Source organism: Mustela nivalis (genome assembly GCF_964662115.1).
Source record: "Mustela nivalis genome assembly, chromosome: 18".
In the NCBI taxonomy this organism is placed as follows: domain Eukaryota; kingdom Metazoa; phylum Chordata; class Mammalia; order Carnivora; family Mustelidae; genus Mustela; species Mustela nivalis.
Genome location: NC_139037.1, coordinates 39,653,037 through 39,797,215, shown reverse-complemented (window position 1 = coordinate 39,797,215; position 144,179 = coordinate 39,653,037). Strand labels below are relative to the sequence as shown.

Sequence of the window (144,179 nt, the reverse complement as noted above, 5' to 3'; positions counted from 1 at the left end):
AGAGGCTTTAACCCACTGAGCCACCCAGGTGCCCCAAGTTATTTTTTATTTTTAAGTATCTGCCACTTGTGGTGCCCGGATGTGGGGCTTGAACTCACAAGCCTGAGATCAAGACCCGTGCTGAGATCAAGAGTTGAATGCTTGACCGACTGTCCCCGACCCATGTGTCCCCAAATGGAATACTTTCTATTCACCAATACAAAGGAAGGGAGCATCAAGCCACACAAAACTTCGGAGGAAAAGGCACAGACTATATGATCCCAGCTGGGGGATGTTCTGAAAAAGACAAAACTGTAAGAACAGAGAGCAGGTCCATGGCTGCAGGGCTTTGAGCCAGGTTTGAACAGGCGAAGGGCAGGGGATGGTTGAGAGTGTCAGGGTGTACTGTGTGGCACTGTAATGGTGGAGGTGGGTACGGGACACTGTGCATTTGCTAAAAACCACCAGGTAAAGGTTTCTGTGTCCTTTGAAAGTTGAAAAGCACAGGTTTAGCATGACCCATTGTAAGGACCTATTTAGCCAGAGGCATCCATCCGTTAAACAAAAACCTTGTTGTTTAACCCTTAAACTGTCCCTGCTCCCCTTTTCCCAGGGGACTTACTTAAAAACAAGTCCCGGAAACCAGCCCCAGGTACCAAAGCCCAGATACGAGGGTGGGTCCGGCCAGGTGGAGACATGCATCAGTGGGGGGTTGCATACTGTCTCCCTAGCTACCAAGGAGTATGGGTCCTGCCCTTTGGGAGCCTTTTGGGCGCCAATTCTGACCAAGGTGATAGGCTGGTTCAAATGTCTACTATAGGGTAAATTGTAATTCAATTGGTCACTTATGTGTGGCCTAACATGATGGTGAAGTTTCCTCTGTGTGTTACAATCTCATTGGCCACCTGTGCGTGGCCAGGCCCAACCGCATGGCCTTTGCCCTTAAAAGCCAGTCTGTGAAACAGAGAAGGGTCGCCCTCTCTTGTAAGAGGTGCGTCCCTGAACGTTCGGTTTGATTCTTGATGCTTGGCGTGAAATAAAGTTTTGCTTGACCTTTGCTTTGTATCAGTCTTGCTACTTTAATCATGGACCTATTATTGGGGGACCTATCACCATCCCCTCAGGGCCCTTCGCTCTTCTTTTGTGGCCCCGGGACAGAGGGAGAGTGGCTCTGCTCAGCAGTCGGCTATCACGTCCCTCTGATCTCTGCCACCACCCCCCCCCAGTGTGGGTCCCAGGCACATCACTGACAAGGACCCCCTCCGTCACTCTGTGTCTAAGCCATTGCACGCTTCTTAGACCTCTGACACAGGGGAAAGCTGGTGGCCATGTAAGAAGTCCAGCAACTCAGGGACCACCTGTGGGAAAGCCCAAATCAGGCGTGTGGAGGGGGCCCTCGGAGAGAGAGGCTCCCCACCAGCTCCTCGCTGTCGCAGCCATCCTGGCCTGGGGGCCAGATGTGGGAGTGAAAAAGCTCTCACGCTGAGCCAGCTGTGGACATCCCTTCTTGCAGCAGCAGAGGCTGGAGAAACTGAGCTGAGCTCCATTGATGAAGTCCCAGAACCTAAGTCAGGTTCGGTGGGGTGAGGTTCAGAGCTGATGACTAAAGAAAGAATTCTTAAGACATCTTTGGTGCAAAATGGTGGTTTATTAAAGCACGGGGACAGGGCCCGTGGGCAGGCAGAGATGCGGCTGCCGCCCCGGGTTGTTAGGAGTGGCTGGTTATATACACAGGAGTTGGGTAGGTGAGGACAAAGGAGTGTTCAGAAGGGCTATTTGGGCAAAGAATACTATCAGGATATTGAAGGCTTAGTTGCTATCAAGTAAAGACAATTGGAAGTCTGGTGGAATGTTACATTCCTGCTATCAAGCATCCTTGTTAATGAGATTTAGGTTTAGAAGAAATTTAACTTTATTTACTTTTCCTTCTACCTCCGCCTCCTTCGGTTTTTATGGAGGGGAGGGTGACATTAGGGCTTGAGGAACTGAGTTCTGTGTCTTTGGAAATTGGGCTATTGATAAGGTAACTTCTTTGTTGTAATCTCAAGGAAATTTGCAAACCAAGGGAGACTCCTGTTTTGCAGGATTGTGATCTCAGCAAGTTAACTATTTATCATTTTATGGCAGTCAGGGGTGCCTGAGGAATGCTACACCTATGGAGGGGAGCGGATGAAGGGGGGGGTGCAAGGCGCCAGCTCTTGCTTTGTCCTCAGCCAGCCACCTGCTCCCTCATCACCATCAGCCCGCGGACTGGAAGACGTCATCATAAATTGTTGTTCTTTGCTCTTAAGCCTGCTGCAGATAACCAGGCCAGAGCTGCACGACTTTCCCTTGTTCTGGGGACTCCTGCTTCCCCCAAAGTTGCTTTGCATCTCCCAGGGAGAAAAAGGCTGAAATATTGGAGAACAGTAGCAAAGATCTGCAGGCAGCCTTCCCAAGTCAAGGCAGACGGTCCCTCCAGCCCACTTCTCGTCCCCTCACCTGCTCTCCAGCAGTGAAGGAGTGAGCAGATCGGTCCTTGTCTGGGGCCGATAGCTTGTTCTTCCCCTCTCTTTCTCAGGGAAGAATGAAAACAGTGCTCAGGTTTAAAAAGCTGAAAATTAAAAATAAAACAGTGCTCAGGTTATTGGGAAAGAATGGTGATTACGTTCTGCTTTCTCAGGCAGGTGCAGTTAGAGTCACCTGCTCAGTGAGGACCAGAAAGGAATCAGCACGCAGTTACATATTGATATTACAAAATCGGGGATGGGGAGTGCAGATTAAAAATGAATCTTTGAGGGATGCCTGGGTGGCTCAGTGGGTTAAGCCTCTGCCTTCAGCTCAGGTCATGGTCTCGGGGTCCTGGGATTGAGCCCCACATCGGGCTCTCTGCTCGGCGGGGACCCTGCTTCCCCCACCCCACTTGCCTGTCTGCCTGCTTGTGATCTCTTTCTTTCTCTCTGTCAAATAAATAAATAAAACCTTAAAAAAAAAAAAAAAGAATGCATCCTTGAGGGGCGCCTAGGTGGCTCAGTCAATGAGGCATCTGCCTTTGGCTCAGGTCATGATATCTCTCTCTCTCCACACCCCCCACCCCCTGCTCATGCTCTCTCTCTCAAAGAATAAATAAAAAGTCTTTTTTAAAAAAATTTTATTTATTTGACAGACAGATCACAAGTAGGCAGAGAGGCAGGCACAGAGAGAGAGAGGAGGAAGCAGGCTCCCTGCCGAGCAGAGAGCCCGATGCGGGACTTGATCCCAGGACCCTGAGATCATGACCTGAGCCGAAAGCAGAGGCTTAACCCGCTGAGCCACGCAGGCACCCAATAAATAAAAAGTCTTAAAGAAAAAAGATTGCACCCTTGAACAGGAATTAGATCAGACGACTGAAGAAACAATTAGATAAAACTTCCCCAGACCCTCAAGGGAATCCCACAAGGCACACATGCCCGTGAAGCACGAGTTCGAACAAGAGACAGAAAAATAGAAGAGTGTCAAACAACAGAAAGAGAAGGAAAGCGGGTGTTGGAGAATGAGTGGAGGGGAAAAAGCTTTAGAAAACGGAAACCACCTGTGAAGCATGTGGGAATTATATGAGTGTCCCTGCCCCAGAGATGTGGGGGAAACCTAGCGAGAGCTCAGGTGGAGAAAATGGGAGAGGGTGGTGGGTGTGAAGCTGGTTTGATGACGCAACACACCGCTCGTTTTCCCGAAAAGAACAGGACAGATGTGACCAAGCTACCTTGCAGATGAAATGGAAGGTCTTCTACACTACAAGGATTCTCTCCCGGTAATGAGACAAATCAGGATAAAGCCATCAGGCCCAGTACAAACACTGCAAGCATCAGGGCAGAGTAAGGTCAGCTTGGCTACAGACTTTCCTCCCAAACTCAAGTTGCCAAAAGATAATAGAACAGTTATTTGCAGAGGGTGGTGGGGGGAGGGAGGGAAGCCCCCGAGCCAGGAACTCCCAAATGCTTCTTAAATTACATGCTTGAGTTGATGGAATACATATTAGAAGAAGGATCAAAATGAAGAAGTTATGAAGATGAGGAATGAAGGTTGTTGTGAGCTCGAATAGAAATAAACAAAATTATTAGGTTAAAATGACTGACAATCATGGCCATAAACCAGCATCTACTTATTAAAATGTTGTTATTTTTACATTAGGTGGCTTATGCAAGAAATCTAAAAGATCACAGAATTCCTGGCTGGTGCCCACAGAAGTAATGGAAGGGGAGAGAATGGGAAAGAATCCTGGCTTCTTCGCTTTTCCTATAAGGGGAATGTCTTGGTCTGTTAGGCTGCTAGAGCAAAATACCACAGACTGGGTGGTTTGAAAACAACAGACATTTTTTTTTTTTTTTTTTTTTTTGGTCACAGTTCTGGGGGCTGGAAATCAAGGTGAGGGTGCCAGCAAGGTTGGGTGAAGGTTCTCTTCTCCCCATGTCCTCACATGGTGGAAGGGGCTGGGGAGCCTCGGGGAGGTTCTTTGATAAGGACCCTAATACCGCTCTTTGGGGTTCCACCTTCTTGACCTAATCACCTCCCAAAGTTCTCATCTACTAATACCATGACCCTCGGGGGTTAGGATTGCAACACAAATCCAGGAGGACATGTACCTTCATGCCTTCACAGGAAGTCAAGAGATATTAGTTGATTTTTTTGGAAAAGATTTTATTTATTTATTTGACATGGAGATAGTGGAAGCAAACACAAGCAGGGATGGGGGGCGGCAGAGGGAAAGGAAGAAGGACTGAGCAAGCAGAGGGCCCTACGTGGGGCTCGATCCCAGGACCCTGAGATCATGCCCTGAGCTGAAGGCAGAGGCTTAACCCTCTGAGCTACCCAGGCGCCCCAATAATAGTTGACTTGTAAAGCTAATAAAATGCTTTGATGCGTTTATACCAACCTCTTATTTTATTTTATTTTTTTTAAGATTTTATTTATTTATTTGAGAGAGAGACAGTGAGAGAGAGCATGAGCGAGGAGAAGGTCAGAGGGAGAAGCAGACTCCCCATGGAGCTGGGAGCCCGATGCGGGACCCAATCCTAGGACTCCGGGATCATGACCTGAGTCGAAGGCAGTCGTCCAACCAACTGAGCCACCCAGGCGTCCCCCAACCTCTTATTTTAGATGATCACAGAATTTAAGAAATCCTTTCCATGTAGGCATAAATGATGTAACATAATCACTTTCCCATCTTCATATGCATTTCTGCACGTGGACGGACTGATCTTGAGAGGGGTCAGTTGCCCCTGTCTGCTGCTGTCTCACCCTCTCTCCTGTGTTCCCTGTAGGTCTTCTTCACACATTTCAGTGCTATGTTATTTGGTGCATAAAAGCGCACGGTGGTTATCTTCACTGTGGGCTATAATCCTTATCATTGTGATTTGATCCTCTTACTCCTCTAGTGCTCTTTGCCTGTGAGTTAAATATCTGATAACCTTTTTGCCACACCTGTGCTTTCTTTTGTTTGCGTTTGCCCTGTATGTTTTCTCCCCCACTGTATGTTTTTATGTGCCCATTTGTTTTCAACTCTGTGCTATTCTTTGCTTTGGAATGTGTTTCATACAAATAGCATAGAGCTGGATTTAGTTGTTTTTTTTTTTAAACTTTAAAAACTAAAAAACTTAAAAAAAACTTTTAGAAATCTTTTTAAAAGATTTTATTTATTTATTTGACAGAGAGAGATCACAAGTAGGCACAGAGGCAGGCAGAGAGAGAGGGGGAAGCAGGCTCCCTGCAGAGCAGAGGGGCTTGATCCCGGGACCCTGAGATCACGACCTGAGCCAAAGGCAGAGGCTTTAACCCACTGAGCCACCCAGGCGCCCCTGGATTTAGTTTTTAGACCCAATTTTGGATCTGTTTCACCTACCAGACTAATTTGTTGCCTTTTCATTTATCAGAAGAATCAACAAGACCAGAGGGACAACGTAATGGTATAGAGCAGACACATAATTCGGACCAAATATACGATAAAGGTAGCTTTTCAGGGCCATGCAGTTGAAAAGCCACTGTGTATGTAAAAAAATAAGTTGGATCCTCACCTTTTTTCTTAGCCAAAATAAATTCCAGACAGATTTTTAAAAATTGTAAGAAGCACTGACGAATGGCCAATAAATATAAAAGGATGTGTAATTATAGAAGTTAAAGAAATTCAGGGACCCCTGGGTGGCTCAGTGGGTTAAGCCTCTGCCTTCTGCTCAGGTTGTGATCTCAGGGTCCTGGGATCGAGTTCCGCTTCCTGCTCTCTGCTCAGTGGGGAGCCTGCTTCCTCCTCTCTCTCTCTGCCTGCCTCTCTGCCTACTTGTAATCTCTGTCAAATAAATAAAGTCTTTTAAAAAATAAATTCAAATGAAAGCAAGGAGATCATTTATTTGTAACCAATTATCAAGGAATAAAAAGACTTATTATAGCAAGTGCTGGCAAGGACACAAGGAATTGGGGTCCTCGGGTCCTGCTGTGGGGTTTGTGCTTTGGTACTGTGCTCAAGGTTAGTATTACGATACATTTTTTTAAAGTACTGATGTATTCTATTTTTTATTTAGTTTTAAAAAAAATGATTTTATTTGGGGTGCTTGGGTGGCTCAGTGGGTTGGGGTCTCTGCCTTCGGCTCGGGTCATGGTCCCAGGGTCCTGGGATCGAGCCCTGCATTGGGCTCTCTGCTCAGCAGGGAGCCTGCTTCCTCCTCTCTCTCTCTGCCTGCCTCTCTGCCTACTTGTGATCTCTGTCTGTCAAATAAGTAAATAAATCTTTTTAAAAAAAGATTTTATTTATCAGAGGGAGAGAGAGTGAGAGCACAAGCAGGGGGAGCGGCAGGCAGAAAGAAAAGCGAGGAGCCCCACGTGGGGCTCAATCCCAGGACCCCAGGATTATAACCTGAACTGAAGGCAGACACTTAACTGACTGAGCCACCAGGTACCCCAAGTACTTAACATATTTTAAAAGCATCAGTAACTTTTTATTTTTTTTTTATTTTTATTTATTTTTTTTTAAAGATTTTATTTATTTATTTGACAGAGAGAAATCACAAGTAGATGGAGAGGCAGGCAGAGAGAGGGAGAGGAGGAAGCAGGCTCCCTGCTGAGCAGAGAGCCCGATGCGGGACTCGATCCCAGGACCCCGAGATCATGACCCAAGCCGAAGGCAGCGGCTTAACCCACTGAGCCACCCAGGTGCCCCGCATCAGTAACTTTTTAAAAGTAGAAAGCAATTTTACTTTTAGGATCATCCTCTTGACATAGTCAATCAAACTCAAAAGAACAAACTTTTCAAGCATTATCTGCACTAGCAAAAGCATTAGAAAAACAGAAAAGCATCAGTAGGGCACTGGTTAACTAGATTGTGGTATAGCTACCATTTAGATGGCAAGGGACAGAATTCCAGCTTGAAGAAACCTTAGAAGGAAAGGGTTCTCCAGCCTCTGGGCATCCTTCAGAGGGGCTGGAAATGGAGTACGAACGCTGCTAGGATTCCCTCACCCCACCTCCTCCTCGGTGCAGGCTGGCTCTGTCTTCTCTGGCTTGCTTCCCTTGGAGGAGAACGTGGGCTCAGCCAGCAACGAAGGGCTACGTGTGGGGCCATCCTCAAAAAAATACTTCCTGGTTTGCATCCAGAAGCTCCATTTCCAGGTCTACCCACGCCAGCGTGTACGACGTGTTTGCATGCATTTTCCCCTGCGGGTAGCACAGCAGTGCGGCAGGGCTCCCTGCGTGAGTGGAAGCTTTCTGACAGCCAACGGCAGGCATGTTCCAGCAGCGCCCCAGCGCCCCTCTGCCAGAGGTGCAAGGGTCCGACCGACTCATCCTGGGTGAAAACAACAGCGGGAAAAAGCAGTAGGGAATGAATGGTGATTCCAGTGACACATCTGTTCCCTCTAAAGCTAAAATGTGCTTCTCGTAATAAACATCTTCCCCCTTCTAGGTTGCAAGTTTAACTTAGAATTTTTACTGTAGGGGCACCTGGGTGACTCAGTGGTTAGGGCCTCTGCCTTTGGCTCGGGTCATGATTTCAGGGTCCTGGGATTGAGTCCCGCGTCGGGCTCTCTGCTCAGCGGGGAGCCTGCCTCCTCCTCCCGTCTCTCTGCCTGCCTCTCTGCCTACTTGTGATCTGTCTGTCAAATAAATTAAAAAAAAAATCTTAAAAAAAAAAAGAATTTTTACTGTAAATGAACCTTTAAAGGTGAAGATGTCCTGCAAAGGCCAGGCAGTATAATGGTTGGGAGAAAACTCTGGGGCCAGGCTTGATGCAGAACCCCATTCTAGCACGTACTTCCTAGGGGACCTTGAACACATGAATGGGTTGAATTTTTCTCATCTGAAAATGGGGTTTATAACAGTACCTTTGTCATAGGGGTGTAGTGAGGATTAAATCAATGACTCTGTGTACAGTGCTTTGAGGGCTTCGTGGCAGATTAATGATGCCATGTGAATGTTAAGTGCAGTAAATACACTAGAGAGGGGGAAAAGGGTCAGGGCCTGAGAGCCCTACATTTCCCCCCTGCTGGAGGGTGTGTTGGTTGCCGTGAGCCTGTGACTTTTCTATCTTTATATACTGGGAGCGAAGCAATAACTTTGCAGGTTGGATAGAGAACCTGGTGTGTAGTTCCTGATTCTCTTCATGGAGACAATGAGTACTTTGACCCAATTTAGAAATTCCCGTGCACCATGCATAGGTTCTGGTCTTTAAGCCTGGTGATGCCATGACTGGACGGAGCGTTTGGATTCTTCCCCTTGGGGGCAGTCATGTATTGCTTGTTGGGAAGAATGGCGGTCTAAATACTTAGTGACAAGAAACTGTGAGGATCTTTAAGGACATTTGCCAATATTTCCTCTTCTCCCACTTTCCAGGTTCGCTGCAAGGGTGCACTTTGGCGCCCCCTGGTGGCCGGTTGGGGCCATGCGCCTATTCTGGCCAATGAGTTGTGAGCAGAAGAAACATACATTGCTTACAGCCAGAGCATTTATTTATTAATTTTTTAAAATTTATTTATTTATTTGACAGAGGAGAGACACAGCGAGAGACGGAACACCAGCATGAGGAGGAGGAGGGGGAGAAGCAGGTTTCCTGCTGAGCTGGGTGCCCAATGCAGGGCTTGATCCTAGGACCTTGGGATCATGACCTGAGCTGAAGGCAGCCACTTAACGACTGAGCCACCCAGGTTCTCCTAGGCCAGAGCACTTAATGACGGGTGCAAACCCCTCAAAAACCATCTCAACCTTCTGCCAAAGTGACCAGACACATCCGTGCAGGCTGTGTTCCATCAATCAGTCTAGGAAGGAGGACAGCAGGATGGAAAGCCCTAGTCAACCTGCTGGTTTTGTAGCAAGAAGTGGAACTACCCATTCGTTGCTTTAAGTCCTTGAGATTGTAGAGTTGTTTGCTTCTGCAGCAGAATCAACTCTATCCTGCAGACACAGAAATTGTGAAGGGGACATTGAACTTGTATAAAATTACCTTCCTCTCCATTTCCCTGTTTTGGGGCCAAAACTCTTGCCAGAGCAGAATTAGCACCGGGCTGAATGCACCCGTGGTTACTCAGAAGGTGGGTCATGATTGATTGGTGGACATGTTTTTTTAGCATATTTTTTTTATGCTAGAGATTTGCTTCCATTAAACCTATAAGGTCTCTGCTTAGCTATTATTGGAACATAAATTTGGATAGAAGGCTTTGTGGTGTCAGGAATGTAAAAGTTGGTAACTTAGAGGCATTGCATTTTGAAGACATTTGGACAGCTCCCATTCGGGTATTCCAGCAGAAGAGTCGCAAGAAGAGCTGGGGGGAGGGCAAGGAAAGCAGGTGTGATGAGTCTAAAATGCTGCTGGTGTCTCCCCGAGGGGACACCAGCCATCTCAGTATTTACATGATCAGTGTTGGAGGGGGACAGATGCTCTTAACACATCAGTGTCCAATGACGGGTTTCTTAGAGACTAGAGAAGAAGCCCACTAAGGTCATGGTGTAGTCAGTTGTTGGGTGTGGAGCAGGCCAAGTTCAAAGTCATCAATTTTCATCATGACGCCTCTCAGTTGCTCTCCACAATGTTCCTTTGCCTGCTATGTCCTACCTTCTTAAAGGCTTCATGGTGTAAATTGATGCTCTTCTTTGATGTTGATTTTTAATAAAGATGGTGTTCCCAAGAGCAGTGAAAGTTGGGAGAAGAAGCTGGAGGGGTGGCCTGATCAGACTCATATTTAGGAATGACTCCATGTTGTGGAGGATGGATGGTGGGCCCAGGAGTAGGTGTGATAGGACTCTAGGGGAGAGGTGATAATAGCTTGGATTATTCGGTTGTGGCAAAGAGGGAGAAGTGGGAAGACACCAGAGATGCAGAGGCAGGAAAATGACTTCTGGGTGCATTGGCTCCTGGGAACAAGCATAGACATAAGGTGTCTGACTTGAGCAACAGGATGAAGGGAGGTGCTGGATGTAGTGAGTTGCATGAGACCCGTGAATGTGACCATATTTGGTCTTTGCAGTTATAATCAAGTTATGATTTTGAGACGGGATCCTCCTGGATTTTTCCAAGTCCTTCTAAGAGAAAAACAGAGGGAGATTTGAGACATGTACGGAGAAGAGCAGAAAACCATGTGACAGTGGAAGGTATGCAGAGGCAAGCCAAGAACACCTAGAGCCATGTGCAGTGGGAAGATACAAGGAAGAACTCTCTCCTGGATCTAGCCTCCAGAGGGAGGTTTGATTTCAGACTTCTGTTCTCTGAAATATGTGAGAAAATAAATTCCCATTGTTTTGACCTACCAAGTTTGTGGTAATTTAGAGAACACTGAACAAGGAACAGGTGAATAGAGGAAATAATGAACTTGGTCTTGGAAGTGTTGAACTTGAACTGCCTTCGGGACATCATGGAAGCGATGTCAAATGGGCCAGTAGGTGCACAAGTCTGGGCTGGAGAAGTCGGTTTCTGAGTCATGTGCATTTAGATGGTACTGGAAGCGGGGCTGTGGAAGATCACCAAGGGATAGGAAAACACAGAGTGAGAAGGGACATCCTGGGAGGCCCTCAAGGCCCGAAGGACTCCAACATTTAAAGCGGTGAGGAGCAGAAAATACGCCTACAGAAGAGCTAGAGAAGGGAAGGCCAGCGGAGTAAGAAGCGCCAGGCCTGCTCTGTCTTACAAAATAAGGGGAGAGGGCGTTTCAGAAAGGATGCAGTGGTACCAGTGTTTAAAATGAAGAGAACGTAGGATGAAAAGTGTTCACTAGACCCTAGGAAGTCTTGGTGACACCAGCAAGAGTTCTTTCAGTCAAGTAAGGCTGCCATCTTGGAGTGTATGGAAAGTAACAACTGGCAGCTCCTTGGGGGAGGGCATTTGGACCATTAAGTAAAGGAGTGAAATAGATAAATGTTGGCGACAGAGGATAAGGAGGGTTAACCCTGGTTTGAGTTTTGGTTAGTTTGTTTCTGTGAGACGAGTCATGAGGACACAGAAAGGCCGATAGAGAAGGTCCAGTTGAAAGGAGAGTCTGACTATGTTAGAAGAAGGGAGAACCTAGCATCCCGAGAAGAAGGATCGAGAGTGAAACCAAACTTCAGGGAAGGAAGGGCAGCTCCTGCTGCAGGAGGAGAGGACCGGAGGTTAGTGCGATGAATGAAGGGAAGATGAGAACGTTCTATTTTCTCGTTTGTGGGACCGGAAGTGGAGTGTGGGAGGCAGCCTCTAGGATGGCCCCCATGATGTCTCCTGGTGTTCATGTGCTTGTCTAATTCCTCCCTTGAGTGTGGGCTGCACCTAGTGACTTGCCCTCACCAACGACAGTACAGCGGATATCGAGGACCACTTGGGACATTAGATAATTTATGAGGCCTGGAGGCGTGGAGGACTTTGTCCCTTGCATGTGCGTTTGAGGAAAGCCAGCGGCCACGTCACCAGCTGTCCTGTGGAAAGGCTCACAAGGTGAAGAAGTGGGGGAGGTCTCTCGCCGGCAAGGAGCACAACATTGTTGACAACCACGGGGTCGAGTGTGGACGAGGACCCTACCCCAGAAGAGGTGGGCGACTGTGGACCCCAACCACTTGGCTGAAACCTAAAGAGACCTCGAGCCAGGGGCATCCAACTAATCCAGGCCTGGATTCCTGAACAGAAACTAGGAGATTATAGATGCTTTTTATGGGTTAGTCTCTCAGTTTTGGGGCAATTTGTGATACAGCCATAAATAACTAATACACGGTTTTATCTCCTGAGAGTGAGTGTAGGATGGGGGAGGGGGCTAGAAGTTTCAAAGGGGGAGATTTTGGGAGGTGCCCGGCTGGCTCAGTCAATAGAGTTTGCAACTCTTGATCTCAGGTTGTGAGTTTGAGCCCCATGTTGGGGGTGGAGTTTACTTAAAATAAAATAAAATAAAATAAAATAAAATAAAATAAAATAAAATATTTTAAAGAGGGGAGATTTGAAATGGTCATTGTGCAAGGTGAGACAGAGTGTAACACAATAGGATTTCTGGGCTGCAGCAAGAGCCCCTATGAGCTTAGCAATTACAACTGTAGGGCAGAGCCATATGGCAGATATAATGGGTTACTATTATTAAATTTTTTTAAAGATTTTATTGATTTATGTGACAGAGATCACAAGTAGGCAGAGAGGCAGACAGAGAAAGAGAGAGGGAAGTAGGCTCCCCACTGAGCAGAGAGCCCGATGCAGGGCTCGATCCCAGAACCCTGAGATCACGACCCAAGCTGAAGGCAGAGGCTTAACCCACTGAGCCACCCAAGCACCCCTATTATTTTTTTCTAATGGAAACTTTCCTTATGTGCTGGCGGGTCGTGGGAAGTATAGCCCGCCTCCCCCCCTTAATCTTTCATGACATCTTCAGGGACATTTCTTCATTCTGCACATTCGCTGAGAACCCTCTTTATCCCTCAACAAGTATGGTTGAGAGTCTAACTCTGCCAGGCATTCCAGACACGATTGCAGCACGTGGGGCACAGAAAATAAATGAGTAAACGGGATGGTAATGATGACTCAAAAGAAAAGCAAAGGGTGCTGACCCTGGGCAGGAGACCTGCGTCAGTGAGCAGGCACTGTCTGAGCAGAGCTGGGTGTGGGGTGGGAAAGAGTCGTGCAGGTGAGTGTGAAGGGTCTGGCACGTGGAAATGCTCTCAGATGGGAGTGTGCATGGAATGTTCCGGGAGTGGCCAGTGCTCGGGGAAGTCAGGTTTGCTTTGTGCTAACAGCTTCAAAGTGCTTCAGAGTGGTCATGAAGTAAGAGGGCAGGGCAGGGGGAGGGGGGAAGTGTCTATTAATAATAGTAATAATAGTAGTAATAATAATAATCATAGATGGTTCGGCCACATCAGCGGTAAACACTGTATGCCATGGTGTAAAAAGAATAATCACACGAGCCAAACTCCCTTTTAAGAAGTGTCAAAATTGAGTTAATCACAGCAATAAATATTTATTAGGTGCTTAGTCCGTGTCTGGCACTATTCTAGGAGCTTTAAATTATTAACTAATTTAATCCTTTCCAAAACCTTATGGGATGAGACTATTGATTTAATCTGTTTGCAGTGCAGGAAACTGAGACACAGATAATGGGCCAAGGTCACACTGCTGGTAAGAGATGACGCTAGGCGGAAACCTTCATCACTGCGCTGCCTTCCTCCAAATCTCTTGGAATAACATTAGAAAATATTAGCAAATAATGTGCATTATAACTTAAGTTTAATGGAGTGCATGATAGATGTGAAGGGAAAATTAATTTCAAATATCCTTATGTAACAAGTACCATTAGGTTCTTGGCAGTCAGAAAAGAAAGCAGCTTAGGTTTTATAGACAACACACTGAGTGTTTTGGGTTAGAATTCCTAACATACCACATATACCGAGTTTGCATATTAACCTAAAATATTGGGTTATTAATAGGCTAAGGATTTATGAGGAAACCTCAGCTGCTAATATGCTGAATCCTTGAAAATATTGCCAATCTGGAAGAACTCAAACGGGGCACGAGTGGTGGTAATTCTTCATGTTTTATCGTTTTTGCTGTTATCTATCAAGTTCTCTGCATCTTATTCTCTTTATTAGTTTTGAGCTCAGTCTGTTCAAGACTGATTTTCATGTAATGAACCTTTAAAAAAACAGCTCTACTTTTTATTTTTTATTTTTTTAAGGTTTTATTTATTTATCTGACAGGCAGAGATCACAAGTAGGCAGAGAGGCAGGCAGAGAGAGAGAGAGGAGGAAGCAGGCTCCCTGCCGAGCAGAGAGCCCGATGCGGGGCTCGATCCCAGGACCCCGAGATCATGACCCGAGCTGAAGGCAGCGGCTTAACCCACTGAGCCACCCAGGCACCCCCAGGCTTTACTTTTTAGAGTGGTTTTAGGTTCACGGTGAAATTGAACAGAAAGCACAGCGATTTCCCACATGTCCCCCCTCCCCCGGTGGCTCCCACCCTAGCTTCCTCCACTGTCAGCGTCCCCCACGTTTGGTACAACCGGTGAGCCCGCACCACACGTCATCGTCACCCCAAGTCCACCGTTTGTGTCAGGGTTCAGTCTTGGGGTTGCGCATCTGTGAGTTTTGACAAATGTGGGATGACAAGTAGCCACCGTAACGTGCCCGCAGAGAACATCCTCTGCGTTCTGCCTACGCACCCTTCCTTCCTGCCTACTTTCTGGCAAACACCGGTCCTTTTACTCTTTCCATAATTCCACCTTTCCCAGAATGTCATATGGCTGGAATCCTACATCGGGTGGTCTTTTCAGGCTGGCTCTCTTCCCTGAGTCAGATGCGGGGCTGTTCCTCCACGTCCCTCCATGTCTTTTGTAGACTCCACAGCCCAGTGCTTTCCAGCACTGAATAAGAGTCTGTTACCTGGGTGGACCGCGCTGTATTTCTCTTGCCTGCTTCCAGGTTTTGGCAATGCTGAATAATGCTGCTCCAGATGTCCCTGGGCAGGGTTTTGCGTGGGCATCCATGGTCAGCACATCTGGGTAACCCCCGGGGAGCATGTTCGCAGGGTCACATGGACTGTGACATAGAGAGCGAGGCCCACTTCTGAGGGACACCCCTGCTTTAGGAGCAGGATGCCGGTCTCCCCACCCTGCTTTCCCTGGTGTGGAACCTCTGCCGCTTCAGCAGGGCCTGGCGTGGTTTGCGTGCCATCCCGAGGCAGAGCCTCCGCCCTCTTGGCCTCACTTGCCTTGAACTTGGCTTTCACAGCAGGCAGCTGGGGCTAGAGGGTGAGGCTTGCTGGGGAGCTGCCCCCTTCCGGAGAGACCCTGCCACAGCTATGGGGAGCGGGGGAGCAGGAGCCCTGTGTTCTTGGCAGCACCGGCCTGCAGTGGCCTTGGCCTTCCTGACCTGGGAGGCAAAGAGTGGGGAACAGGCTGTGGCTCCAATGCCAAGTTTCAATACATTTTCTTGAAGAAATGTGCCCTTAAGATAATTTCTTTAAGATAGAGATCAGACTTTACGTGGTTGGTATTAAAAAAATAATCTTCCCAGTGATGCTTGTTTCACTGAGGAGCAGGTCTGCAGAATTTCTCATGCTGCCACTGTGGGAGTGGAACTCTCTGGAGAGGCTTTTAAAATAATAAATTCAAGTATATCAAGACATTAATTCTTGGGCCACCTGGGTGGCTCAGTTGGTTAAGTGTCTGCCTTCAGCTCAGGTCATGATTCCCAGTCTGCTTCTCTCTCTCCCTCTGCCCATCCCCCTGCTTGTGCCCTCTCTCTCTCTCTGTCAAATAAATAAATAAAATCTTAAAAAAACCCAAACCCTAATTCTTAAAGTATGGTAAATAACTATCTTTGTATCTCTATATCTATCTATCTAATCTATCAATTATCTATTGAGAGGGAAAAGAGAAATTCCTTTAAGGTTTACAATATGCATCTTTATACCTTCAAATAATACCATGTCACTTCAGGTGAACTAGAAAAACCTTACAACAGGTGGAGACATGGGTCTCCATGAAGAGAGAGAGCATGAGAAAGAGCAGGAAAGAGAACATGTTCTGACAGTGTAGGAAGACTACAACTAAAAATAACAAGAAGGGGAAGAAAAGAAAAAGTCAAATATGATCACTGATTGTTGGCCAGACGACAGGTGAGAATTAATATCTATCTTTAAAACTGAGGCACCACACAGTGAAAGTTCAATGAGTTTTTCTCATTTCTGCCTAATAAAGAGCACCAAAGGTACACATACAAAGGTAACCAGTGGAACCAAACACGAGTTTTCCTAAATATTAAAAAATAATTTTAGAGAGAAGTTGACATATCACATAACAAAACACAGTAAATATGATGCACACAGTAATTGTAACACAACAGGAGAAACAAACATCAATCAATAAATGTTAATTAGCTTAATTTGAGTAAACAGCTGTTAAAAAGAATGAATCAAATCTCTCTGAGAAGATACGGAATAACTTCTAGACTATACTGTTAAGCAAAAAAAAAGTGCAAAAGAGTATATATTCATTTTGTGTAAGGAAAAATGGACAGTAAGAAAACATACACACATCTGCTGATTTATGAGAGAAGAAGCAAAGAAAGGATAAACCAGAAACTAAAAAAGTGGCTTATGTACAGGGGAGCAGAGTGGGATGGAAGGGATAATGGAGGGACCGACCTGATTGTTTTGACTTTTAGAATCACATTAATGTTCTAAATACTGAATAATTAGAATGACAACCATAGCAAAGTGGTGGAGGTAGAATTAATTCAAGTGATATTTGAACATAGTACTTTGAGTACATACCCCCACACCAAAAAAAAAAAAAAAAAGAAAGAAAGAAAGAAAGAAGATATAATAGAAGAAATGCAAACAAATACTGAACTCTTTTGAGTAGGTTTGATTTTCACAGTGATTTAGAAGTATAGCAGTTCTGAAACTATTTTGTGTGACTTTCTTTTTAAAAAAGTTTTTTTTTTTAAAGATTTTATTTTTTTATTAACGTGACAGAGAGAGGGAGATCACAAGTAGGCAGAGAGGCAGGCAGAGAGAGGAGGGGGGAAGCAGCCTCCCCGCTGAGCAGAGAGCCCGACGTGGGACTCGATCTCAGGACCCTGAGATCATGACCTGAGCCGAAGGCAGAGGCTTAACCCACTGAGCCACTCAGGTGCCCTAAAAAAGTTTTTAAAGTAATCTCTACACCTAATGTGGGGCTCAAATTCATGACCCTGAGATCGAGAGTCGTATGCCCTCCCAACTGAGTCCCTATTTTGTGTGATTTTGAATTGATAGTAGGGAGAGCCATAGTTCTCAGTGTGGAAATAGGGTGAAATAAAGATGGACTTTTTATTGAGAGAAGGCAAGGAAGAACATTGTGGAGTTGGATTGGAATTGGCTGTATCAGCACAAACTTATGTGTGTGCATATGTGTATGTGTACATGCATGTATGTATCCATGTAGACAGATATATATAAATTTTCTTGTGCTCACATGTGTATGTGTGTATGTGTGTGTGTGAATTTCCCCCCCAAAATCCTAGAAGCCCATGACACTTAATAGCAATGAGCACATCTAGCATCCAGATTCTGGTGTCTGAATAGTATTTCCCACTAGAATGACCAGGGCTCCTTGGAGAAATGGTTGATTTCAGGGCTGCGAGGAAATAGACAAAATAAATTGGGAGGACTTGTACCAGAAATGAGGGGGCATGTAAAACACACACACACACACACACACACACACACACACACACACACACACGAGCCAGCTTGACAGACTCCCAGTATTCAAATCTGGAAGAACAGGAACATTGAAATAAAAAGATCGGTGATGGGTGGTAGATTTAGTAGGAGGACTAGGACTGATGAACAACAGGGTTTTTGATCTCAAAATACCCTTCCACACACTACTTACTACGGATCCTTTTGTAATTAATAACTATATAGTAAGCAATTGGGCAACACCTTAATTAAGTGATAAAAATCAGTATCACCTAAAAGGGAAAACATGGATTTCACACAACTCCAGATGGGATAGATAACCTGAGAAGGACAACATCGCTGTGTATTAGCAATGGATCTACCCCAAAGTATCTATCCATGACTGTATTAACATCTAAACAGACTGAACACTCCTACTAAAAGGAAAAAAAAATGGTCAGAATAGAGATTCCCTCCAACTCTATGTTTATAAGAGGCACATCGTAACTATAGGAATATAGAAAAGTTCCAAGAAGGGTAGGAATATATATACCATGCAGACTACTGGTATGGCTCTGCCATTATCAGACAAAGCAAGCGAGTGCTATAAGCACTACGAAGACATTATGTATTTATTTTTATTTATTTATTTATTAAAGAAACGAATCTCTTTAACATGGCATTTCACAATGTTAAAGAGATTCGTCTCTTTCCAAGACTCTCTAAATTCATCTCTAAAGAGATTCCTCTCTTAATGCTGTTAAGTTACAGCAATTCTAAATCTAAATGTATCCAATAGCATTTTTTCAAGACATAGAAAGCAATTGAACAGGACCAAACCAAGAAATATATGAATCCTGGAAGGGGAGGTGAACCACGAGAGACTATGGACTCTGAAAAATAATCTGAGGGGTTTGAAGGGCCTGGGGGCGGGAGGTTGGGGGAACCAGGTGATGGGTATTAGAGAGGGCACGGATTGCATGGAGCACTGGGTGTGGTGCAAAAACAATGAATACTGTTATGCTGAAAATAAATAAATAAATGAATGAATAAAAAAATAAAAGAAATATATGAATCCACAATCACAATAGAAGATTCCAATATGTTTCTCAACAACTGACAAGTCATAAAGAAATAATTATATATGTCAAAAATATGAACAAAATTAAACGTGGCTTAATTAGTAAATATTGGGGCAGTGCCCCCCAATAATGACATAGTAGATATTCTATTGATATCTATATTGATATCCACTACTATGAAGTGGATATATAGGCTGTCAGTAGCGGCTTTTTTTTCCCGTTGACTTGAATGCCTGGACAATTTTGGAGTGGAGTTTTCATGGTCCTACAACCTTCTTGGGATGTGTAGGGGGTCAGTTTCTTCAGCTGGCAGCAGGAAAGGAAAGTTAGCTTGGCAGGCATCATGGTCCATGGTCCCATCCCGTTTCTCTCTCTGGGAGGAGTCGACTGACTGTAATTCACTGAGTGTTTTTTAATCCAGTGAGCCTGATCTCAGCTGCACACTCCGACGCAATGAGCCTTTATGACACACACTGAGCATCCACTGGGAGCTTGAAGATGAAAAATAAATAGCCCCTACCCTTACGAAGGTCACAGCACAGTGAGAAGGGTAGAAACCTCGATCATTAACTAGAATTTGGGGTGACAAGTGCCATGGGAACCCTGTGGAAAAGGTGTTATGTGAATAAAGACCATTTAAAAAAATTTTTTTTAAAAGATTTTATTTATTCATTTGACAGACAGAGATCACAAGTGGGCAGAGAGGCAGGCAGAGAGAGAGGAGGAAGCAGACTCTCTGCTGAGCAGAGAGCCCGATGCGGGGCTCGATCCCAGGACCCTGGGATCATGACCTGAGCAGAAGGCAGAGGCTTTAACCCACTGAGCCACCCAGGTGCCCCTGAATAAAGACCATTTTAAAAAGATGTCTGCCGGGACGCCTGGGTGGCTCAGTTGGTTGGACGACTGCCTTTGGCTCAGATCATGATCCCGGAGTCCCGGGATGGAGTCCCGCATCGGGCTCCCAGCTCCATGGGGAGTCTGCTTCTTCCTCTGACCTTCTCCTTGCTCATGCTCTCTCTCACTGTCTCTCTCTCAAGTGAATAAATAAAATCTTTAAAAAAAAAAAAAAGATGTCTGCCTCAGGAAATCCAGACTTGGGAGAACTCCCTGCCTTCACTAGAGTGTCTTCATCAGGGATCATTTGGTTATGAAGAATGAACGCTCATGCTAGCTCAAGTCAAAGAAGTAACTTATTGGAAAGGTAACGGGGGTAACGTCATGGAAATCCAAGAAGAGTGAGTGCAGGTAGTATGTTAATACTAACTGCAGTGGAGTAGCGACGTGGGCAGAGAGGCCCACTTCCTGGACACGCCATTGATCACGCATCTCAAATTTACCATGGCCGCCCCCTGACACTGTACTCCTGTTCCTGTAAAAGGCCCGTTCCTCCTCAGTGTGTGAGGTCAGGAGAAGCGAGATTGTGGCATGACAACACACAGTCCTGAATCTCAGTGACTTAATGCAACGGAGGCTTAATTTTTCAACTGTGTGTCAGATGCAAGGCGGAGGAAGCTCGGTTCCAAGCTGCCCTTATTCAAGGACCCGGGGAGAGAGAGAATCTTCAGGATTTGGGGCTGGCAGTTAAATGATCTGACCCAGAAGGGACACATCTCATTGGCCACTAGTTAGCCATAAGGCCACACTCAACCAAAAGGAGGACAGGAGGAAGAGAGAGCCAGAAATATTTGTTGAACCCCAATAATGACTACCACACCAGTCAGTCTTCTTCATCTCAAAAAAAGGCACTACCATCATATACCCTATTACCCAAGTTTAAAAATATCTAAGTGTTACCCTTGATCTCTCTTTCCCTTATTCCAGATGTATAATCCACCAGCAAGTTCTATCAACCCTACTTCTCTTCATTCTCCACCACTACCGTTCTGCTCACCAGACCGGAACCCTTCACGGGGAGGACGAAAATACCCCTGATGCCGGTCTTCCCACCTCCGATCTTACCCTCTGCACACCCAAGTCTCATTTCCACACTGCATCGGTGGTAGGCTGCATCTAGCCCCCAACCCCAGTATCCACTTCCTAATCTCCAAAACTTGTGGATATGTCATGTTACTTGGGAGAAGGGTCTCTGCAAATCTGAGGAAGGCTACAAACCTTGAGACGGGGAGATCATCCCGTGTTGGCTGGTGGGTCCAGTCCTAATGCTGCACGCCCTTCAAAGTGGAGAATGTTTCCCAGGCGTAGTCGTGAAGGTGTGGTGGAGAGAGGTGCAGCGGGGTGGGGACTCCGTGGGCTGTCGCTGGTCTGAGATGGAGGGGGCTGTGCACAAGGATCCCAGGGACACTTCTAGGAGCTAAGGCGTTGGGGGGGGGGTGTTCCTGGCTGGGAGCCGGCAAAGACATGAGAACTTTCATTCCACAAACACATAGAACTGAATTCTGCCCGCAACCTGAATCAGGCTGGAAGTGGACTCATCCCTAGAGCCCTCGGGGCGGGGGTGGGGAGGGGAGTAGGGTGCGGGGAGGGCATGGCGTGGGGTGGGGAGGAGGGTGGCGCTGCTGGCTTTCCTCCTCCTGAGACTCTGGGCAGAGAAAGAGCTGAGCTGTGCTGACTTCTGAGTACAAGACAGCGAGACAATAATGTTTTAAGCCCGGGGGTTTTTAGTATTTGATAAGGCAGCATTAGAAAACAAACACAGGATCATTGACACATTTTTGGAAACATGACTTAGATAATGTCATTACTCTGCTCAAAATCCTCTAGTGTTTTTTTTGTTTTGTTTTGTTTTTTAAATCACATTTGGAGTAAAATTCAACCTGTTTACTGAGGCACATGTGGTCTGGCCTGTTCTTTCTCTCTCTCTCTTTTTTTTTTAAATCAACATATAATGTATTCTTTGTTTCAGGGGTATAGGCCCCGTGTTCTTATTTCTGGCCCTCAGTTACTCCAAGCTTCTCCCACCCACCAGCAGCCTCTCTTCCCTCCAATCTTGCCCCAGATGTGTCTTGTCAGTCAAATCAGAGCCTAAATGCCTTTCTGAGCACTTAAAACCGAATAGCCACGCGGTTATACTCCATCACAGCCTGTTATTTTATTTCTCTTCAAACATTCGGCATTTTCTTACATGTTGATCTGTTGTCTGAATCCTCTGCTAAAATTGTAAGTTCAATGAGACTATGGACCTTGTCTGTCAGGTACACTGATAGACCAGTGCCCATAGGTCTCAAGAGATACTGAGTGAATGGATTCAGTCGGTGGGCTGTGAGATTAAGCCTCACCCAAAGGCCTAAAAAAAAATGGTGAAATGCACTACCAGATCCTTTTATGATTTACCAGTTTGAGTTAGGTATTTTGCAACTCCCAACATGAAAATTCTTAATGGCTACATCCCTTGTTTTCTCTTATAGGAGGGTTTTTTTTTTTTTTTTTTAGCTCTAAAGCATGTCATCATAATATTTTTATTCAAGATAATGATAAATCTGTATTTATATCTGAGGTCTATATCCTTGTATTCTATCCTTAGGTGTTCAGTAAGTTATCACAGAAGGAATCACTGACCCCAGTGATGACATAGGGAAGGCTGTGGTCATAAAGTTAATCCACCAGGCTCTTACACGCTCTTACAGATACTCAGATTCTTTTTTTTTTTTTTTTAAGGCTTGCTTATTTATTTATTTGAGAGAATCTGAAGGAGTCTGTCTGTAGAGTGTGGAGCCCGACACAGAGTTCAGTCTCACCACCCTGAGATCATGACCTGAATCGAAATCGAGAGTCAGATGCTTAACAGACTGAGCCACCAGATACTCAGATTCTGAAATATACTGCATTAAAAAAACAAAAACCCTGCCCACAAAGACAGAAAAGTAACTGGGCAGCAGGTCCCCTATAATGGTCTTGTCTATTTGTACTATACCATTAATTATCAATAATCCCAAAGTACCTCCCTAGCTAGGGAGAATCTAGTGTGAGAGCAGGTGTTGCAAAAAAAAAAAAAATAATTAATGGCAGTGAATCTAAATGAGCACAATTTATGTAAATAATCTTAATAGCCATGATAAGAGAGATAATTGTTTACAGGTGTCATTTCCTGGGGAAGAAAATCCACCTTTTCTTGCAGGAGAAAGTGCTACTAGTTTCATTAAATGTATGAGCCCTAATTAGCACACTGCTGCTCTAAGTGCTGTGTTAGTCCTGAAATCATTTTCTTTATTCTTTTCTCTCTTAAGCAGATCCATACACAGTCAGATACTTCTACTTTCTGTATATGTTTATCTTGGCAAAGCTTTGACATTTATCTTCACCAACGATAATGTCTTCCAAAACACATGCAATCAGCAGCCTTTCTTAGACTGTCCACGACTTTTTGTCCTCTCTCTTATACATACGTGCAGAGAAAGACACAGCTCTCCTTGTGATGTAAATATATACCTGAAAGATTACTAAGAAGCTGGTTTCCTTATGAACTACTCTTGTTAATATCCTTCTAAGCCCATACAGGGTTTTAATCATTTTTTAAAGATCTTTTCTACAGCAAGAATAGTTCCCATAAAATTACTAAGGGCTCTTCAGTATCTGACTCATATAACTTTGCTCTTCAGAATATTCTCCTTGACATTCTAATTTTGATGATGACTGATGGCAATGATGATAATATCCTACGACTTCCACGTATTGTACTTACCATGTGCAAAGTACTGGGCCTCGTGTTTTAAATGTTCTCTTGCTTAATCCCCTCAATGGGGGGTGTCTGGGTGGCTCAGTCATTAAGCATCTGCCTTCCGCTCAGGTCATGATCCCAGGTCCTGGGATAGAGCCCTGAGTTGGGCTCCTACTCAGTGGAGAGCCTGTTTCTCCCTTTCCCTCTGCCTGCCACTCTGCTTACTTGTGCCCTCTCTGTCAAATAAATAAATAAGAAATCTTTTAAAAAATCCCCTCAGTGACTCCATAGATTATTATTGTGCTTCCATTTACAAAACAAGAAACTGAAGCTAAGTAGCTTGCCCAAAGTCATGTAGATCCATTGTCTTTCCTTCCCTTGTGGGACTTGAGTTACAATTCTAGGATAAAGGGACATGTTTCCATCTGTTCCCCCCCAGGTCTTAGTCTGGATACCTTCTTCTAACCTATCGTCCAGTTGATCAATTCTCTCTTCAGTTGTATCTAATTTGTGATTTAACCTGAGTTACTGAGTACTTCATTTATTACACTTTTTGGTTCTCGTTATTTCCGTGTTGTTCTTTTTCATAGTTTTCAGTTCACCTAAATTCTCCATCTTGTCATTTAATGTCTTAAATATAAATAAGCACAGTTACTCTAAAGTCCATGTTTTACATTCTATTATCTGATTGGACTGTGGCTATTTCTATTTCAATTCTGTTTCAGTCTTTTTTTTTTTTATTGAGTGCTATACATTATATATTTGGAAATGTAGAGATACTTTGAGGCCATGGATTAGGTTATCATCCTTCATAGCAGATTTACATTTGCTTTGGACAGGCAGTTAGGATAACAGCCTCTCCTCCTCAGATTAAGGTATAGCCTTTCTTGTGTCTCAGTTCAGTGGCTAGGGAGGTTCACCATAATCTCTCCATGTTGGCTGGACCACAACTCCAGTGTCTCCTCAGCACCGTGTAACCTCTGAAGTCCCTGTTCCGCTCTCTGCCATTTACCGGATATCCTCTGGTAAGCCACACACATGTGCTTAGTCAAAGACCCAAAGGGAACTTCTCAGGTTTCTTTCTCTGCAATACCCTCCTCTCTGGTGCCCTATCCCTCCAACTCCTACCAAATCCTAGCCACCCTAGTTATGAATTCCAACCCATTTCTTTCAGTAAGTCTGCCACTGTGTGAGCTCCATTTCCCTGTGCCATGGTTTCAAAGACTCCAAGGAGGAAGGGCAGGGTGAGATTGGGACTCTCCTTGTGTGCTTCCCTTCTCTTAAGGTTTATAGTCCTGGGTTAAGTGCTACCCAATAGTTTTGGCTAGACCCTGGTTTTCTTTTTAACCTATCAGTGGTAGGCAGTATCCTAAGATGGCCCCCAACTATCACCCCCTCGTGAACATGCTCTGTATAATCCTCTCCACTTGGGGGTCAGTGGGCCCTGTGCGTAGGATGGTTATGATCAGCATAATGTAATGATGATGTGGAAAAGGTGGACTTTTCACTCTGTGGAAAAGGTGAAGGGACTTTGTGGATGATATAATTCAGGTCCTAAGTCAGTAGGTTATTTTGAGTTAGTGAAAATGGAAAATTATCATGGAGGGGCCTGACTCACTCAAGTGAAAAGCCTTAAAAGAGGAACTGGTCCTTCCTGGAGAGATGCTCTCCTGCTGGCCTTGCAGAGGCAAACGGACATGTTGTAAAGATTGAGTGGAGATGAGTGGCTTCCAGGAGATAAGGGGCTTCTGCAGCCACAAGTAATTTGATTCTGTGACTGATTTATTGTTTGCCTCAGAATTGTGTACATTAGTTCATATAATTCTTTTACCAGTTCTGATTCTAGTATTATGTCTTCTTTTACATCCTTAAATGATGTATTTTTGCCCTAAGTCAGATTTTTCCAGGTGTTTATTTTAAAAAGAACTAGCTTTAAAACACCAGCTCTTTCTGGGATTTGTCCTTTCTACTATTTCCCTAGTTGGTTGATTTCAGTTCTTTTAAATTTTAATCTTCCTAGTTTCCTGATTTGTTGATTCTAATTTCTTTTTCATGATGAAAAATTCCAAACTAGCTTTAAACCAGAGCAACTCAATCTTGTTTGGCCTGTATGCCCCCCAAAACTCATTTTGATGTAAATAAACCCTGTCGTTATAATTCCATCTGCAAATATTTGAATAGAGGCATACCTCATTTTATTGCACTTTGCAGATATTGCCTTTTTTTTTTTTTTTTTTTAAAGATTTTATTTATTTATTTGACAGACAGAGATCACAAGTAGGCAGAGAGGCAGGCAGAGAGAGAGAGGAGGAAGCAGCAGGCTCCCTGCCGAGCAGAGAGCCCGACGCGGGGCTCGATCCCAGGACCCTGGGATCATGACCTGAGCCGAAGGCAGAGGCTTTAACCCACTGAGCCACCCAGGCGCCCCTTTTTTTTTTTTTTTTTTTTTAACAAATTGAAGGTTTGTGGCAAGCCTGCACTGAGCAATTCTTTTGGCACATTTTTTTCAACAGCATTTGCTCACTTTGTGTCTCTATGTCACATTTTGATAATTCTTGCAATATTAAACTTTCGTTACAAATATTTTTTCAAGATTTTATTTATTTGAGAAAGCAGACATGAGCGGGGGTAGGGGCAGATGGAAAAGCACACCACCCAGGCATCCCCCACCCCCACCCCAGTGAACAGGGAGCCCAACACTGGACTCCATCCCAGGACCCTGGGATCATGACCCGAGCTGAAGGCAGACACTTAGCTGACTGAGCCACCCAGTGGCTTTATTATAGTTGTTGTTGTTTTTAAGATTTTATTTATTTGACAGAGATCACACATAGGCAGAGAGGCAGAGAGAGAGGAAGGGAAGCTGGCTCCCTGCTGAGCAGAGGGCCTGACTTGGGGCTTGAACCCAGGACCCTGGGATCATGACCTGAGCTGAAGGCAGATGCTTAACTGACTGAGCCACCCAGGAGCCTTATTATATTTTTTATGATGACCTGTGATCAGTGATTAAAACTTGCTGAAAGCTCAGATGTACATTGCCTTTTTTTTTAACATAATACTTTTGCACACTTAATAGACTACAGTATGATGTAAACTTAACATTTACATGCATGAGGAAACTAACAAAATCATCTGACTTACTTTATTGCAATGTTTGCTTTATTGTGATGGCCTGGAACCCAGTCTACAATATCTCCAAGGTACGCCTATATAAATTCTAAAACAGGAGGACTTTAAAAAAATAATAAGTCTATATCACACCTAAGAATGTGTAATAATTCTTCAATATCGTCACTGTTCAAAGGGTTTACTAGAGTAGAGCTGGGGGACAGGCCAGAGCCAAGTTCAAGATGCCATCCTCCCAGAATACTCCTTGCTGTAATGGTTTGGTTTTCAAACACTAAGAAATACATTTTATGTGGCACCTCAGTTCAATCATGCCTACACGTATGACGAACTACGACTGCACAAAACAATACTTAGTTCCCCATATGGGCTGTCCCCTTCCCCTTTCCCTTTCTTTCTCCCAGTCTTCTTATGTTGGCTGCAACCCACTACACTGATTTCACATTACACTATAGTTCTATTATTTGCACTTCAAAAACCATACTATAAAGCCAACTTCTGAGTATTAAATTAGCTGAAAAAGTCTGAGATGAGTTTTGATGCCACTTTTGAAAGAAGGGGCAGAGAAACAGCATTTCGTCTTCTGTGTGCCTGGTGTCACATGCCAAACCATTCCCTGTTCAGTTCATTCCCATCCTGAGCCTTTCATTTATCTGTACTGTTTGTAACTCTTCCGATGCTAGAGACCATTTCAGCTCAAGAGCTTAAGAGCTTTCTAAGAGTCAGCACGAAATATCTGAGACCCCACAGCCAGTTTCTTCTATTTGGATGTACACTGGTCTCTCTGTTTCTGCTTGGAATTTCAGTATCTGCTTTGAACAATGTAACAGTCAAATACACTTATGTACAAGCTCTTACCAAAATGTGGACTACCACCCATCTTCCTGAATTACTGAAGACTGAGAATTAATCAACAAGTAGAAACAACTCCAAAGGTGAAAACAAATAGCATTTACCTCTTTGAGGATAAATTCTGCTGATAACAGCCTTCTCTTTAGAAATACAAACTATAATCTGAGGTTCAAGTGAAACAAGTAATGAGCTATCAAACCAAATTCCATGAAAAAATAAACTCCTATGCCATTAGCAAGTCCAGCCAAGACCTTGGCCTATCTATCTTGAAGGACTAGCCTCCACGTAGCATGTATTTAATACACTTTAGGAACTGGTTCCTTGGTTTCTGACCTTCAAAGAAAGGAAAGACACTCATCTTGTGTACTTTAAAAGAGCTTTATTTAGTATATAATCTCCGTACAGTTCAGTACAACAAACTATAAAAGCTCTTTGTAAGATTTTACCCAGAGGATGTTAAATACAGAAAGTCAATTGCCAGTTGCCACAAGAAAGCAAGCCGCTCTCACCTTGAAAGTTTTTTCCAACAACAGATAAGCACTCTCTTCTGGGCCAAAAGGTTGTCATATATAAAGCATTTGGGAGCATATTAACCAAGATACACGATCTGAGAATGTTTTAATGTCTTCCTATTAATACCAAGGTTTAAATGAAATTTTAAAAATGGAGTATTTCTATGTTAACTCAGGTAGGTTTTTGCCAAAGATTAACTAAAATTGGTACATCATCTGGAATCAGAATACACATTTTTAGTTAATTGTGAAGAAAAGATGCAGACCAGAGGAAGTATCTACATCTGCCCTTGCCCTACCTCACACACGCGCACACATGCACGTACATCCACACACACACCCCTAGCTGACCTCACAAAGTTCAAGAAAATAATCTCTAAGTGGACAACAGATGGCCTAGATAACACCTAATTATGCTCCTGGCTCATATATCTGAAATGAATCCCTATTTCTTAAGTCTGTAATAAAAGACTAACTGAAACCTTTCAACTGTAGTAGAAACTCTATTAGCCACTGTGATCACTATCAGTCATTTAATGAAATCATTTAATAAAGTAAGTAGATTCAAGTAGGGAATCATAACTTTAAATGTATAATTGTCCATTCATTTGCTAATCTTCTGCTGCGAAGCCAAGGTCTTTCCTTTGCAATGAGGGTTCAATGGTTCCAGTTCTATGCTTGCATAAATCCTACTAGTAATATGATGGTACATTTTAATACCTCTGGTCAGTCTAGATATTTTTAAAGGTGGACTGAGTAGTTCAACCTATGAAGCAATCAAAGCTCAGAAATTTTCTTGAATTTTATGTTTTTCCAGTATTTTATAATTTTCCCAACCACACCTAATTTATTTAAAAGCAATTTTTAGTAGCCACTCAACCTTTATCAAACCTGACCAAAGCATTCCAGTTAATGTTCACAGAAACCGCTTTTTGCAGCCCTATTTCCTAGGTTTGTGTTGAACTGTGTCCTCACAACAAGGAGAACTGGCACAGAGCAGTTGGCACGGGCACAGAGCACACAGGAGGGAGCCCAGGCAGGAGGTGACACAGGGAGTGGCCTGGTCAGTCAGCTCACAGGAGGGACGGAGACTGCGGGGAATGTGGTGAGTCATGTAAGCAGAGGACTGTTAAGAGCACTTATTGTACTTCGAGGTTCTTCTGAATGCTAACTCTGAAGCAAAATCAAGTGGTTATTCTAACCATAAAAAAACCCAAAACCAGCCACAACTTGAGGCTATTACCAAATATGACCACAGCCGCAGAGATCTGTGTGGTGGGGAGCAAAGGCCCCGGGTGGTGCGCTCTGGCTTGGTGGCAGGCCAGGAGTCAGTCACTCTTCCTCTTTCCTCCCGTGGACTCCAACAAGAAGGTCATAAAAGAGAAACTGATGATCACGAAGAATGTTTAACATGATTTGTTGACAGACCTGGTCATCAGAAAAGAAAAATGCTCTACATGGTCACAGTGTCTTGTAAAGAGTGTATGCATGGATTCTGTCTTGCAAGACTTTGTTTTTTTTTTTTTTTTTTTTTTGGCACTTTATATTTTTCACTGAAGACTCAACACTCAATGTCTTGGCAACAGTGGCACCTAAACTAGGAGAGAAAGACTCCTGTGTGCCATCAAGGCGGAGATGATCAGCATACAAATTTAAGTACATGTTTCTTATACTGAGGCTCCGTATACTCAAATGCTTAGACTAGTGCATCTAGAAATAGTTGAAATAAAATGGAAATCTATCAAGAAGGTAATAGAGGACTTGAAAAACAAAACTATGTGGTCTAACATGTACCTTACATGTGCTTCATTTCAACTAAGAGTAAGGCACTCGCTGAAGGATAAACTGACCCATGCTGTCAGCCACACCAGGCATGCATCATTACTGGCTTAATTACAGTTTTAGCACTGATTAAAGTGTTTTATTATTATATTATCCTAAACTGCAGTGGTCTCCAACCTTATTACAGGATACAGGAAAGACATAATTCAGGAGTTTCAGCTGCATAATCTAGTAACCTAGCCAGTGTCAATTTTTTTTTTAATTTAAATAAGTTTTGATAAAAAAGCCAAGTATCCTGGAGTCCAACATGACAGTGTAATATTTCTTTTTGAATACTGTTTATTAAATAGTAACTGAATGTGAAATAATTTGAACATGTGATATATCTATTTTGATGTCTAGGGTAATACACTTCCCTACAGCTGCAAGGAGAAACCTTTACATCATTTCCAACTGGCAAGAACAGGGGAGAAAGTTAATTTCATTAGCCATCTTGATTTAATTAAATGTGCAATATGCTTTTATCAGCAACTTTTACATGTCCCCCTCATTAGAAATTAATTATAAAAGCAATTATCAAAAAATTTTTGAACAGGTATACATGATCCTCTTTGTTGTTTACAAATAAGCATGACTTAGAGGCACTTGGTTACCTTTTAGTAAGAAAAGGAATCACACTACCCAGGTCCTCACAGTAAGATTGGAGACCACAAATCAAATTGGTATGAAAATGCTCTCTGCCAAAAATATTGTATTAGTGAATTAGTAAGATAGAACATTTTAAAAATATTCAGACTTTGCAAGGTTCTAGGCTGTAAAAAATACAAAGGTTAAAAACAAAAAGTTTAGAAAATATTGCAAACCCAGTAAATTTAAATGAGTAAGAAATGAAGAAAAATTTTCTTACTTGCAGGATAGGCTAGACAGTATCAATAGATTTTAAAATAACACTAAACAGTAACAAAATCTGCATGGCTACATCACATTTCTGCTCCTCTCATGACTTACAATAAGGAATTTGTCACACTTTTCGATATCCAGCATTAAAACATGCACCCGCATGCACGTACACACGTACACACACACACACAACACATATACTGAAGCGCTAAACTTTACATTTCAGACAGTGCACAACGAAAAGTTTTAGATATATACAAAGACCCAACATGATTTAAAAAAAAAAATTAAAAGCATGACAGTTGGAAAACATTATAAAATTTTTAGGTGAAATAGGACGATTAGGAGCTTTTTAAAAAGCCACCCACTGGCCTTCACTAGTGAAACAACACTAAAGAATTTAATTATGCATCCCCTTAATTCGATTCTACCCTGTCTGAAGTCAATTAACAGTATTTCAATCCTGAACAGCTTCTGGATTTCTACCATGATGTGTGGCTGTTCAGGCCACCGTGGCCCACTTAGTGTTCTCCCTAGCAATGAGATTCTAGACCACTCCTAGGAAGTTGAGAACGTTTAGGCTAAAGAACATTAATGAAACAAGATAAAAAAGACAGAAGCTTGTGTAAGTAACTTTCAAGGACGGTAATGCTTGTGTAAACATCTCTACAACTTACTCATATCACAGCTTTGTGGTACAGGCTACAGGCTACCTAACGACATATGAAATGTTACTGCTGAGTTTCATTAGGATGGACTTCACGTATCAAAAATAGAGGCGGAACAGAGAGCTTGGTTACTTGTTTCTCGATAGCTTGTAAACGTGGAATGTTTTGTTCTGAAACACTCTGGTGAAGTATGCTGTGTAGGACGGCAGGTTCCTCTTTATCTCTTCACAGAAGCGAGGGTGTCCTGCAAGTTTCAAATCAGGATCGTTCTCTCCTGGGCCATCCATCATCTAAAGCCAAAACAAAACCAAATACAATCTGGGGGCAAAAATCATATTTATAGGAGACAAGAGAAGTAGGAATAGGTGTCGGGTTTCTTTGAGAGTGATATGTTTGGTGAACGTAAATTCTATTATTTCAATGTCGGTGGCTACTGAAAGATCATCGGGTCCACCTCTTCCCCTTGGGAAGTATAAATCAAAGCTCAGGAGGGGAGCTGGGTATCACACGATGATCACCTTTAACGGCAAAGCTAGAAGTAGAACCTGGATCTCCTTGTTCTTAGGAACGTACCACACTGTTGCTCTCACAAAAATGAAGTACAGAGAAGAATGACTATGACCAGAAGAAGTCCTCCAACTCATTAGATGGCCTAGTTGGAAAAAAATTTATACACGGATCAAAATTTAAATGCAGGTCTTTGGTCTGTTATACTCTGAAGTGAAGATCATTAGGGACAGTTACTTTCCTTGGGCAAATATTTGAATCTCACGATCTCGTTCCTCCAGGTTTACTGAGGCGTAACTGTTGAATCAGACTGTGCACAGTTAAGGGATACAACCTGATGGTCTGACACACGTATTCATGGTGAGATGATCACCACAGTCAAGTTGAGGAACACATCGTGCTGGTCAAAGGACACACCGGCAGTTATTAGCCAACTGAGTCCCCCACGCCTCTAACGTACAGCACAGGGACGACAGGTCCCTAGAACCACACGCTTGAAACTTGCCATGAGAGTAGATCTCAGGTGTTCTGAATCTCCAATTCTGTACAATCAACTGTTTTTGTTTTTGTTTTTTTGAGATTTAGGCCAGGTATATCATTTTTTTCCCATTCACTTTTTTAAAGTATCTGTCAGCTTTTATACCAAATAGTTACAGCACACGTCACCTCGTAAAGGGAGGAAATCTTCTGCTTGTGCTAATCTGAGAGCTGGCATAGCTCCAAGAACATTTTCCTCAGGAGGAAGAGGGAGAGATAGCTTGCTCTGCTCTGGAGTGGAGGCTTGGCTACAGAAAGCCATCTTTGTGGCATTGTGCCCGTGGACAAAGGAGACAATGACAGGAGCAGCGGCTGGAAGGGAGCCCTGCTGTCCCAGTCCCACACACGTGCCAGCCAAAACGCTGCTTTGGAGTGTAGGTTTTTAAAAGGTTGAGGTTTTGGTTTTCATTTTAACAGCAAAGCCTTAAAGAATGGGCTTTCTGCAGAACCTCGGGTCACAAATCAGCTAAAGACAGAGCTGCTCTATTTGACAGGAGGTTGGAGCCTGAAGCCCCCTCATCTGTCCCCTCACCAGCCCTCACGGCCGTCACTGAAGTGCCAGAGCCTGGAGTCCCACAGGGCGCGGTGAAGCTGGGTACTCGGTTCATGACCTCGTTCTGTCATGTACAGAGGTGCGGATCGGACCTCCGTCTCCAGAAGCCCCGCCCAGGACAAGGGGACAGGCTTACATGCCCATTGGCGATGTCCAGCAGGTCCCGCAGCCGGCAGCCTCGCTGGTGCCTTCGTTCGTAGCAGATGCTGTCTTCCAGAATGACGTAGTCAGCGCCAAAGGACCTCAGGAGGGCATGCACGTCCTCTGGGGACCTCTTCGCATAAATCTGATAAACCTGCAAGACGAGACAAGAGGGGAACAGGAAGAAATACCACTCAAATGCCAGGAAGCTACTGGAGGGGGATCTGACATGGCAGCGTCCCGCAGGGGTTGAGTCGAAGACCCAGACACTCTTCCCACGCGGCACCTCACTCGTCCGCAGGCCTGCAGTGTGGGCTTGCTGGAAAAACGTGGCCATTACTCAGCCTTGCGAGAAGGAAGAGTGCGTCATGCTGAATGCATCTGGATTTAAACACTCAAGCGACAGGGATCTAGAACGTGTCACTGGGAGTTACCGATCGCAGGTGCCAACTTGAAGGCTGCTTCCCGGAGGAAAGCACGCGGTGGAGTAAGACACGCTCTCTACCTTTAAGAAGATCTTTGGACGAGAGGGGCCACTGGACATGATGGCACGGGCTGGGGTAACTACGCCTGTAAGGAGCGCCGGCCTGCGGCCACCGCAGCTGGGGAGAAGGACCACCAGAGGTCCGGGGCCAGGCTGCTCCCTGCTTGAGCAGCAGGAGGCCCCACACTTCTCTCTCTTGTCCTTCCTGGAGCGAGAGCAACTTGTGGCACACAGCGGCGGTTCAGCGGGAGCGCGTCCTTCCTGCTCATCACCAGTGTCACATCCCTCGTGCGAAGACACAGATGGCGTGCGCCCCGCGTTCTGTGACTTGGCATGGGAAGAGGCTAGGTGTCTTGCGTGTGTGAGAGGTAGGGCTGCCGACTCCCTTCCCACACACTGATTTCTAATGACATGTCTGTGACTGAGGAGACAGGGCGCCGAGGGCCAGGGAGCTGCACGGATGGGCGCTCCACCCTGCTGGGGAGGGGTCTGCCTCTGCTGCCGACATTGCGGGGCCCTCCTTGCCAGAGTTCAGCAGCGGCCTCATGCTGACAGTGTTCCTGGGACTTGAAGGTCACAGCCGCAGAAGGGCACCAGGACCTTCAGGATGTCAGTTTTGTGAGAGAACAACCCTGGGTCCCCAGACACAGGTGGGGTCCTGGAGGTGGTGGCGTGCAGGAGCCCTGTGACGTGCCCCGGCTTCTCCGCCCCTCCCCTGAGGCCCAGCCACACAGGCCACTTCCCCGCTGAACTCTGGGTCTGGGAGCCAGGGACCCTCCCTGCTTCCTCCAACTAACCTGGGGTGATCTCGAGCACTTGCACCAACTGAAAAATTCCCATTTTAGTAGGAGTCTAGGTTCAGATATTCTCATAAAATCCAGGGGATTTAGTAAAAATCACGAGCTGTTAGGCTAGCTAAATCTCAGGCCAAAATAAGACTTTTCAGCAAATTTTCAGCTACTAAGATAGAAGTGATGGATAAAAAAACATTAAAAAGTTGGAAGCCACCGCTGGGAAGACTGAGGGAAACAGGTGGCCTCCTGCAGCGCTGACTGGAACGTGACTGGTGCCGTCTGTCCAGACAGTGACTTAGGACCGTCTGCCTCACTCAGAGATGGACGCCCATGGTCTCCACCCCGGTACGTCCACCTCTGAGAACCTGATGTGCAGAGCGATACGTATGCACGTTTACCATCAGGAACATTGTTTATAAAATTGCCAAAGACAGGCAAACAACCCCAACTGTTAAATAAAACATGCTACATCTGCATAACACAATTTCTGTAGGTTTAAAAACAAGAAAGCTGTTAATATACTGATCTGGAATGAGGGTAAAATACAAGAGCCAAAAAAACCAAGATGCTGTGTGTGACTTGTCCATAAAGGGGTGGGGGAAGAATATGAATATGGAGTGTGTGTGTGTGTGTGTGTACACATTTATATACGCATAAAATCCCCATGGAAAGATATACAACAAACCGGTAACACTATAGTCTCCTGTGAGGGGAGCCAGCCACTGGCAGAGGGCTGGGGTGTAGACTTTTCACCAAGAAGACTTTGGTTTATTCTGAAGTTTGAACTGTGCGGCCGTATTACCAATTAATGCGTGCGTGCGCGCGCGCACACACACACACAAAATGGTCCAAAAAATAAGTGACCAGGGTGCCCCCACTCCTTTTCCTTCCCTCGCTGAGTCAAGAGCTGAGAGCTTTGCTCTCAAATATTCTTTCTGGTACTTTGCAAGCTGTTTTTCTTCTGTGATTCCTCTAACCAAGAGGAACGTATCTGGATGCCTCTAGTGGACATGGGGCAGGGCAAACCCTAGACTCCGGAGCCGCCAGCCCCGGGGGCTTCAGGCCCGACTCGCCCTGAGCAGCTACAAGAGAGGAAAGGCCGCCAGGCCCTCACCGCTTTGGTCCGCTCCCTCAGGCTGTTGTCTTCGTAGTGCGGGTGGTTGGTCAAGGTCCTTCCGGTGCACAGCTTGACTCCTGCCAGCAGCTGCATGCTCCCAGCAAACACGGCCTTCCGGGGAGTGTTAGAGCTGGAAGATTTCAAGAGTCTGAATTAACCTCCCGGCTAAGATCTCCTCACAACAACGAACACAACATCACACTCCCAGAACCACAGGGCTGCTGCTTCAGAAATGGCTGAGACTTCAGGGAAAATGCAGGAGGCCCCCTGGCATTTGCGCTCAAACTGTTTTACGGAACTTCTATCTGTTTTTGACAACAGTTGGGAGACTTCTCATTCACTGTTTTGCTGGCTTTACTCTTAAAACGAATGGTCTTAAGATGTGGCCATCTCCTGGCTGGAAATCTTCCAGGCTAAATCCCATAATCTTGTCCTGCTTTGGCCCGCGAGGGGCAGATTCTGACAAAAAAGAATTTAGAAGACTTCGCGTTTTGTATTAAACTTAACGAAAGGGCTGCCAAGAGTGAAACAAATCAGAAGGCCAGAAACTGCAGCTGACTGTAAGTCAATTCCAACTTGTTTTTGTTTAAGACCACAAAAAAGATCACAGATATTATGAAAAATTACTTTCCAGGAAAAAAAAATAGAATTCATAAAAAGAAAAGAACACAGAGGATTCTGAAAAAGCTAGTAATTTATTACTCAATACGGGGATATGCACAATTTCTGATGTGGAAACACAAGTATTTCCTTAGTCCCAGATGAATGCCTAAGGAATGCGGGCGCTCTCACATTATTAAATCATGACCTCGCTCGCCAAGTGCCACCGAGCTGCAGCTCTCGGCCTCCCTGTAGGATGTGAGGGACAAGGGTGGAGACTGAAGGAAAAGACTCCCTGACTACAGTAAGAGCATTTTTCCTTTCAGTCCCTTTGCAAATGAACAAGGTGTCAGTTTATTGTGAAGGACATGTGTGCCCTTCTACAGATCCTCCTCGACACGGCGTGTCCTCAGAGGCCCCCTGAGAACACCATGGGCCACATGTGTCCTTCCAGTGCTAAGAGGATCCTTGGTCTGCCAGGGAGAGTTAAAAGATGGAGAGTTTTGAGAAGGAGTCGAACTGAACTTACAAAAACTCAACATGCTCTGTAGAAAGGCCATCCTCCTCAGCATTTTTGGAGATCAGGGCAGAAACTTACTGTGGCGCTACGTTTCTAAGAGAGGCCACCATCAAATTCCCCTATGGCACAAGGATGGTCATGTACATCGGCATAATGCTAAGACTATGGTATGAATGTCATCCAGCAATGGCCTTAGGGTGCCTATGGGTAAGATACCCTACAGTTCAACTCACAAATAATATACTTGAAGACCTCAGGATCCTTTTTCTAACAATGACACTCTCAGTCAGCTGGATTTCAAGGAGCTTTCTCAATGATGACACAACTCACACCAGAGCCTAAGGTGTGGATTCTGAGAGAAAACAGTTTCCAGTGCGGTTGGCCGTGCTGGGTAGGTTGTGAGCATTCTAACTAGCAGACCCAGGTGAGCTCAAGAGCAAACGGATATTTACTCTGTCCTTTGAACTGGCAATTTACAGGGAATTCTTGACATCTGCCCCACGGATCAGGGGGACAAGAGGGTTTCAATGACAACACGTGAAAGTGTAGTGCTCCTTAGCGGGAAGTTTTACAAATACTTAATTTAACTCAACGGGCACTTCCTAAACACTTGGTCTGGGCCGCCCTCATCAGCGCATGCCAGAACTGCCAAGGAGAGTTAGCGCGGGCAAATACTAATTCAAGAAAATGTCAATGTTTTCCCTTCTCCCACCCACAGTCTTTCGTTTTGTATGCTCCTAACTGGCTTAAATGATTCCACCACAATAAATAATGCGATAATGCCACATACTAAATAATGCCCCAAAGTGGCTGTCTTTGGGGCTCACTGGCCTGAACAGATGTAGACTGCCGGAAGGAGTGAAGCCTGGTCTCCCCCGTCTGGCGGAGCATGCGGTAGCGGTGAAAGCTAACCGTGGCTGCGCTATCCTGGTTTCTACGGTCTATCTGCCTAGAGGGTCCCTCGCTGGCCTTTCTGCGCAAGTGATAAACCCGGCGGCTGAGCTGAGAGCAGCCATTCAGATCTTCAGGCTGCCTTCGCATCCCCATTTTGGATTAGAACAGGAGTCCCCATCAGGGCGATGCACAGAGCTGTTTCTAGCATTTACCTGTTTTATAACTGCGGCGGACATGGATGACTACTGTCTATTCATGGCTCAAGACCAAGGTCTCATCTTCCTCCCTGACTCTGATCATACTACTTGGATGACTCACACAGTTCACAAAGTTTTCAAATGTCCAGAGTCCTGAACTGCTTGCTGGGGAGTCACAAAGTTATTCTTTATTCAGTCAAACCATAGCACTGACAGCCTACTGTGTGCTGGCCTCACTAGTGGGGCGCCTGGGTGGCTCAGTGGGTTAAAGCCTCTGCCTTTGCCTCAGGTCATGATCCCAGGATCCTGGGATAGAGCCCCGCATCGGGCTCTCTGCTCAGCAGGGAGCCTGCTTCCTCCTCTCTCTTTCTGCCTGCCTCTCTGCCTACTTGTGATCTCTGTCTGTGAAATAAATAAATAAAATCTTAAAAAAAAAAAAAAGGCAGCTCACTAGCTAATAAGCAAGCAGAGCCTGACACAGCTCCCACTATGGGCAAGCACTTCCAAATAAAGAAGGGTTAGTCTGGCATGTATTTACTAGTGCTTTCTGTGGGCCTTTAGCTATCCTGGAAACAAGACACACCAGACAAGGTCCAACCATGGCAAATCTTGCCTCTCTCCTCTGGGAGCTCTAAGAGCACCTGAGTGTCCCCTCCCCCACAGCAGGTGCAGACCCTGGGAGAGCTGGGTGATGGGTCCCATGGCTGCTGAGAGGCCTTGAGGGAAAAATGAAATAAGCTGTACTCATTTGCGATGTGTTTTAATGTTTGGCCTCATTCAAAGAGTCAGAAAGTTTAAAAGTAATGTGATCTGTTTCAGCTGTTGGTCCAACAATCTTCTGGATTGTTACCAGTCTTTCCCTAAGGTCCTTGGTTTCATTTTAAAGTAGCAAAATACAAGTATCTTAATGCCTATAAAATGAACCAGAAAGAATACTTCTTTGAAAACTACTGACTTCCAAGCATAGCAGAGATGATGTTTATTCGCTTTCTTCTGCTGACTTCGTTTTATATGCTAGCCCCGTGCTAAATCTGGGACATTTCACTGCTACTTTAAATATTTAAGTTTACCCGTAAAGCAAATGCAAAGTAAAACAAACAAGCTAAGTGGAACAAAATGAAAAACAATCACACATTTTCTGAACTTTAAGAAAACCCTAGATACACTGTGTTTTATATTTTCTGTGGTAAACTTAGCAGGCAAAGGGGAAAGGCATCCTTTGTCCTTAACTTAAAATATGCAGTATGGCAGGTGTAATGCTGGCCAGTCTTCCTTCTCAGATACTTCCGCTCACACGGTCTGTGGTCTGTGTCTAAAATAGCTAATGTGCTTTTAACCACTGAATGACACTTCTCTATTATAGAAAAACAAAGCAATTTTTACCAATGTTTGAACAAATGATGTATAAAATGAAAAGATAATTTGTTTTTATAGCTCTCTGCCAAGCTCTATAGCAGGCTGCCCAACCTGCAAACAATTTATTCTGTAAGAAATGTCACTAAATAATGACAAGGACTCACAGGTCAAACGGATTTACATTACATAATTTAAATGTCATTCCAGGAAGACCTGATGGCATTTCGAACAAATAATCTCATTTATTTTTGAAGCTCTAAGCTTCAACAAGTTAATTACTGTTGAACTAATGGGTAAACTGAGCATTATAATATAATGTGTGAACATTTGCTTTATCTACACTTCAAAAATTTATAGAATTATGCAAATACCACAAAATGATTCATTAAATATAAAAGAGGCTTATAGGCATTTAAGGTCTGAACTTAACCTTCATCATATTTAAAATATCCGGTAATTCCTTCTGTTTTGATAAAATGCTAAGGAAGTTTGGGCCATTTTCTTTGTCCTATTGAGAAAATATTGTATATGTGGGCTTCATCACTGAAGAGGCTGCTGCTAGTGAAAAATCTTCTAAAGCAAAAAAAAAAAAAAAAAAAAATCTTCTAAAGCCCTGTAGTTAAAATGTCACATCTCAAAATATTCAAATCTGTTAGAAGTGTCTTAATTGCACAACGTCAGAGAAGAATTTCAGGAACCAAGTCTGAAACATTCAGAGGTCACAAAGGAACGAGGTATGAAGCCCGCCGTTGTGGAGTTTGGCCCCATGGCTTCCTAGTCACACAGAAAGCCCAACAAGGCTCCAGGCTCACTGAAAGTGATACCAGAACGTGAAAAAAACAAAAACAAAAACAAACCCTCAAATACCAAAAAGCCAACATACCAGGTTTTTAGTCTTTGTATTTTGGAAACATCAGCAAAAAGGAGTTAATATGAACATGGGCAATCAAATCTGGTGGGAGCAACAGGCGACCCGCCCATGGAAGGGGTGGGGGGAGTGGCCTCCCAGACCTTCCAGGGAAGGTTCTGGGGCTGGCTGAGACAACATGTCCTCACTGATTAACGAGGGACTGGATCTCAAAGTGTTCTTAATTTTATACTTAAATTTAAATCTCTACTCTAGGGGTGCCGGGGTGGCTTAGTCGGTTGAGTGTCTGACTCCTGATTTCAGCTCAGGTCATGATCTCAGGGTCAGGAGATGGAGCCCTGTGTCAGGCTCCACACCCAGCATGGAGCCTAGGATTCTCTCTCTCCTTCTGCCCCTCTTCCCACCTCTTTCTTTCCCTCTTAAAAAAAAAAAAAAGGCCACCCATTTGCATGTTCATCATCATGTCCTATATATATAGCTGGTGCTCAGTAATGAGCTGCTCAATTGTACTCATAAGTATATGAGCTCAGAGAGAACTCCATGTATCAAGGCATTCAATATTTTCACAGAAATCGAATCCCTCTGGGATGGCCCCTCTGCTGTTAAGAAGTGGTATCCGAATGCCCTTTATCTTCCACGGAGGACATCTGGTTAGCTGATAGAAGGTCATACCCGAGCCCCTCCAAAAGAAAAGAATGAAGTCTTGCTGAGATGATGGAACCTTTCAATTTACCCTCCAGCCCCGAGAAGCCCAAGTGAACAGTGGGCAAGACCTAATCACCCAATGGACGCTCAGGGTCCCTGGCGCACAAGAGCGATGTCTAAGGCAGGCGTTACAGTGGGTCTGCCCCAGTGCTAAGCACGCAAAGCAGAGGCTAGGACATGGCGGGTGAACTTCCTCCTAACGCTTCCTGAGGGAGGTGCCCTGCGCTGTCATGGACGGTCACTGGAGGTTCGCCTACAGTTTCTGCAGGTCACTGTTTCTCATCCTGACTCATCTTCAAGGGCAGCCATCCTGGGATGGAGGGTGCCTCCCTGCCCCCGTATGCGCTGGCCGAAGAGGGGCACGGCCGGTACCGCGGCGGCTGGCTGAGAACAGCAGCACACCGGGTGGAGAGGGGGAGGCACTCCTTCCTCACTGACAAGGCTGGGTCCCCACGGAAGGCCTGGGGGCTGCCCTGAGACAATGTCAGACTTTCAGACACACGCCACGTATCCTCAGGCCCGTTCTCCAGCCCAGCTCCACCCTACTCGTGTCACAGGCACATGTGACCGATAAAAGTACTAAGATGAAAGCTGAAGGTCATATTTTATATTTCAAAAGCAGAAGAAATCTGGGTGAGTAAAAAGAATATTAAATATATTCCCTTGTGTTTGGAATGGAAGGCGACAGACCAGAGCTGATTTAAATGTTGATTTAAACAAATACATTTTGTGTCTAAATAGACCCTATCCTGGCATATATTCATCATCACTTAGCTTATTTCGCGAACATGCCCAGCAGCTATATTTTGCAAAAACAATAATTTGGATTTGAAGAATTTTAAGAGGAAAACAAGCAGGAGTAGATCACAACAGAACCAACATTTTGGAACAATACAAAGCTTTCCAATTGCTGAGGATTTTTTAAAAAGTAAAAAGAAAATGTCTCCATACAGAGGGAGGACCACGTTAATGAGAGGAGAAAGCACAGAACAAAGATCGCTTTCCCAAATGAGAGAAATAGCAGACTAGCAGACAGTCTTCTTTATACCTGGGATATATCTCTCATCCACAATTTTTCAGAACCAGAAATGTCACTTTAAATAATCTTCTGTGAGGACAGGCATGGAAATAGAGGCTCTCTGGTGAGCACACCCAGGCCGACACTGTCAAACACAACCAGGGATCTGCTAGAATGTATGCTGACTGACACTACGACTCATTCCCCTACGACTGGGGAGTGGGGGTGGGCTGCTTACAGCAACGACTGAGGTTGATCTGCCAGAGCTGCCGGCTTTGGGATTCTACCAGAAAGCAGGTGCCCTGCACATTCGTATTGACAGTACAATTTCAAAAACAGAAAATATCAGCCTCACCTTCAGATGTATGTGTCATAAATTTCCAGCTGACTATAGTTAATGCAAAAGTAATTAGCTTTTCTTTATACGAATAACCCTCTTTCCTCATACACAATAAATACTGAAGGAATTATTTACTCTACAATTGTCTGCCATGATTTAAAGTTAAATAAATATATAAAGACAAAGCCTGCTTTGAAATCTCAGCACAGGAAATATATGAAAAATTATACTCCCTGCATCTAGTCAGAGCCAGTCCGACATTGGGACCAAATCCATGTATATATTTTAGACATAAATCTCTATAAAAGCCACGTATTGCACTCAAGAGACCCACGCTATCAAACATTTACCATCTCTTAATACACACGCGGTGCTAAACTGTACCGGTTAGCCAACATCAGTCACGAGCAAGTGCCAATATGGCTGCTAAAATTCTAAGGGACGGAGACGGTACAGCAGATGCCTTCGGAGTCACATAAGATCTGTGACATCTATTTACATGTGAGGAATTACACTGCTGCTTTTTGGTTATAAAGCAGGGAGTACAGTAGTACGGGGCACAGGAATACTGCTCTGGGTAGAAAAGTTTCTTTGTGCTGGTGGGAGACCGGTCTCCCTAAACAGAGTTGGTCCTGACGCCGAATGCTGAGGCAAAGCAGCAGAGCGCAGGCACCGGTAAGACCCGATACAGTTCCAAACAACCATGACGTTCTAGAGGGAAGCCTTTGTAGTTTCAGTTTCCTTTAGCTCTAGGCTTGGGTAGTATGCTTAGTTAAAATGCAAGGTACAAGGAGCTAGTAGGACTCTCACTGTGGTTTACAGTGTCATTTTTACATGATTAGCAAGGAAGGAATACTTCCTTGGGTCAGTAATCACAGAAAATCGGGATGGTATTAAAATGAAAGAAATGATCAAGGTGAAATTGGCTGAGAGTATAAAGCTTTCCTTCCATTATCCTCCAGCTGTTTTCCTCTCCGTGTGGGTTTTCCCCCTTCTTTGTGAGACTGTGGTTAGAGAGAATATTTCTTGGATGGAAAGGAATTATTTCCAAATACAGAGTTTTAAAGAAAAACTTGAAAATGAATGTATCTTCACAATTAGATTCAGAAAAAAGGAAACACCAGGTGAGGTCTACAGTGACTCTTAAAAGGCACTTTACATTTTAAAGGTTAAAAAAAATCCTCTTACTTAATCCAGTTCATCAGCTCCACTGTGTCTGGATCATAGAATTCTCTCAACTCGGAGAGTTCATCCATCATTCCTGGCCAGAACTGAAATTAAAAACAAAACAAAAACAAAAACAAAATCCACCCCCGCACCCACAACTATGGCTAAGATTCAAACGAAAGAGGAGAAACTGCGTAGAACTTGGGAGCTACATGGATAGGACGACAGCAGCAGGAGAACGACCTCATTTCCACCATCCGCCCTCCTGGCATCAGGCGAGCCAAAGTCTGACACCAGTTCCCCAAATGGTCTTGAGCCCAAGCTGATCAGGGTGGGAGGGGTCCTCAACTTTTTAAAAAGAGCTTTTATTTTACTCTAGTGAAAATGCTGTCGTATGTGACGTTCATATCTAGGCCAACGTTAATTTGGAGAGGACAGGAATGGCAGCCACCAGGAAGCTCACAGGGTATCAGACACTAACTTCGGTCGTGCCATCTACCCTCCGAGACGACGGAAAGTGCCCTCCCAAGACAGCACGGCTGTGGAGCTGCGAACATGCTCTGGAACACAGAATCTCCTTCACCCCCACAGCTACCCAGGGAGCTGCTGTTCACTTTATTTTACTCTTCTGCAGATGCTGGCTTGGAGAGATGACTTGACCAGGTCACAAAGGGGCAGAGCTACCGCTAGAAACCTGACTCCACATCCAGCTCCCTCCTCACTGGGATTACAGCATCTGCACTGGAAATTTGGACAAATGCCCTGATGTGTTTTAATGTAACTGCGGGTACAATGGGAGAGAAGAGTATTGGAAAGCAGGACTCTCCAGGAAAATCTGGTGCACCTGAATATTCTATTTATGCCACTGTGGCCTCCTACTCAACTTGAGTTAGTTAAGGTGATGCAGAGAAAGTGTAAACATCCCACTCCGAGCTCCATGGCTTTTCTAACATAACTGCCTGCTTAATTCAACAGTTAATTACATGTTCACTGCTGTATCAAATGATGATCGGCTAAGAAGCCCTGATCATCTATATACACCCTAGGGTGAACAGCAGAATTCCTATGTTGGAAGAAGGCCACTGACAATGGGTCTGTGCTTCATTAATGTGGAGAATGTAGTAACTGTACTTCAGAACCACTAAGTGGAACCAGAGTGGTACCCGACTGGCTGGGGGCTGGGCGCCAGCCCTGTCACTTTATCTTGTCATCTCATCTTCAGCCATTTTTAGTGCTCCTTCTCATCTTGTCCCCTGGGTATGTGAACAAGGAAAACTGCTGGTGACAGAAAACCAGGTATCAGCACTACCGGTTCCAAGTTTTAGAAGAGATGTAATCATAGTGATTCCATGATACCTATGTAATATTTCAGTTGTCCCTATTAATTTCGATAATCAACAGAATGCCAACTTTTTAATGATATGTCCTCATTCCTTTAGTATAAAACATATCGAAATCTATGAATTCAATGGGTATTGCATATTTTGCTAGCTTGGAAGTTGCTGCTGTTAATTCTGAAAATGTTCAAATCTAGTAACACCGTCTTGTGATAAACTTTTTAAACATGATAAACGTGAAAATAAGTGTTGGATCACTAACTGTTCCTTCTAAATGGTATTTCAGCAATGCCAATAAGTTCATCAACACGAGGGTAGTAATTTTATTAAACTCCTGGTTTTAGAGTGAAGTGCATGCTTTTCCCTTTTAAAAAGGACTGTCCTAAAGAGACATACAGCAAAACTGCTAGGAACGAGAAAATCTGAACTCCTCATTACAATTGCTCCATGAACCTCAAAGTCAGGCTTTGAAATCCAGTTTATTTTACTTATAGGTAAATCTTCAACAGCTGTTTTCCAGTTTCCTCAGTTTCAGGGTACTTCTTAATATATGTAATACCTCTATTGTCTTTGTGATTTCACATTTTGAGAGGCTGGAATATCTAGACTGCTTTGTGTAGTGAAAGCTGGACTTTCTCCTGAAGTCCAGGCCTGAGGAGGATGGAGAAGGGCTGAGAAGAGCTACGCTAATGCTAGGCTAATCTCTGGAGGGATTCTTCTGAGTTACTCTCTTACTCAAAGAATGTCTGTGTAGATTTCCTGGAAATGATGGGTTCTTTTGGTGCTATCACTTTTTTTTTTTTTTTTTTAATAGTAATGATTTTCAAGAGGGGTGGGCGGAGGGATTTGGCTCCATGCCAAGGGGAGGCTTCCCAATGTCTGGAGATTTTTGATTGTCAGGACTGGAGGGAGGTGCTGTTGGCAACAAGGGGGTAGAAAGCAGAGTTGTTGCTAAACATCCTGCAACACACAGGTCAGCTATGACAAGGAATTACCTAGCCAGAGTGTCAACAGCGCCAAGGCGGAGAAGCCCAGTTCTCTGCATTAGCCCCACCTAGAGGGCCCAGGACACACACATTTCTGGACTCGACTCCCAGAGCTTCTGATTCAGGTCTGGTTTGGAGTGGGACCCAAACATCTGTGTTTATGACAAGTTCCCAAGTGATGCTGATGCTGCTTCTCTGGGGACCACACTTTGGGAAACAGTGCTGTACCGTGTAGTTTATTTCTCCTACACTCTCCTTCCTCAATTTTACCAAGAACAAGAGACTTAAGTCCTCAAATAGCTGTAAAAAAAAAAAAATCAGTAAAATTCCAAATACATAGCTGACACTTAAGAACTCAGCCTACGCACAGAGTGACTGTAGGAAAGAGACCGTCATAGTGTGCGTACATCGTTAGCGGGAGCCAAGAAGCACAGTGAGCTCAATCTTTCCTGTGAGGAGGGTGTTTTGTCACTCAGAGCCAATGTGGAGAGGTCAAGCTACCTCCTTCGTTATTAAACATACACTCTGTTTAGTCTTTAGTCATTGCTTTCCAGAGCTTTGGAAGAAGTTTCATTTATTTACATGAGAGCTATAAAATTCCCAGAGGCCAGGTGGAAGAAATAACCTATTTCTATGTTTTCCAGTATCGGAGTTAGCACAGCGCTCTGCCTGCAACAGTAGATGCTTTGATAGATAGGAACACGATAGAGCATAAATTTTTGAAATATTTACAGTAGAATCATCCAATATAGTGATGAGCAAACATGATTTTTAGCCTAAAACGTTTGGCTTCAGATAAAATCTTATGTGAAAGTATAAGCAAATAAAACCAAACGCTGAGCTGCTCTAGCTGACCCTCTCCTTGGGTGACCCCCCGTAGCACCCCCTTCCCCCAGCCCAAGTGAGGGGCTATACACAGTAGAGTAGGACATCTATTGTTCTAACATAAAACCAAATTTGAAGGAAAAAAAATACGTCAGATTCCTTAAAAAGAGGGTAAAAGCTCAACCAGATAGCAAGAGTCTGGGCTCCCTGCCCAGGTACAGATTCAAGCCTCTAAATTTCAAAGATGTGACAAAAGGATCACGAAATAGCCTGACTGGTGACTCCTTGTCTCTTGAGGAGCATTCTCAAAACGAAGCACAGTTAAAGTTATTTCAGAAATCAGTCACCTGAGAATACGAAGTTCATGATTTCCTACTCAAACTGAAGGACAGCTCATGAGGCTAATCTGGGACCATATATACCCAGCCTCTCAAAGATGATTTTAAGCATCTAATGAAATATGTAGGTTAAAGTAAGATGCATTTTAGGATCTCTTACTCTCTATAAGGCAGGTAACAGGGAAAAATTATTTTTCTACTTTATTCACCTCAGTATAGGTCTGAAAACACCTTTCTTTTCAGAATTTGCATCAGCTTAATAGTAAGTCAGAATCAAAATTAATTAGAAAAATTAAACTGTAGTTGTTTTTGCTATAATATTTTTACTTGTTAAATACTATTTGGGAAACAGATCAGTTTTCTTATCAATGCCAAGTGCCTTCATGAGAAGCAAAGGAGATATTTGTAACCTCTGCAAATCATTCCATTTGCCAATAACAGACAGAGTACATTGAGTCAAAGCAATTATTCTGCTAGATTAATGATGGAAAGAATGAGGAAAATCAGTCTTACCTTGTAGCACAGATACAGCAGTATTAATATCGGTACTGAATATCGCATTATACATATCTATATAAGAAAGACATTATTTAGATCACAGGTATTTTTGCCTTACAGTTTTGCTTTGTAAACACATAACTTCTTTCTTTTTAAAACAACAAAAATGTCCTTTAATGGAGCATGAGTCTCCAATTTGCCCAACAACTAAGTCAATGTTAGGGTCTGATTACTCATGAGATACTCATAGCTTCTACCATATTGCCGCCTTGTGAATATTTAGGGGAGAACAACTCAAAACTACATATTGTCATAACTGTACTTATTGTCATAACTGTACACTTATATATGCTCTAAGTATAATTTATAATGATAATAATAGTGATAGCTCCGGATAATGGGGTTATTGATGAGTTTTAATTTTCCTCGTATGCTTACAGTACTTCCAAATTCAGTATAATGAGCATATCTAAGTTACGGTTTGGGAAAAAAACAAATGATTTAAAAAATAAAATTAAGATTCAGAATAAAATTATTTAAAAAATAACTCCTTACAAAATCATAAGATGTCAGGGCACCTGGATGGCTCGGTTGGTTAAGTGTCCGATTCTTGATTTCGGCTCAGGTCATGATCTCAGGGCGGTGAGCTTGAGCCCTGCGTTGGGCTCTGCCCGGGGCATGGAGTCTGCTTAAGATTCTCTCTCTCCCTCTCCTTTTGCCCCTCCCCCTTCCCCTGCTTGCACTGGGCCCCCCCAAAATATAATAAAATAAAAAATCATAATGTGTCAGTTATCTATTTTCAGCAGTCTCTGTTTCATCAGACTGGTGAACAGGCAACTACTGAAAACAATAGGAACTGGCATGAAAGAAATCCTAAAACTCATAAAAATGAAAATGAAATAGCAAAGGGACAGCACTGACCCTCTTTGGGTTATAAAGACGGATCGACCTCAGGAGTAACTCCCATATCTCGGGGCTGCATAAGCCGAACGATGCGAACACACACATGTGTGACGTCCAGAGGTACTTCATTCTGGAAAGACAGAGACAGGAGAGGTGGACCCATGCCAACTGTGGACAGACCCGCAGTGTGACGCAGCTGTGCCGTCTGTGGGAGGAAAGTCTGACTGAGGCTGTGTGGGCCCGAAGGGTTAGTTATGAATTTCATTGCCTTTTGAGAAAATCATATAAGTAAAAATGGAGGGTTATTAGTAATGAGGAAAAGACTGGTTACTAATAATATTTAATACTAGAGAAGATGGTAAACAAGGACATTTTTATGGGAACCATAATTATCAGTGAAGAGGACTGTGAGTACCTAAGCTGCATTGCTAAAGCATGTCAGGTAAAGAGTGATCGAACAAAAAAAATCAATCCAGCAAACAGGTAAAAAAAAATACCTCATTGTACTCAATGCCAAGAATCCAAACAGAATGGTATGTATTAGGTTGTAAGCGGTTTCTGGTTTCAGGAGGATCGTGCACTTCCCCATCTGACCCGGGGGTTGCTGGCTTGTAGAATCACTGAATAAAACAGCACACATACAAAACTGAAGCTGGATACATCATTTTAAGTTAGTTAAATCTTTTTTAAAGATACCAGAAACTTATGCCTTCATGTATTTAGAAATGTGTTACTGCTCTAAGATAAAATGAATCAACATATATCAAAATTCTGAATTTGTGAGGATAAAACTGTTATAATGCATTAATAACTAGAATACAACAAATTTCATTTTGAGTAAAAATTTAGAATGCTTTAACCCTTTAAATTAAAAGGAAGTAGAAAAAATTCTTTTGGGATCACTTAAATTACAAGATTTCTTTAGAGATATTTCATGAGTTACTAGCATTTTACAAGTTTTTACAAATAAGAAAAGAGAAAAACAAATCCATAAACATGGAAATCAGTTCCCTTCTGAACAAATGATCACATTTTAGCCACCCAATACCCATTAAAGATCTCTAACATGATTTTTTAAATCAAATTTGGCTACATTAGAATAATTAACCCAGAAAATGAATAATAATTCTTTATCATGTCAACACTCAATTCATATTCTATTTTCCATTAATGCCACTGCTTTTTTCAGGTGGTTTCTTTGAATTAGGACCCACGGCTTTCACGCTGCATTTCATCAATGTCTCTTTAAATTATTTTCAATCAATACAAGTGCCCTCCACTTGGAGGTCGTTTTTTGGCAGAAGGAAATGTATCATTTGTCCTTTAACTACTCCCACCTTCTGGATTTGGCTGATTGTCTCCTTGTGGAGGTGTTGAATACATTTCTCTATTCCCATGCTCCTTATAAACTTGAAATTAGATCTAGAGGTTAATTATTAGAGCCAAGTTCATTTATTGTGGCAAGAACACTGCACGGGGGATATGCTGTACTCTAAACTCATCACACCGGGGAAGAGCGCACTGTCCTATCTCATTGTCTGAACCTTAGAGACTCTGAGATGGGCGAGTGAGTTCGGCCATTGCACCTTCTGCTGTCAAGGGGATATGGAAACAGCAGGAAGGGCTGCCAGTTTAAGATAAAACCAGTACCTTTACAAGGCCCCACTTACCCTTCATAAAATCCAATAGACCTGGGTATGTATGATGCTTCCAGGCTACTAGAGAGTATTTCCTAGAAATCCTTTCACCACCCTACATTCCCATGAAAATCAAACTGATATACTCGGGGAATTTTCACCACTGGTAATAACCTTTACTTAGATGTTCTATATCACAACCCAAACTCTGGCTTCTATGTTGCTACTGAAAGAGTGCTCCAGACAAGGAGAACATATGTTCTCATCTCCCCTTGATACCTGAGAGAATTTTGCAACACCTCTCCCCATCTCCCCCGCCAAGCTGGAAAGCTCGAATCAGTCCCGTGAACACAGAGCCCCTGAGTTAATCCCCACACCGTCCTACCCTTTACACGAATGCAGATGTGTCGGGTAAACATAGTAGTATCATCCTTCCTAGTACTAAAATGATAGAAATACTCTGGATACTTGGCATTGATAAAATATCCTTCAAATGACTTAACAGTTATTTAATATTAAGATACTATAATTCTTACATCACTTTAATGAGCTTTACTTTAATGCTTTTCTTGTAATAAGGTTCTGATACCCCTACCTGGTAGATGAGGATGCTCTAAAATCTTTACCTACAATCATACAGCAAGTCGGCTTGCAGAGACGGCTCATAGATTCACACTGAGCACGGCAGACATTTTCACAAAAGACTGCAGGCCAACTGAACTTCCTGCTTTGCATGCAGTCTAGAGTCCTGTCGACACCTGGCGTGTCTGGAATAATATTAAATTACACTGTCTAGAATAATTTCCATCTATTTTCACAGGGCTAAATTTTATCTTGGGCAAGATATCGGGCTAAGAACACTTCTGAAAGATACTAAAATAGGTTATAGTCAATGAAGTATTTTCATGGTTCAATGTGGCTTCACTCTTAATAATCATAAAACATCTCAACTGATCTGGACTCGTGCTAATGCCCTTTCCCAGCACGGCTCTCTGGTGGCTGCGAATCACAGCTCACCAGCACCTTAATTGGCAAGATAACTACAGAGAAAAGGGCTTCCTTCTGAGCTTCATTAAGTTTTCACAAATGACAGTAGCTTCAATTTCTTACACTTAATTTTCTTTCAATTTAACATGGGTAGTAAATGCAAAAACCTCCATCAGCTTTGTAGGCAGGTATTCTACAAGCTTTAAAAAAGTCTTTATACTCCCTCACTCTTTCTTTTAGCAGACGAGTAGACATGTTCAGCCTTTTAGACACAGTCAATTATTACTGAAGACTTTGGCAGATGCTAACAGTTACAGTCCACTCCCCTTTTACAAGCCCCTGAGCAAGATGCAACAAAACACACAAGAGTTAACTCTTGATATTTCATGAGCAATAACAAAGGCAGCTAGAAGAAAGGTAGAAAAACAACAGGAAATTAATAACGAGAACAAAGCAGAGATTCTGAGTCAGTAACAACACCAGCGAATGACAGCTAAAATCTACAAAATATTCTAGGAGAGAGGCAGCATTCTAAGTACTATTATTTTAACTTATTTACTCCCCACAAAACCCCGCAGAGTAAGTCCCCTGGGTATCCCCATTCCATAATAAGGGCAAGAGAGAACTGCTCAAAGAGGACCTTGTTCCCAGACCAGTCTCTACTGCATTGCCTTTTTGCTGTCTCTTATCTGGTCAACCCTTAAATACTCGTGTGGGGTCCACTCTAATCTGATTATGATCCCCCTTTGAGCTGAACCATACTACCCTGTCTGAGGTCTGATATTTTGAACTTCAACTTTTTTCTGCCATTTTTCTCTAACACAGATCAAGTTCATTAAAGCATGGGAGAGGTTGCTGAAACATGCCGTACCTGAGATTATGGAAGGCGACAGCTAAGGCTGCCATCACTGTGATGGACAGAACAAATATGTAAGCATAAAAGAGGAGAGTATCTGAAAGCCTTCCGAAGGTATTGAAAGGTAAGAGGCCAAACGCTTCTTCACACAGGTATAGATTTGCATCAAAATCTCTAGGGAACAAACGAAAAGAAAGCAAAGTATTAAATTCAGTACAAGACAAGTAAACTACACTTTTTTCCTCAAAATGAACCTGGATTTTATAGTTGAAGGCATAATGATAACTTAAGTTTTAAAGTCCCTGCTGATTCAATATAAAAAAGCAAACATAAATTTTAAATTCAGTCATACCTTGTTGCTCCAAACCCAAATTTTGCCTTCAGAAATTTAAATATGTGTTCGTCTGACTTCAGATCAAGAATTTTCTATCAGGGAGGGAGAAAATGAAAATTGTTATGAGTGCCTTATGCGTGGTTTCCTGATAATTTCCCACTGAATACACATATTCAGTGTCCAGTTTCACAGGATTGTGTGCACATGTGTTTATAAAATCAGCAAATATTCTCAATAGTTGTTAGAAGTGAGGGATTCTTTTTTTTAAAGACTGTATTTATTTGACAGAGAGACATAGCAAGAGAGAGGGAACACAAGCAGGGGAGTGGAAGAGGGAGAAGCAGGCTTCTTGCTGAGCAGAGAGCTCAATGCAGGGCTCTATCCCAGGACCCTGGGATCATGACCTGAGCTGAAGGCAGAGGCCTAACCCACTGAGCCACCCAGGTGTCCCAGAAGTGAGGAATTCTAACAGGAGAACTTTCAAGCTCCCTCTGTTCCTTTTGTTCTTTTTTTTAAAGCAGAATCATTTTTTCAAACCATCTTAACGTGTTAGTTCAACATGTAAAATAGATAAAAGATGAGCTTCTTTGGTCTCAGGGAGAGGGAGAGGGCTGAAGCCTGGCAGAGTACAAATGTTTTGATCAGAAAACCAGTGATATGATGATCTAAAACCTCAAACAAATACAGAGCCCACAGGGCCTGTCTGGCTTTGGGGTTTCTGTCTGCAGACACAACTGACAGAAGACTCAGCCACACAAAGACAATGGAGGCCCCCGTGGTGGCCTCCGGGGGAACTGACAAACGCCAGTGCACATCATTAGTGATTATAACTCATATAATTTTATTTTTACTATATGGCTTATAAAAATCCATCGGCCATAGATGGATAAAGAAGTTTTTTACCCATAGATGGGTAAAGATGGGTTTAAAAAACCCATAGATGGGTTTCTTTTTTACCATAGATGGGTAAAGAAGTTTTTCCTTCTGTCAGAAGGAAAATGAAGATAGAAAAGAAAAGATGAATCTGGGAAGTGAGGTTAGTACCTAAAATATATTCGCTAGAGATGAGCCACAAATTTGGGCTTACACATTAAACTAGCAAATGCAGACGGAGATAAAAGCACAGGTTCTAAGATTAAAACAAACCAATTGCTCAAAAGAGATCCTAACACTCCTAGAACTGAGACTGAAGAGAAATTTTCCCCATGGCTACAGTAAAAACAGCAGGAGTCTCAAAGAAGATTTTTTCTAATTCCTCTCATTGTACATAGTTGGCAAGACATCAAGTACAATTCAATAGATGTTATTCTTCGGGAAGTCAAGAATCAATGGTCCGGGCAGGCAGCTCTCTCCTGACTTAATCCAGGCACAGATCACTGAGTATCTAGAGTGGGGGAATGGATGAACTGCGTATCTTTCAGCCAATCCCTCAGAAATGCTGATTGCTCTGCACAAATAAGCTTTTGATAAGTACTGAACTCTGGGGTTTAAGAACAGAGTGACAAGGACCCAGAGTGGAAGTGTTTAATGCGGCTGGATGAGTAAGAGTCTTTGATAGTCAACAGACAGGAAGAGGGACTGCCATTCTCCTATGGAAGAGAAGGAGTCTGTCATGTACATGCAGATGTCTCCTGTCCTGAAACCAGCCTTCTAGGAGGGGCAGAATCATCTTAATAAATCACTGTGCTTCGGATAGTACAGTTAGTTCATTTATCTCCTTTTTCTCAAAGTAAGCTTCACACTAAATGTGGGGCTCAAACTGACGACCCTGAGACCAAAAGTCGCATGCTTCACCAACTGAGCCAGCCAGATGCCCTGCCAGTTTATTTAATTTGACCCAATAAAAAATCACGTCATCTGTTTTTGGTACCACAGTGCAAGAAAATGCTCTCTTCAAAAGCAGAATTTTTTAAATTTAGAGAAACACTTAATGCTTTTAAAGTTGAGCTTTTACAAAAAGTTTAATAACTCAGAAAGTGAGTTCAAGCTAGGACATATTAAAAAGAGTGAATAGGGGCGCCTGTGGCTTAGTCTATTAAGCTTTGGCTCAGGACATAATCTCAAGGTCATTGGATCAAGTCCCATGTCAGGCTCTGTGCTCAGCGGGGAATATGCTTCTCCCTCTCCCTCTGCTCCTACCCACCTCCACTCATGCTCCCTCTCTTAAATAAATGGATAAAAAAAACTTTAACAAAGAGTAAACAGAAGTCAGTCACTAAAATCAAGAAAACAACAGTTACTGAAACAAAGTTAAAGCTAAGCTTGTTACAAATAAAACTGGAAATTCTGTAGTAATGTAAATTAAAGGTCATTTTATTAACCTACCTTTATAATATTGTTGAGGAAAAGTGTCAAACATAAAACTGCAAATAAATGTAACAACAGTTTCCCAAGCCTATTTAGGAAGTTTCCAGTCTTCAGATTTTTCTAGAAATTAAAACAGTTGAGTTTTAATCCTTACGTTACTTCATAAACATTTAAGATGAGATTACTTCAGGATTTAAAACATTAGATCATGCAACATAGAAAATATATGTGGAAAATAGAACCTAATTTTTATGAGGTTACAATGTCTTAATATTTGTACATTTCTAACATAAGAGTAAATGAATTCCTTAATAAAAAGCTTCCAGGAGCACCAGGGTGGCTCAGTCAGTTAAGCTGCTGCCTTTGGCCCAGGTCATGATCCCAGGGTTCTGGGACTGAGTCCCGCATGGGCTCCTTGCTCAGCCGGGAGCCCGCTTCACCCTCTCCTCTCCACTTGAGCTCTCTCTCTCCCTATCTCTGTCTTTCTGTCTCTCAAATAAATAAATAAGATCTTAAAAAAAAATAAAGTGCCTCCTTAATTATTTCACTTAAAAAAATTAATAATAATAAGCTTCCTAAGATCAGAAAACTGTCCTTGTCTTTCTTTCTCTTTTTAAGACCTTTGCAACCAGAGTATGGAGTCTGCCAGAAGGTACTCAAGATACACTGAATGAACAAATCTTGCGATCACTGACCCATTAATTCATGTAGCACAGACACAGCCATAACCCAATTAAAGACCTATCTGTATAAAAAAGGGTAAATTGTGCTCTTTGATATATAATGGTTTTCTTACAACCCTTAGATAACTTTACAGATTAAGATATTAAATATAATATCTAAAGAGTTAAATTGCATGATGTTTATTTATAATTAAAGTTAGAATGAATGAGAACTACTGTTTCAGATAATCAACTAAAGCCTGTTTAAAAGTCGTTGTGACAGCTTGGCCATGACAGCTCTCACTCCAAAGAGAAAGGATTTATTCTTCCCAAAGCAGAAAGTAAAACAGCTTCTTGATATAAAAGTGGTTATGAGAAATGTTTCTCATATGCTCATGAGAAAGAAAACAGGCTTTATGACACTATATGAAGAGAAACAACGGACTCTTAATTAAATCCCATGTAACTTTAAGAAATCTGAATTACTGAATAAAGCCAAAAGATCAGGCCAATGTTTTCAAACGTGACACCCTAGGAAAGGTCCCCATACTTCTAAATTTAAGTCCTGTGATTCTCGAGATTCTGAGTGAATTTTAATTCACTTACAAACCAACAGCATGATATGGAAGGATGGGGTGAAGAGCTGCGCGGCTCCATCACTAATACGGTGCTGCCAACTTAAAAGACACCGCGACGAACACCCCCCCCCCCAAGCAATAGCTTCTTCTTACTCTTGAATTCATACACAATAAAATTTAAAGATTTTTGCTCTTTTATTTCAACTTTCTATCAATGGCATTCAAATAAACATCTTTGGCTAATCCCTGAACTAAGATTCCAATTCTCTAAGAAAAGAAACATGTCAAAACGAAGGGATGGCACAGCAGAAAGCTACAAAGCAGAAATGCTTTCCCATGCATGTTTAAAAGACACCTAAAAAATGACCTCAGTGCTTTTCAGAGGGAATGTGGTCAGACATTTTCCTTTGTGTGCTGTATGAAAATAAGGCCCAACTACCCACAGAATTAAAAAAAAAAAAAAAAAGGACACAAATATGTCCTACCTGAAGTTTTCTTGCTATTAATACTGAAAGGTTGAAACTGATAAGCAGCGATCCGAGAATCATAGAATTAAAAAACTGGAGGATGCAGACCAGGAGCAAGCCTGTCATCTGGATGCCATACAGCCACGTCGCCTGCAACAAGGGAAGATGAGATGGTGAAATAAATACATGGGTTTTATCAAGAGACCAGCACATGCTGACACGCTGGCTGGATACATTTCGAATCACAAACAACACAGGGGGCTTCAAGCAGTTCAGTCTAAAAACAAGTCCCCCAAACCGAATCATTTACATCCTGTATTTATCTTTGAATTATACAGAACTTAAAATCTTGTAGTATTAATTAAGAAGAGAATAAACAGATAATAGGAAGTACAGGTAGCAAACAATGGCATAAACATATTCTGGAAACGGGCAAATGCAATCTGCAGCCTTCCATTTTCTCCAGAATTCTTTTATAGTTACTGTCTACAGTACTTCTTCATATTCTGTGATTTCTGAATGTTCCGCACTGCAGACCTGTGTCCTTTATTGCTGCATTTCCTGTGTGTGTGCTGACTTAGATTAGATGGACAATTCCTCCCAGAGTGAGGCCTTTGACTCCCTGCCTCCTGGGTCTGGAGCGGGCAGCACAGTGCCGAGGTCAAGAACGTAAGCCCTGAGGTCACTGGCACCTGTGCTAGCTATAGCGCTGATTCTGATGCAAACCAGCTGTGGGGCCTTGACAGGCTGGCTGGGGTTCATGCAGAACAGGGGTGATGACACCTTCTTCAGAGCTGCCGTATCGGCCTGGCATAAGGACTGGATGCAGTGATGTTTTAAAATGCCTAGCACATAATGAGCTCTCACTAAAGACCGCTCTTGGTGTAGAAGAACTGCTGACAGGTTGATATTGACAGATGCAAAACTCAACCAACTTCAACACAGAAAATATGCCACAAAGAAAAAATGACAGCCTCTAATAAACAGCTGATACATTTTTTTCTTTTTAAAAGACTTATATATTTACTCGAGAGAGAGAGAGAACACAGGAGTGTTAAGCGAGGGGTCTGGGGAGAGGGTGAGGGAGAGAGAGAATCCCAGGCAGACTCTCCACTGAGCGCGGAGCCAGAGGTGGCTCGATCTCAAGACCCCGGGACCATGACTTGAGCCAAAATCAAGCATTGGACACCTAACTGAATGAGCCACCCAGGTGCCCCAAGACTTGATACTTTCTCTCCTCTTTGAAATTGGACAATTCCATACTCTTATTCGCTTATGAAATATTCTGCTCCTATCAGCAAATCAGATTTCCTCATAGTTTTGTTTTCTTCGCCTCAAAGGAAACAAATCTCTTTCTAGCACCTAAAGGCCTGGCCTGCCACAGTTCAGTGCTTTTGGTTGGTGTTAACAGAAATTTGGAATTTAGGATTCTAAAGATACAATACTTTATTGTAGGAGACTTAGAAAATCCAGGAAAACATAAAAAGAAATAGTAATTGATGGAAAGGTGGGCTCTAAAATCAAAATCTAACACCATTACCTACAGAAATAATATTGATTTCATAGTGGTGTGTGATATTTCATGTAACATTTTACTTATTTCACATTACATTGTATCATTTTCTCACGTCAAGGACTATTCTGTGAAGACTTAATTTTAAATGGCTACGTAACATTCTACCAGATGCCATGATTTGTCTGCCAGTGGCTCATTTGTTTCCAGCTTCTTATTATTGTTGAAATTAATGTTACGAACATCTTTTTAAAAAAATTCTCAGATCATGGTATCTGGTTACACTCATCCACCCTTATCTGCCAGGGATGTGTTCCCAGAGCCCCAGTGGATGTCTGAAACCATGGAGAGTACTGAGCCCTGTACACAGCATACGTATCTATGACACAGTTTCATTTATAAATGAGGCACGGTAAGAGACTAACAACAATAACCAATAATAGAACAATTATAGCCATATACTGTACAAAGTTTATGTGAAGGTGGTCTCTCTCAAAATATCTCTTATACTGGACACCCTTCTTGTGATGATGGGACATGGTAAAAGAGCCAGGTGATGAGACGGAGGTGGGTGCGAGAGGCGTGGTGACAGTGTTGGGCTACTACCGACGGTCTGTCAGAAGGCGGATTATCTGCTGCTCACCGGGGTTGACTGCACAGAACTGGAGCCGCAGATGAGGTGAGGGTGGGGTGGGGACTACTGTCACTCCTTAACTCATTCCTTGTTGTACCCTAGCACCCACGACAACACCCACTAAAACAGTGTCACCTGATAAATATGGGAGGAACAAATGACAGATTCCTAGAAGTACAATTACTGGTTAGTGAAGACACTGCTTTTCTTTTTTAATACATTCATTGAGATATAATTCATATAGCACAAAATTTACCTATCTAAATTCATGATTTTAGTGTTAACAGAGTTGTGCAAATATCACCAGAATCTAATTTTAAGATATCTTCATCATCTCTGCAACATCCCGCCGGCTGATGGGCACTGGGCGGGTTCCACTTTCTGGCCACTATGAATCATGCTGCTACAAACATCCATGTACAAATTCTTACATGGCTATGTTTTCATTTTTCGTGGGTGTGTACGTGGCAGTGGAATTGCTGGATCACATGGTAACTCTATGTTTAACACGTGAGGAGATGCTAAATTGTTTTCCAAACTGGCTGCGCCATTCTGTAGTCCCACCAGCAATATATGAGAGCTCCAAAGTCTTCACCTCCTTGCCAACATTTGTTATCATCTGTCTTTGCCGTTGTTTTTAGAGTTTAGCCATCTGAGTTCGGGGTGGGGGGTGTGTGTGGGGGGGAGGTAATGGTATCTTATTTTGGTTTTGTGTTTCCCTAATGAGTAATGAGGCTGAGCATCTTTTCATGTGCTTGTTGGACATTTGCATTTGTTCTCTGGAGACATGCCTATCCAATCATCTGCCCATATTTTATTGTTGAGAGAGTTGTAAGAGTTCTTTATATATTCTGGAACTGCCTTATCAGATATAGGATTTGCAAATATTCTCTCCAATTTTGTGAGTTGTCTTTTCACATTGATGGTATATTTTGAAGCACAAAAGTTTTAAATTTTGATGAAGTCCAACTCATTTATTTTTAATTTAGTCATTTGTGCTTTTGGTTCTGGAACCTTATAAAAAGGATTGGTCTACTCCAAGGTCATGAAAAATTATTCCTGTCTTCTAAATGTTTTATAGTTAAAAAATTAATGTTTTATAGTTTTAGCTCTTACAACTAAATCTCTGATCTATTTTGAGTTAATTATTGTGTATGGTGAGAGAGAGGAGTCCAACTTCATTCTTTCACATGTAGATATCTAGTTATCCCAGCACCATTTGTTGAAAAGATTATTCTTTCTCCATAATTATCTTGGCACCCTTGCTGAAAATCAAATTGACTGTTTATTTCTGAAGCTTTATTTCTGGTCTCTCAATTTTATTCCATTGATTTGTGTCCATCCTTCTACTAGTATCACACTGTCTTGATTACTATAGCTTGGAAGTAAGTTCTGAAGTTGGAAAGTGTGAGTCTTCCAACTTTATTCCTCTTTTTCATGATTGTTTCAGCTATTCTGGGTCCCTTGAGTTTCCACGTGAATTTTAAGATCAGCTTGTCAAGTTCTGCAAAAAATTCACCTGGGATTCTGAGAGGAAGCGTGTTGAATCTGTACAATAATTTACCATAATTTGCCATCTTAAACAACAGTGAGTCTTCCAATCCATAAATATGCAATCTTTCCAATTTATGTGGGTCTTTAAAACTTTCAGTGTTTTGTAGTCTAGAGTGTAAACATAAGTACTTCTTTTGTTCAGTTTATTCCTAAGTGTTTGATTCTTTTTGATGTTTTTCCTTCTAGGAACTATTTTTTGCTCCCTTTCCTATTGGGTGTAAATATTTTTCTTACTGATTTGTAGGACCTCTTTAAGGATAACAAATCACTCATGAATACATCTTAAAAAGATAAAACAATTTTTTGTCTGCCTTTCTGAAGGATGGTCTTTCTTGGTGTTGCCCGTTCCTTTTATATCAAGTAGGCATAATTCTAGAGAAAAGAACAGTTAAGTCACAACAAGATCACATAGTTCTTATAAATCTAATGATATCCTAGGTTCGTAAGAAACATTGTTGGTAAACAGCCAGAATGTAAAATTGAGCAGTACTGTGTATTAGAAAGTCTAGATTATCAGTGGTAGATCTGATGTTTGACAGTAGCTCAGCTTCTTGATTCTGTAAGTTCCTATCTTTTGTGAAATCTGGGACGTCTTCAAATATTCCTTTGAAAAGTACTTTTTTTTAAATCATTTTTTAAAATTAATTTATTTTCAGAAAAACAGTATTCATTATTTTTTCACCACACCCAGTGCTCCATGCAATCCATGCCCTCCATAATACCCACCACCTGGTACCCCAACCTGCCACACACCCGCCACTTCAAACCCCTCAGAAAAGTACTTTTTCAAATACATTTTTCAGCCTCATGCTCTTTCTCTCCTTTAGGGATTCTGATTGTAAGAATATATTAGAGTTTTTGTTTAGTACCACAGGTCCCTGAGGCTCTGTCCCTCCCCGCCCCCCCACCCCCCGCCCAGCTATTTTCTCTTGTTCAAATGAGGTAATTTCTAACTTGTTCTAGCTTCCAGTTCACTGGCTCTTTTTTCTGGCCACTCCATTCTCCTGCTGAGCCCATCTACTGGGTTTTTAATTGTCATTATTAGAGATTTTCAGCTCTAAAATTTCCGTTTGCTCCTTATTTTTCTATTTTTCCTTTGTTTCAAGTGTGTCTGTAATTGCTCGATGAAAATTTGTTATGGCTGCTTTAAATACCTCTTCAGGTAATGCAAGTTCTGTGTGTGTTGGGTGTTGGCATCTGTTGACTGTCTCTTTTCACTCAAGAGAGATTTTGCTTGTTCTTAGTAAAAGAAGTAATCTTCAATTGCATTGTACTGTCATGGGACTCTGGATCTTTTAAAATCTCTGTGTCGGCAGGTCTCCTCTGAGCCCACACTAGTGCTATGCCAGTGGGGGAAGAAGGATGCTGCTTTCTTATTTCCAGATGGGGTTAGATGTCTAGGTTTTTCTCTTGGCCTCCATTGACTTTTGGGAGACAGGGGAGAAGGGGGTTCCATTGCCGGGACACAGGGAAAGTTCAGGCTCCCTACTAGGCTCTGGCTGAGAAGGGAAGGAACGCCTCATTAAACTGCACTTCCCATGGCCTTCACTGACACTGTGTGTGTGGGGGGGGGAGGGAGAGAGGGAGGCTTGTTACTTCTGAATGGTGGTTAAAAGCCCGGGTCCCCGTTGATCTCTTCTGACACCACCCTGTCCCGAAGGGGAGGGGATATCTCACGACCCCTGGATGAGGGCTGAAGGTTCTCCATGCGGCCTGCACTGATGCTTCTGGGAGAAGGCAGCCTTCGGACACAGCCCTGGCAGAAAGCGAGTGGCCTGCTGCAGCTGGTGAGGGTGGAAGTGTGGCTTCCCTGCCGGCCTTTTGCTGATGGACGTGGGAGTGAAGCTGCAGCTCTTTCTGTGCTGTTTGGCTGAAATACTGCAGTTATGACCAAACGTTTCCTTTCTTGCTAGAGAAACACTGCCTCCCTTTTCCCGATCCTTTTGGCTTTTCATGGGGCTTCTGCCTGACTTCATTGGTGTCTCCTGGTTGCTGACTTTTCCAGCACCTACTCTGGGATATTTGAGGCAGAAAGAAAATCCTAGGGCCTCGCTGCCGCATCCTTCCTGTAGCTGCCAGGGCTCTAAGCAGCCTATTTTCATTCCTTCCCCACCCCAAATCATCTTCTGTGCGTTTTATATACACTGTCCAGGGCTTTTAGTTGCACTAAGTGGGAGGAACAAGGACAAGTGCATTCCCTCCATCTGGTCTGGAACCAAATGGGGTACTCTAAAATTTCCTCTTATGTGTCTTGCTGTTTTCACAACAGGTTAATAAAACTTCATTAGCCTTCATATTCTTTAATGGAGCCAAAGTATATGACTTCTACCATCTACTATTCTCTCTATATTTAAATGGCCTAGACACATTCCTGAGTGAAACCTGAGCTTTTGATGGTAAGAGATTTTCCATTCTCCAGGAAAAGATGAAATGTACCAAAGAGGATACAGCTTCTTGTCAGCACATTGGACTCTGAATATGCATTACCTTTCTCTATACCAACTATTCTGACTTTCCCATCTGACGTGATCAGAGGTCAGTGATTCCAGCTTATGAAGAGAACAAAGGCCCCAAGAAGTTACATCACTTTAAAGACCTAGCTATTTTCATACTCAGTAGTGGCAGCTTGGTTGTACAACTCAGGATTCTTTCATTACTGTGCCACTCCTCCTCCAATTCTGATACCTACAGCTACTACCACTAACATCAACATAGTTTCAACTATGAAAGTTTAACGAAGTAAAGAACTAAATATGATGTAAATTACCTGTACTCTTCTTTAGGTTTGTGGTGTGTGTGCCAAAACAGTATCTTTTATTGTTTTCTATTTTAAAAGAAAACGGTAAAAGTAATCCATGAAAAAGTCAAAAGAGTTGAAGGACAACAGGAACTTAGAACATCAAGCTCATCAATCATGGTCAGGTGATTGCTAATATTTTGATGTCTATCTTCTCGGAAACCTTTCTCACTTTTTCTGTATGTGTTTTATTTTTATTTTTTTAAAAGATTGTATTTATTTATTTGAGAGGTAGAGAGAGAGCACAAGCAGGGAAGAAGCAGAGGGAGAAGGATAAACAGACTCCATGCTGAGGGCAGAGCCCAGTGCAAGGCATGATCCCACGACCCTGAGATCATGGCCTGAGCCGAAATCAAGAGTTGGCCACTTAACCGACAGAGCCACCCAAGTGCCTCATATGTATTTTATTTTAAAAAAGAGAGGGGGAAAATAATGGTCACATGATACTGTTATACTGCTGTACCATATTTACTTAACAATACTCCACTGCTACTGACTAAGGTTGTTTCCAGCCAGCTTTTTTTTATTACAGTAAATGAACTAAAAACTAAAATAAACCTGTTTGATTACTTCCTTAGGCTAAATTTCTAGAGATGAGAGTGTCAGTGAAAGGGAAAACACATTTCTAGGCTTTTCTGTGAAATTACACTGCAGAAAAACTTTATACAGTTGTTTTCAAAATGGCACAACATATTTATTTTTTTATGTGACAACATACAGAGTTCCTTTGAAAGTGCTTGCTAGAAAGGGGGGAAATGCGCTATTACATACAAAGAGAGAAAGGGAGACCAACTGGCTCAGGAGAGCAGGCCGTGGAGAAACGCAGCTTACACGTCACCATGACCAAAGTCCAAAGGGTTACAAAACAGGAAAAGCCAGTATGAACAGACTCCACTTCATTTGTGCATGAGGATTTCTGAGGCACCCAGAGCTCTGTTACCATTATTTAGTATTATATATATGACTGACTCTCACACACACACACACACACACACACACACACACACACACTCTTTCCTCTGCTCTATCTACTTGCTTTCCTCCCTGTATTTTACCGTCATATCCTCCCCCAACACACCATCCAAATTCTACTCTTCTCATTTGTGGCCCAGCTCAAGTCTCCCACCTTTGTGAAACCTTTCTAGCCTACAAAGAACCTTCTTTGACTTCTAGTGCTTCTTATTACTACAGATTAACCTCTCTAGACATATAGACCTTTAACTGTTAGCTGCCCAAATGTTTACTTCCCATCATAGCACACACACGACATCTCCTACAGGTGGCGAGTCTCTGTCATGCCTCTCCAGTCCCTGGGAAGAGGGACAAGGAATACTTGCTGTCAGTCTTTCCTGTTTCCTAATTCAGACTCAGCCAGTCTCTAAAGATTGCTGCATCTCTCTCTCTTTTTTTAATAAAGATTTTTATTTATTTATTTGACAGATAGAGATCACAAGTAGGCAGAGAGGCAGGCAGAGAGAGAGGCAGGGAAGAAGGCTCCCTGCTGAGCAGAGAGCCCGATGCGGGGCTCGATCCCAGGACCCTGGGATCATGACCTGAGCCAAAGGCAGAGGCTTTAACCCACTGAGTCACCCAGGCGCCCTTGCTGCATCAATTTTGACAAGGAATAAATGTATGCAACTCTTCAATATTACACTATCTTGCCCCCTTAGAATTAGAAATAATATTTTATGATATTGGGAAATACTTAAGTTACTGTTACTTTAGAATAGTAACGATGAAGAACTTTTAAAACATCCACAATACATTAAAAAACATTTCCTCACATGAGAAACACCTTGCCATAAAGTGACAGCAGCACACACGGGTGTCACACACTGTGAGACAAACAACAGCTTCCTTAAAATGGCACCGTCCCATGTGTGGCCTCTGGACAAGCAATAGGGATTCCCATCTCAAGCCTGATAGATGTTATTATGAAAATTTTATGAAGTACCAAAGAAAGGTGTTCTATACCCATTGATTTCCTTGAAGGACAAAGGCAGTACACAGTAAGACATTTTACAAGAGCTAGCTTGTATTTTAAAATTTAAGACAGCTCTGTAAAGGACAACTGATCTAAGACATTTCTGTTTAAGATAAACCCATCTTTTAATGTAGAATAAACAGAATAAAAGTTAAGATGGCCAAACTAGGCTGCACAGGTTACTCCACTTCAATTGACCCCAGTGTATGTACACTGTAACTCAGAAGCAGCTTCGACCTGACTGTTAAGCACGTGCACATTCTGAACCCCCTGCCCCACCGTGTGACGGAAACCGCTAAAGAGCGCTGCCTTGAACAAGAGAAAAGGGCGCGGCTTACCTTCATGGCTGGCAGCATGTCCAAGGAGTCCAGCGTGAACAGCACTAATGCCTGCATCAGCATCATAAATTGATTAAATTGCCATGTCAGACTAAAGAGAAAAGTTGATATGAAAATGGCAAGAAGTGTCAGCCTCTGTAAAAAGAAAACCTTCATGTAATTTCCATGTCTCTAGTCGTAAAGAGCCCTGCAGACAAGTTCCCTCAAGGGCAGCTAATATCTCTACAAACCAAACAGAGAGACTATGAACTGCTGCTCTGAAAACCCCTGCATTTGTTATTGAAGCTCTAACTATCCTAAGGTGACACCGGGCACATAAATATGCACGTAAGGTGTGTCTACTCTGCAGCACCTGGGAGCTGAGGATGCGCCAAGTCACATCTCCAGGGCCGTGGCTTAAGGATTCTGACAGTTCTGCAGAAATTGTGTGTGGCTTCACTGCAACTATTTGAGGACAGGTAATGTAGAGTACGTTTTTAACATCAAAATGAAAACATTTTCTTTGCAAAGTAGGAAAGAGCTCAGAAAAGGAAAACTTCATTTAACTCAAGTTTAAAAAACTGGTCATGGAGTAAGAATGACTCACATGCGACGGGACACCACGCACATCACATTCTCTGAAGCTTCTTCAACAAAACTGGAGAAATTAAAAAAATATATAAAGTACCATAAAAACTTACCTCAGAGAGAGGCTGTAAGTTTGGTCGCAGAAAATACGTGATTGCCGCTATCTGAATTGCAAAGAATGGCAGAGCCCAATTCTCCCTCAGCGGGATGGTAAACTCGACTCTTGTGGTATCTATTCTGCACAGAGAAAACACAAATGGCCACAGGAATAATTTTTACTGTAATTACCTAAAAAGATTTCCTAGAGTGAAAGACGTAGGGCATTAAACACTTACGATTCTGGTTGTTACTTCTCAGCTGTTATGATTTGTCCTTACCGTCAGCGTCCCTGTACCGTCAAGTGGCACTAAGAAAATTTAAGAACACCGTTCACAGGAACACAGCTAGCTAAGGGGTAGAACTGGGCTCCAAGCCATGGCAGGGTGACGCCAAAACCCAGAAATATACACTCATGCCTCACTGCTTTGAACTTTTATTTCCCTCGAAGTTCGTTAGTGCAAATTTGGCGGCGTGTCTCATTCTCCCTCTATTTCTTTGGTGTTTAAATCTGAATCTTAAATTTGTCAGTGGGAATAATTTGTAAAAGCTTCTTGTCCCTCTGGAATGTGAACCACCAGATGGTAAGTATAGCTAAGTTTCCACCTTTGTACACCCAGAACCAAGAAGCATCCCTGCACGGACTAGGCATACAGCAAATGTCTTCTCTCTCCTCCTGATAGAACAACAAATTTGACTTTCAATTACCCTTAGCAAGAATACTACGTTAAAATGTTAAGAGGTAGCATAACAGTGTTTTCAAGCTGTGTTTGAATTCTGATGGAGAATAATCTGGAGCGTGTGTGTGTGTGTATAACGTATGTGTGTGTATAACGTATGTGTGTGTATGTATATATGTGTATATACACGTATATATATACATGTGTATATACATACACATATACACATACACAACTTAACCTATTAAGCTTTAATTTCCTCATCTCTCTGGAGCACCTGGGTGGCTCAGTGGGTTAAGCTCAGGTCATGATCTCTGGGTCCTGGGATGGAGCCCCTCAGCGGGATCCCTGCTCAGCGAGGAGTCTGTTTCTCCCTTTCCCCTTGCCCCTCCCTGCTGTTTACATTTGCTTTCTCTCAAATAAATAAATAAAATCTTGTATTAAAAAAAATTTATCATCTCTAAAATGATCATAGTATCTGTCCTGTAGGATGGTTAAAAGAATATAGATAAAGCATTTTGTAAAGTGGTTAACATAAAATAAGCACTCAATAAGGTTATAAAAAGAAGTAATTTGCTTAGGATTATAAAATAAAATCAATATTAGAACTTGGTGCTGAAGTTTGAAGACTCCTACTGAATACTGGTGTTGCTACTGCAGGTCAAGCAATAACTTGTGTATCTTGACTATGTTTTTTTTAAAAAATGCTACTTCGGGTGTCTGGGTGGTTCAGTTGGTTAAACATCTGCCTTTGGCTCAGGTCACAATCCCAGGGTTCTGGGTTCAAGCCCTGTGTTGAGCTCTTTGTTCAGTGGGCAGCCTGTTTCTCCTCCCTCTGCCCTTCCCCCTCTTGTGCTCTCTCTCTCTCTCAAATAAATCAATAAAATCTTTTTAAAAAATGCTTTCATGGGGCGCCTGGGTGGCTCAGTGGGTTGAGGCCTCTACCTCTGGCTCAGGTCGTGGTCTCAGGGTCCTGGGATCAAGCCCGGAGTCAGGTTCTCTGCTGGGCAGGGAGCCTGCTTCCCCCTTCTCTCTCTCTGCCTGCCTCTCTGCCTTCTTGTGATCTCTATCTGTCAAATAAATAAATTTTTTAAAAATCTTAAAAAAAAAACAAAAATAAAAAATGCTTTCATGCTCTGGTATCTAGAATAACAGATATTAACTAAATAATATAAGAACTTGCTTACATTTGTACAGTGCTTAATGCTTTGCTAGTTATAAGCCACTAAAACCCTATCAAGATTGATAGTAAAGATACTATTAAACGTCTTTAAGAGAGGAGGTAGGTGGCCAGAGAAATAATGATCACACATCCAACTGGTAATAGAACTAGACTTATCACGATGATTCTCTTGACCTGTCATTTAATGTTCTCTTCCTCAGCTGGAAATATATATCTAAGTAGGACTTTCTACCTTGCTAGATAAGACAAGTAAACACCACTAGGGAAACCAAAGAGAAAATACTCCCATACAAACCAGTGTGGCTGAGTAACTTCCTCTGACCTGGAAATCAAGTACCTTTTGTTTTCACTTCCATCTTAGGAAGGGAGAAGGGATACTGATTGCAACTTACCTATTGGTGACGTACCAGAATGCTGCTAGAAGCCCCGACAGCCACGTCCCACTAAGGAGCCAGCTGGTTGTGTACAGGGCCGTGACATAGATTGCCTGCAGTCCAAACAAGGTGTAAATATAAAAATAAACTGGCTCTAAATATTTCTGGAAAAAGGAACAATAAAAAATATTTGTTATGGAACCCTCATTAGATTTTCATTGTCACTTAAAAAATATGACAGCTGGCTGGCTCAGTCACTAAGAAGGTGTGACTCTTAACCCAGGGTCGAGAGTTAAAGCCCCACCTTGGATGTGGGGCCTACTTACCCAAACAAACAAACAAACAAACAAAACAAAACCAAAAATTATGAGAGTGGAAATTTAATATTCAGCAACTGGATATTAATTACAAGCACTAAGCCTACATCAGTCCTTTCTGGGCAAAAGTGTGCTGGCGGCCTTTCTTCTCACTAGCAGAGTGGGAGAGGGAAGGAAGGCCTGGAGGACTCTGGCTTCATTCTTTAGACAAGCTACACATCTAACTGTGTCCACATGAAGTGGTCACTGTGATTGGCTAATTTCCAATTTTTTAATTTAAAGATAAGGGACAAGTGATTACATGCTTCTCAATGAAAATATATATCAGCTTCTAGACTGCATGCATGATTATTAGCCAGCGTGCATCTATATGTAAAAAAAAAAATCTTATAAAAACATATATGAAGAGCAAAGTTCATACCATATCTGGAGAAAATTAGGATTTTTGTTGCTTTCCTACCATGCCAGTGGAAAATCAGAATAACATATGTGAAAGTCGCAACTTAAAACAGCAGATTTTGACTTTTGTGTGGTATCAACAATTCAATGTCACAGAACACAACATACCTGTATTGGTAGGACTCTATATAAAATACTGAGAAAAACTTCTTGGTAAATATTCATTCGTTGAAGAAGGTTAATTGTCCTCATAGACTCAGTTTTGTTATCATATATTAAGCCATGAAAACCTAAGGTTGGTATTTGAAAGATCAGGAAAAAAGAATTACAATCATAAATTATAAATTACTCAAGACTTTTCCTAGATTCTTTAGTGTGTGTGTGTGCCAGAGAATGTGCTAGGTGTTGGGGATGTGATAGCAAACAAAAACCACCCTCCCACCCTCAAGCAGCTTGCTGTATATTAGAGGGACATTCACATGTTTACATGAATACAGGTAAACTATAACTTGTGTGAGGACAATAACAGCAAAAAAACCCCATACGTTCTTTTACAGAAATTTAGGCCAGGAGGATTTTATACCCTCACTCTGCCCTTCCTGCCATGAGACCTGTAGTACTTCTTTGGGGACTATAAGCAGCCTATGGGTTTGGCCATTGACTTGCTCTGACCAATGCCATGTGAGAGGATGTGACATCTTTTCAGAAAAGATGACACGTGTCTCCACCAGCAATGTGGCTATTTACCTTTGTCATGACAACAGCAGGTTCCAAATAGGGGCGGGATAATAAAAGTAAGAAATAAACCTGTTGTTATAGAGTTTCGTGGCTACGCTGAGGTTATTTGCTGCTGTAACCAAGCTAATTGATTCACAGAATGTTCGAAGAGATGGTTCACAGAAGAGAACATGCATACAGTCCCAATACTTATGAAAAGATGCTCAACCTTGCGCCTACAGAAAGTGCAAATTAGAACTATGCTGAGATACCATTTCTCACCTACCAGCTTGGAAGAAAATTAAGAAGTCTGACAACATCCTCTATTTTATAGTCCTTATGGAATTAACAGATTCAGGTAATGCTCACCGATGGTGCTAACCCATTAGGTGCAAGGCTAACTGAGAACTTATTAACAGACCAGTCTCGACCCTACAAGAGATCGTACCCGTCAAGTGCCCCCACCTCTGTCGGACAAATGAATTGCGTTTTCAACAAAAAAATTACAAGAAAAGAAGATAGAAGAAAATCTATAGATTAAAAGAAACAGAGAGAGGGCTTTGGCTGGCTCAGTCAGTACAGCAAGCAACTCTTGATCTTGGAGTTGGGAGTTCGAGCCCCATGTGGGTGTAGAAATTACTTAAAAATAAAATCTAAAAAAAAAAGAGAGAGAGACAGAGCAAATGATTGCAATGCTTGGACTTTATCTGAATCTCAAAAACTATATTAAAACTCTGGAAGACAATCATAAAAATGAGGAACACTGACTAGATATTTGACAGTAAGAGATCTCCTAATTGTGCTTTAAATGTGATAATAGCAATGTGGTTATATTTAGAAAAGGGGTTGCCATCCTTTACATAAATGGTATGTCTACAAATGCAGAAATATGCTGTCTTGGGAGTTTCTCCAAAATCATTCGGTTTGAAAACGGGGTATAGAGAGGGGACAGGATAGGTTATAAGTTGGTAAACTGTGGAAGCTGGTGAGAGACATATGAAAATGTCCAGAGAATTCTCTACCCTTTTATATGTCTGAAATTTTCTAGAAGGAAGATCTTAACAAACAACTTAGAGGAAATGAAACAGATGAAGCACTGAGATAATAATGGTGATAATTCGAAAGAAAATACCCGAATGAGATTTCTCATCTTTAAGAGCAGTGTTTCTCAACTTTAACACTACTTGTATTTTGACATTTGAGGCTTGATAATTCCTTGTTGCTGAGACATTGTAGGATGGTTAGCAACATCCCTCCCCATTCCAGTAGCACAATCGTCCCCAACCCACCCCAGCTGGGATGACCCACAACGCATCTCGATGTTTCGGGTGTCCCCGAGAGAGACAACTGTTCCTCAGTAAGACCCACTGCTTTAGAGGATGCTAAAGAAGCAAATCACAATTTTGAGAACTCACGGACTCACTGTTCTCAGTAGTTATGTTCCATAAAGTTGCAGTGAACACTGAATTAGCAGGGTTATGTTCTTATGAGCCTCTGGTCATGCATTTTCATCAACTGATCAACACATGGCCTTGATTTATGTGTTTCTGTTTAAAGACACCTTCTTCAATATATATGAGCGATTCATTAACACTGAACACATGCCAATAACACTAATGCATGCCTGAACAGAGCTTATCTAACATGCATGTTTTCTCTGTATGCCCTCTTCACGGCCTGCTGCTGTACTTGGGAACTCCAGACAGCACGTTAGCACTATGCCAGGGGCCATTTCAAACCACAGAATCACCAAAAAAACCCCAGAAAAATGCAAAAAGCATGGCCCTAAGTAGACTGTGAAAAGGACACTGCAGAAGGAGAGCTGAAAGGAGACAGCAGTCATCACCTCATTCCACCTCGGCTGGGAACATGCAAGCCAGGTGACTAAGTGTTCTCGCTGCTCTGCACATGCCCGTGAATGCCTGCCAGAGCCCCATAAGTGCGGATTCTGGGGTTACAAAGAGGTTCGAGTAAGTGAATTTGCAAATATGGACTCCATGAATAACAAGGATCAACTGCATAGGGAAAGAAAATCAACACCTAACCTGCCTTTGTTGTATAAACTGGACCTCAGGGTCATCAAACAGTTGATGAGAAAAAGGCTTCTTAAATAACAGAGTTCCAGCTAACAAACACAAGGGGAATGCAGAAGGTCACATTTGTAACTACTGAAATGACAGATATAGGCAATAAGCATCAATGGCTGCTAAAACCATTAAGTGAAAGGCTGATGGGTAATAACCTTATTATGGGGGAACCTGGCTATCTACACAGGAACCAACTGACTGATACTTCGGGCGCAAAAAGAAAGACAACCAACATTTCATACATCACCCATGAAGGATTCTTGCCAAAAATGTATCCAAATCCAAGCAAAGCCCAGCAAAGGACACGGTGAGTAGGAGAGTTCCCTTCTGGGGCTTCAATGAGTAATAGTGGCTGAGCTGTAAACCACTCACCAACAGCGAAAATGTAGAAAAATGGTAATTGCAAAATAAAGGACCGAATGGGGACACCAGGGACAAGAAGGACCCCTGTACTTCTTGTCTTCTCACCAAAATGCCTCCTGTTTTTAGACAATACTCCTTTCACTTGCAAAGACCTCTTCCAAAACGACTATGGGAAAAAAAAAACCCAGGAGCAAAACCAAGAAATTGCAAACAGATGAGTTTTGGGACGGAGTAGAGCTGAGCAGAGGAGAGTTATGTTAGGTATTACAGAACTCCTTCCAGAGCCAAACACTGGTTACTTGAGCAGGGAAAAAGTACACGAGTTTAAGTTTAAAAAAAAAAAAAAAGCACACAAGTTCTAGAAAGCATTTATAAAATGCTTTAGTGCACAAGTAGGTTTGGCTGAAATACTGCAAAGGAAGGAGGAGATCCCCGTAAAGCTATTAGTTGTAATTACCTTGCATGAGGGTTGGAGCCTGTAGCATTTGCTTGTAGTAGGAGTAATACAGCCCACATTCTGTTCTGAATGAGATTTCTCGCTCCACTTCCTGAAATAAAGTTAGGTCTACTGGGTTTACATGACCTAGTTTTTTGTTTTTTGTTTAAATATCTATTGTTATGGCAGAAACAGGATCCAAAACTACAACTTAAAAGGAAAAAAAATACACCTTTCAAAATATAGTCTTAAGAAATCTTGGCAAACCAAAACAATAGAAGACTGGTAAATGTTGAAGCTGGGTGGGAGTTACAGGAGTTTATTATATGAGTCTTTCTACTTTTGTGAATGTTTAAAACTTTCCATTAACAAACCATTTTACAAAATAGAGATAACTAGTTCCATTTACACTGACGTGTCACAGTTACCATTTTTCTTTTATTTCACACAAATTAAAACTTAAAAAACAAACGACCAATCTTATGGAATACTAGGGAGAATCAAAATAGGCACAGTATAAAAAAACCTCCCAAATGAAAAGAACTATAATTTCATTAGACACCTACCTAAAAGCTAACAATATTATATAATATTAATAACTTCCTATTTATTCTCAGAATATAAGCCTGAATAAAAAGGGGCAGACCTTTTACATGTGAATTTTAGTTTGCCAAGTGTCACCCTGGTGGGAAGATGCTCATGTAGGCAAATAGATACAATAGTAAACTGCTTTTAAATGAGTATTCAATTTTAGAAGAACTGAAAATTGAAAGTGACAGCTATTAGTCAATTTGGTTGTAAGATGCTTTTATAAAATGTGAAATTTAAATCATTAACAAACTCTGGAGGCAACTGGTGGTGAGGATGGGATGGGGAAGACATTCTGGAAAAATCATATTAATATTCTTAGATACTGTATTTCACATACTTACATATATATCTAGATCTCTCTCTCTCCACCATAATAGTATAAACGAAAGAAAATGGTAATTTGTCATTACAGACCCTTTTACACCAGTGTCTAAGAAGTCAGGTCCTAGAATCTGGCACACATGGTCTAAAGCGTATTTCCATCTCTGTTTTTCCTACCATAGCAGATCCCGATTCCACAAACCCAACCTTAACAGTGGAGGATGCTAAACATGAAACATGGCGTGTTCTAACGAATCAGCTTCTTTGAACACACCTTTGGTTTTCTTCCCCTACCTCCGACGACTTTTCAACTGTAATAAACATTTCATGAAAAGAACCACTCATGCTACTTATCTTTAGGCCTGAAATTATTTCATGTATCTCTTCTACCCTTTAAATATTTCTCCTGTTGTCTGAAAAACTATTATAAATTGATTCATGAATAAAGCATTGAAGAAGTACTCAGTTACCTGAGTACATCCAATTACTGACCTTGAGAAACAAACTTATGTTTTACCCTTGTTCACTCTTTTTTAAAAAACTGGGAGGGAGGGGCAGAGTAGCAAATCTTATATAATGAGCTTCCTTCCACAGAAAACAGGTTCATCTCGGGGAAAGCAAACATGGAAAAAAGGCCCAGTCAGATTCTGAAATTTACTTTCATTAGCACACTTGCTCTATAAAAAGGACAATATACAATGATGGCGCTCTCTTAGCTTTTGCCTATGCTACTGATTTGTATCTCTTTCACAGCAGTAAAGGCAATTCTTAGCAGTCATATCAACATTCATCTTTAATTTTTGAGAAAAACTGTTCTATTGCTTTTCTTAACAGAAAACTAGACTGGTATCACTTGTTTCTATAATATTCACACTCCTACTTGGTCAAGGAGCCACCGAGGCTGTGAATTAATGTTAACTGAGCAAATGTTAGCTTTTGTTCATGCAAGTAAGGGAAAAACAAAAAACAAAAAACCATTAAGTCTAATTACATTCCTTTTCTTCTCCCCAGCTGCTTCATGTGTTCAGAGTACGGCTGTCTTCAATGGAATATTCTAATGTCAAACCTATATCCCCAAATCAAACTGGAGAGGCAGATCAATCATTTACATGAAGGGGGCTTCATAGCCAACACAGTTCTAAGGATAAAAGAAGACTGACCTTATAAAGATGGGGCGGAAAAAAAGAAAAAACCCCACTGCTCACAGTACAAAGGTAGAAAGCTTTTGTGCTCCACCCCTCTCTTTATATATACCCAGAATGTATAAAGAACTGAGGGGGTCCTAATTAGTAAAAAAGCATTCAAACATGATTAATTGGTAATCTTGGCACCAGCTGTATGGAACCAAATGCTAGACTTTATTAGACAGACACTTGCAAGTTTTACATCTGCTTCATGCTAAGAGAACATCTGCTTTACTCATTCAAACACTTTTCCAGTTTTACAGCAATTTATACTTTGCCTGCCGGATTGTGCTAGTGAAAATGTACACCAAGAGAAGCTACCCTCTGAAGAATGCAAAATGAACAAATACTTCATATTTTAATTTGCATCGGTTCCACAGGGAAAGCAATGTCGGGAGAATGAAAGGATCTTTTCTGAAGACAATGACAGAAAGAAATAGAAAGATGAAAGCACTGTATTTTTAAGGAACCGTATAGCTAACACCATTTAAGTAGTAGTTTATATTGTAATTTAACAAAAGTACTCAAAGGAAAAGCATTAAAAAATGTTCATACTTAATCTGAATCCCCTAGAAATACTCGAAATGTAACAACCCCTTTTAGACAAATGACACCAAATCTGCCAAAGGAAACCTCTCGTTAGTTTTTTAAAAATCTCGTGAAAGTAACTTTTGTTTACAGAAACTGCACCCAAAATGACGAGGCCGCTGGTAGTGGGGAAGCCAGGGAAAGATGAACTTCATACATGTCATCTGTTTCAGAATTAGATAACAAATCATCTCACCAAGAAATAGTAGCTCACGATAAAGACAGCTGTTCTTGAAGTTTTGCACTGGGAATCATGCCCTTAGCAAATATATTTATGGCACATACATGGTTGATGGTCTGGTTCGATTCCTGTCCATCTGTTGGAATGGAACAATTCCTGCCCTGGAATTGATGAATGCCTTGATGTGTGATAGTTGCCAAGCAGGGTGTGGGAGGTTAGATGGCTGCTGTGTGGACCGGCACCCGCGGGGCTCGCACAGAAGCCACCTCCAAGTCCTCGGGAGCACCTGAAGTCACCGCTTCGCGGACTTGCCCTGTTTAGTCTAAAGAGCCCTTGCTGAGCAGGTGCGTTCATTCAGTGGGAAGAGAAGCAAATTCTGTAGTATCAAGCCAATATGACAGTAAGAGTGGAAAATACCAGTCTAAGAAAGGATTGTACAAACTTGGTAAAAATTGAGTGACAGGAGTGCTTTTTTAGCCGAATGAGAATGATCTTTCCTTATCACTCAACATTTATTTGCTGGGGGAAACCAAGGTATAAAACCTCAGTCCTTGATCCCGAGAGGTTTATGTCTCCATGAGGAAAGAATAATGCATATTTTAAAAAGGAAAATGACAGCTCAAGGAAAAGTATCAATTAGAGAGAAGGAAGAGCCTTTTGCCTGAACTATTAACCCAGCCCCCATCACATTCTGTGTTTCTCATCAGTCTCTTTTTTGCTCTATCTTCCTCATTCATTCATTCATTCATTCAACAGCTACTGACCAACAAGTGACAAGCATTCACCTGCTGAGAAATTCAGCTGGGAACAAAAGGGGACACAAATATCTGTCTTCACAGGATTTTTAATCTAGAGCAGAGGGAAGCATTTCCTTGCTTAGTAAACAAGTCCAGTATAAGAAGTAAAGCAGAGAAGGGGGTGGCTAGGGCGGGGCGGTGCTGTGGTCCTGCAGATGCATGAGGAAGGCCGCACCCGTGAAGGGACAATTGCAGAGATGAGGTGAGGCGGTGAGCCATGTGCAGAAGACCCTGCCAACCAGGCAGGACAGCCAAATACACCTTGAAGAAGGCAGTGTGGTCTGAGTGAGAGGGAGGAAGGAAGGTCAGGGGCGGCAGTGCAGAGCGGTCTGAGAGGTGACGTGGGGTCAAACACCCGGTCCTGGCAGGTGACAAGGACTCTAAGCTTGCACTCTGAGCTAGGTGTGTGTGAGGGGAGCTGGGAGGGGGGAGGTCAGGAGGGGAGTGTCAGACATGCTGAGCTGGACTGCGAAGGATTCTGAGTAGGGAGGGAGCTGCTGTAATAAATCCAGGTGGGGATAAAGGTTGTGGGAGGTGATTACATTCTAGATAGATACTGTCAAAGGAAACCTGATAGGACTTCCTGAGGCTGTAAGGTGGGACTTGAGAACCAGGACTGTGCGAGGGCAGAAGCCCAAGCTCCTGAGGGAGGAAGCTGCAAATTACAGAGATGGAGATACCAGGAGAAACACGTGAGGGCAGGGACGGTCAGGTGGCTGATGTTGCACCTGTTGAGTCTGAAACGCCCCCCGGACATCCAAACTCAGGTGGCCAAGTCAGAAGCTGTACATGCAAGTCTGGAGTTGAGGAGAGAGGTCTGAGCAGGGACAGACGTTTGGGAGCCATCAGCACAGAGATGTATGTAAAGCTATGGATAAGACTGTTCTTAGAAATGAGAGCGGACGGAAAAACAGAGCCAAGTCCTGGGTTCCCTGCCAACAAGAAGTCAGAAGGCTGAGGAGGAGCCTGTCAAGGAGCCAAACGATCAGCTGGAGAGGTAGGAGGAGATCCGGGAGAACCCGTGTCCCAGAGCCAGGAAAACTGCTGAAAGCCCAAGGAAAACGAGGACTGAGACAGGATCACTAAACCGAACAGCCTGGAGGGCCACAGTGGCTTGAACCAGAATCTTTCAAGAGCAGGGCCAAGGCCGAAGCCTGACTGGAGTGGGTTCAAGAGAGACAGTGGGAGGAGAGGAACAGAGACCACGGGCTCACAGACTTGTGGGGGAGGCTGGGTGTGAAGATGAGCAGGAACGGTGGGGCAGCAGCTGGAAGAGAAAGTGGGGCTCCAACAGCCTCCCTCACTCCCCGCATGGGAGAAGGCAGGAGAGACCTGACAGCTGGAGTGAGGGAATCCAGGAGAGGCGAGGGAGAGGGCCTCACACCTGTGTGGGGACAAGTCCGCATCCAGGGACGACATCCGGGCAGAGGCGGGGTGGAAGCATGTGGAAGGTCTTTTCAGCTCGCCTCTCCTTTCTCAGCTGGGAACATGCTACCTCCGAACATGCAGGCCGGCATACTGGGTGTTTGCGGCTGAAGGACTCCCTGACCTCCCCCTTGTCTCTTGTGAAAGCGGTACCCCTTGTCCCTGGAGGAAAGAACATCCTTATCTCCAGAGATGGAGGGACATGGCAGGCGTCTGAACCAACAGGCCTTCCTATAAGTTCGCCTTGGTTCACTACCCCTATCTCAGACCTTTTGGTCCTATTATATCTTTTCCATGACTTCCTACTCTTAGTCAAATCGAGCATAAAAATGCTCAGGTTTAACCCTTTCTTCAGGTCTTCATTTCCTTATGAAGGTGCTAGCGTCACGTAGAACTTGTATTAAGTGAATCTGGCTGCTCTTCTCTTGTTAGTCTGTCTTTTGTCAGTTCATTGAACAGGACCCCAGCCAGAGTACCTAGGAGGGCAGGGGGCCCCCCTCGACAGTGAAACAGGAAGCAATGCAACAGCTGACAGTCAAGTACTGGGGGAGAAAGGAGGGAAGAAAAAGTTCATCATCCCAGGAGAGCTTGGGGGTGGGGAGTACATGGACAAAGGAAGTGGAAGAGGACCGCCAGGGAACTTTTAAAAAAGGCACATTTGAGGTTTTCCTTCCTTATTGATTTCAATTTGAGAAATTTAAAAAATATTTTGGTATCTCTATATTTAATTTCGGATTCAGTCCCAGCTACTTACTGAGTTTTCCTACTGCTCGTAGTAATTTTTCAGATTGGGGCGCCTGCGTGGCTCAGTGGGTTAAAGCCTCTGCCTTCGGCTCTCCTCATGATCCCAGGGTCCTGGGATCGAGCCCCGCATCGGGCTCTCTGCTCGGCAGGGAGCCTGCCCCCCCAACCTCTCTGCCTGCTTCTCTGCCTACTTGTGATCTCTGTCTGTCAAATAAATAAATAAAATCTTTAAAAATTTTTTTTCAAGATTATTCTCTTGTGGTTTCCAGGTATATAATGACACAATCTGCAAATAATGTCACCTTCTTCCCACCTGTTGGTATTTTTTATTTCTCATGTTTCTGTTGCTGGCCCCTCCAAAGAAATGTTAAACAGTATGAACAGATCGCTTTGGCTTGGAATATGCTTCAATGTCATGATGCCACCAGACACACGTGCTGACTTAATTAAAATGAAAAATTTCGTTTCTCAGTTCCTCAACACACTTGGCTAATGGCTAGAGTATTGATTCAGCACGAAGAACTTTTCATTATTATATGAAATATATATCTACTAGATAGCACTGTTCTAGTGTTTCCCTAATGGGTAAGGTCTTAGCATTTGGTCTGAGATGTACGCATGCTATATTAAAAAAAAAATGCATCTATTTTCTTAAGTTTTACTGAGCTAGAATTCAAATACTATATACTTCACCCATTTACAGTATACAATTCAATGGCTTTGACTGTATTCACAAAGTTATACATGCATCCCTAGCATCAATTTTAGACTATTTCACTGCCCCTAAAAAGAAACACCAAATCCCTGGCTGTCACTCTGCAAATCCCTCACGCCTTCCTAATCTAATTTCTGTCTCTTTAGATTGGTTATCCTGGACATTTCGTTTTAATGAAATGATACAATACGTGCCTTGTGCCTGATTTCTTTCATTTAGCATGTTTTCAAGGCTCCTCTACTGTATTATTAATTCACTAAAAAATTGCCAAACAATATTCCATTCCATGAATATGCCACATTTTACTTATCCATTCATGCATTAGTGGACATTAGATTTGTGTCCTCTTTTTGGCTATTATGAAAAATGCTGCCATGAATATTCATGTACCAGTTTTTGTGGGGACATATTTTCATTTTTCTTGGGTATTTTCTTTGGAGTGGAATTGCTAAGATCGTACAATAACTACGTTTCACTGTCTGAGGGCCTGCCAGACCCTTTACGAAAGCGTTTGCACCGTTATACATTCCCCCCAGCATTGTAGAAGGGTTCCAATTTCTCCACGCCCTTGTCAACACTTATTACATGTCTTCTTATTAAAGCCCTGCTAGTGGATGTGAGGTGTTACCTCATTGTGGCTTTGATTAGAATTTTCCTGACAGGCTAATGATGTTGAGAATCTTTTCATGAGCTTTTTGCCCATTTGTAGATCATCTCTGGAAAAATGTCTATTTCAAGTTCTATGCTCATTAAAAAAATTGAACTCTATTTTTATTATTGAGTTATTATGGTTCTTTGTAGATTGCAGACTCAAATCTCTTACCAGGAATATGATTTGTAAATATTTTCTCCTATTCTAAGTGGAGTCTTTTTGTTTTCTTGACCATATGCCTGGAGCACAAAACTTTCTAATTTTGAAGAGGTCCAATATAACTATTTTTCCTCTAGCACAAGCTTTGGGTGTTGTATCCAGGACAGGATGGCTTAGCCTAACCCAAGGCCATGATAATTTATTCATGCCCCCCCCCTTTTTTTTTTTTTTAGAAGTTTCATAGTTACTTTTAAGTCTCTGATCCACTTTGAGTTAATCTGTGTGTATGTAGGAGGAAGGGGCCCAATTTCCTTGTTTTGCTCATGAATATCTAATTGTCCCCAGGTCATTTGTTGCAGACTATTCTTTCTTCATTTAATTATCTTGGTATCTTTGTTGAAAATCAACTGACCAGAAATGTAAGGGTTTATTTCTGGACTCTCAATTCTGTTTCATCTCTCTTCCTGCTAAGTGCTCACTGTCCCGATTACTGTACTCTTAGAATAAGTTTTGAAATCAGGGAGTGTGAGTCCTTCAACTTTGTTCTTCTTTTTCAAAACTGCTTTGGCTATTCTGGGTCCTTTCAGTTTCCATATAAATTTTAGGATCAGCTTGTCAATTTCTGCAAAAACATCCACCTGGGATTTTGAGAGCAATCATTTTGAATCTGGACACCAACTCCATCTTAACCAGACTGTCTTCCAATTCATGAACATGATTTTAGCTTTAGACTTGTTTTGCTCAATTTATTCTTAAGTACCTTATTCTTTAGTTGCTATTGTAAAATGAAGCTATTTTCTTAATTTCATTTTTGGCCTGCTCATTGCTACTGCATACGAATACAATCAGTTTTTGTGTATCAATCTTGTATCCTGCAACCCTGATAAACCGACTTATTAGTTCTAATAGTTCTTTTTGGTGAATTCTATGTAGAAGATAATATTATTATAAACAGAGACAGTTTTACTTCTTCCTTTCCAATTTGGAGGCCTTTTGTTTTATTTTATTGCCTAATTTCCCTGACTAGGACCTCTAGTATAATGTTGAATAGAAGTAGCTAGAACAGACATCTTTGTCTTGTTCCTAATATGAGGGGAAAGCTTTCAATTTATCACCAGTGCGATTTTTGGCAGATGCCCTTTAGGAGGCTGAAGTTCTCTTCTATTTCCAGTCTGCTATGGAGAGTTGTTGAATTCTACCAAATGCTTTTTCTGTGTTTTTTGAGACAATCATATGATTTTTGTCTTTTATTCCAGTGATGTAATGGGCTCATCTGGTCTATTCTTAATTTGAAGTTACATATGTTACAAGGAAATAATAGATTTTTTCAAATACCTTTTTTTTTTTTTTTGCATCTTGTCAAGTTCTGAGATAGCAAACAAGTATATTACTAGATTTCCAAACAATTTCCTTTAGTTTCTTGGCATAAAAATGACTTTTTCGTGGTGCATTATATTTCTGATATGCAACTAGATTCTCTTGATATTAATTAGGATTTTTGGTTCAAGATATGTAAGTGGGATTAGTCTCTGAGCTTTGTTTTTTTAATTATTATCTAGATTATATACAATTGATTCTCACTATTTGCAGATTTCTGGTTCGCCCATCTGCCTACTAGCTAAAATTTGTAACCACCAAATTGACAGCATTAACACTTGCTGTGTTTTTGCAGTAAGGTGCAGACCAGTGAAAGTGTGCTCTGCCTCTTGCTCCAGCTCTCAGACAGAAACGATCAGAAGAGGAATACAGTAAGGGGCAGTGAGTGCAAACAGTGACCGCAGCTCTGAGCCCTCATGGATGGAGCTGGAATCCAGCTCTGGTACCTGTTAGTGGGGTAGCCCTGGCAAGTCATTTGACCCTCCAGAACCTCATTCTCTCTTTTATAAAATAAAGAAAATAGAAACTACCAGGAAGTGCTTTTAGAATTTAAGACCTATGTGTGTGTCTCACACACACACACACACACACACACACACACACACACACACACATTTCCCCAGGAGCAATGGTTCAGTATTCTCTTACTCAGCATTCTCAGTGACTCTTAGAACGGAACTGCTGGGGATTAAGGAAAGCTGACTGTGGTTATATTCTGATCCTCAGTCTCAGTGTGTTACATCTGATTCATAAAAATAATTTGGAAGTTTTCTTTCTCTTTGGTGTTCTAAAATGGCTGAAATAGTGCTGGAATATTTTATTTGGTAAAACTCCTCCATAAAATCAACGGGGTTGGCTGTTTGGGGAGGTGTAGGACGGGTAGCTCATTACCAAGTTTTCTCTGCTACACCTGTAAAAATAATAATATGTTTTGGGGCCCGTTTTGGTAATTTATATTCCAGAAAATCATGTTTCATCCATTCATCTAATTTGCACTGAATCAAAAAGAACAGACTTTTGGTGCTTTCCTATTTCATGGTCTACGGTTATTTCTCTGCTGCCACATTTCATGATCTCTGTAATTACTTGTCTGTTATTTCTTAATTTGGGTACTTGTACTTCCTACCTCATCCTTACCCTTATTTTTCACTCCCCAAATAACCATTCATTATTTTCCTATTTCCCAATTGATCAATTTCTCCTTTTACTTTTATCCTTCCTTCTATTTCTAGATTTTTACTTTCCAACTTCATAAGCGGAATACTTTTGTTTGTTTATTCATTTTTATTTCCTAATATAATACTTAAAGCTACAAATTCTTCTGAATACTGCTTTAGCTGTATTCCCTAGTCCTGACATACGGTTTTTATCACCTTCTAGATTTCATTTATAATTTCTGTAAATTCAGTTTTAATTTCCTGTGACCAAAATGTTAGGAAATATTTTTAGATTTCTAGAAAGAGACTTTTTCTTTTTAGTTATCTTGTTTTTATTTAAATGAATGAATGAATGAAAAGAGTATAATGTTGAATCTGTGACCATTATCCCCAGAGTCAAGAAGAAGCCAAGACTATGCACTATCATACTGCGATAAGGAAATAACGCCTGTAGTTTTGGATCTGAGATTTTCTCTATGGCTTAACATATCAACATTTTAGTTAATGCTCTGTGGATATTTGAAAAAAAAAATACATTCTGTCTTTAGATATTTATAGATTAAAACCCTTATTATTGGGGCACCTGGGTGGCTCAGTGGGTTAAGCCACTGCCTTCGGCTCGGGTCATAATCTCAGGGTCCTGGGATCGAGTCCCGCATCAGGCTCTCTGCTCAGCGGGGAGCCTGCTTCCCTTTCTCTCTCTCTCTCTCTCTCTGCCTGCCTCTCTGCCTACTGTGATCTCTCTCTGTCAAATAAATAAATAAAATCTTTAAAAAAAACCAAAACCCTTATTATTTTCCCTAGGCCTTCTATATTCTTATTTTTGACCACTTGATTTTTATGAACTGAGAAAGAATTAAAACCCAGCATTAATGTGTTTCTCTGTTTCTTCTTGTATTTCCGGTGCTTTTTGCTTTATAAATATTGGTAAGTTATCTGATACATGGATAGTCCTATCTGTGGCTGGCATCTTCATCACCGAAAAACTGCCCTTCTTCACTTCATTTAACACTTTCTGTCTAAGACTTTCTTTCCCCCTTATGGGGAAATAGTTCAACAAATCCTTATCTACCTTTGGTCTAATCCTTCTAAGGAACTCTGTTCTGTGAGAATCTTATGCATATAGTAAGTGATTTGGATTTTGCTTTATGATACAGTTTTTATCAAGTGAATAAAGCAGACAGACTTATTTATACAAAAATATTTTGGCATATTTGTGTTAATACATGTTGTATCAGATTTTTTTGTTACTCTTTAGAACAAATCCTTTATGATATGGTCTGTGTCTGAGGGGTGTGTGTGTGTGTGTGTGTGTGTCTTTTAATATGGAAGGTTTGTTTTTGTTCTAGGAGCTACCTTTATAACTTTGAAGGATCACTTAATTCTCTATTTCTACGGATAGTATCTATTGTTTTCCTATATAACAAGTAATGATAATCTGATGAAATTTATAGTTCTTCCCTGCCCCATTTTACTTGATATTTTTCTTAGAATTTTCTTTTACAAAAACACTATACATCTATCTCTTGACTATTTAAAGTAGGCTCCACACCCAGTATGGAGCCCAACATGGGGCTTGAACTCGCCACCCTGAGATCAGGACCCGAGATGAGATCAAGAGCTGAACATTTAGCTGCTTGAGCCACCCACGTGCTTCTGGACTTCTCATTTTGAAATGAAACCTGACTTCTGTCTATTAAAAAAAAAAAAAAAGATGGATTCCTCCACCATCTTCTACCTTTTCTTTTCTTTCCTCTTCTAACTCATTATTACATTGTTATTCTGTTACTGTTTCATAGTTATAACACTGCTAGGTGTTACACGTTGTTTCCATCATATTATTTTGTTCTACAACTATTTAGTGCTAGTTCCACAGTTAAATATGTTTGCACCTCAAGGCAGTCTTTCTGCCATGGTTTTTGCCTTTTCTCTCTCAGCTGGATAAAGTTTTCTCTCTACCAGTTTCTTCAGGTGTTCTTAAAAAAATATATTTCTCAGAATCAGGGCAATTTGTATAATGCTTTTATACATGATAGAATGACTGGATTAAAATATATAAAGCATGGGGCGCCTTGGTGGCTCACTGGGTTGGGACCTCTGCCTTCGGCTAGGGTCATGGTCCCGGGGTCCTGGGATCAAGCCCCGCATCGGGCTCTCTGCTCGGAGGGGAGTCTGCTTCCCCCTCTCTCTGTCTCTGCCTGCTTCGCTGCCCGCTTGTGATCTCTCTCTGTCAAATAAATAAAATCTTAAAAAAAAAAAAAGGGATAAACAATACGGAGTTTTCTCAAAAAATTTAAAAAATATATATATAAATAAAGCACATTCGCTTATGTGAGTCTTGTGCGGGATCATTCCAGGCCTTTAAGCATTAAACGTTACCATGGAAAAGTTGGAAGCCACACTGACTTCTCTTGCAGGTAAAGGGATCTTTTGTTAGGATGTCCAGGGGTTTCTTACTATTGAAGCCCAGCAATTTCACAGAACTATATCCTGCTAATGACTTTTCTAGGCCAAGTTTTCCTGGGGCCCATTGTGCCCTGTCAATTTGTAGATTCAAATCATCTTTCATTTTTCAAAGGTTTTCTTGAATTACGTCTTTAAACATGATTCTCCCTTGTTTCACTGCTTTGGTTCTCTTCTGTTGGGACAAATTATGCATGTTTGCTGTTGTCTTACTCAGATTCTCTCCACTATTTTAACTGTATTAATTTCATTTTGTTTTCTTTTCTTTCTTTTTTTTTTTTTTTAAGATTTTATTTATTTATTTGACAGAAAGATCACAAGTAGGCAGAGAGGCAGGCGAGAGAGAGAAGGAAGCAGGCTCCAGGCTGAGCAGAGAGCCCGATGCGGGGCTAAATTCCAGGACCCAGAGATCATGACCTGCACCAAAGGCAGAGGCTTAACCCACTGAGCCACCCAGGCGTCCCCATTTTGTTTTCTTTTATCAGGGCAACCACTTCCTATTCTGTGCCTTCTGCAGACTCTAATCTTGTGTGTTTTGCTTCCAAGATTGTTGTGATTTCTGTTATGGTTTTATCTTTTAATTCGACTTCTTGCCTAAGTTCTGCCAGCTCATCTTTCATTTCCTCTTGTTACCTTCCTGTAAGTCCTTGAGGACGGTCTATACCTTCTTACAGTCCTGCTTTGAATTCATCTTCCACGGTGGTAAATGCTTATTATGTTAGTTTTTAATGTGAGTACGTTTTTTAGTTTGGTCAGTTTTCAGGCCTTTGCTAGGAATTGTTTCTGGTGACTATTCTTCATCTTATCATCTGTTCCTGTTTTTCTCTTCCTTCTCTTCTTGCAGCTTCACTGTACAGATCCTGTGCTAGTTCCTTTCTGGTTGTGAGCCATTTCTTAACTTGGCCAGTTCTTATCAAACCAGCAGGAAGTTTATGTGGGGGACAGGCCGGGGCCACCGGTCAGGCCAGCAAGAATTCTCCTTGTGATACGGCGTTGTTTACAAGAGCGAGCCCTTTATTCTTTTCCTCATTTTAGCCAACCAAGATTGGCAGCCTCAGAGCTATTCAACACACAGTTTTCTCTCCTTATCCTGGTCTTCTTAAACAGTACTTTTACAAAAATGGCTTGTCCCTGTGATCACTGCCTTTGGCCTGCCTAGCTTACTTCTCTTTCATACCGGAAGATCTCCAGGAAAGCTCCCACCATTACCGCTCGCATCCGGCCCCATGGTTCTCCTTCAGCGACCTCAGTCTCAGCCCTCAGGGTATGCCAGCAGCCTCGGAGAAGTGGGCTTTGGTGACTTCCTCTGACACCTGCAGCTCTGAGAGTCCTCTCCCGGTACCTTTCCACGCTCCTCCGAGTTTCACTGGGTTTGGTGGCCCTCCCTCACACACTGGTCTAGATCATAGGCCTTTCTTAGTTTCATCAAGGATAGAAAATGCCTATCTGCTTTTCAGTTTCCTTAACTGCTTTGAGGTAATTCTAAAAAGGTGAAGGAACCGACATCTTTACACTACCACTTTGAAACAAGAAGTAATGAGCAATTCGAGGGGTTTAACTGCACCATTAGGAACAATCTACCCCAAATCAGGGAGCATAGAAATAAGAAAATAACTAAGAGTATTAAATATAAAAAAATATTAAATTATATAAACATAATAATTTACATAATAATCGTGCAAGTTCATATACATATGTAACTTTATATATGGGAAAAGCATATGATGTAACATCAGATAAATCTGTTTATTAGAAGTATACTGGAGGGGCATCTGGGTGGCTCAGTCAATTAAGCATCTGACTTATTTCAGCTCAGGTTTTGATCTCAGAGTCATGAGTCATAAATATGTGAAATATATGCAAATACAGGATGAAGCATGGAAGAGAAATACAAAAACTGGGTTTTGTTAAGGGTTATGAATACTGAGTAATGTTTTTGATTTAAAGTTTTTGTTGTCACGGTATAGTTTGTAAGAAGTAACACAACACGTGTTCAAAAAATAAAAAGAGTCACACTATATATATTTTTACGCTAGCATCTACTAAACACAAGTCACTAAAAAAGCACTGACTAGCTCCCTACTTGCCAGGACTAACTATATCCTATCTCTGAAGGCAAGTTCCAAAAGCTGTGTCCCTCTGCTCTAGTTCCCGCCCAGATCTTTTATAGCAGCTGTTGTCCCCATCTCCCCTCTCTCTTCCTTATAATGCTTCCCTCACCTGTACAGGTCAAGCCAGTCTAAACAGATCACGTTACTCCGCGCTGACGATGGGCTGGGCACCGTAAGGGTAGACAGCAAGTAAGAGCATTGGCTTTGAACCCTTTTAGTGTGTTTTGTTTATAAGAAAGGGCAGCAGAAAAGCACGTTGCATTTAAAGGTCAATTTAGAGTTAAAAGGTTTGGGCTTTGCAGACAGTCAGATTAAATAAAATGTTTAAATTTTACCTATAACAGTACTAAGCACACAGCAGACATTTAATAAGAGGGGGAGGGCACCTGAGTGGCTCAGTTGGGTAAGTGTCTGCCTTCGGCTCAGGTCATTATTTTGGGGTCCTGGGATGGAGCCCCACATCAGGCTCCCCACATCAGGGAATCCGTTTCTCCCTCTTCCTTTGCCCTTAACCCTACCTCATGCTCTGTCTCTTGATCTCTCTCGCTCTCAAATAAAAATAAATCTTAAAAAAAAAAAATAAAATTATAAAAGAAATAATGAAATCTCAACATTTGCAATGACGTGGAAGGAGCTAGAGAGTGTAACAGTGAGCAAAATAAGTCAGTCAGAGAAAGACAAATGCCCTATGATTTCAGTCATATGAATTTAAGAAACAAAACAAATGATCATGGGGGGAAAGAGGCAAACCAAGAAACGGACTCTTAACTGTAGAGAACAAACTGGCAGTGGCTGGGGGCTTGGGGAAGTAGGCGACAGGGATTAAGGAGGGCGCTTATTGTGACAAGCACTGGGTGACGTATAAAAGTGATGAATCACTCAACTGTACACCTGAAACTAATATTACACCGTATGTCAACTGGAATTTAAATAAAAACTAAAAATAAACTAAAAAATATTCTAAGAAAGGATAGTATATATACATTTTCCACGACCATTTAAACCAACATCTTCAACTTTCCAGTTGTTCTTTGGTCCAGAGTTCCCACATTCAAATACTAACATTGTTAGGATTAGTAACTAACATTTAAAGCATCATTCTGAATGCATAAACTCAATGTGTGATTTGTTTCTTTTAGAAACAATGTTTTTACTCTCTGAATAATTACAACTAATACAAAGTGTTCAGAGAGGATCAAAGTATTTTCATAAAAAATAGCCTAGCAATTTTGGTAAGTTATAACCCATAAGGATAAAAAGAAAACAGCTTTACACTTCTCAAATATTCCCATAATCCACCAATATGAAAATGGTATAAATTAAGGAGTAAATTTCCGAAGGCGTATACTCTGAAAACGAGCTTTCCCTTTGGCTGAGTAATGTCTCTGATCGCTAATGGCTATCATTTTCATTGGTTTATTCACAGAAAATGTATACACATTTTAAAACTAAATAAAATGTAAAATTTAGTTCCTCAGCTGCAGTAGCCACATTTCAAGTGTTTAACAGCTACATTTGGCTAGTGGTTGCTGCACTGAACGGTGCAGAAATAGATCATTTCCTTCACTGCAGAAAGTTTCTTGGACAGCACTGGGTTTACATAATCTAAGAGGAAAGATAAACCAAGTGCCTATGCAGAGGTATCATCAGGTCTGAGAAATAGTTGAAACATCTGAGGACTCCTCTTATGATGGGGGGGGGGAATTCTGTGCTACAAGCTATTGCTTGAATAAAGAGAAAAAAATGCCACAAGACTGAGCTCAATTGTACGTTTCAGGGGACGGGGGTGTTGGTGGAAAGAAACCTGTTAGATTCGAGGATGTTCCTGTTTTATAGCTGCTCCCAGATGGTATCTGAGGCACAGACAGAAACTAGCCTCGGGTCTCTTTCTCACTCTGAACACTCCTCAAACATTCTTGCCCACACAACTACAAGCTGGTAATATGAAAATGTCCATTTCCAACACAGATGGGTCTCCTGCCTCCAGATCCATGAATCCAGCTCCCTTTACTCCATCTCTCTCCTTGGACTGTTTCAAAAGTGACTCATAACGTATCCAAACAAGGATGTATCATTTGCTGTCTCGCTGTCCCCTGCAAAGAATTTGGCTGGCCTCTGTCCCCAGTTCTTGGGAAGTAGCCAGTAAATCTGCAAATTTCCCAAGTGAGAACAGTGTCTTTGTTCATGGTGGGTTCCTCAGGACGACATCTGACGACTCTGTTCTAAGGAGATGACTCAGGATGGGGGCTGACCAAGCCAGAAAGACCAGCTGTGTGATTAGAGGATTGGGGCTTGGAGCCAGCTGATATTGGCCCAACCCCCAGGAGGAGAGCGGGATTAAAGCTTGAATTCAACACTGTGGCCAAGGACTCCATCAATCATACCTACATAATGGAAGTCCAGTCAAAGCTCTGGACACAGGAGCTCAGGTAAGCTTCCTTGCTTGGCAAAACTCAACACATTATACCTCTCAATGTGCCTGGAAGACAATGTGTCCTAACCCCACAGGGAAAGGACAACGGAAAGCCCGAGTTTGGGATCCTTTTTCAATGAGTCTCTGCCTTTGGCTGGTTCTGATTTATATCCATCATAATAAAACTGTAATAAATGTAAGGCTCTCTTGAGTTCTGTGAGGCATTTTAGTGAATTACTGAACCTGAGAGGGGTGGGTATCCCCAAATTAATAGTCTACTTGTGGTCAGAAGTGAGGGTAGTCTGAGGACCCCCAAACCTTTCAGTGGTCGTCGAAAGTGAGGGCAGTTTTGTGGCAGACTCTGTGCCCTTAACTTGTCAAGTTCAGCTTAACTCTAGGTAGGTGGTGACAGAAGTTCTTTTGCACTCCAGATCTGTTCCTCCCACAGGGTTCATTATCACAGTGAACAGCATACCCACCCATCTATTCGGCTGCTAATGGCAGAAAGCAGATGATCACCGATGATTCTTCCTTCTCAATCACCAACCACACAAATGATGAATCGCTACACCCTTTCTGAGTTCTGACTCTGTCCACTTCTCTCCAACAGGATCCGGTCTTTGCTTCTCTGGTTCCATTCTCCTCTTTGCTCATAAAATTCTGGCCCCATGTGCCTTCTCTCTGATACTAAACTTGACCAGTTTCATCCTACCCGAGGGCCTTTTCACTTGTTGTTCCCTCTGCTTTTGACTGGTTCCTAGGATTTAAGTGTTGATGTAGGTCTTATCTTCAAAATTATCTGCTTTCCCTCCCAGTTTCATAACTATGTCCCCACATAACTATGTCACCCACTCCCAATAACTATGTCATCACCACCCTGTCTGGTTTCCCCTACAATACCATTTTTTGTTAGTTTCTTTTTCCCTCCTCCCCATCAGAAATAGGTTCCTCATCGGATTCAAAGGCTATACTCTCAGGGCCTAGTTCCATGTCTAGTGCACAGAAAACATGCATTTACTGACATTCAGATAGTAATGAATCCACTGAATTGGATTTTCTTGGCGGTTTCCTCTCACTTTAGTGCTATCCTCCTCAAACCCACTCTTCATACTGTAGCTGGAGCCATCTTTCCCAAACAAGATGATGACACTGCTGTTCCTTTGTGACCTGGCCTCTGTTTACCACCCCAGTACATTCTCTCCCCATGTGCTCCCTAGCCAGGCTGAACTGCTGCCAGCACCTGAATGCTCTCAATGCTCTTGCTTCTCGAAGTTCCTGTACATGTCCCTTCTCTAGGACTTTCGTCTTTCCTCCCTAGTTTGTCTGGTTAACCCTTCTAATCCTTCAGGTCTCCTTAACCATTACTTCCCTGACCTTCCACAACTGGGGCAGGCTCCCCCTGCTCTGTGCTCCCACAATACTCTATCCTACCCCAACAATGTACTGATTTTGGATGGGCTGTCACGGTCTGCCTACTTGCCTATACCCTCAAGAGCATAAACTCTCTGAAGGCAGGGGCCTGGCTTCAGTTGGCAGTATTGCTACAGCTGAGCACGGTGCTGGCTGGCATACCACAGGTGCTCAACACATCTTACAGAATTAACATGTTACACTGGAGCATCTGCTGGCAAATTCATTAGTCTTTGTTACTCTTGCCATGTTCTCTACTGTGTTTAGATCAGTGCTACTACAGAAGCGGTGCTCAATAAATACTAGGTAAAAGTATAATGCCTTCTTTAACCTGGAGAGATTTCAGAGACAGATTAAGGGTGTTCAAGTTTCGTAATGATGGAGGTGTATTTATTTAAGGTTATTAGCAAAGCCACTTAAAAACTCTGAGGAGCTAAAATTACAATTTGAAAATAAGTTATGTGATCCCTTTCAACATCTTGTCCCTACTACAGAGTTACTAGCACTTAACTTCAGCCATATGCCCACACAAGTATATTTCAGTCTTTATTCAAAATACTTGTGTGGATAAAAAAGTATTATATTGTGTAGTTCTAAGAAATCTACTTGTAAGCACTCCATTTTAAAGAAATAAAGGTGAGTAAAATACTTCTTCACAAGAAAAACTCCCCACTATCCCAGAAGGAGAATTACTTTTTGTATCATGATAATTTGTATGAAGGTATACACACACATACACATTACACCTATACAGTACTATGACAGGTTTTAAAAATAAACATACGAGAAGTTATTCCTATAAATTAAATTTGTCATTCAAAGTAGTCTCCTTTGGAGACTCATTCCAACAATGGAATCAAAGCTCAACATATTTTGGAAAGCTCTTTGAGAACTATTTTAGATTCTGCAAAGACTTTTTTGAATATCCAGACAGATGATAAATATTTGACCTTTTCAAAGTGAATTTTACCTTTACCAGCAACTAGGCATTAGAAGCCATAGTAAAAAAGGTCAAAGAGCACAACATTTTGGATCAAAAACAAAAGATATTTAGATGAAAAATACTGTGCTCGCTTCAGCAGCACATATACTGGATGAAAAATACTGGCAATGTGTAAATTTCCTTGCATAAGTGATACACTGGTTCTGAAAACAAAGACAAATTAAAAGATACTTAGAAATGTTTAAAAAGGGAACAAAGAGAACAAGGATTGGGGTTTAAGATGGCACAGACCCTCCTGAGAACGCGATGAAAATTACGGCTCCTTTCCTCAGAAAAATATGGGCTCCCCTGTCCTCTCACCACTGCATTTATGCTTAGAAAGGTATGAAACACTGAGGTCATCTATGGCCCTATGGTTTGGAGCACTGGCTTTTGATTTCTCTCCTATTTTACTGTACCCAATAGAAAAAAAAAAGTTCCTACTGTGACCCCATTTGTACATACATATATATATAACAGATTAAATATTATATATATCTATTAATTATATAACAGTATAAAATTAATAGTTACATAAATAATTCTCAGCCCTAGTGTATTTGTCCTAGTACTCTTTTGCATCTTTCTTTAACTAGAAAAACGTTACTTGTGATTTGACTGGGCCAATTTCACAATGTACAGGTTGAAAAAACACTGGTTTAGAGTAACCACCGTGTAACTGGAGAAAGTTAATGAAACTGAGAAAAATCACTGATGACAAAAACTCTGATGCCCTTTTAAACTAACGAAGTCTCTTTACACTAGAGTCAAGCTTTTTAAGAGATTAGATTCTTTATGGCAAAGCTGCGTTATCTTGGTCATTCATGTACATGGTAAACTACTGGAGACACTGACGAGTAAACCACACAGGGATCATAGGAAACTCATACCTTAATATTAGAAAACCACAAATCGTTCTCATGTAAAGTGGCCAGGTAGACAGACGTTAGAAGTCCGATGCAAAGGGCAATGGTTCCACCAACCGTGAATGACAGAAGCTTCCACAACCTTCTAATGGTATAACCTTTTAGAAAAACAAAACGAACAGTGAAGTCAGTAAAGAATGCAGCATTGACTAGTTCTACTTCAGCCTAGCAGGTATGCTAAGCTCCGCTGCCTGTTGCTGCCGCCGAAGCTTCCCCTATTCCCAGCAGACACTTAGGGGTTCCTTTCTGTGATTCAGGAGACCTGTTTTCATACTTTATCACGGTTTTTACCTAACTCTATCTAACTGTTCACTTGTCCATTTTGCCAGATAGCGTGAGTTTTCAGAGGACAAGCACCTTATCTTATTCATCTTAATAACTAGGGTCTCTGTCTGGCATAGCTTAATAACTATAATTTACCTATGAAATTTGGAGGAGTAAATGGGTTACATGTCTAGGATATAAAAAGTCTTTGAGACGGTCTACAGATAATTTGTGGTTTATTCATTAAAAACTACCAAAAACCTTGACAACTTAAAATCCAAAAACCCATCAGGGGAGAAAAATCCATTACAACTCAAGTTAGAGGACACTTAAACTAGGAAAATATATTTATAGCACATATAAGAAAGTTTAAGTAACCTTAATACGAGATGGACACTTTCAGGATTTAAAAAATGAGTATTTCAATTGGAAACAGATTAAACATATGAGTAGGCAAAGCACAAAAGAAAAAATGGCCAATAATAGACAAGAATATTCACATTCCTCAGTATTAAAGAAATGCGAATCAGGGCACCTGAGTGGCTCAGTAGGTTGAGCCTCTGATTTTCAGCTCAAGTTATAATCCTAGGGTTTTGAGACTGAGCCCTGCATTGGGCTCTGTGCTGGCCCCTGAGCCTGCTTCTCTTTCCCCCTCTCCCTCTGACCCCCTCACTCCCTGGCCCACATTCTCTCTCTCTCTAAAAAAAAACAGAAAAAAGAAAGAAAGAAAGGAAGGAAGAAAGAAATGCGTATCAAAACGATAAGCTGTAACTTTTTAGATGCTGGTCAATTTGATAGCTTAAAAATGCTAACCCTGTTTTTTTTTTTTTTTTTTTAAAGATTTTATTTATTTATTTGACAGAGAGAAATCACAAGTAGATGGAGAGGCAGGCAGAGAGAGAGAGAGGGAAGCAGGCTCTCTGCTCAGCAGAGAGCCCGATGCGGGACTCGATCCCAGGACTCTGAGATCATGACCTGAGCTGAAGGCAGTGGCTTAACCCACTAAGCCACCCAGGCGCCCCTAACCCTGTTTTAATAAGGGTATAAAAAAGAGTATTTTTCTTCTTCTTCTTCTTTTTTTTTTTTCCAGTATGGAATGCTTCACAAATTTGCGTGTCATCCTTGTGCAGGGGGCCATGCTAATCTTCTCTGTATTGTTCCAATTTTAATATACGTGCTGCCGAAGTGAGCACCAAAAGAGTATTTTTCTTTTTTTTTTAAAAAAAAATTTATTTATTTATTTATTTATTTATTTATTTATTTGACAGAGAGAGAGAGAGAGAGAGATCACAAGTAGGCAGAGAAGCAGGCAGAGAGAGAGAGAGAGAGAGGGAAGCAGGCTCCCTGCCGAGAAGACAGCCCGATTCGGGACTCGATCCCAGGACCCCTGAGATCATGACCCGAGCCAAAGGCAGGGGTTTAACCCACTGAGTCACCCAGGTGTCCCCAAAAGAGTATTTTTCAAACATAGCTGGTGGGAAAGTAACTTGGTAACTCTCTGGAATGCAACAAGGCAATAACTAGTAAAAAAACCTACCAAAATAAGCATACAATTTGACCAATAATTTGAAATCCAGGCATATACAATGTTTGTATACAAACAAATGTTTGGCCACAGTATATTTCTTATAGTTCTGTTTATCTAAGTAAAAGGTTAAAAAACATCTAAACACTCAACAATGAATGAGTTAAATAAACTATGCTATGGCCACACAATGACTATGTTGGTAACATTTTAAACTACATTGACTGACTTAAGATATGTTCGTAACATAAAAGAAGAAATGTAGCAAGTTATAAAACAGCTAGGATCTCAATTTTGTAAAACCACATATGAATGCTTGCATTTATATCCCTGCAGAGACATTCGGACAGCAAGATCAAATTTCATGGGTGGCATTCTCAGGATCGATTTGTTTGTGGGAGGATTTTCTTTTCTCTTTTCTTTTCTTTAGTTTTCAGGGTTTTTTTCCTGACACAAATAAATACTGCTTCAATAAAATGAAGAATTCTCAAAATTATGTTTTATTTTATTTTTTTAAAGGATTTTATTTACTTGACAGATAGAGATCACAAGTAAGCAGAGAGCCTGGCAGAGAGAGGAGGAAGCAGGCTCCCTGCTGAGCAGAGAGCCCGATGTGGGGTTTGATCCCAGGACACTGGGATCATGACCTGAGCCGAAGGCAGATGCTTTAACCCACTGAGCCACCCAGGTGCCTCTCAAAATTATGTTTTAATATAAAAAAGAGAACTTGGGGCAGTCAGTTAAGCATCTGCCTTCAGCTCAGGTCGTGACTCCAGAGTTCTAGTATCTAGACCTGAGTCGACTCCCTGCTCAGCAGCAGGCCTGCTTCTCCCTCTCCTCCCTGCTCATTCTTGTGCGCTCTCTCTCGCAAATTAAAAAAAAAAAAAAAAAAAGAAAGAAAGAAAAAAAGAAAAACAACTTTAAAAAATAAATAAAATAATAAACAAAAAAGCAAACTTGAAGTAACATTGTTTAAGCCTTAAGAAAGTATGCTGTCTTGTCCAAAATTGCTAATAGCAGAGTTGGATGGAATGACTTCTCGATATAGATTAATTTTATTTTATAAAACTGTTCCCTCAAATTACTTTACTAGTTCTGGCTGATAAGAATTAACATAGCTGCCATTAATATAAATTCTGTCAGATATCCAAAATGGTTGACAGACATGGAATTCTTCATGCTTATTTTTAAAAACCTTGAGCATGCTTAGTTAAGAAAGCAAATATGGAGTCAGGAAGTTGGTAATTAATATCACTTGATGTACAGCTTAGAATCTTCAGCATTATATAAACAACTCACCCAATTTTGACTGTCCTCCCTCCCAAAACCAAAGGAGAAAATTTCAGGAATTCATATAAAGAATAAAAAGAAGTTTGATTCATTTTCAATACCTTCATGAAATGAGAAAGTCTCCCAAGGTAAGGCTGTGCAGAGCGAACAGCACACACAAACCAGAAAATTTAGAAACAGACTAAAATCTGAACCGTGGGGGAAAGTATTACTTTAGGAAATCAAAGATTGGCAAAACCAGAACCTACTGAACAGAAAGCTGAGAAACAATGGGTTTTAATCAGAGCTCTTTCACCTTATATCTGATAATAACTATAAATCCGATATTATAAAAGTACAATCAAATCATTTGTCGAACTAAAACATCAGGGTATTAGAACAAGTCTCCCCAACTGTCAGGTCTCACCAAATTCTTATTCTATTGGAGAGTGATATTTTAATATGCAGAAAATAAAAGCAATCCCAAATGGTGCTTTAATTTAAATCACCTACCAGATGGCAATTTATTTCCCAACTTCACATTTGCTTCTTGTGCTGCATAATCCTCAGAAACTTCTGTGGTTTTCACTCCTTTTCTTTGCCTGATGGATATCATGGTGTCAAAGACTTACATGCATTGTTCTTCCAACCACTCCTACAAACAACAGAAAAGTAAACTGCCTGTCCATATGCCAGTACCCTCTCCCCAACACACCCTGTGCTCATCTGTGCTTAAGTGACTTGAAGCCTTATCCCTGGCTTAGCATGCCCTCCCACTTTCCCATCAAATCTTAACCAGCCTTCAAAGTTACTGTCAAGACACAACACCAATATTTACTTAATACATGCTGTCAAGAGTTAAGAATACAGGTGGGCATCCCAGACCAGCCCCTGCCCTTCTTGCAAGAAGGCTTCCTGGCTCTGCCTGTGCCAGCTGCTGCTGCTGCTGCTGTTGTCTCCTTCCTGAGCCACTGCAGTTACCTTGCAATTGGTCACCTAATTATGCAGTTTTAGATTATGTCCTACAGTTCCCTACCACGCGAGGAGGCATTCAGTAGTAAATTTGTTGAGAGCCGGATTCCGAAGAAGTGACATATTGTTTGGTCTCAGGTACCTGAATTTTAATACCGGTGTTCTTTAAAAACAATTCACACTGGAAGCTTTAGGAACACGCCTCAGTGGTGATGGCAGCGGGGGTGTGCCAATCAGGGCAGCTGCTATCCCAGGGAGCAAAAGTGGGAGTAAAGGCAGGGTGCAGAAGCCTGGTTTGGAAGCAGCGAGTGGGAGGCGAGGGAGTGGTGGCAGTGAGTAAGCTGGCTACAGTCCTCCGGAACATCTTGCTTCCCTCTTCTGAATAATGAACAGCGTTTTACTAATTACTACGAAATATGACCAGATGCCGGGCACCATTGTTTGGGCAGTTTACCAATTCCTAAAGGTAAACAATTTGCTTTATAGAAGGAACCAACCAACCAACCAACCAAAATTATACAATTTATTCGTTCGTTCATTCATACAAAAAAAAAAAAAAAAAGTGAGACGCAAAAACAGTTAAGTACACACAATGAAAATGGAGAACCTGGAGCAGCGAGGGAGGAAAAAAGAGTGTAGGCAGAAAGTCGTACTGGGGTCGATGGGCTCGTTTCCCAATCACTCTATCCTGGAATCCTGCCCTTTCTAAGGGCTCGGGAAGGAGTTGTAAATATCCCAGAGCCGATACACTCTAACAAGTTAAGACAGAAGGGCCACAAACACTGACGCGCCAACTCGGGGTCGGGCAACCGCGATAACCGCACGAACTACGAAACAAAAGTTTCCCCACCCAAGGAAAGGGAATGCCATCTCCAGCACGGGAACGGAGAGGAAAGCGACGCTTGCCCTCCACTCCGAAGGGCCAGCGCGCGAGGAGCGTCCCGGGCGCTGCAGGGCACGTCCCCCAGCTTCCCGCCGCACCCCAGCCCACAGCACCGGGTGTCCCCAGCAGACGCCGAGGGGCCGGCGGCGGCCGCCCAAGTTCGCTCCGGCTGGGCACCGTGGCGCGGCCGCGGCCGCGGCCGCCGGCACCGACCAGGCCCGCGAGGCCGGAGCGAGAAGTGGCCCGCGAACGCGGCCCCGCCCTCTGCAAACTTCCTCACTCCCGCCCTGCCGCCCCCGGCCCCGCAGTTCGCGCGGACCAGCGGGCGCCGCGTCCCCTAGCCGGGCGCCCCCAGACGCCCCGCGGCCCGGGCCGCGCCCCCCGACTGCACAGCGCGGCGGGACGGCCCGCGGGCTCCCGGTGGTCGCGGCGCATTCGGCGGGACGCCGGACTCCCCGCGCGGCCCGCCGCCGAAGCCTCTCGCCCGCGTGTCCCCTCGCGCCGCCCGCGGCCCGACACGCAGTCACAGACCTGCGGCCTCAGCCGTCCTGGCGCGCGGCTCCGGGCGGGGAAGGAGGCCGGCCGGCCAGGGGGCGCCTAGGGGCGCGGGGGCGGGGCCGCACAACAGCCTGCAACGCGTCGTGGGGACAGAGAGGACCGGGCAGCGGCCACCGGGGCAGCGGCGGAGCTTTGCGCGACGCCCGAGAAATGGGGAACCGGGCGCGGGGGGGGGGGGGGCGTCCGCGGCCGCGAGGAAGGGGCGCGCCAGGGAGGCCGGGCCGCCGCGGCCGCACCCATAGGTCCCGGGAGCCGTCCGTCAGCGTGAGCCCCCGCCCCTACCCGGAGCGCCCCGCCCCGTCTCGTGCGCCGCCGGCCGGAAGGAAGCAGCGCATTTCCGCTCGCCGCTCCGGCCCCGCCCCCGCGTTCTCACGATGCTGCGACCCGGGGTTGCTGACACGGAGGCTCTGAGGTTGCTTTCGGCCCCACAGACTCCCGACGGCCCCGGGGCAGAGCGAGAGGCAGCGGCTCAGGGAGAGGAGGAGCCTGGCTCCGAGGAAGGGTGGCTCCAGGGCTGAGAGTGGGGCGCGCCTTGGCGCCGCGGAAACCTCTTGCTGGCGCGCGTGGCCGCCTGTCCCCCACCCCAGGGCAGATGGGTGCGGGGGGCGCGCTGAGGGCCGGGCGGACCGAAGCAGGGCGACCCCTCGAGACTCTCCCCGCCTCCCGCGTCGGTGGGCCCGGTGCGCCCCCTCGGTGGGTCTCGGCCGCCCCCACCAGGCCCTGGAGGCCCCTGGCGTGTGCTGGGACCGCGTCTCGCGACTGCCAGTGCGACCGCCTGGAGATGCCTTCGCCTCGCCCTAGACTCCCCCCTAGTGTTGGGGTGGGGGCGGCGCGCTCGATCCGTAATTTCGCCTTCAAGGAAGGATGTGCTTGCCTTGCTCTCCAAACTAGAGCGTAAGCCTTTTTTGAGGGCAGGTACTGTGCTTTTTCCTGGGTATCTTTCTTGTGGATCACCCTGCGAGGAGCGGTAGATGAAGCCTTTTCTCAGCAGATGCTCAAGCCACATGTTTAATTGATTTTTCTTAAGGAATGGTCTGGTCTTCTGGGTTCTCCACCTGTGCAAAGACTGTCCATCTGTCTCCTTCCAGTACGAAATTACTTCATCCAGGAAGCCTTTCCTGGTCACCCCTGTTGGGTATTTTCTCCTCCCTGGGTCTGTTGCTTTTAATAACAGGCGCACATTCTGTGCAAATGATTTGAGGTATCTGCTGGGTGGCTTGAATAAAAATTAGTCTCCGCTGTCTTTTCAGATGGCCTTTGTCATGTTTTAACTTGATCGTTGGTGTCTTTGATGTTAAGGATTTGAGAGCAGGGCTTATATTTGTAATCCATCTCTTTCGTGTTCAGGTGCCTTACGTAAAACACATTTGGGTGCTTAATAAATACATAGGGGAATTGAGTCCTCTTTAAATAAAATTTTTCCCTTTTTGTGCCGTAGGGTTTTGTCTAAAACTGTGTCCCTCTGGGGAAGAATGTGTCTGTGGTGCAATGTACATCCCGAGTAAAGGAAGTAGTGCTCATTAGCAGCTGCTTGGTTTAATACCAGGAAATGGCTTTACCAGCAAGATAAAGCCTTGAGACCTGTAAAAAGTAGGCACCCACTGCTGAGAGTTAAGTCTTCAGAATGATGATACTTCAAATAAGAAGGCATCCTTCGCTGGGATACAGTAACCATGAGAGTGATGGATAGCAAGTAGTAGGCCCCGCCCTCGGTGAGCTCTGGTCACGGACTGACTGCAGTGGTGCACAGGGATATCTCTTGTTAGTGTTGTTTTGAGATCCAAATGGATTTCGCTATGTTGTGGCCAGCAGTAGGTAAGCGGTGGTCCTCTAGAAGGGTACAGTTCAAACTGTGGTCTTTGGGGACCCATGGCATCACTATCACCGTTGCCAGGGAGGTTGTTAGAAATGTAAATTAGATCCTACCCCAGACCTACTGAATCATAATCTGTAGGGGTGAATTTTTAAGAACTTCGTGTGCGTCTGTGCTCAGTCAAGTTGGAGAGCCACAGCGGAGCCTTGCTATGCCAAATGTCTGTGGTCGGGGAGTACCAGTATCACCCGGGACTTTCTTAGAAACAGGATCTCCGGCCCTCTCCAACACCTACCGAGCCAGAATCTGTGTTTTCATATAATCCCCAGGTTATTTGTATGTAGGTCACACTTTGAGAAGCACCACACCAGAAGTCATCAATGCTGTTTACATCCTTCCCAGAAAGGGAGGAAGCTGTCTGTCTCTATGGTCTTTTTCTTAGTTGCTGTACAATGTTTGTTCAGTTTTAAATTGCTTGGCTTAGTAGTATGACCACTCTTGATCACCGCTCTCTTCATGTCAGTAGCCTCTCCTGGTGTTCTGCCATCTACCTTTCTGGCCTTCTTGAAATTTTCAGTCTCTTGTAAACTCTTCCTTTTAAAAGCAACGCTTCTCTGGCTCATGGCTCCCTGTTTCCACTGGTATCCTGATGGCTCATGAGTTTTTAATGCCCAGGCATAGCTCCTGACCTCCAGGTCCCATGTGGCCAGTGCCTATTCGACATTTCCAGATGTGCAAGCATCTCCAACCCAACTTGTTAAAAAAAGAAACTTTTTCTAACCCCCAACCCTGTTTTTCATCCCTTGCGCCTAATCACCTAATTGTTCAAGTCAAGACCCGAGGAGCCAAACGTGGTTTCTCCCATGTCATGTAATCCATATGTCTAAATACTGAGTCCTTTGGACTTGACCCTAAATATCTCTAAACTTGCCTGACTTTTCTCCCCTTCTATTGCCAAGTTACCCTTTCCTTGTCAGGATCATTTTAACGGCCTCTTAGCTGATGGCTTCACCTGCATCCCTGCCCCAACCTCCATCCCTGCCCTGTGTCCTTGTCTGTCCAGGCCACCCTCCATGTAATAACCAGAGCGGTCTTCTTAAAACAGAGCTCCGCTGGTGACTTTGTGGCTTTATATAAAAATCAAGCTCCTTAGACACGGTTACAATGATGGCCATGAATCAGTTTCCATTTACCTGTCCAGCCTCATCTCTGTGTCCTTTTTGTAAACTTCAGGGGTTTTGCGGGTGTCTCCTTGTACTGTCTTTGTCTGACTTCCCTGCTATTCAGTCTTTGAATTTCGGCTTCCATGATCCTTGCTGCCTAGTATTTATACCCTCGTAGACTCCATTCATACTGAACCCTCGCTGTTCTGTGTGATCGATAGGGTATGGTGGAAATGACTTGTAGGGCTTAAAAGACATCCCAATTTCAGCCTTAGCCTCTCTTGGATTGCTCACTTCAGGGCCCCCAACCACCATGTTGCAAGGGCACTCAAACAGCCAGTGGAGAAGGCCACCTGGGCAGCAGCTGGCCTCTGGCTCAGCGCTAGCTTCGAGGCGGGAGGTCAGCCAACTCCGGGTCAGCCTTCAGATAACTGCATCCTCATGAGAGATCCCGAGCTGGAAATGCCCATCTGTGCCACTCCCGAATACCTCACCGGAAACAATAAGGATTATACATGTTTATTGTGGTTTTGAGTTTGGGGGTAATTTTGTTACACGATGATAGGTAATCAGTCCGTTAGTATTCCTCTGTGTGGTTTTATTTAACTCTTCCCCTCTGATTGGACATTTAGGTTATTTCTAGCATTATCCTATTACAAGCAATGCTGTAGAGACTATCTTTATAGTTTTGTAATTCTTTAGGACATATTTCAGGAAACAGAATTGCTAGAAGTCGTATTTTAAATGATGATACACACTGGCAAACCCTTCCAAAAAGGTTAATGATTCCATTACTCTACACTTCCATGGATGTGTATCACAGTGTTGATTTCTTCACGCCCTTGCCAACAATGGATACTTTGAATCTTGGCCAATCTTCTGCGACAGATGAGGGATCACTTAACATGCTCTGTGTGAGGCGGAGACAGTGGGGTTAGGGGTTTATTGGCTGTTTGCGTTTCTTTTTCTAGGATTTGTGTTTTTTGTGTTCTTTGACTGGTCATTGATTTAATGTTGACACAAGGGATTATTCCCAGATTACAGATATCAGCCTTTAGTTTTATGCCCTGCAGATGTTTCCTCATTCTCGAATGCCTTGCCAGGTGTCTTGCTACCTAGCAATTTTCCATTTTTATGTTGTCAAATCTGTCACCTTTCCTTTATAGTTTCTGGGTTTTTCCATCATGCTAGGAAAACTTTTCCCATTGCAAGATGATAAAATTTTAAAAATAGTTTCTTATAATTTTTAGAAATGTGGCATCTTTTTAATACGGGGTGAGATGGGGATCTGACATAATTTCTTTCTAGCTGGTTGGTTGGCTGCTTCATCATTATTCTTAATCTACTGCTTTCTTAATCTACTGTCACCTCCTAATCCCATATGTCTATGGCCTGTTTGTTAACTCACTTCACTATGTTTAAGTGACTTAAAAAAGGAATTCTGTTGAAAAGTTCAACATATTCACAATTACTGTTTCTTTATAGAAAGCTTTGATACATGCAAGAACAAGTGCCCCTTTATTATACTTCTTTTAAACATGTCTTGGTAAGTTTTTCGTATTTACTCACTCAGAGGAACTTTATAATCATTTATCAGTTTTTTCTTTCCTTTTTTTTTTTTTTTTTTTTGGCTTGTTCATTCCCCCCCCCCTTCCAAATTTTTATTTAAATTCTAGTTAATGTAGAGTGCAATATTGGTTTCAGGAGTAGAATTGAGTGATGTATCACTTCCATACAACACCCGGTGCTCAGCATAAGTGTCTTCCTTTTTTTTTTTTTTTTTTTTAAAGATTTTATTTATTTATTTATTTGTCAGAGAGAGAGAGCAAGCGAGAGCGAGCACAGGCAGACAGAGTGGCAGGCAGAGTCAGAGGGAGAAGCAGGCTCCCTGCGGAGCAAGGAGCCTGATGTGGGACTCGATCCCAGGACGCCGGGATCATGACCTGAGCCGAAGGCAGCTGCTTAACCACTGAGCCACCCAGGCGTCCCCATAAGTGTCTTCCTTAATACCCATCACCTACTTAGCCCATCTCCCCAACCCCTTCCCCTCCAGCAACCCTCAAGTTTGTTCTCCATAGTTAAGAGTCTGTTTTCTGGTTTGTGTGTGTGTGTCTCTCTCTTTTTGCCTTGCTCCTATGTTCATCTGTTTTGTTTTGTTTTTTTAATTCCACCTGTGAGTGAAGTCATGTGGTATTTGTCTTTCTCTGACTTATTTCACTAAGCACAATACCGTCTAGATCCAGCCACGTTGTTGCAAATGGCAAAATTTCATTCTTTTTGATGGCTGAGTGTTATTTTACTCTGTGTGTGTGTGTGTGTGTATCACATCTTCTTTATCCATTCATCAGTCAGTGGACACTTGGGCTCCTTCCATAATTTGGCTGTTAATGCTGCTGTAAACATCACAGTGCATGTACCTCTTTGAATCTGTATTTTTGTATCCTTTGGTAATTACCTAGCAGTGCAATCACTGGATCACAGTGATTTATTTCTAGCTCTGTTTTTAACTTCTTGAGGAACCTCCATACTGTTTTCCACAGTGGCTGCACCAGTTTGCATTCCTACCAACATGTAAGAGGGTTCCCCTTTCTCCGCATCCTCGCCAACACCTGTCATTTCCTGACTTGTTAATTTTAGCCATTCTGATGGTGTGAGGTGGTGTCTCACTGGTTTTGATTTATATTTCCCTAATGATGAGTGATGTTGAGCATCTTTTCACGTGCCCGTTGGCCATCTGGATGTCTTTTATGGAAAAATCTCTGTTCATGTCTTCTGCCCATTTCTTAACTGGATTGTTTTTCTTTCTTTAAAAAAAAAGTAAAGATTTTGTATATTTATTTGTCAGAGAGAGAGAATGTGAGCAAGCACAAGTAGGGGGAGCAGCAGACAGAGGGAGAAGCAGACTCCTTACTGAGCAAGGAGCAGGATGTGAGACTCGATCCCAGGACTCCAGGATCATGACCTGAGCTGAAGGCAGATGCTTAACCAGCTGAACCACCCAGGTGCCCCTGGATTGTTTTTTGGGTGTTGAGTTTGATAAGTTCTTCATAGATTTTGGAAGTGTGAAGTCAGATACTGGAAGTACCCTTTACCAGATATGTCATTTGCAAATACTTTTCCTATTCCGTAGGCCCTTTTTTAGTTTTGTTGATTGTTTCCTTTGCTTTGCAGAAGCTTCTTCTCTTGATGAAGTTCCAATAGTTCATTTTTTGCTTTTGTTTCCCTTGCCTCGGGCAGCGTGTCCAGTAAGAAGTTACTTTGGCCAAAGTCAGAGAGGTGGCTGCCTGTATTCTCAGATTTTGATGATTTTCCTATGTCATATTTAGGTCTTTCATCCCTTTTGAGTTTATTTTTGTGTATAGTGTATGAGAACAGCCCAGTTTCATTCTGCACTTCTTCCAGTTTTCCCAGCACCGTTTATTGCAAAGACTTATCTTTTCTTCCCCTGGACATTCTTTCCTGCTTTGTCGAAAATTAGTTGACCATAGAGTTGTGGGTATATTATTCTGTTCCATTGGTCTGTGTGTCTGTTTTTATGCCAGGACCATACTGTCTTGATGACGACAGCTTTGTAATAGAGCTTGAAGTCCTGAATCATGATGCCTCCTGCTTTGCTTTTCTTATTCAGAATTGCTTTGGTTATTCTGGGTTTTTTGTAGTTCCACGCAAATTTTAGGATTGTTTGTTCTGTCAAAAACGCAGCTGGTATTTTGGTAGGGATTGTATTAAATGTGTAGATTGCTTTGGGTAGCATAGACTAAAATTTTAACAGTGTTTGTTCTTCCAATCCATGAGCATGGAATGTTTTTCCATTCTTTTGGGTCCTCTTCCATTTCTTTCATGTTCTGTAGTTTTTAGAATACAGATCTTTTACCTCTTTGGTTTTGTTTATTCCTAGTATCTTCCTGGTTTGGGTGCGGTTGTACTTGGGAACATCCCCTTGGTTTCTTCTTCTGCTGCTTCCTTACTGGTTATTTACAGATTTTCAACAAAGAATCCATGGAGGTTTTTACTGGCATCGTATAAAATGCATAGAAACGTTTGGGTGTAAAATGCATAGAAACGTTTGGGTGAAGTGAGATCTTTCTGATGCTGGGTATACTTTTATAGGAACGTGTATTCAGGTGAGGACAGTTTGGCCAACCACCTGTGTTCTTCTAACCGTGCTTTCATCCAATTCCTGTTTTTCTACAAGCGTTGACTTTTCAGGTGTCTTTTTTTTTTTTTTTTTAAGATTTTATTTATTCACCTGACAGAAATCACAAGTAGGTGGAGAGGTAGGCAGAGAGAGAGAGAGAGAGAGCAGGAAGCAGGCTCCCCGCTGAGCAGAGAGCCCGATGCGGGACTCGATCCCAGAACTCTGGGATCACGACCTGAGCTGAAGGCCTTAGGCCGAAGGCCTTAACCCACTTAACCTGCAGGCGCCTCTCAGGTGTCTTGATAAAAGAGCAGACTTTTTGCTCTCAGACCTTTATTGGATAAAAATTATAGACACATACATATATTTAGCTAAAGTAAATATAAATGGAAATCCTAGTATTTTCTGCCTGGATGCCAACGGATTGTTCTATACATTCCTGTGTAAGACCCATACACGATTCTGCGGCAACAGGCCATGCCTAAAGCCCTCCTCTGGGCCCAGCTCGGCGTGCTTCCTTTTAGGGAAGATGTGCCAAGTCCAAGGGAATGCTTCCTCACTGCTTACAAATCATTACAGAGCTGCACAGAATTGACTTTATACTCGAGGCCTTCCCTTTAAGACATTTGTCCACAGAGGGGCGCCTGGGTGGCTAGGTTGGTTAAGCCTCTGACTCTTGATTTCAGCTCAGGTTGTGATCTCAGGGTCATGGGATCAAGCCCCAGGGCAGGTGCCTTGCTGGACCTGGAACCTGCTTATGATTCTCTTCTTTCCCTCTTCCTCCACTCCCTACCCCTGCTATGCACTCATATGGCACTCTCTCTCTCTCTCTAAAAAAAAAAAAAAAAAAAAAGATATTTGTCAGTATATGGTTCCTTTCCTGTGAGATTCTTTAGAAAAGCATTATGAAATATTGTTAGTATTGATTTTTTTTCTGCCTTTGATCAACTTTGTAATAACTAGATTTGTAGTGTTTAAACAGTGAAATTCAGGGGCACCTGACTGGCTCAGTTGGTAGAGCATGGGACTCTTGATCTCGGGGTTGTGAGTTCAAGCCCCATGTTGGATATGGAGCCTCCCTAAAATAAAAAATAAAATAGAGAAATTCACAGGCAGGTCAGCATTGGTGCACAATTACTGACTCTTTCTTTCTTTTTTTTTTTTTTTAAGATTTTATTTATTTATTTGACAGAGAGAGAGAGATCACAAGTAGGCAGAGAGGCAGGTGGGGTGGGGGGCGGTGAAGCAGGCTCCCCGCTGAACAGAGACCCCAATGCAGGGGTTTGATCCCAGGGTCTAGAGACCATGACCTGAGCCAAAGGCAGAGGCTTAACCCAGTGAGCCACCCAGGCACCCACAATTACTGACTCTTAACATTAACAGTACTTCAGCATTACCAATTTTGTTTCATTATCCTCCTTCATACCTGCTACTCCTACCTCTCCTGTCTCTTCTTCCCACCTACACCTTCTTTTTCCATTTCCATGGCTAGAAGAACTGTTGTACTTCTCTATTTCAAATGAGGACATGAATAGTCAAGTTATTCAATTAAAGCAGATGGTGGTTCTTTATCATATAAGCTTTTTGCCAAATGTGACGATTCCTCGATGTTGGCTGTTCTGGTCCACAGACCAGTGGCCCTGGCTGGCCTTCCCAGTTTGTTCCTTTGGACTGCTCAAATGTCACTCCCTGCAACAGGCATAATACAACAGGTGTCTGAACTCCTAGAAGTACACATTTCCTACCAACGGATGCCAAAGCGTATTGTCTGGCTTGGGAGTTTTTCCGTAGGAAGAAGTAGGACTTTGAGCCAGAAATATATATGTTTCTAACACTCTGAAACTAAGTTATTTTATCCTGCTTTCAATCATGGCTAACCTAGCATGGGGCTGGATTTTTTCACTAACACTAAGTGTTCCTCAGCAGCCCTCCTGAGTCCACCCATGAATCTCAGTAAGCCAGCCGGAGGGACTCCTGTGGAAAATTCGCAGGTATGGCCGCAGCTCTCCAGACCTGCCAGCCAGGGCTCACCGGACCCCAGCAGCCGTGTGGAGTGTGAACTGGGTGTATTCAGCACTGTAGGGATCCCCGCACGATGAGGGAGCAGATGCAGCCATCTCGGAGAGGTTTTTATTCAAAATCTCTTGAGGACCTTTTGAATTTTCAGTCTGGATACCAGAAAACCGCTTGCAGTGGTATCCTACTCTCCTGGCAATGGTATCCTACTCTCCCGGCAATGATCGCCAACCAGGTCATTTATCGAGAAGCCTGGCTGAGGATTCAGTATTAAACAGGGTACGGCTTAGCTGCCCGAAGCCTCACCTCAAAAACAGTGGCTTCCGGAAGACGTTTATTTCTGTCATGGAGGCAGCCCAGCTCCACAGTCTCAGGGACCCCGGGTCTGTGTCAGGGCTCTGCTCTCCCCAGGATGTCACACTCGTTACTGTAGTCAGCTCTTCACCACAGTCACAAAACAGACAGCAGGAAACCAAAGGGAAGGGGAGGGAGCTCAACCCAGTAGTTTCATGTCACTTCTGCTCATACCCCATTAGCCTTCCTTTGGTCACACGGCCTTGCCTAAGCCACAAGGAAGATTGGGAAGCCGGCTGGCCACGTGCGCCCTTCTAGAAACCCTCCCGCCGTGGGAGAGAGTGGGTGTTGGGGAACACGTGAGAGCGTCTGCCACAGCTCACACGGGAGGTACTTTCTTCCGAGGGGCGAGGTTGAACTGTGCTGTGTCATTAGTTTCGTCTCTGCCGATCACAAACTCCAGGAGCACCAGCAGTACAGAATCCCTTTCTATAATAGAGTGTGGGAATGGTTCACAACCGTGAAACAGACCCAGAGCAATTCACAGTTTACGTATGTTGTGAAGGGTCCCAACTCAAGCCAAAACATTATCGAACTGGCTACTAACTGAGGATTCCCTAGCTGTCAGTATCCCCCACCAACAACCTTGGCTTTATGGAAGCGTGTACATTTCTTTTTTTTTTTTTTAAACTGGAAATTTATCTTAGATGCGACGTGTCTACAATATTCTAGGTACTGAGAGATAGGTTTGCCTTTTTTGGTATCGGTTAAGGGATAGGATATTTTGAGTATCCTTCCCCAAAACACAAGCCAGCATGGTTCTTAGGTTAGTTTCTAAGGTTGTAGCAAGAATCTTTGCTACCAGCATTTATAAGGCCAAGTTTAATCTCCAATGCCCTCACAGTTAATGCGCCAAACGAAACCACCACCGTCGAGCTCCTCGATGGCCAGGCCCTCTCGTTGCCTGGTCACTAACCTTCCCAACTGCCCTGCGAGCTCTGAGTAGTACCTTCTGTTCTACTGATGAAGAAATGGGCTCAGGAAAGGTGGAATGTCTTGCTCAAGGTCACATGGCTGGGAAGCCAGTTCTGTCCCGAGCTGTGTCAGGACTTGACCAAGTGTTTTATGGACAGTCTCGTTTGACCCATGGGTCTCTGTGAGGCCGGTATTAGACTGGTGGCCCAACATTTCACAAAACAGAAGAAAGAGCCAAACTTCTAAAAGATTAGAGAGGGTCCAGCCAGGCCGTGTTCCAAACCGGTGGTGGCGGCAGTGCCCCCGGCGCCCGGTGTGCGGCTCAGGTGGGCTGTCTCCCTGACATTCCTCCCCAGTTTCAGATGGGAACGTGGTGCCTGCTTTCCCATGGGGAAGAGTCACACTTAGTTTTTTTCCTGCTATTTCAAAGTTTAGTTTTAAACATTGTCGGGCTGTATGGCTGCTTAATCAGCATTTGCTCACCAGGATACAAAGCGACTCCAGCTGGGCACAGGTTCTGAAGAGCCTTATTTTAGATTTTTTGTCCTATACGGTGATATTCCACATGGACTCCAGTATCAGCATTCTAGAAAGACACCACCTCACCACCTGTGTTCTGCTTCACACTGGAGAAGGCCTGAAACAATGAAGGTAACCTTGAAACCACTGGTTTACTTAATTAAGACTGGTTGGGGTTTTTTTGGTACCATGTTAGCTATAGAAGATCAGACATAAATACAGCTTAAGATTTGAACCACGTCCTGCTGTACTTTTTCTCAAGCCTGAAATAGAATTTTCTAACACCTTTTGTGGTTGGAAATGCTGAATTTAAATAGGACTGCAGATATAAACAAAAAGAGCAAGATGTGGATTGATGTGCCTATTTCAGTAGAGTGCAGCCACATTATTTCTGAAATACAGATACAAAAATTGACAAACTGACAAGTGGGAAATACAGAAATCTGGAGATGTGCACTGCAGTGACAATAGGCCTTTAAATAACGCTATTAGGTACTAATAAAAGACCTGAGAAACGAGTAACTTATGTTGTCGAGGGTCTCTCCAGGTCATAGTTTTTAAGAATAATAAAAACCCCATTTCATCATTATTCGTACCAGTGGCAATGACACAGATAAGTTTTCATTTCATTTTTCTTTTTAACAAAGGATAAAGCTGAGAAATCGGTTGAGGTAACTAGGTGAGTCTGAGCTTGTGGTCAAGGATTCATTTTCTTCTGATTTGTGGAAGTCAGACTCCATCTATCCAACGTGCAATGTCCTTTCCAAACAAAGGACCCAGGTACCTCAGTATTACCATGGAAGTCCCTGGCTTACGTTTAGTTTTGCAACGTGTTAAGCAATGGTGCCTTCACTAACTGGTCGAAGTGACAATTGGTGTGAATGTGGTTGAGTTAGGAAGCCAAAAGACAGCAACATTTGGTAATTTAGTTACGAAATGGTAAGAATTTATATTAGGTGCCTAAAATCAAACTCTTTAATTCAAAGGAAGATCTATTATTTACTTTTGTAAGGCAAACAAGTGAAGTGGTGATTACCCATTACTGGAAAAAACACTCAAGGAGACAAGAAAAACTGAGTAGGTCAGAATCTTATACTTAGGGTTTGTGTAGGAAAATGCAGCACCACAACATGAGGTCCAGTCCTCAGTCCAATACATGGACTGGGTCTTGCTGCGCAGGTGGGACTCCGGAAATTGATCATGAACCTTACTTACAGTCATTTGGATTTTAAGCTATAAACCCAAACACACTACCTAAGCAAGCCTGTCCTATGGCATCGATTAGAAACTTTTCTAGGAAACTACAGGGCTGAAAATGTCTGTTTTACATTTTGGTGGCTAATGTGGAAGACATCTAGGAAGGAAAGGACTCTTCACTCTGCCAGTTAGGTCAACAGACCGACACTAAAGCAAGCCACAACCTCCTTGAATGTGGCATTAGGCTTGGACAAGCTGTTCTCCATCACCAAGAGGCACATCAAACACTCTCAATTCTGGATCCTGGATTCCTCTGTCATCTGTCGGCAGGGTGAGGGGCTCAGCTCCAGCGGCTACCCAGTTACCAGGCACAGTGGTCAACCGTGCGGGTGGAACAGCCAGGCCGGTTGAAGCGCCCAGGTCGCCGAGAGGGTGAAGCAGGCAGCGGACGGGCAACACTGTCAGGCCGTTGGGAGAAAACAAGGCAGGACTTTTTATAGCAGCATTATTTAGTTTCTTATTTAATCGTGCACTGTTATTTTAAACAAATTGTGTGTGGCTCTAAATAGCAGAGATGATGAAATAGGTTAAAGTCATAAATTATGGATAAGGGCTGTGGAAGAACAGGAAGACTTTATAAAAATTACAGAGGGAGAAATAATAATGATTTAGCTAGAAAACAGTGCTATAAAAAGCTTTCTCTATAAAAAGGTTTTTTTCCCTTTTTTCTTTCTGGTAGTTTTAAAGCACGGGTCATACCATTGTTCCAGCTCAGAGGTCAGCCAACTTTTTCTCTGGAACTATTTATTGTCTGACAAATGGTACGTAATTTGGGCTTCGTGGGCCTTACGGTCTCTGTCTCAACTCCTGGACGCCCCTGTTGGACATTGAACATAGTCATGTGCCAGTGGAAACCAACGGGTGTGGTTTTACTCTAGTCACAAACACAAGTGGTAGGCCAGAACAGAAGCCAGAGTGTAGTTTGGTCCAATAGACCAGCACAGTCCAACAGGAAAATGATGTCGGCCACATGTGGAATTTAAAATCTTCTGATAGCTACATTAGAGAAGTAAAATCAGGTAAAATTATTTTAATAGTCTATTTTATTTAAACCCAAGTGTCATTTCAACATGTACTATAAAAGCTATTAGTAACACTTTACCGAGGTGCCTGGGTGGCTCAGTTGTTAAGCATCTGCCTTTGGCTTAGGTGATGATCCCAGAATCCTGGGATCGAGTCCCACGTCCGGCTCCCTGTTCCGCAGGAAGCCTGCTTCTCTCTCTCCCACTGCCCCTACTTCTGTTCCCTCTCTAGCTGTGTCTTTGCCAAATGAGTAAATAAAAAATTTTTTAAAAAGATTTTATTTATTTATTTGACAGAGAGAGATCACAAGTAGACAGAGAGGCAGGCAGAGAGAGAGAGAGAGAGAGAGAGAGAGAGAGAGGGAAGCAGGCTCCCTGCTGAGCAGAGAGCCTGATGCGGGACCCGATCCCAGGACGGAGATCATGACCTGAGCCGAAGGCAGCGGCTTAACCCACTGAGCCACCTAGGCGCCCTAAGTAAATAAAATCTTAAAAAAACCCACACTACCTTTTTTGTACTAAGTTTTCAAAACTGTGTGTACTGTACACTCACAGCGCACTTGTCAGGTCTCAGCTGCTTGAAAGCCACACGTGGTTCGTGGCTACCAACCTGTAGTATTAACGTTCTGGAACTTCTATGCTGGGCTTTCCATAACCGGTGTGGTTTGATGACAAAGTACTGGCATTTGCTTCTTACAAAATAGGGGATGGAATTACACTGCTGCAAGGGATAAAGAACAAGATTACAGCTACTGAGAAGCATGTGGCCTCAGACACTTTAAGCTGAGCTGGCCTAGGATGCTGGGGCACAAATGGGTAAATGAGAGGAATGACAGAGTCGGATGATGTTAGCGTCACGTGTCAGTGCAACAAACAAATCTAGTTAAAAAAAAAAAAAGCTTTGATATAGACCACAAAATCATCAAGGTGTAAATATAACACTGTAGATTTTGGCCTTCAGTAAAAAAATGCTGATTGTTATTAACCTAGCTGGTCTTCAGCACTGTCACTATCAGAATTGAAGGTGTCTAAAAATGATTGGGAAGATAAAAATGGAAAACCGTGTAGCAGGAAAGAAAAAGAGCTTCAAAAGTAGACTCAATTTTTAAAATGATTAAAATGATCTAAGTGCTTTTCCAATTATTTTTGTATAACAGGGTTTAATGCTCGTTGATAATTTACCAAGTTCCCAAAGGGTAATCTTAAGCCATAATCGTAAGCTCAAGCCTTGAGAAGTTCTTCAGTATTTAAACCTAACTGTCCAAGTGATCAAATCAACATTTCTAGGATAAAAATGGATAGAACCTTTTGGTAAGAAAACGTAGAGGCAAGTGTTTTTAACAAAAAATTTATTACCAAAATACAATATTAAAGTCAATACATGACAAACTCCTGTAAAGCAAAATAAATTATTCTAACATTGTACAGTATTTCCAAAGGTAGTTAAAGAAGCACTATAGACCTTGCTTCACTGTTTGTGGAACAGATGAACTGTTCTACCATGAACACAGTCCTAGAGTTTTAGGCTTTAAGGCATGCAGCTTGATGTGCAGGATAATTTTACAAAATGCAAATCATCCTATTTTAATAAGATACAGTGTCGGAATTAACTGTAGTCTTTACATGTCAGTGTTCCAGAAATTTTTAGACTTTGGCTATAGAAGCAATGCCATAGTGTTACACAATACTCATTTCTTAAAAAAATACATGTATTCATGTCCATGAATATCAAACTCAAATTTCTATTAAATATATTTTATAGAATATTACTTAGAGCACCTTGCTGTACAATAAAAAAAGATTAAATAAGTGTCTATGAAAACTAAAAATATAATAAGTCTCAATAGAGAAGCCTGCTTGTCTTTGTCAAGCCAAGTACATTGTGGGAAGATACAATGTAAACATGGGTGCCCACCATCTGCTTTGTGAGAAACGACAGAAAATAAAGAAGCCACCAATAACTACCTCAAATAGGATGAGAGATCTAGAACAAAGGCTTCCATCAGTGCCCATACACTGCACCGGACACAGAACTAAAGTCTACAGGCAGGGCACTGGGAGAACAGTGGGGCCGCCCACCACCTTCTGGGTTATTAGAGGAGGAGAGAAAATGCTGGCCCCCTGGAAAGTATTACTTGTAATCATCAGAATGCATCATCTTGTCCCCTTTCCACCTTTGCCTCATATCTAGTACGTTTCTTTTAAAAACTATTTTTACTATCAAATCTTAGAACTCCAAAGTGGAAAACAAATACTATGAGCTTTATTATGGCAAAAGATCTACTACAAGTAAAATGTTATTCCTATAAGGAGAATTCCTGCTGATTATTGAAATAGCTATCTCTTCTACAATTAAAATTGCATACTTAGCCTTCATTATTACTTTTAGAAATGTTCAATTGTTTGTAGTAGAGACACTGTTCACTTAAGGCTTGCCACAAAATGCTAACAGGAAGGTACAGAACACCCATGGCATAGGGGTCCTCCTATCGTCCCGGGGAAAGCGTGTGAGGATATTCTAGGCTAGAATCGGATGAATGTGAAAGATTTTGAACTTCTGGTTTAATTTTTTCTCCATGAGTTAGGTAAATTTCAAATCCATGATTCCAAATGGAAAATTTAAGTAACAATCAATGGAAGTGGTTTAGGGAACTGAAGGTAATTTAGAAAGTCACTATTGATGTTTTTGGGATTTTGGGGGGTTATTAATATTTTCCAAATGATCACATGAAATTAAAACCAAGGAAACATTATAAAACAAAATCTGGCTACTAAGGTGGTTAATTTTTAGAGTAGGTGGTAAAAATGGAACCACTTAAAATACTTAAATTTGAAATGAAATATAATTGTATTTTAATTCTGAAAACATGAGAAAATATAAATCCACATGCAGTGAATTTGGGTAATATAATTTAGTATATATATAAGTTCATTTTATCTTTTTAAAAACCACCTATCAGAAATGGAGTAACTCTCATAAATAAGTTAAAGCTACCTAAATCAAACAGCTGCAAAGTTAGGATCAATTCTGTTTAAATATCATCGACATGAGATTATAAAAAAATTTAAACAATGTTTCAAGATGGCCTGGCCCCACTTGACTAGTTCCTGATATGACTTTAAAAACATTCATTCACTCAACCCATACCTGGAGTTTGGGAATTCTTTCCTAAAGGTGTCTACAGAGTACTCCACTCAAGAAATTGTTTTCAGTGTGTTCTAAGGTTATCACAGTCACAGCCTCAGCACTAGAAGGTGTTAGAAATCAAGTTCAGGAAGAGCACCATGAAGATGGTGCACTGTGTGGTGCACCCGCCTTTTGACTTGTGCGCAGAATTTACTTTGACAAAACAACACACACACACAAAAAATGATCAGCACTACCAAAGCGAAAACAAAACACCCCTGTTCTCTTCACTTCGAACACACTATACTAAAACGGTGTAACTGATGAGAAGCTTACATGTATCCTGCGGCGAGTTTTAGAGCAAAAGCACTGGTCGTTGGTCTTCCACATGTCCTACTGCCCACTGACAAAATGGAATATCCGAGCTGGGAGAAACACTGTGGACTTGCCAAATGTTTGTTATTAAAAGTTTTATAAACAACCTGAATTTTTACTAGAGTGTAGCCACATCTGATTATACCTCTCGTGCTGTACAACTAGATTAATAAGCTTCCGGAAGAGTCAGATCTCCGCAGCAGTACTCATTTTAAGAGGATTCTGAATTTCACCACTCTTCCCCCAAATGATTTTTATTTAAGAGTTCTAAGTACTTCCAAGGTCTGATGATCAAATGCAGCTTTTCATACTTTGTTGCCTGAATAGACCTTTGTGATACCACACTTGGTCTGGTTTGGGAAAGAGAACTACAGGGCCCGTGTAGCTACGGAGAAAACGGCGGTGTTCTGTCAGGCACTTTGAAAAGAGCCTTTGGGAATGTGCTGCGCTAAAGGAGTCCCCATTTTCATGAACCTTCTCATTTGGTTTGAGCCTGGTGGGAACTCACCTATTTTCTCCTTTGCTCACAAGAAATTCCCTGTAAATTTAAGACAGTAAGTTACGTCTTAAATGCCTACTTATACTCTGGATTTGGATTCAGAGGTTTCTTTAAGAAGTAATGTTTCTTTAAAAAAAAAAAAAAGAGAAGTACTGTATCTTAGATTGAGCATAGGATTAATTCCTATCAATTTGGGGGAAGATTTAGGTAGATAATTTCAAAGCCCTCTGGTGATCTTTTCCTTGACTCTGTTGGTGACAGTGAAAACCCCTCAAGAGAGGAGCCTCCCACCGCCCCCAAGAGGCCTGTCCCTCTAGAGCTGGCACATCCAAGTTCAGAAGGAAGAAAAACTAAACTCTGCTTAAGATTGTGACACTTCTACAACAAGTTTTAGCATAGTTCCAGAAAAGCTCTTTCTTAATTCTTTTGCTTGCATTTCTACACTATGATAAGCTTTGAATAATAAATACACTCAATACTCAGAAGAGGTAACAGGGTTAACACAGGGTTATGTCTTTGCTTCATGCTCAAACCACTTCCCCTCACTCAGAATATTTAAATATCATTAGCGTGTATCCACTTGGAATTTTTTTTTATTACACTGCAAATTTGGTTCGGAAGTCACATGCGTCTCCTCAAAAAAACCAAAAACCAAAACCCAAATACCACACCAACTACTTCTTCTGTGTCTAGTAAGTTACTTCAGTTACTTGATAGCGCAAAGGGGAAACCGTGGTTTAAAGGATTTCTCTTCTACCGTGTTCCTCTTCAAGACATTATTCAATCTAATTTGTGTTTAAAGTGGTGCCGTGGTCCTTATTTAGGATGATGTTTACAATCTCACCTTCATGCTCTTTCATATGATCCAAGAGATTTTCTTTGCTGGTAGATTCGAAGCCACAGATACAACAACAGAAGAGTAAGACACAATACTCCATGCCAGGAGGCGCCAGACTGGAGTTTTTTTCTAAACTATATGAGGTATTACTTGTAGGGCTCAGTTTCTCATTGTCGTTGGAAGCGACGACTTCGCCAGGAGCCTGGGAAATCAGCTCTGAGGATGATACCAAATTTTCCGAACTTCCAGTGACAGGATCGGCTCTTTCCTCGCTGCTGTTTAAGAGCGTCTTTGCAGGGGATCTCCCCAGAACTCTTAAAAACAAAACACAACACACCAAACGCTGAGCTGGTTATACTGTAAGACTACAGGTTTAACTCTCACTTTAGCTTACATACAACAAGGAAAGGAGTAGGATCAGGTACCTGCCGCTCTGTGAAATGGCGTCATTGATGGCCTTGTTCACTTGTTCGTAGTTGTAATTTTGGTCACTTGCATGCTTCCACATGTGAGACTTCAAAGACGGAGGATGGCTGCACACGTACCCACACAGAGAGCATCTGAAAGACACGTGTGAGAGACAGAACGATCCCGTGACATCACTCGAAGAATTATAGTGATTCTGTAACAGTTATGAAATTCCTTCTCTGGAAGCCTTATGAGACATCCTATCTCCCTAAACTTAAGACATTACTGATTGTAAGAGACGTATTGATTTCGGAGGCTAAAGTGTCCTAGAAGAGATATCCGAGAATCAATAAAATTAAGTGTTTTCTGCTATAAAAAATTTATTAGCATCATGACAAACATCCCAGATTACTTTGGCTATTACAGTTATTTGGAAAGATTTCTAATATAGTAAAATACAACATCTTTGCTCTAAATTACTTAAATAACTACACAAAGAAAGAAAAATACATAAGATCAATACTCTATACCACTCTATTTTTTAAGAAAGTAAAAAGGGGGCACCTGGATGGCTCAGTTGGCCAAACGTCTGCCTTTTGGCACAGGTCATGATCCCAAAGTCCTAGAATCGAGCCCAGCATCAGGCTCCTTGCTCAGTGGGGAGTCTGTTTGTCCCTCTCCCTCAACCCCTTCCCCCCGTTCATGCTCTCTCTCCAATAAATAAAATCTTTCAAAAAAAAAAAAAAAGAAAGACTGTGAAAAGGAATTAAATAACTTTAACATGAACTCTGCTTATTTACAGATCCACAGAAAATGGAAGTAGTCCTTAAAAGCATCAGCAATTTAGATTTCATAAATAAAACTGTTAATTAGTTAATTAAAAAAAATTTTCTATTCAAAATAACATTTGTTTCACATGACTGGTTATACTTGGTAAAATCTGAACAGAGTGAAGTATTTAAAAAAAGTAAAAAAAAAAATAGACATTTTGGGAATAAATTCTTTTAGCACTTTTCCCCTGCATCCAGTTCCCCCTCTTAGTAACATCTTGCATCAGTGTGAAGTACCAGTTAGAAATAGTGAGCCAAAATGGATACACCATTATTAACAGCTGACTGTTCACTGATGGTGTTACACAGTTCTGTCACAGTTCTGTGACAATGCATAATGTCACACATATCCACCATGACAAATCCTAAAGGATAATTTCCCTGCCTGAAACATCCCCTGTGCTCTATGTATTCAGCCCTCCCACCCTCTTAATCCCTGTCACTGAGTCTTTTGCTGTCTCCACAGTTTTGCCTTTTCTAGAATGACACAGTTGGAATCATACAGAATGTGGGCCTAAGGACTGGTTTCGTTCATGAGGCCATATGTAGTTAAAGTTCCTTCACGTGTTTTCATGCCTGAGAGTTCTTATCACCAAATAATAGTCCACTGTCCAGATGCACCATAATTTGTTTATCCATTCACCTTCTAAAGGATATCTGGGCTGCTTCTGTATTTCGGTGATCATGAATAAAGTTGCTGTAAACATACATGGGCAGCTTTTTCGATGGATATGAATTTTCATTTTTTTGGGTAAATACCTATGAACACAACTGCTGGAGTGGATGGTAAAATTATGTTTATTTTTTATTTCATTTTTATTTTTCAAGATTTTATTTTTAATTAATCTCTATACCGAACGTGGGGCCTGAACTCCCAACCCTGAGACCAAGAGTCGCATGTTCTATGGAAGGACCCAGCCAGGTGCCCTGCAAATATAGTTTGTAAAAGAAATTTTTGTTGAATACTTCAGCAGAAGCCTAACAAATCAGCTAACTTAGCTGAACTCTTCACAACAATAAGAGACATGCTCACTAATAATGAAACACAAAGAAAACAAAAGGGCACAAGTAAATACAATTAAACAGGCAAGGTCTGAACTCTCCCTCTAACCTGCCTTCAACTTTATGACAGAAGCAGCAGTATTAGCTTTTATTACACGTCCTGAGGCATCAGGTCCAAGGCCAGTGAAGGGCCTTCTACCTCAGGAAACACTAGGCCATTTAAAGGCAATAAACGTGCAATTCCTGGAAGAACTTCCATAAATTCAAACATAAAAAAGATGTCCAATTTTCATTAATAAGCAGAAAAATGCATCATGCCTACAAGCCTGACAGGTGAGTAAGTCTGATAATGCCATTTTTGTAGAGATGTGAAGAAATGGAAATGTCTGTAAGAACAAGCACTCTGGAGAGTAATTCTTTGAAGAATGAAGAGGGGCACATATCTGTGACCATGTAGTACAGATGTAGTATAGATGTAGTATAACAAGAATAAAGATATTCTTGTTTTCACCAGGGCACATATGCAAGAATCATCACCACTGTAGCCATGACCAGTTTAAAAAAAAAAAAAAAAAGGATGCAACTCACAGCCACTGTTTTCCCACAAGAAAATGGAAATAAGGGGCGCCTGGGTGGCTCAGTGGGTTAAGCCACTGCCTTTGGCTCAGGTCATGATCTCAGGGTCCTGGGATCGAGTCCCGCATCGGGCTCTCTGCACAGCGGGGAGCCTGCTTCCCTCTCTCTCTCTGCCTGCCTCTCTGTCTACTTGTGATTTCTCTCTGTCAAATTAATAAATAAAATCTTAAAAAAAAAAAAAAAGAAAATGGAAATAAAATGGTTTATCTTCTTCCTTCCTTTCTTTTTAAAGATTTTACTTATTTATGTGGCAAAGAGAGACACAGCAAGAGAGGAACACAAGCAGGGGGAGTGGCAGACTGAGAAAGAAGCAGGATTCCCGAGAAAGGAGCCCAATGTGGGGCTCGATCCCAGGACCCCAGGATCATGACCCGAATCAAAGGCAGATGCTTAATGACTGAGCCACCCAGGTGCCCCCAAATGGTTTATTTTCATATAAAGGAACATTATACTCTGCCTAAAATGAAAGAACTAGATGTATACTTATCACTATGAACCAATGTCAATAATGATCAATGAAAAGAAAAAGTAACAAAAAGATTTGTTTAGTATATCATTTAAATAAATTGTGAAAATACCAAAACCAGTATATATTAATATATACATATAAGTGTACACACACACACACAGTCTTGAAAAAATGTTAGGAAATGATACATATTAGTATCAGGACAATGGGAAGGAAGGGAAGAAGTTTTAGCTGTCCCTGTTTTACTTCTTCAAAATGTGGTAAGATGTTTGAAAGGTTTTAGTATTTAAAATATTTTAAAACTGTTATCCCAATCTCGTTAAGACTTTATAGCTTGCATAATAATTTTATGATTGGCCACACACAGAAAACTAGCCTTAAATCATTTTATTTTGCCTACATATATATATATACACACACATACATATCTCTATATATCTGGGATGCAGTACTTTTCTCTTTTTAAGTGGCCTCCACACCAGAGCCCAACAAGGGGCTTGAACTCACAGCCCTAAGATCAAGACCTGAGCTGAAAAGAAGAGTTGGACACTTAACTGACTGAGCCACCCAGGCACCCCATGAGTGCAGTACTTTTCTGACACAATCCAATAAATCTGTTTCACTAATAATCTAGAAAAGGGCTGGCAGCTGGTGATCACTCCCATCTCCATGCCATTAAGCTCAGCATCCATGTCTGACTATACTTGCTACACTGTGGGGTTAAGTGTGCTCTGGTACAGTCCCTGGACTGGTCCCTTGAAAGGAGAGGCTGCCCTGCACCACTGTGGCCTGGCACCCAGGTCTACACTGAGCAAGTGGGAGTGAAACAGCCAAGGCCAAGAGATGCCCACTCATTCCCATCAGAACTTTCACCAAGCACAATGCCTCAATGGATGTCAAACACTGCATAGTAATTTATAATATACACACCTTTATAATTGTACTAGAAAAGGGGGAAATATACATAAACTTCTGACTCTTCAGATTACTTGTCTCCTTGTATGGATTAAGACTCTTGCCCTGAAACCTCACTGGAAAACTCTGTACCCAGATGAACGGCAGAATGCTGCACGTCAAAGCATCCTCTGAATGAAAAGTCAGTCTTATCCAATGAGAACTTTATACTTTGAGAAAAATGGGCCAAAAAGAAATGTCAGAAATTGCAAACTTATCCCACTGAAGCATCTCCAATATTACTCAAATCTTTTAAAAATAAGAGCAGTGAATTATTCAGTTAAAGAATAGATTTTTTTTTTTTTAAAGCAAACTAACTTTAGAATAGTTTTAGAGTTTTACAAAAAAGTTGAGTTCTTCCTATTGTTAACATTTTTTACTGCTGAAGTATATCTATCATAAATAAGAAGCCAAAGTTGATACATTATTATTATTAACTAAAGTTCATACTGTATTCAGATTTCCTTGGCTTTCTCCTTTTTCTACTCCAGAATCCTATCTAGGATACCATGTTACATTCCTATCTAGGATACCATGTGACATTTAGTCATCATATATCCTCTGATCTTCCAGACTTTAACAGTTTCTCAGACTTTGAAGAATACTGGTCAGATATTTTGTAGAATGTCCCTCAATTTGGGTTTGTCTGATGTCTTTGTCATGTTTAGGGTAGGGTAATGGGCTTGCTGGGGGAGGAAAACCAAGGGGTATAGTGCTATTCTCATCACATAATACTGTCACAACATGAACAATGTTGGTGCTGACCTTGAGGTCAAGTTTCTCCACAGGAAAGTTAGGCTTTCTTATCTCCTTTCCAACCTGCACACTTAGGAATCAAAGTCACAACGTGCAGCCCACACCTCACTTAAAAGAGTGGGAATTATAGTCTACCTCCTGACAGCAGAGTTATCTATGTAAAATCACTGGGAATTCTGCACAGGAGCTTTCCCTATTCTCATCCATTTATTTATTCAATCATTAATGTCAGTATGGACTGCTGCATATTTTATAGTCTGGGATATAATTCAATACTACATTACTTATTTTACTGCTGAAATCAGTGGGGGCTCCTCCAACTGGCTCCCATGTCCTGCTGACATACTCCCATTGTTTTGTCTGTTGAGCACGTCCCTTACTTTTTGGCACTACAATCTGCTCCAGGCTTACTTATCTACCTATGTGGATCAGTCATTTCTCTAAGCCATTTGTCTTTTTCCTTTTATTGGTATTAGAAACCAAGATTTGGGTGTTCAATTTACCCCCCCTTTTTTTAGACTTACTTATTTTAGAAACAGAGTGCGCTTGCAAGGTGGAGCAGAGGGTGCAGATGGAGAGGGAGAATCCAAGCAGACTCCCCACTGAGCATGGGGCCCGATGCGGGGCTCGATCTTAACATGAGATCATGACCTTAGATGAAATTAAGAGTTGGATGCTTAACTGAAAGAGACACTCAGGCGCCCCTGAATTGCTTTATTTTTATAAATAACTTATTTCTTGACTTCAAAAATTCACTGTGGAAAATTAGAAATACGCAAAAGTATACAAAGAAAACAAAAATCACTTATAGCTTAACCACTAGATGTAACCAGTATTTGATGTGTGCTTCCAGATTTTTTTTTTTTAAAGATTTTATTTATTTATTTGACTGACAGATCACAACTGACACAACTGACTGACAGAGAGGCAGGCAGAGAGAGAGAGAAGGGAGGAAGCAGGCTCCCCGCTGAGCAGAGAGCCTGCCGTGGGGCCCGATCCCAGGACGCTGGGATCATGACCTGAGCTGAAGGCAGAGGCTTTAACCCACTGAGCCACCCAGGCGCCCCTGTGCTTCCCAATCTTAAAATAGTTTATAAAATTGGAATCATGCAGGTTAACTGTTTTGTTAATATTCCTCAATATGACTTAAATTTTCTATGATAAAATATTTATGGCTGCCCACAATTCCATTCCTGATGAAACTGATGAAATTCGATCCATAATTCCCTATCAAGTTATGCAAAACATGTAATTCTAAAAACTGACAAACAACAACAACAACAACAACAACAAACCAACAAAACAAAACAAACAAACAAAAAAACCCCCTGATAATCATGACCTTCTGGTTTCAGGTCCAGCCCATAAGAAGACTTGACAGTAACTGATGACTTGCTGGCTGTTAGACCCGAGTATAAGAGTTAAAAACATGGAGGGACATAATCACAGGGAGCCCTCCATACTTTTTTGAATTTAACTCCTGGAGTTCTATCAGGCTCTTAGTGAATGTTGGAGAAAAATCCTTCTATGTCTTGGCAGGTGGAGAGTTAAAAGAACCACTTCAAAATATGCCATATCATTCTGTCCTTAACATGGTCCAACTCTAGGACAAATGCTTTAACCAGATCCTCACCTGCTGGAGTTTACCGAAGCACCAGTGGCCTGAGGGAAGGCAAATACCCAACTGCAGCTCACTCAAGCTATCTTGTCCCACAAAGAGGGGGACTGAGAAGCACACGTGAAGTTCTGTCCGGAGTCACAGACTCACTACACAACTGACACCCAATCACAGGACTATAGAATGCATCCCCTTGCCCCACATAGTACCCACGACTAAAGGCCTATTTACAGCACTGCTGTTTACCTAGCTCATCACGCCTGGCTATCAAGAAAAAAATGACAAAATTTAATACTAAGAGATAAAAACCGAAGCTTAAAGAGACACAGCAAGCGTCAGAACAAGACTGACATATGGTGGGACATTGGAATGATTTGTGACTTACACAACTGGTGATTTACACAACTATGATTAATATGCTGAGAGTGCTAGTAAGCACAATACACAGTGTGCAATAACAGATGGGTAGTGAAAGCAGAGAGATAAAAAGTCTAACAAAGAACCAAAAACACGCACAAAAACCTGGAGATAAAAAATATGTCGCAATAATGAAGAATGCCTTTAAGGGGCTTATTAGTAGATGGGACATGACTGAGGAAAGAATTTCTGAGCTTAATGATATCTCAGTAGAAATCTCCAAAATTGGAAAGCAAAGAGAAAAGACACTGGAAAAAACAAACAAAAATATACAACCAAAAAAGGTGTAACATGCATGTAACAGGAATAGAGAGAAGAAAAGAAAGAAATATAGGAAATAATTTTAAACAATAATAACTAAGAATTTCCCCAAATTAATGTCAGACACCAAACTGCAAATCTAAGAAGCTCAGAGAATACCAAGCAGAATAAATGGCAGAAGAACTACATGTAGGCATATTATTTTTGAACTATAAAAAATAAAAGAAAAAAAATCACAAAAGAAGCCAGAGGGAAAAAATACTTTAACTATAAAAGAATGAAGGTAAGAATTTTATCTGACTTCTCAGAAATCAGACAAACAAGAGAATGGAGTGAAACACTTCAAGTATTGAGGGAAAAAACAACCAACCTAGAATTCTGTAGCCAGCAAAATTTTTCTTCAAAAGTAAATCAAGGCTATCTTAGACAGACAAAAAAACTGAAGCACTTTGCTGCCAGCAGACCAGCAAGAAATTGTCTGACAAAAAATGTTAACATTTACAAGTATTTCTCCAGAAAGAAGGCAAATGATATAGGCCAGAAATGTGGATGTACATAAGGAAAGAAAGAGAATATTTAACAAACCCTCATTTTTCTTATTCTTAATTGATCTAATAACAATTTGCTCAAAATAATATCAATAATGTACCTGATTATATATGCTTATGTATGTGTACACACACACACACACACACACACACACACCATTAAGTATAAATGAAATTAATGACAGAAATGATACAAGGATGGGAGAGAAGAATTAGATTATTATTATGATTTTTAAAGATTTTATTTATTTATTTGACAGAGAGAGAGACAGTGAGAGAAGGAACACAAGCAGGGGGAGTGGATCCCAGGACCCTGGGATCATGACCTGTGCTGAAGGCAGATGCTTAACGACTGAGTCACCCAGGTGCCCAGAATTAGGATTATTTTATTATAAGGTACTTGTATTCCCCATGAAGTTGGTGTGATGTTATCTGAATGTGGATCTGGATTAGTTGTAAATGTATATTGCAATGTCTAGGGAAACCACTACTAAAAAGTAAAAAAAGAAGTGTAACTGATAAGCTAAAAAAGAAAAGAAAATGAAATCATACCACATCTTCAATCAAAAACACAAATGGCAGAGAAAGAGCAAAAGAAAAAACAGGAACAAAGAACAAAGGCAACAAACAGAAAATAGTAACAAATACGGTAAATATAAATTCAGTGATACCAACAATAATTTTGAACAGCAGTGGTCTAACAATACCAATTAAAAGACAGAGGTATTTGGGAGTGGTTTAAAGACAAGAATCAACCACATGTTGTTCATAAAAAACCCATTTTAACTACAAATACACACAGAGATGAAAAGTAGCTGGATGGAGATACATACACCACACTAATACTAATTAAAAGAAAGCAAGAGTCCTCTATTCATTTTAGACAAGGCTGACTTCAGAGTAAAGGAAAGTGATCATGACTTGAGGAAAAAGAGGGGTACTACATAATGATAAAGGGGTCAATTCTCCAAGACAGATGGTCGTTAATATGGTGTGCCAAACAAAAGATGAAACTATATGAGGCAAAAACTGATAGAACTGCAAGGAGGAACAGATGAACCCACTATTGTAGTGGAAGACTTAAGCAGCACCTAAAACAGATCGGCAGACATCACTGAATTCAGTACCACCACTAATCAGCTGGGTATAACTGACATCTATAGACTACTTCACCCAACAGCGGCAGAATACAAATTCTCAAACTCACATGGAATATTCACCCAAACAGACCACACCTTTGGCCATAACACCCCCGAACAAATTTAACAGAAGAGAAACCATGCTGTCAAACCACAATGGAATTAAGGTAAAATAACAAAAGTAGTGGAAAATCTCAAAATATTTGGATATTAAACAACACACTTAGAGTGAGCAAAATGGTATAGTATTTTGAAATTATGAAAAAGCAACTATCAAAATGTGTGGAATCCAGCAAAAGCAATGCTTGGAGGGAAATTGACAGCACTGAATGCACAGATTAGAAAAAAAAAATCTAAAACAATCATTTAAGTTTTCACTTTAGGAAACTAGGGGAAAAAATTAAGAGCATACTAAACTCAAATAGGTAGGAAAAAAAAAAAGATAGGAAGAAGATCTAGAATAGCCAACAAATACTGAAGGAGAACCAAGCTGAAGAAGGGACACTGTACAACCATGGAATCAGTTAAGAGATCAGTGGTCACTAGGAGTTTGGAGTGTGTGTGTGAGTGTGTGTGTGTGTGTGCGTGTGTGTGTTGTGGAGGCGTTGATGAGTAGGGGGAGCACAGGGGATTTTTAGGGCTATGAAACTACTCTGTGTGATACTGTTATTACTGTAATGGTAGATACATGTCATTATACATTTGTTCAAACACACAGAATGTCCACCAAGAGTGAACCTGAAAGTAAACTATGGACTTTGGATCATAATGATTTGTCACTGCAGGTTCATCAGCTGTAAGGAATATACGCCTCTGGCAGATAATACTGATAATGAAAGAGGCTATAAATGTGTGGAACAGGGAGTATATGGGAAGTCTTTGTACTTCTGCTCGATATTACAATGAACCTAAACTGCTCTAAAAAATAAAGACTCAGTCTTTAAAAATGTTTTTTTTTTTTTTTTTTAAAGATTTTTTATTTATTTATTTGACAGAGAGAGATGACAAGCAGGCAGAGAGGCAGGCAGAGAGAGGGGAGGAAGCAGACTCCCCGCTGAGCAGAGAGCCTGATGCGGGGCTCGATCGGATCATGACCTGAGCCGAAGGCAGCGGCTTAACCCACTGAGCCACCCAGGCGCCCCAAGACTCAGTCTTTAAAAAGACTGACAGCCCTATATTAAGAATTTTAGGCACTTAAAGCTTTTTTTTTTTTTTTTTGTTAAAGATTTTTTTAATTTTTTTATTTACTTGAGAGAGAGAGAGTGAGAAGGTAAGAGAGGAGAAGGTCAGAGAGAGAAGCAGACTCCCCATGGAGCTGGGAGTCTGATGCGGGACTCGATCCCGGGACTCCAGGATCATGACCTGAGCCGAAGGCAGTCGTCCAACCAATTGAGCCACCCAGACGTCCCGCCTTTTTTTTTTTTAAGAGGATTTCATTTATTTATTTGACAGAGATCACAAGTAGGCAGAGAGAGAGAGAGAGAGAGAGAGAGAGAAGGAAGCAGGCTCTCCACTGAGCAGAGAGCCAGACTCGGGACTCGATCCCAGAACCCTGAGATCATGACCCGAGCTGAAGGCAGAGTTTTAACCACTGAGCCACCCAGGCGCCCCATAGGCACTTAAAGCTTTTGATACAAAAAGTCACTTGAGAACATTGCCTGTAAACTCTAATATTTGTACCAGTATGTGTTCATTCTTTTAGAAGATACTTAGAGTAGAAATTAGGGAAAGAAATGAAGCATCGATGTTCTTTTCAAAGGACTACTGGGTCCTATGTCTAAAGTCAACAGAAAATAGCTAGTTTCTTTGTATTCAAATTAGCTTGGGCCTTAAAGTTTCAGAGTTTTTAAAAAAGTTGTTCAAAGTCTTTCTACAAAGTTAGAATCACACTGATATGGAAACCTGGCAAGTACAATTGAAAAAAAAAACAACTACATACCAAATCTCAGTTACGGATATCAACACAGATTATTCTGAATAGAATGCTAGCAAAGAGATTCTCACAGTGCATTGAAAGAATAATATACCATGACGAAGGGAGGCGATTCCAAGAATACAGAGAACTCAGTATTAGGAAATTTATTATTATCATTCACCATTTGAAAGGATCAAAAGAGAAGTCACATTTTCCTTGTTGTTGCTGAGATTTAATCTAAAGAAATTCAACAACCATTTAAACAAAATTTTTTACTACAGAAATCTTTTTTCCCCCCCGAGGAAGAGTATGCTTGTGTGTGTTGGGGGCCAAGGGAGGAGGACAGAGAGAATCCCAAGCAGGCTCCATACCCTGCGCAGGGCCTGATACAGAGCGTGCGACCCTGAAATCATGACCTAAGCCTAAATCGAGAATTGGACGCTTGACCAACTGAGCCACCCAGAAGCCCCCTCAATATCTTTTAATATGATTAAGTCCTTAAAATCTTTAAGAGTGGAAGAGAGAGAGAGAGAGTGCATGTGCAAGAGCAGTGTATGGAATGACTAAGCCCTAATCCTAGAAGCATCAACCTTAGGTTGGTAGCGATTTTCTGAAGGGACACAAACAATGGTAAATATTCACAGAAAGATCCAAACATGAGAAAAGTGGGAAAATGTTGGTTAACTGGTAAATAAGGTTAAGCACTTATTAAAATAATTTTCAACTGATTAGAGGAGAAGGATACTATAGGAGAACCCCAACTTTGAAGTTTGGTATAGGCAGCTTACACTTATTTCTACCTGCTTTTTAAAGAACAGGTTTCCTTTAGCTAAAGCACTATTTCCCCACTTTCCATTCCCTCTGCATTCTTCCTCTACAATTCCATGGAGGAATCCAAATTCTCTTAGTTTACAAAAAAGAGAGTGAACTACTATTACACTATCATCTTGTTTTATTCACTTTGCTTACCATACACTTATTTTTCTGAAATTCTGTTGTTTACTTATTGTCTATCTTCTTTCATGAAGGTATTGTTAACATAAAAAAAAAATAAAGCTGCCAGTTATTTATCAGGGAAAAAACTGGGTTTATTCAGGAATAACAGAGAATTGCAATCTGGGGCAAACGAACTTTGGCAAAACCAAGTCTTCTGAACAAAGAATAGGGATGCCCTTTCACAGAGGAAAGCACGAGGTAGGAAGACTGTCATAAATAAAAAATCCACTGGGGTAAAGTGGGAACTAGAAGCATAGTGAGTTTTCAGTGGCAGAGCTGTGACGATCTGTCACTGCCTGTGCTAGCTGGGTGGTGGTGAGGAGGTAAACCTTTCTTTCTCCTGCTGGGAGAGTAAAGTAGTATCCACCTGCAAGGTCCTTGTCTTCCTGCGGGGTCTGCAACTGACAATGAGTGGTAGGGCCCGAGAGCTCCCCCTGCTGAACCTGCAACTCCATTCTAGAGAAGTTTCCCTTTACTTACCTTCACAGTATAAATGACATGAGACAGAAAACGCACAGGTGACCCTATACCAACCTGACCAAAATACATGCAGTACCGCAACAAAATATGTTTTGAAACAGAGGGCTATCTATGTCTAACAGATCATTTCTAACCATGTTACCAACAGACCATCAACATCCCTATTTTCCAATCACTCCATATACTGGCAGAAAAAACAAACAAACCCAAAAAGCAAAGCAAAAAACCCTACTGACACAGCAACAGCAGCAGCACACTTACATGACATCACTTAGCACAATTTTGTTTTGCTTTTTTAGTGGACCTACCTGATGCTCTGATGACAATCTCCTTTGGTACCTCAGTTATTCCAATCTATCAAGGCAAAGTGTACGTGCAATATTCGGAAACAATAAGCACCCTAACAGATCAATTGCTGGTTCAGCCTCTGAATAAGGCTGGACCAAAGCTTTGGAATACCAGAAAGAACCCTATTATTCCGTAGGCCAATAAAGTCACATCCACATTTGTATGAAAAATGAGATTTCTTCCCAGTGCAAGAAAGCTACACTGAAACCTGTGATATCGTGATTTCCAGTAAGAAATATATATTTGGGGTACGCCTAGGGGTGGCAGTCAGTTAAGTGTCTGCCTTTGGCTCAGGTCGTGATCCCAAGGTCCTGGGACTGAGTCCCACATAGGGCTCCTTGCTCAGCAGGGGACCTGCTTCTGCCACTGCCTACTGTTCTCCCTGCTTGTGCTCCTCTCTTTATCTCTCTCTCTGACAAATAAATGAATAAGCAATCTTGAAAAAGGGGGAAAAAAAAAAGATATATTTAGTCTTTGTCCCCATTCCTAGCAGAGTTCCAAAACTTTGGGAAGTCAAGTAGGAGAGGAATCAGATGTCTTTTGTTATGTTAATGATGTAATATTCGGACCCCCTCAAGGTAACCTAAGGATGGGGGCTGGTTGTCAGAGGAGCCAAGAATGGGACTGGAAGGTGGAAGGTTGGAACGTTCAGTCTCCCCTTCCCGGAGGAGAGGGGCTGGACTAAGTAATGAAGCCTCCATAAAACCCAAAAGGATGTTCTGAGAGCTTCTGAGTTGGTGACCACATGAAAGTGCTGGGAGAGTGGTACCCAGAGAGGAAATGGAAGCTCTGTCCCTCTGGGGCCTTGCCCTGTGAACTTCCTCATCTGCCTGCTCATCTGTATCCTTTATATCCTTCAAAAGAAACTGGTAAACGTAAGTAAACCGGTTTCCTGAGTTTTGTAAGCTGGTCTAGCAAACCTCTGATTTATGGTCAGTTGGTTAGGAGCACAGGTGACGAGGAAGTGGGGACAGTCTTGTGGAATGGAGCCCCTCACCAGTGAGACCTGAGGCTATCTCCAGGATTCAATTTGTAAGACCCGTGGCCCAGTCAGTGTCCGCTGAGAACTGAGTTAATTGCTTGATGGTGTAGAAAAACACACATGGCTTCTCATAATTTGGCTAAAAAACTGAAAAAACCAAAACCAAAACCAAAACCAAAAAAAAAAACCACACAAAACCAAACCAAAACAAAACCCAAAGACTGAATTTTTCCATAGGCTTTCTCTTATTATTCATGGGTCAGTTACCAAGAAAATAAGAATGTGGTTCAAACACCCTCTTTCCCTGGCCTTGGACTGTACTCGGACCTTACTCCAGGTCTGATTCAATTAGAAACAGCTGCCTTGAGGGATTAGGTAGAAGAAAGCAGAACTTGGGGACGTTCTACAAGATCTGAAATGACCTGAGTAGGATTTGAATACGCACAAAAAGATGTCGATAAAAATTCTGCAGTAGGGTTTGTCTTACCACATTTGTTTCCTATGTTTTCAAAGGAATAAATAACTAAGGTTCAGAAAAGTGGCCACTTTAAATTTTGTTAAGAACCCAAGAAATCTTTATGCCACTGTGAAAAACAAACTTCTTTGGTACATCCCTTCAATACAAAACATACTGTTTTCCTTCAAATTAAACTATCTGTTCTGTTTCCTTAAAAGAAATTCAAGTTTTTCAAAGACTTGAGCTTTTCCCCAAGCCAAGAAAATTGACTGAAATTCAACATGCTTTCATATTGAGACTGAAGAAGTCTGTAACTAGTGGAAGTGATGGTCTGTGACTTCCAAGGGGAGTTCATAGAAGTAAGTAATAGTGCCTGCCTACTGGTAATCTAAGCATTCACTCTGGGGCACTGGCACAGCTGGGATGTCCTCATGGAGAAATCGTGCATATGTTCCTGCAGAAAGCCCTGGCCGAGGCCCTCGCCAACAGCTAGTAGCAACCACCAGCCTGGGGAGGGAGTCTTCAGATGGGGTCACCTCCAGCCTTCAAGTCTGTGCTAAGGCCCCAGACCTTCTGGAACAGAGACAAGCCATTTCTGTAGTGCCCTTTCTGAATCCCTGAGCATAATAAAACTGCTGCTGTTTTATACCACTAAATTGGGGTGGTTTGGCATGCAGTGGTGGTAGGCATCACTAAGAGTTTTCTGGCATACCTGAGACAGGCAAATTTTAATCCACCCAGTTCCTGTTTGCACATCTATGAAATTGGGACAGTAATATTTCTAAGTATGGGGCCATTATAAGGCTTAAAAGTGAGCTCACAGGGGCACCTGGGTGGCTCAGTGGGTTAAGCCGCTGCCTTCGGCTCAGGTCATGATCTCGGGGTCCTGGGATCGAGTCCCGCATTGGGCTCTCTGCTCAGCAGGGAGCCTGCTTCCCTCTCTCTCTGGCTGCCTCTCTGTCTACTTGTGATTTCTCTCTGTCAAATTAATAAATGGAATCTTTAAAAAAAAAAAAAGTGAGCTCACAAAAATGAAGTGCTTAGCACACTGTTTGGCCCATGTTAAAAAAAATGTTGATGGTTATTATAATTTCTAATATTTTTATAGTTGTAGAAAGACCAGACTTTATTCAATGACTGACTATAAGGAGAGGCAGCCTTGTCATTCCAAAATGTCATTTCCACTGCTTAAAACATTCCTGGATTTCGGGCGCCTGGGTGACTCAGTCAGTTAAGTGTCTGCCTTTGCCTCAGGTCATGATCCCCACATCAGGCTCTCTCTGCTCAGCAGGGAGCCTACTTCTCCCTCTCCCTATGCCCCTAATCCAGTTTGTACTCCCTCCTCACTCTCTGTCTCTCAAATAAATAAAAAATAAAAAAATATCTTAAAAAAAAAAAAAAAACCCAAACGTTCCTGGATTTCATTTAAAAAGTATTTTTCTTTTAGTTTTAGTGTCATATTAGAAAACTAGGCTCATTAGTACAAAAATACAGTATTTTAGATTCAGTTGATGTGCATCCCCGAAAATCAGAATCATTATCCTATGAGCACACATTTTCACTTCTAATTTATGTACCTCACAAGGCTATTTCAAAAACACCAATATCAGTTTCAGAGTATAAAGACCCATAAGTCCTAACTACAAAGAACAAGATTAATAAATTTGACTATATTAAAGATAGAAATTTGTCAAAAATGGTGGCTCAGTGGGTTAAGCCGCTGCCTTCGGCTCGGGTCATGATCCCAGAGTCCTGGGATCGGGTCCGCGTCAGGCTCTCTGCTTGGCGGGGAGCCTGCTCCCGCTCCCCCCCCACCCCCGGCTTGTGATTTCTCTGTCAAATAAATTAAAAAAAAAAATCACTGTGAATAAAAGATAAGCCACAGTTTAGAAGAGATAAGCAATATGCGTAACAGACAAAGAACCTGTATTCTGAACACAGAACTGCTACAAACCAGTAAGAAAAATGGCAGATAATCCAATAAAGAAACAGACAATAGCACACAAATGAAAAGATACTCAACCTCACAAATCATTAGGGAAATGCAAATTAGAACCAGAACAACATACCTCTCCACACCTACCAGAATGATCAAAATTAAAGAGTGATAATACAGAGTGTTGGTGAGAATATGAACTGATAGTCACTGTACATTTTAGATAACTGCTGAGCATCTACGAAGGCAGAATGTATATCTGTGCCTTATTACCCAGATACTCTGTTCCTAGGCATAAACCCAATGAAAATGGCCTTGTTTCATATATACACTGAGAAACACATAAAAGAATGTTCAGGGCACCTGGGCAACTCAGTTGGTTAAGTGTCTGCCTTTGGCTCAGGTCAAAGGGCTCCAGGGATGAAGCCCTGCATCAGGCTCCTTGCTCAGTGGGAAGTCTGTTTCTTCCTCTCCCTCTGCTCTTGCCTCTGTTCATGCTCAATCTCAAATAAATTAAGAAAATCTTGTATATTTAAAATAGAATGCTCAAAAGGCATTATCTGCAATAAAGGGGAAATAGGGCAATAACCCAAACATCTACCATTAGAAGAAGAAATGAATGAATGGCTAGTCTTACAACGGAATACGACACAGCAATGAAAAGGAATGCATTAGTACCACATTAAATTATACATAGTGATGATGAGTAAAAAAAAGCCAGACATAAAAGAATGTACATTGGGGCGATGGGCTGGTTCAGCTGAAAAAATCTTGAGGAGTTCCAGCCCCATGCTGGGTGTAGAGCTTATTTAAAAAAACTTAAAAAAAAAAATAGATGTACTACATGATTTCATTTCTGTTAAGTTCAAAGAAGGGCAAAACTAATTTCTGATGTTAAAGGTCAAATGGATGCCTAGGTTGGTCTGTCAGTTACAGCGTCTGACTTTTGCTATCAGCTCAGGTCTTGATCTTACAGAGTTGTTGAGTTCAAGCCATGTGCTGGGGTCCACTCCAGTCAAGAGAGTTAGGGGGTAGAGGCTAAGGGAGAAGGGAGGAGAAAGGTAGTCAGTGTCTGGAAGGCCCCAAGAAGAGGGTGCTGCAGAGGAGCTGGCAATGGCTTATTTCTTGGTCTGAATAGTTATAAGAAGAAGTTTAATTTGTGACCCAACCATCAAGCTGTACACTTCAAGTTTATGCACTTTTCAGGATGTGCACTACCTTAAATTAAAAAGTATTAAAAATTTTAAAGAGAGAAAGACCATCAACCAAATGCAATGTTTGGACCTTGTTTAGCTGCTGATTTGAACAAACTTACTTTGAAAGTATATCTGAAACATTTAGGGGAAATATTGGGTATTTCTGGCCTCGGTATTAAAACAGGACTCTTAAAAAATTCAACATTCCTATCTGGGCAGCTCTTCTTCTTAAGGAGGAAAAAAGCATAGTAATTCCATTATATGTTTATTTTCAAAACACAACTTACAGAACCAGAGCCATTTCACAGATGAGAAAAACTATCAGTCAACATTTACTGAGCACCTAATACATGCCAGGCAGTGTACCAAGTACTTTAGTCCAAAGCCTGTTCCTTCTTTGTCATGTTGCCTCTCCTGCCTCTTGCCATGCCATGGTGTAGTTTCAAAACATAAGGACTAATACAAGTGTGTTTATTTTTTAATTTTAATTTTTAATTTTATGGGGGAGGAAGGGCAGTTGGAGAAGGCATGGAATTCCTTCCAGTGCACAGCCTAACGTGGAGCTCTGTCTCACAACCCTGAGATTGTGACCAAGATTGTGACAGCCACTGTGCTCCATGCCTACTGAGTGCACAGCCCAATGTGGAGTTCTATCTTACAACCCTGAGATCGTGACCAAGCTGAAATTAAGCATCAGATGCTTAACAGACTGAGTCACGTAGGTGCCCTTCAAGTGTCTTTCCAAGGGAGAATTGGTTCAGTGTTAGACAGTGAGAAGGGAACTTGGTAATTTGAGGAAAATGTGTTGTCATCCCATCTTCCATCTCTAGCCAGTCAAAAAAGTAATATTGGGGGATGTAAACCAGGAGGAATTCTACAACTGTAATGTTAAAATTAAGAGGATAATCTATTCTTTGAAAATCCTGAATGGAGCCCTTTAACTGTGGGGTCAATGTTATAAACATCAGGTATATGGTTTACATGGAAATTCCTTTTAAAAAAAAAAAACTTTTTAAAAAGATTTTATTTATTAATTTGACAGATGGAGATCACAAGTAGGCAGAGAGGCAGGCAGAGAGAGAGAGAGGAGGAAGCAGGCTCCCTGCTGAGCAGAGAGCCTGATGTGGGGCTCGATCCCAGGACCCTGAGATCATGACCTGAGCCGAAGGCAGAGGCTTTAACCCACTGAGCCACCCAGGTGCCCCTACATGGAAATTCCTTAATGAAGCACTGAAAAACAAAGTTTGTTCCATTTGGTAATGCAACATTTGGGGTGGGATGATGCCTTTTTCATCTTTCTGTGTCCTCACACAGGAATGGCAAATAGCTCTCTTCCTTCTGTGACAGGGACAGAGTTTCTGAGCTGACCCTGAAAGCAAAGAAGCAGGAGAAGAAAACCAGCTCCTTTGATGTCCCAGGAAATATGGTGGGCGTTTAATACAACTGACCTCACTCAGTACTCACAAAGCTTTATGAGCAAGGCAGTATTCTCCCGATTCATATGGGAAAGCAGGCTTACCCTGTAAAAACATCCACAATGTCACCCAGCTGGGCACAGGTGTGTGGCCTAGGCCTGAGACTCAAAAGCATGAGTGCTGCACAAGACACTGGGTTGCCTCTAAGGCAACACAGCACAGGGATCTCAGCTGTGACATTTCTACTTGGGAGTAGCATCTCTCTTGTAAAAGAAATAAGCTATGCCTGTCTATCCAGAAATAGGATTACTCTTTGTTTCTAAAATGAGAGGTCAATAGCATTTCTGGGGAGGGGGTTAGGGGAGGTGATGTTACACAATGAATCCGTGACAGAGGACGCGGATAGAAACTGGGACCAATGAATATTACTTACTGGGTGCTTAGTTTGTGACAGGATGTTGCATATGGTATTGAATTTAGTCTTCATGCCTGCCCTGTAAAGCAGGTGCCTTAATTATCCTCATTTTAGAAAAGACAGGACCAAGCATAATAGGGTAAATAGTTTCCCCAACGTAATATGTGCCATTAAGTCAGAGAGCTCAGATTCAATCTCAGGACTATCTGCCCCTGGAACCAGGCTCTTCTTAACTAGTACATGAAGCGGATGGCCCAGATCACACAAATGGGTTCTGTGAAGGACTGGAATGGAAGCATAAAAAGGAAAGGTTTGTGCAAAGAACAGTTACACATACTGCAGAACACCCATTATATAACAGGCACATTAAAACACCAACGCACCTGTTCTGCCCTTGTGCAAAGACTAGAAGTTGCGCAACAAGGCACTCTAACTCCATGAAAAATTCATCATTGCTCCTGGTAAGCGTGTTTCTTAACAAAAAGTAGGTATATGGCACGGATTCTGAGAAAAGCAGCCCAAACTCTGACCAGTAAGTGTATAAGGTGGCAAAACTGAATGAAGCATACATGCAACTGGCTAGAAAGACTACGGTGATTACTCGGGTTAAATGAGACTTCAAGAACGCGATGCTAACTAGCTTGAATCAAGCAATATTGACAAGGAAGAGGAAGTCCTAGAAGCTTACTGTAATACACTGTGTTAATTCACAATCCCATGTGGATTTAAAGTATCTACAGAAAGTCAAAAAAAGAGTCCCAAGATTTGACTGTTTAAAAATAAGACTTTTGAGGGGTGCCTGGGTGGCTCAGTGGGTTAAGCCTCTGACCTCAGCTCAGGTCATGATCTCAGGGTCCTGGGATCAAGCCCCGCATCGGGCTCTCTGCTGAGCGGGGAGTATGCTTCTCCCCCTCTCTCTCTGCCTGCCTCTCTGCGTACTTGTAACCTCTCTCGCTCTCTGTCAAATAAATAAATAAAATCTTTAAAAAAAAAAAAAAAATAAGACTTTTGATAATCAGATAAAGACAACTATCATATGATCTCCCTGATATGAGGAAGTGGAGATGCAACATGGGGGGTTAAGGGGGTAGGAGAAGAATAAATGAAACAAGATGGGATTGGGAGGGAGACAAACCATAAGTGACTCTTAATCTCACAAAACAAACTGGGGGTCGCTGGGAGGAGGAAGGTTGGGAGAAGGGGGGTGGGGCTATGGACACTGGGGAGGGTATGTGCTATGGTGAGTGCTGTGAAGTGTGTAAACCTGGCGATTCACAGACCTGTACCCTTGGGGATAAAAATATATTATGTGTTTATAAAAAATAAAATAAAAAAAAAAAGACTTTTGAGAAAATATTCATAATTACAGGGAGCGGGACATAAGACATATGTCTCCTAAGACATAAGCACTCAGGCTAAACCCAGTGACCAAGTATAGTGTGAATAATCCTGGAAAGTAACAAATGGATGCCACTTTCTTGTAAGAGGAGGAGGATTCTCATAGTACATTGCCCACTGGTAGGAAGACCCTAGGACAATCACAGCCAACCCTAGGAATCTGTGAATATCTTAAGAACATAAGAAAACATAAACTCTAGGACACCAAAAACTATCAAAGTTCTTTTTTAAGCTCTAAGACTAATCTACTCAGGTAGATGTGAAGACTCCTCTAGAGAGCCAGAATCTTTTTTTTTTTTTTAAAGATTTTATTTATTTGACAGACAGAGATCACAAGTAGGCAGAAAGGAAGGCCGAGAGAGAGGAGGAAGCAGGCTCCCTGCTGAGTAAAGAGCCCGATGCGGGGCTCAATCCCAGGACCCTGGGATCATGACCCGAGCTGAAGGCAGAGGCTTTAACCCACTGAGCCACCCAGGTGCCCCATAGAGCCAGAATCTTTCATAAACTTATCATAACTGTCTATTTGAGAGTTCACTTATTTATTATCTACAAATTTCATGAAAGAGGTATAATAACCTTTTGATCATGACTATACTCTAATAGCCCAGCACAGCTCCTGGAACGTAGTATTGCTCAATAAATACTTCTCAATGAATCTAATTCTAGATCCAAAGAATGTTATTTTATTCTTGCCTGGATCACATGAATTTGGCACAGGATATCATTACATTTAAAAATAAAGATACCCAAAATATAAAGGCAAAACTTTTTCCTCTTATCAGATGAACCAGTGTCCCATTTCCATCATGTTCTTCTAAATGCTTCCTAGTAACAATCATAAATGATACACGCTAAGTACCTATTACTGCTCATCTATAATTTCTGGCATGAAGTTGTTGATAATGGTTAATGGCCTTCATTGTATTCTGGGGAAAAATCTTTCTTAGGGATCCTAGTTTTAAAAATGTTTGAAATAAGGGCGCCCGGGTGGCTCAGCGGGTTGAGCCGCTGCCGTCGGCTCGGGTCATGATCTCAAGGTCCTGGGATCGAGTCCCGCATCGGGCTCTCTGCTCAGCAGGGAGCCTGCTTCCTCCTCTCTCTGCTTGCCTCTCTGCCTACTTGTGATCTCTGTCAAGTAAATAAATAAAATCTTTAAAAAAAAAAAAAAAAGTTTGAAATAAAAACACAATGAGATAAGGCCAAACACCTTCCATAGAGCTATGAGACTTGGCAAATGAATATACTGAGGACTGATTATAAATAAATAAATAAGAATGATTATAAATAAGTTTGCAAATGTTATACTATAGCATCAAATAATGGCATTTTCAGGCACAGTCTGTCAGGTTTTCATTTAGCTACTAATACAGTGGGGAAGTTTCCCACACACTGTGTCATATCTATATAAAAAACTAGGGAGAGAAGTTAAAATGTGAAACAGGTTTTGATAAGCCATTGAAAAAGATCACGCCCGTGGCCTAGCACAAGTAGTCACGGTGACGGTCTCAGCTTTGAGTAGGATCCTGATACTCCATTGTGGCTTCAAGTGGAACAGATTGCCTTGGGACGGGGGACCTTCTGCAAAAATGTCTATACTTTTAGCACACGAACAACATGCAGCTTATTCTCAAGAGCTGAAGTGTACTTAGGAAATAATGATTTCTATCTTTCTATCTTGATCACCTGAGAACGTCTTTATTTCCTGAAAACAAGTATTAGAATTGGCTTTTGTGGAAAATCAAGTAACAAAATTAAATGATAATTTAATTTTCAAAAAAAACCCTCTTTCATAGGGAATTTTATTGCTTTTAAGTTTTAAGCATCTTTTGTTGGAATATGGAGCAATTAAACCTCCAAATTACCGAAATGTACTCAAAGCACTGAAGTTTACTATGGTAATTTATACCCACATGAAACTGAGAACATCAAACTGACAGATGTAGGTATCTTCCTCTATTTCAACTAGATGAAATGCCGGTTGTCCTAAGACAAAAGCTTAAAGTTCATATTTCTTAACAAACTAGACAACACTCACCAGTAGTGAGTTTCTTTGTACCTACCTTGTGTTTAAACAGGTGTTATGAATCTTTAATTCTATTTTTTTCTTTACTGTAAAATATTCTAATACAAGCATTAAAACTTGAGGATCATCACACTTACCTGTATGGCTTGTCAGAGTTATGGATTCGTCTGTGGTTTCTGACTCCAACGTATGTTGTACTTGTATAATCGCACACATCACATCTATACTGTTTCTGGACTGAGGACTTAGTCCCTAGACAAGGGATTGGAGAGCTTTAGCGAAATGCACTGATTAGATACAAATGACACAGTTTCCACTGTAACTGAATATTTGTAACACACAGTATTAATATTTCAATCAAGGCTTTCCCATTTATTAAAATTAACAAGTTTGAACACGGCTTTCCAGGTTCTCCTGCAACTAGACTATCAGCAGATATAAGCTGAACATCATTTGACCTGTAAACACAAATACATTGGGTTAGTTTATGCATTACCTTGTACAAAATGCTAGAATGTAATAAACTTGATGACAGCTGCCCTGCTGACTGTGCAGCAGCTGAATTAACCAGAGATACACTGTTGATCTGAAAGGTGGTCTAACTAATACTGGATACACTGTCTTAAGGAAACACTGATTTGCCAACAAGCTTTGATTTCATACACTAATACAACATTACAGAGTATGCCGCAAGGCATATATAACAAACTCTAGATAAAAAGACTAAAGCTTTTTACCCTGTGGGTTTCCTTTTTTACAACTGAAAGCCAGCTATCAGTGCAACAACGGAAGGAAAAAACCAGCTTGAATTATTCAGTGCTAAATAATATCATATAATCATACTCAGCAAACCGACAGGTGACAAGGATAAGTGTCATCACTAATGTGAGTGTGCCACTCTCTGGAATCCAGAAGACATGGATCCAGTGGAAAAGAGGCCATGTTACCACCCTCACTCTGCAGCAACAGGGCTGGGTAGTTTTATTCAGGGTAAGCCGGAGACAAAACAAGCTGGATGCCTTGATCATGTAAAACTGTTCCTGAAGATATTCAACACTCTCTTTACTCTTCTGTAAGCACAAAATCTGTAGGCCATTCACAGCCTGACTGCTTTATATTCAGAAACAAAGCAAGCATGGAAAGCTGGAGAATAAGCCAGAACAGGAAGGAAGCTTAGGTAGAACACTAGCACACAGTACAGAATCGTAAAACTGCTGGCACAAAAGAAACCCACGCTGAAAATTCAACAAAGAAAATCCTTAAGTTAAATTTAAGCTTTCTAAAATTGAAATTTTCTTTTGCCTGTAACTACTTTTGCCAGGCAGAACAAAATGTCCTAATTTCCTGGTGTAAGTCTACAACATTAATATACACACTGATCATAATTATAATTTAAGTATTACTCTTAATTGGTAGGTTAAAAACTTGGACTTGATTATAAGTGGCACTGTTCCAAATTCAGTTAAAAAAAAAAAAAACCCTGAAAAAATGAAGTGTGAAATATTGGATAATGGTTTTGTGTGAGAAATATTACAGATCAATGACAACTAATAAAAATGACAGATGGAAAAACTTAATATAGCACAGAATGAGAGCCCGTGCTACTTCAAGCAACTGTTTCCAGTAGAAAGAATATTAGATTTAAAAGTTCAAAACTCTAGGCTTTGTCCTTGCTCTTCCACCTAGTACCAGGGTGATCATGGGCAAAAGCATTTTATCTGGTGAGGACTCAGTTTTCTCATCTACAAAATGGAAATTCTAGAACCTCCCAGCATGGTTTACTTAGAAAGCAGAGAACCCTCTATTCTTCCTTCACTGCAGTCTGCGTGTCACCGGCATGTTTGTGTCGGATCTCTTGACCTGTCCCTAGCTGTAGACTCCCCTGAGGGCAGAGATCTGTGTTTTCGGTTTATGCCGAATTTCTAAAGCTTTGCGAATTTTATGTTTGCAATAAGGAACAATTTAATTAAATTTCACGAAGGAGCACCATATGAAAGTGCTTTGCCCATGGCTCTAGGAGAGCACCTGTGACGTTAGCTGACACCCCTGTCAGTACAGTTCTGTCTTCCTCCCCGGCTGCAGTCTGTACAGGCACTGGATGCCTTCACTGGACTGCTGGCAGCAAGCTCAGGATGGGCACTCCATGCCTTTTGGCAGAAAGAATGTCTGAAACACCATTACACTGGGTCTCAGAGTCAAAAACATGTCCTATATAATGTAGGTTATAACATAACCCCATAAGAGTGGGGAGAGGCAGAGGCTGGGGACGACTGAGGCACACATCCCCCAACTTGTTCATTAATTTTATTAAGTGGCTAAAGAAGTTCTAGCAAGGCATGAATTTCTTTGACCTTCTTTGTGAGCAAAACACTTTGTTTCTTGGCCTGACAACCAGATTTCCGAAGATTTAATATTGAATTAATAAAGTGTCAACATTTAAGTATGCAGGAGATTATCAGTCATCTGAAGCGTTTTACTATTACCACAGAGAAGAAAAATGGAATGAAGTGAGAGAAAAACAGACATGGCAAGCAGTTTAAATCCATACATTTAACCCCAAGAAATAGCAGAATGCACTAAGAAAAGATGCTGTAAAATGGGGATATGGTGGACAGATGCTATCACCGTAAAGCTCAAACTGGTTACTTTAATTTTGAGCTGACATTTTAATCTTTTTTATTAAAATTGTGAGTTCTAATTTGTTAACCCATTTGGACAGTTTTATAAACTACTGCTTTGGAAGATGGTGCTAGAAAAGCCATTCCACCACTAGTATTAACCGCAGGTGGTGCCACTGAGTAGTATTTACTTTATTCCTTCATTAGGGATTTATGGTCCAACAACATCAAATGTTTTAATGTCTCCTTTAAAGGGGAATATGGAAACATAATGAATTAAAATAAAAGGAGGCATTTAGGGCTATTTTGTAAAAAGGAAACAAAACTGTTTTAGCTCAGCCATCTATTGCAGAAACAGATGCTATGTCATAAACTCCTTTTGTTTTGGATAGTTTTACAGGGATGACATCTGTTTGACAAGGGAATTTTGGTGCTACAGTGGTGTCAAAATCAGTTCTTTCAGAAACATTCTTGAATCAGTTATGCTTTCTGGGGTATAATTTAATGAAACATTACGGTAAAACATTTTACTCTGCAGTTGTTTCTAACTTTAATTCTTGGGAAATCTAAAAAGGAAAGTCACCCCAATATGTTTTATTTCCCATAAACACTACGTACAGCACTTGAGACACTTAAAGTATATCAATTTAAGAGAGCTGATGCAAGGAAGCACGGTTTATTACGCTTTATCCCTAATTCTCCGGATGTGGCATCCGCCTTTTCATGGAACTCTAATTAAATCTTTTGATTCTAATATTCCTATTAGCAGAAACTCGGCCAACTAGTACCTAACTAGTGCATAAAAAGATCTTGTGCGTGTTTTTTTTTTTTTTTTTGAATAATGCAGATGAAATCTGGCAGCCATACTTGGATAAGAATAAGATCTCAGCAGGAAGCCTCACTTAAAGTTTGAGGTGAGAGCCTGCCGTTTGCAAAAGCTTCCCCAGCTTGCTGGTATGTCACCCAAGGGTTTATGCTGGGATTGGCTCTGACAGGACAGCATAAATTTCAACCTATTATTTACCTACAGTGTTGAAGCCGAATACTTACTAATACAGTGTTTCATTCAATACCTCAGGAACACAGGTTAAGATTCACTCCGCAGTATGAAAAGAGAGAATATAGGCAGCTTTAGTCCTGAAATTAACCCACATGACAACTAAGCTTTTTAAGAAAACTTTCTATACTACTCATGCAGCCTGGACCAAAAAGAAAAAATGCACGGATACCTTCCTGAATACATTTTCCATCAGCTGTATCACCGGCAATCCTTGACTCATTAGAAGTTGCTACTGACAAGGTATCTGGAAGACTGTGTTGCTCTCTCTCATGGTTCCTCAGCTGACTCTAAAAAAATTGAGAAATATTCACATGTAACCTTCAATAAATACACCTGCACTGTTACTCAGAGACTGGAGAAGCAGTTAATTGCTTTCACGGCCTAGTACCTAAAACACATTATCAGTATTTTAAAATCAAATGTGCTAAAAGATTACCTGACTTATTTGACAGTTTATGGAAAGAAATACTCTAGGGAAATCACAGTCCATCAAAATGGCAGCTCTTTGTGCCTTTTCCGAGAGGAATCCCCTGCTACCCCCTGCTTACGCACGGCACGTGCATACTTACTTACACACTGGCCTGCCAGCGGAGGAAAGAGCAGAGCACTCAGAATAACCCAATGCTTTCATAAAAATAAATCCAAACAGCAATTGTTTTGCTGGACTCCTGGTAATTTTTCTTTCAGTATCAACTAAATGTGCCAGAGAGACCTAAATGGAACCGTTCCTCCACGGGATCTTCTTCCCCCACCTCCACAATCGAGAGTGCAGGAGCCAAAGGAACTTCGGGAACCTGTTTTTGCTGCCCATCTGGATGCATTGCTTGTCTGGTAGTCTGAGACCACTTCGGATTTTCATGAGGGCAATCCAAGTAGGTAGTGAAATCTCAGACTCAAAGACTTTTTTATTCCTGAGCTAGACCTCCAACTCTGGGGAATCTGAGAGAAAAAGCCTACATCCTAGCTACCCTTTAAGCACACTTTCCTCCCACCGAACAGTCAACTGAAACACGAGAGAAGGAAAGTTTGAAAGTAATGAGTCAATCCAGTTTCCTTTACAGAAACAGTATCTCATGCTAGTTGTTGGTTTTAAGGTAGCATGTAAGATGAAAATCAGTCAAAATAGTCCTTGAAAGTCCCTTAAACTGCCCATAAAACAACACATGTGGCTCTGTTTCCACTTGACTATCTTTCATTAAGTCCAAAACAGCTTATCTTCCCTCATGCAATGACACAGATCACTACTGGCTGGTTGTGTAGCTCAAGTGAATGACCTACATTTTGGGGCCATGGAAGATGAAAAATAGCTATTTTTTTGCACTGATGATGTAGGATTACATTTGTGTAAATCAAATTTGTGTACGTCCCTCCACCGTACATTCCCTTGTAATTACCCTGCAATTTAAAATCAACACATTTAAAAAAAGATATCCGCACTAAAACTAAAGCAGTAAACACAGAAACTGTTAAGGAGGCGGTCGGCAGGGAAAACAATCCTACACCAGAAATTCTGATGACCTAGATTTCAGTCCCTATTTTAATACTAATTCAGTTGGGATCCTCTGGGCAAATTATCCAACTTCCCTAGGTCTCAGTTTCCTTATCTATAAAATGAGGTGGTTGGGCTCTCTCTACCAAGCTTCCTTCTAACTCTAAAAATTTGAAGGTTCTCTGAATGACTTCCTGAACCAATGCTTACCTTATAATGAAAAGACTCTTCGCACTGCTTGCACTGGTATATTCTTGTTTTACAGTGGTTGATCATGTGGTTTTCCAGATCTTTGCTGTTGTCAGCTATGTGCTCACAGATAGGACACTGATACGGCTGTCTCTGCCGATGGACTCGCAAGTGCTGCTTGATGTAGCCCTTGTTCCCGCTGGCGTAGTGACACAGGCGGCAGCGGTAGGGCCGATCAGCATTGGGGATGTACTCCACCACGCTGCTTCCCGACAGGCTCGCCTCGCTGTTTGGTTGGCACTGGGCGTTGTCCTGCAACTCCTTCAAAATGTCGTCATCTGAAGCATTTTGGTCTGTCCTTTCCCTCAGCTTTTCAATGACAGTCAGTAAGGACATGCTGATGCCTGTCTTAACTTGCCCATCGGACAATTCCTGCCTACCCTCCGGGAGTGCTACCAATGTTGAGTTGCTTTGGTTAAAAGTTGCTAATCCATCTGCAGAGTTTTTGAGTGGTGACATCATTTTAGAGTATGCCGCCAATGTGCTATCTACTTGCCTTTGTCCGGTGTCTGGATCTAGAAGGTTTATGTTCCCGTAGTGCCCGAGGTTGGCTCTCGTCAGCTCTGCAGCTCGTATGGGCATTGTGACGAGGGCTTCTGCGGCTAACGAGTGTAGTCTGAGAGACTCAGAATTTGTTCTCCTTCGGCCTGGTGGGGCGTTCTCATCAGCAGCCAGTCCTTTGTTTATTAACTCACTGTCTTTCTTCTCTGGACTGCTCCAGCCTATGATCAGCCCCCCAATATCAACAGTACATTTATCAGCTCGATAAACTTCATCTCTTCCTTCACACCCGA

General features: G+C 42.0%; 2 protein-coding genes across 6 annotated transcripts in view; both read right to left on the bottom strand.

Annotated features, from left to right (window-relative positions):
* Window positions 1-27,615: 27,615 nt before the first annotated feature.
* Window positions 27,616-97,595, bottom strand: DPY19L3 (dpy-19 like C-mannosyltransferase 3). Of its 2 annotated transcripts, XM_082708602.1 has the most exons (19): window positions 97,308-97,595; window positions 95,435-95,576; window positions 91,828-91,961; window positions 71,689-71,779; window positions 68,233-68,354; window positions 67,367-67,512; window positions 65,129-65,252; window positions 64,449-64,583; window positions 55,647-55,778; window positions 53,940-54,041; window positions 51,633-51,706; window positions 51,296-51,454; window positions 48,298-48,420; window positions 47,819-47,930; window positions 46,913-46,969; window positions 42,935-43,017; window positions 35,246-35,378; window positions 32,849-33,007; window positions 27,616-31,405 (listed from the first exon to the last, which is right to left on the bottom strand). In XM_082708602.1, exons 2-19 carry the CDS (start codon window positions 95,535-95,537, stop codon window positions 31,244-31,246), a joined length of 2,151 nt encoding a protein of 716 aa, XP_082564728.1. In that variant the 5' UTR covers window positions 95,538-95,576; window positions 97,308-97,595; the 3' UTR covers window positions 27,616-31,243. The 2 variants fall into 2 exon arrangements, with proteins under 2 accessions (XP_082564728.1, XP_082564729.1); XM_082708603.1 differs by lacking the exon at window positions 71,689-71,779 and having other exon boundaries at window positions 97,308-97,542.
* Window positions 97,596-111,863: 14,268 nt separating this feature from the next.
* Window positions 111,864-144,179, bottom strand: part of ZNF507 (zinc finger protein 507) — a 41,021-nt gene continuing 8,705 nt past the window's right edge. For all 4 annotated transcript variants that reach the window (XM_082711098.1, XM_082711097.1, XM_082711099.1 and 1 more), the window contains 5 exons: window positions 143,347-144,179; window positions 141,817-141,934; window positions 138,107-138,221; window positions 115,796-115,930; window positions 111,864-115,684 (listed from right to left, as the gene is read on the bottom strand). The exon at window positions 143,347-144,179 is cut by the window's right edge and continues 1,302 nt beyond it. In XM_082711098.1, the coding sequence (XP_082567224.1) occupies window positions 115,318-115,684; window positions 115,796-115,930; window positions 138,107-138,221; window positions 141,817-141,934; window positions 143,347-144,179 (1,568 nt within the window). In that variant the 3' untranslated portion in view covers window positions 111,864-115,317. The remainder of the gene's footprint in view (window positions 115,685-115,795; window positions 115,931-138,106; window positions 138,222-141,816; window positions 141,935-143,346) is intronic.

Bases quoted from the DNA above. Each gene is read 5' to 3' on its own strand.
- DPY19L3 (XM_082708602.1), bottom strand. From the start codon at position 95,537: ATGATATCCATCAGGCAAAGAAAAGGAGTGAAAACCACAGAAGTTTCT. The intron at 68,355-71,688 runs GTAATTACAACT...TACCAACCTTAG, and splicing joins GGCTCCAACCCTCATGCAAG to GTTTTCATGGCTTAATATAT. The intron at 46,970-47,818 runs GTCAGTGCTGTC...TTTCTTATATAG, and splicing joins GTCTTTATAACCCAAAGAGG to ATATGTATAATGCGATATTC.